Here is a 119554-nt window from a genome sequence, read left to right on the forward strand (position 1 = left end):
ACTGTCTTCTGCGCTGGCAGGACTGTGGCCTCAGCTTGGTCACTGCTGAATATCAGGGGTATACAAAGTGTGCTTCACCTCTGTCTGCCTACAGTCACCCTGGAGCATCCCAAAGGATCTTCTCCTTGGCATGAGGCTCTGGGGCTCCTTTTCCCCCCAGAAAGCCAGGCAACTGACCAAGAGATCTTGCTTCTTTGTCTTTCCCCAGCCCTGTGTAGCTCTTCAAAAATCATTTTTTGCCATATTTGTGCATAGAGCAGGCCTGAGAGAGCTGCAGGATCATAAACAACTTGTTTCCTCTGCTCAGATTTCCAAACACTTTGGCTTTTCAGCCACTTCAGTGAAGAACATCTCAACTCCCCTCTTCCATTTATAGCCACAATGAAAAGATTTTAGTTCCTTTGCCCACCTTCTCATCTCTAAAGCTTTCAGAGAGCAGGGACCACCTTGGGGAACCAGCTGCCAGTATCACGCTTCCAGCCCCCATAGGAGTGAGATGGGGAAAGCAGCGACCACCTCGCACCTCTTCTCCTGCACACACACTGTGACTTTTAATGAAAAATATCAGCATTTTCAAGATTACCCAACATGCTTGCAGGGAAAGCTGTTGAGACACCTCTCCCAAAGTGTGAGCCTTGTGTCATTTGCTGCACTTGGGCAGCACCACGTACACTGTGGTTATGACTCAAAAGAGCGAGCATAGCAGCTAAGGAAAGTCCTTTCAAAAGGCTCCAGATTCGCCTCCATGGAGAGGGCACGTTCAGAGTTCACCAAGCCTGAATTTGATGTTAGCTGCCTGATGTCATCACAATTGCAGCTCACTTCCTTAAAATGCTGCAAGCCAGAACAGAGCTGGTATTCACAGAGGCCGTGCAAATTGTGACCTTGGTGCTCCGGCTCTGGCTTGAGCCATGCTCAGGTGCACCCTTCCCCAACAAAGTATCTCTCCTGGGAAAGGTAAAGAGCCTTTTACTTGATAACTGAACAGAAGGGGAAAACATAGCAGGCCAATTTTCACGTATTTTCAATTTTCAAGTATTTCAGCTGTGGTGCTTGATACCATTGGACCAACCTGCTGCTGAGAACCACCACATTTATCCTCAGTAGAGATTTTCACAAGGCTTTTCTATGACACATGACAACATCAGGCCTGGGGAAGGGAAAACTAATGGATGTGAGCTGGGTAGTGCTGTCTGATGGTCAACAGTGAGGGAGTCCCTTCTGGGATCATTTTCTTCAGTCCTCTCAGTGCTTACCCCAATGATTTCATTATCTAACCCATGCCATTGCACATGGTTAGCCACCAACACACACCTAACAGAGTCTAGGAATGGAAAGCAGCTGCCAAAATGTTACTTTGGGGATTGTCGGCACTACCCAATTAGCACCAACATGAGGGGATGCCTTGCCCAGAAAGAGGGATGATGGCCAACACTCACAGTTCAAGGAGTGAATATGTGCAGGAGGTTCAGCCCTGCTGACTGCTCTTTGCTGCAGCCCACTGGCTTCCCACGCATGTTTTGGAGCCAGCAGATGTGGCACCTTATAACCCCAGGGATCTCTGGGAATAAATTTCCTCCACTTTCTCCTGAGATCTGAACTCCAGATGACAGCAATAGAGGCAAGAAGCAGCTTTGAGCTGCCTCATTGTCATAGATGCAAATTCCAACTTCATCAAATCCACCCTGCCAACCTTTCTTAACCAAAAAAAAGAGTTGATTTTTTGTGAAATTATCAGCCATTTACAATTTCAAGATGATTTTTAAAATCTTATCAATTTTCTGCATTGGTTTTGATTTTAGAAGTCCATGCATTTAAAATAACGAGCACTTTTCATAGCATTTAAAGATTTGTCTTACAAGAAGGAGCAAAGGGTTATTGTTTTTTATATTTGAAATCAGAAAAGACCACTTGATGCCTGCTCAGAAATTGGTAATTTCTTAGAAATAACTACAAATCCAATTGAAATGGAAAACTGCTACAAATTAATTTTTTAGAATAGGTAAAAGCACTTTATTTCAGCTAGAGAAAAACTTGAGTAAACCCCTCAGCTGAGTTTGGCAAGTGAGTTTGAACCAGTATGGCAGTAACGCAGCTCCATGGGCTGGACACAGCATGCAAAGATTACATCATCAGATTTCATGTTGTGATCACTCAGAATAGGCAATACCACTTGGAGAACCAAAAAAAGAGACAAAAACAGTCAATGCAAAGAGAATTGCTTAAAGCTAAGTCCTTTGTAGACCCTGTGCCATCATTCCTTCTTGCCTTACGAGTCTTGTTATGAAAGTCATCTCAAATTAATTCTTTGTATATTGCAGTACCTTCCTTCCTTCCTTCCTTCCTTCCCTGAGAGAAGGATCTTTGCCCTGTTTGGTCCTGTAACACTGAATCACATGCCCGATTAGGTCACCAGAAAGCTCTTTGCTGGGATGCCATGTTCCTGGCTCCAGGAGCAGAGTTCCACGTGACTTTAACCTTATTCCACTCAGCAGGCAATGAGATCATCCTTCTGGTGGCCCAGGAATTGTTGCAAGTCCTCTCAGGCTGCAGTGATTCACGGGGAGGCTGCTGGAGGTGGCTTTGGTGGAGCATGGCACCCGTGACTCACCGCAGTGCTGGATAAACACCAGCACAGGCAGAGCACCAGCTGCAGCAGGGCTGGTCCCCAACAGCAGTTGCAGAGTCCTTCATCCCTCCGCCCTGCTCCAGCTCCAGAGGGTGCAACTCCTTTGGTTGCCATAGCATGGGACTCTGCAATAACATCAATAAAGGAGAATGACCTGAGATGAGGCCACCTGTTTTATAGTCACCTTGAGGCACTGCAGCAAATGTGTTGTGCTCAACTGAGAGATGTTTCACTTCCATAGCACAAGGGACAGGAGTGATCAGGGAGCAGCACAGCTCAGGCCTGCTCAAAAAAAAAAAAAAGTGAAGAGACTGGGGGGGGAAAAGGAAAAGAAAAGGAAAGAAGAGTCCTCTCTTCTTAAATGCACCCTTAAAATAGAGAAAATTGTCAATGGTCAAAAAATGGTGAATTGAGAAGCAAGTGGCATAGCTACCAGATGATCTGTAGGATAGTTCAAGGTTTCTCATCAGCTGTAGTGGAAGGAGGGAAGGAAACCCAGGAGAAGAGGGGACAGAGTCAGAGCTCCCCTTTTAAAGGATGTCAGTTAATGAGTCATTAGATGTTATCACTGTCTTCTTAATTATGGAATGCTCAACACAGTCCCAAGGGGAAGGGTGAGAGGTTTACTGAAAAATACATATTCCTCACTTAGGGACAGAAGGATCAGACCAAAGAGCTGCAGGCCAGCTGCAGAAGACAACAGAGGGGAAAGTCAGAGGGTTTATCAGCATCCACATTGCCCCATCAGGGAGAAAGGAACAGCAAGTACAACAGGTCTGGCCAAAGACAGCCCTGGTGATTTCCAGAAGCGTGAGGAATCTAATTGGCAGATAGTGGATGCCTTAAATAACCTTTTAAACACAACTATCACATATTTCTGAAACAAGTCCCTTTTGTTAGACATGTTTTTAATGTAACAGGGACTGAACTTGGGTTACCTAGAGTGGTTTTGGGAAACCACTGCAGGAAACACAGATCCAACCTCCTAGAGCTTCCACTTAATTTTGCTGTCAAACTTTGCTGAACAGGTTTCTAAATTCCTCCTGTGGGTCTCCCCGAGGCCAGCAGGCAGGCAGCACACTGCCAGCCAGAGCCGCTATCCCATGGCAGCCTCTGACAGCATGGAGCTCAGGGAGGAGCAACCTGAGGCCAAGAGCCAGTGCCTTTGAGCAGCAACAATGCCCCCAATTCCAAAAGCCACCACAGCCTGCTGGGAACAAGGTTCCCCCATCCCAGCTTGGCAGCAGGAGCACATTGGGACTCCATCTCCCAAGTGTTTCCACACCCTGCACTGTCTGTGGAACATGGGCTGGCCCCAGGGCTGCTGTGGACCCTCAGTGGGGGAAATCACAACTCCTTTCCTGCAAAGGCTTAATCAAGCAGAAATGTGATAATAAGAGCTCGCCAGTTTGGCACAAAACATTGTAACAGATCCAGTTACCAGCAATTAGACACTCCACCCCGATTAATTTGTGCAAGAAATTCTATGACAGTTTTAAACAGAGAGCGTGATTATATGTTCAAACTATTTACCAAAGGTTGGGGTGATTTCTCTGTCATTTAAAATGTTGTATATTAAGCCTGGACATTTTATTCAGAGATATTTGCTGTACTTTAAATGAGACTTATTCAGAGAAGTACTTTCATTAAACAAGAGTTTAAATTCGATCATACAATGGACCTCTGTGATTAGTCATGGACCCCACTGCCAATTCATGCTAAATTTTCAAGCTACACATTCTTGCAAATCTGTGCTTTATGGCCTTTTTTAATATTTAGTATGGTTGCTTCTACAATTACAAAATATCTCCTGCTGTATTTCCATATGCCCTTCTCCCATGGCTTGCTTATGCCACATTTCACATTATTTCAGATACAGCCTTTGTGCAGGGCTGGGGACACAACCTCTATGATCTCACAGACACAGGGCTGTGCTGTGTGACCTTGCTCCTCTGCTTGTTGCACAGATGAGAAACAGACCAAGATTTCGGGGATATTCCTCACAATTGTTCAAAGAGCTTTCTTTACTAACACCGCACCCACAGCCGCTGTGCCATATCTTCAGTTGGCAGTTAATCTGTAAATTGTCTTGCAGGGTCTGATTTGGTGGTTGTATTGTTTAGTAGATCCAAGTAGTCAGTGAAAATTGGCTACATTCCTAGTGCAAGGTACACACAGAGCAGGGGTTAAGATTTGGCTTGTGCAATTCATATTCTCTGTACTGCCATCTCCTTTGCTGCCTTACTCAATATGACATTCTTCAGAGCATGAATTCTGATATGGGACTGGAGTATGAACCAGTCTCATATTTTGCAGAGGCCACTAAAATCACCATCAGGAGCTGCTAGATGATCCAGCCCATGGTCCATCCAGTTGAGTTTCGGGTCTGGCAACAGATTGCATCAAATCCCTCATGGTAACTCAGAGGCAGTACTTTGCAGCAATGAAAAAATATTTCCTAGATTTCTAGGCTTCCTGGTTAGCTGCTGTTTTGCACACTCCGTAAGAGTATTTGTGCTACTTGGGATGACCACAGCAACTCTACTGTAAGTGTGAGGGTGCTGGTTTCATTCATAAAGCTGCGCTGTAAGAAAGAACAAGCATCAGAAGTACCGTGTTTGTCAGGAGACTTGCTGCTTAACAGTGTACGCATAAAGAGGCATCCCATCCTGCAGGACACAAGTTAGTCATTGGGAACACTTTAACTTACTATTCTATTTGGTCCTTAATTCCTTTAAGAAGAGGGTAAGCAAACCTATGCTAGGAAAGGTTGAGCTGTTGAGCTCACGAGGGTTGTTCCTCAGTTTCCCACAGATAGATTTTGGCACTGCACATCTGTCCACATTCGTTTGTGCTCAGGTTAACAGTGCTGGACTAATCCTCAGCCTGGCTAGTGATCATCTCTCACCACTCCTCTTTCTTCATCCAAACCACAAGTGCCCACTCTTCCCACAAGCCTTTGCAGTTTTCAGCGTCCCTTTTTTACCTCTGGTGTCCCTTAAGCCACAAACTTCTTTGTTTCTTGCATTCAGTTGGCTGCCTGCTGCTTGTGAATTTTGTCTCACATTTCTTGCCAAGATCCTGTCTTTACTTGCTTTACTGACTTCACATCACCATCAGCCACCTCAGACAGGCTAGCATTAAAAATTGCAATATATTCCCAGCTTTCAAGCCACAGCCTAGAGAAGACCAGCATTTTCCTTAGAGTTTTCCCATCTTCAGAATCATTCAGTAGTGAAATCATACTCCTCCCTCTTATAACTACTTTGTGCTAAGAACAACACCCTATGGCCCTCAGCAAAGCGACTTATGTGTGAAGTTAGCTCTTCTTGGAGCAGGACCTGGGCTGAGTGACCTCTACAGACGCCTTCTCAGCTCAATTATTCAATTGCTTAGGCTATAACCTCCTGGGAGGAAAGACTGTCTTAAACAGGATTCTGTTCTTTTTGGAAAGAACACACGTGAGCACCAAGTACTCGCAGCAATAAGGAGTGCTTATGGTATGAATATACTATTGTGTTCCAAGTGCTCTCCCTTTCACATAGTGATTAGTTACTTTCAGCAGAAGGAAAATTGAGCATATGTTCTTCAAGAGCTATCTTTGGGCTTTCATGTGCTTCTATTGTCCTTACCCTATCAGAGAAATTCAAAATATCCTGGAGCCTTAGTCCATACCATGAAAAGCTACCTGCAAATTTAAGAAACAGTAATACAATTATTTTGCTCTGATGCACAGGGAAGCAGCACCAAACTGACAGCACAAAAGTATTTGCTTTTGGTACCAAAACTATGGGTGGGGTTAGAAATCACTTCACCAAATGGCTTTTGAAGCTGTCGTCGACAGTCTTTCATTAGGGCTTTTTAGACACCGCAAAGCTAAATTAGTCACACCTTTATTTGAACAGGCTTTCCTCACCCACCTCTGCAAAATCACCCCATGTGCTCAGATTCTCAGCTCCCTCATAAGCTGCTAGGCCTAGGGGGTGAGCGACATTCCCACAGAAAAGACGCAAAGATGCATTTCTCAGTAACAGCCTCCCCCAGCGACTCCCTTGCAGTAACAAGGCAAAGCTGCAAAATACAGACATGCAAGCCTTAAAAGCCTGAGTTCGTTTGGTTCCTCTATTCCTACACCTAACTGGAAGCTGGCAGCAAAAAGTCTCAGTTTGCAGATTTTGCAGACAGACGTTTGGGAAGGACTCACATTGGCAGAAAGAAGAAAGCAATGGAGCAAAACAGCCACTGGAATCAAGAAACAGACAGAAAGCAGGATGAAGCAAATTGAAGAGTACAGAAAGCCTGCCACGTGAAAATAAGATTAAGAGAGAGATGAATTATTAATGGATGATGGACAATTTTAGAGGAAAATGGAAGATTATATAGAGGAAACAGGAGTGGGAGGAAGCAGTCACGGGATGTATAGGGGCAAATACAGCTGTAAAAGGGTGGGGAAAAATCAAAACCACATTTACACCCATTTTTCTTCCTAACAGCAGGGATTAAAGATTTGCATAGGGAATACATCTGAATCAGTTTAAAATGCTGCGTGAGAAACACCAGAAACTAAAACATGAAGTTAACAACGTGTCCTATTTTCAGCCCCAGAACTCAAGCGAATCCAGCATTTCTCAGGCAATTGCTTTCTGCAGTGATTCAGTGGGATCAGGCACAGGGGAGTTCTGGTTTCTCCTGGAGACTGTGGTTTAAACCTAGAGTTGCCAGAAACAGCAGACAGAAAGGGACCTTTACGGGTTTTGAACTCTTGTCTCCACTTGTGCCCATTTGTTGTTGTCACTTTCTTCCTTATGCGCTTCTCCCTACGAAGCACACCAGTTACTGGGCTTCAGTAATTCCTAGCATCAACTGAGCACATATCCACCTTACATATATATTTAGTTCCTTCCCACAACTTGTGTTAACCCACCTGAAAGATGGAAAATCGGACTCTTTTGAGGAAACTATCGAAAATGCACATAGAGGGTCAATTAATGTTTCCCCAAACCTACAGAAAAGGACCACGAGGAGCAAGCACCAGGGAAGTGAAGGTCATAGTAACTTTGTATCCCTCAGCCCTGCTTTACTGCTCTCTCTTTGAAGGTCACCTTTTTACTTCTAATGACAAAAAAATGGATGAATAAAGGGAAATAAAATGAACTGCAAACAATTATTTATAAGTGGAATTAAATATTTTCTAGCCAGCTCCTCTTGGGTGCCCAAATGAACACTGTCTGGGTTCAGTTGCTAGGATTTGTTTGCAGAGAGGAGGAAACAATCACTGGGATGTACTCTAGAGCTAAAAAGAGCTCTTGCTTTTATGCTTATTTTGCTGCTGGATCACTGCAGCCACTGAAAGTATCTGCTGGCCCAGTGCACGGAGAGTTATCTGAAGCTAACTGCTCTATGAGTCAAAGTCCTATTGTTTAAAAAAGACAGAAACCAAAGTAGGTAGAGTTTATATCTTTGCTCCACTTGACCCACGAGGAAGCATCAAAGTTTCTTGTTTTTTTTCCCCTCCTCTTCCCAACAAGTAAGGATAGAACAGGACAAACAAGGAGCTACTGTTCAGGCCTGATCAAAAGCAGAAGAGGCACATCTCTGTTCAAAGGGAGTCTGTCTGCTTCAGATGGTGTGAACGGTCTCAGAAACTCATGTAACTCTCTCCCCTCCATGCACACAAGGCCACCCTTGCTGAGCCTTTGCTCAGCCATTGCCAACCTCACCCTAAACACCACCACTACAACCTGCTCATATTTCATTGTGCTTCAATGCTGAAAGTTAGGACATCAGCAGCTACAGATGGAAAAGTTTTGTTTTCTTTTTTTTTAAATCAGAGCAAGCTGCCTATCCTGCAACCTCAGCCTTCAGGCTGAAAAGACATGGAAACCAATTATATGGCAAGGAACAACCACTGGCTTGAAACAATTTTCTCTGAGTGGAAGTATTTAATGCTGGTGGTGCCAATCACACACCTTGCAGCAAGTACCTCCACGTGTCCTTCGCCTCAGTGCCACTTTCTTTTAGTCTTGCACAGGTAAGTGCAAGTTAGTCAGCTGCCAGTTTTAACAGCATACGAGATTTCCAGAATGCATCTTTCAACCAGGAGAACACGACAGAGCTTTTAACATCAGCTTACAAGTAATAAAAAAGTAACGTATTTTTGGCTATTTAGATAGTGACGTGGCTAAAACAAACTCCCTTGTTTCCAGCAGCTGTTAACAATACCTGTAGGGAGCTGTTCCCAAGGCAGTTATCTCTGGCACTGGCAGCAGGAGGATGTAAACAGCATGTATCAAGTTAATGGAAAACACTGTGCAGCCAAATCTGAAAGGAGCAGTGTTCAGCTGGGCCTCTCTCACAGGGATTGCGCTCTCCCACGCAGCAGCAGACAAGCCTTGCCAGGGATGGGCAGCCGGGGCTCTGGGCAGTGCTGGCAGAGCAGCACAGATGAGCCGGAGGCAGCAAGCCCAGGAGGATGTGCAGTGCCAGCCCTGGGCTGGGGGCTCGGGGTCAGCGCCCAGGGAACACCTCCAGCATGGAGCTGGCTCAGGAGGGGTTAGGCAGGAGCCAGCGGGTGGCTGTCTGCATCCGTCCACACAGACGGACCCTAAGATTAGAGATTCTGACAGGTTATTTTGAATGACATAGTCCAGGCTTGTACACTGTGGGAGGTGTGATGGGAACTCTGTATGTCTTTCTTGATAATTTAATGAGCTGTTGTAATGAGGGATCCACTGAGCCCCTCATTTGTATGCAGTTCCCACATGAGATGTGAATATTAAATTCCTCCAAGTATGAATCAGCACCTCTTACTCCCACAGCTCTATCTATCAATCTTCACCAGCTCCACAGCTCCAGATTCCCCTCACGGTTGGTCCCCTGGGGTCCCCCATTTCACTGCCACCTCAGCAGTGACCAGAGGAGATTGATGCATCCTGGTCACAGTCAGAAGCGTCAGCCACTCAGTAGAACAAAGCAGGAGACAAGGACTCGGGATCCTTTCTTGAAAGCCAACTGCAACCAGGTGAGTGCCATGCCCTGCTAGCCTTCGGGAAAATTGTATGACATGGGAAATTTAACCTACAGGGCATCGCTGTCTCTGACACCTGGTAGTTTAAATAATGAATTGGTAATTATAAACCCTTTTGACATAAAAATGGAGTTTAAAAAACCAAACTTTTGAGACACACCTTTTGATGGTGAAGGGCTTTCCCACATAGATTCCACCAGCAGCTGTCACTCAGCAGTGGCAGACAGCAGGTGCTTGCCACTCCAAACAGGGAGAGACACTCACCAAACTAGAAAAGTCAGGGGCTAAACAAGTTTGCAAAAAGCAGCAATTCCAGTCCAGAAATCATTTCCATAGCAGAGGAGGAAGTGTTCCCTGAGGACAAGGAGGCTGGCTGGATTTTGCTTTTTTCCTGCTGAATAGATGTTCTTTTTTATGCAATAAAGAAGGAAAAAAAATGGGAGAATGGGACAAAACTGAAAAATTCACAATTGCAGTGCAAAAGTCACCACCTGCCCCTGCAAAACACGCTGTTCTGTATTTCCACAGTCCTGGGAGTTGTAGATCAGAATTTCTCAATAAAATGTGCTAAGCTCAAAGGCATGAAGATAGCGACAGATCCAGACTTGCCAGTGCCATGAACATTTGTCTTGGCCACAACATACAGTGTGTACACAGAGTGCTGCATCTACCATCTAATGCCTTCCATTTATACCCAATCCAGTGCAGAAAGTCCCAACCTTGAAATGTTCAGAAACTGAAGTTCAACATCACGTCTCAATGCAAGAATAAACCCAGTATTTCAAACACCATGATTTCTGCTGCGGAGTCCTTCCCACAGTCACCCACCCAGGCTCAGTTGCTTGAGATCTCCAGGACCAAAGCCAAGAGTGCAGCAGGAAGGAGAAAGTACAAACCTCACACCCAGTAAATGGGAACTTTATTAAACTACCAAGTTACTCCGAAATGTATAAATGTTCCATTAAATACAGTCAGTTTTCTTTTACATGGATTTATAGAAATTTATTTACATGTTCCAAACACATTTAAATTATTTTTCAAGCTTGCTACCAATAAAATTCGTTGGTTTCTTAAAAAAAAAACAGGAAAAAAGTCAATCATCTGCTCTTGCAGATGCGCATACATCCACACAGATACAAATAAGAAGGGAGATGCTTTTGTATCTAACCCACAATGGATGCAGTATCCAAAAAGCTTATCCAGAAAGCAAAGTATTTTCCCTTGCATAAAAGCGGGCTCTATAAATTCTCCCTGTGGGACAGACTCAAACAAGAGGCCCTGTGCAATACTTCATGGTGTTTGGGTACAATGTCTGCATCAAGATTGGCTGGTATGTGTGAGGAGCTAAAGGCCCCTTGCCAGATTGAAACCTCAAAGTTAGCTGTCCCTGATACCAGCCTGTGAGAAGCATGTGAGCTCATTCTCACTGAATTACTCTCTCCCAGCATGGAGGGATGCAGACAAACAGAGAGCAGACAAACAGATCTAGCACTAGTATGTCACTGTCACTTGTCCAAGGAGATTTCCCTTTTGGTTTTTATTTTACTCTTAAATGAGGTTTCATTCATAAGTGAATAAAAGGCAATTCTTTAAATAAAATGCTTAGGAGAACAGCACTTTCCCCACCTAAATACATTTCTTTTGGGAAGATGCACAACATGCTGAATGAATTTTCTCTCATTCTCTTTACCTTAATCTGACAGAAGTTAAAATTTGTATCTGTGGGAAAAAAGGGGGTGTTTTTACTTTGCAAAAAGCTTATCAAATGCTAGTTGAATTCCTTTAGAGTCTTTAAACATTAAAAACCACATCTGAAGCAAACAAAGAACTCTACAAAAACATTGTCATGTGTAAGCTCTGTGTTTCATGCTAAATATTCTTGTTGACAAGGAGGAGGAGTGGAGGAGGAGGAGAAGGAGGCAGGGAAACTAATGGCTCAATCAGAGCCATTGCAACATTCAAGTAGTTTGGTAGTATACAAACCAGTGGAAACATGGAATGGTAAGAAAGTGCTCGGCACTACACTGCAGCCTTCAAGAGCTGAACTGCAAACATCCTGATACGTATCATAAATATATGGCACTTCTGTATGACCAAAAGCTGGCAAGTTTGCTTGTGATCAAGACAAGTCAGGAGTAGTTGTCATGCCAATGGTCCTTCCAACAGGCACAGCCTCCAGCTGTGCTATCCAATGCAGCACCAGCCATATCCACTTGTGCATGCAAGACAATGCTGCCACATTCTTGGAGAACGAGCCTCCTGCCCAGCAGAAAGCCTTCCTCAGACACACATACACATTCATAAAACATGCTATAAATTCTTCAGGGAGGTTAAAGACAGCCACAAACAGCAAACGTCTTGTTTTACAATTTTTTGGTCAGCAGTTCCCAGTCTGTCCAATTGCCAGCAATGGACTTTGCAACAGGCAAGAAGAGCTCCCTAATCCAAAGAATTGAAAACAATGGAAAGCACAATCACCTAAGTTCATTTCAGTACTGTTCCACGGGACTCATTTTGACATCAAATAAGAAACCAACAAGCACAAAGGCTTGAGTCCTAGGAAGAATCTTATGTACACAAAAAAACTGGCCTTAATCCACGTTTTCTGTCACAAAGTGTTTCATCTCGTAGTTAAAACTTCTTAAAACTTTTTGGCGTTTAGTAACATTTTTTTATCACAAATGCAAAGATTTGCTGTTCTGTTCCCATTCCATCACAGTAGCTTTAAATACATTCAAATTCTTAAAAAAAGGATTTAGACCAGAATACAGCTACTTGCCCTTTTCCAACAGTGTGCCATACTTCAATAAGCACATGATGCCATGTATTGGCAAGGTTACTGTTTTAAGGAATTTCACTACACAGATATCCAGTGCTTGGACAAGTGTTCACATTCCAAGGTTAAAAAAACCCCTCTCCCTTATTTCAACAATGGCTTCAGTATTTTACCAATTGTGGTTCGGTTTGCATCCTTCAGTTTAAGAGATGCCTTTTCCACTGTTCCCTGTTCCTTTGGTGCAGGCTCTGCTTTCGTGCTGACAGCTTCTCCCTGCAGGATGCTTCTCCCAACCACTCTGGCACTACTTGCTCTCTTTAAGGTACTCACGCTGTTCTCCTTTGGATTTGGATCATCAGAGGTCGCTGCTGGCTTCACTTTAGGCAACCTCTGGGACACAGACCTTGTGATGGGTGGAGGTCTGGATGAGCTGGATAGATCCACTTTTGCACGCTTTGAAGAAGAGGCCACTGTATTCCTCGCAAAGTTTGGGACAGCAGGTGGTGCTTTAGGAATACTGACTGTGGCAACCTTGGTTTCATCTGCAGGGGTCTGGGGTTTTACAGTGGAGCGACACATCTTTGTTTCATCTGTCTTTGATTTGACATTACTCCTAATGGGTTTAGAGCTTGGCTTCTTGAGAGCGACTCTGTCCCTCTCAAAATGAGCACTGCTTGAGGTGACAGTGCCCCTTCGTAACTTTGGCTCTTCTACTGACATGCTGTGCCTGTAGGGACTCCTTGGCAGCGTGTCTGTTGTGCCTCGGACAGAGCTGCGATGCGACGGCCGACTTTCCACCGTGCTGCTCTCACGAAGGGCTGGCTTGGCTTCCGGCTTTTTCACGGTGCTGGGTGCCCTGTTTGACCGAGAAATAGGCACCACTTTCCTCATACTTTCGTTCTCAGAGGCATTCAATGTTCTGACAGGTCTGGAAGGAGCCGTGTGGCTAGGGCGAGTGCCACTGGATTTTGCGGAACTTGGAGATCGATCTTTTAGAGAGTTTGTCTTTGGTCCTACTAGATCTTTATTTTTTATGGGTTTTTCTTTAGGAAGGGTGTGCTTATTATCGGCATCATCCTTATCATTGGGAGAAGTGTGAAGAGATAAGTCCTTCTCAGAGGAGGAATTCAGGTTTGAGAAGAAAGATCTAGCCTTGTGTTGAGCTTCACTGCCGGAAGAGCATGCTTTGCCAGCCTCACTTCCTATTCCGTTGCCTACTGATTTAAAATCATTTCCCTCTTCAGAGTCCAATGTCAAAGAACAATCAGTGGTGGTATCTGACATGTAGCACACTAGCCCATCTTCCCTACTTCCTGAAACACTTGTATCCATAGACATAGGGCTGCTGCTGCTGGGCTCTAAAGCTTCATTCTTGCAACCCACCACCTTGGTTTGATGGTCGTGGGCCTCTCTGGAACTTCTGCAAGCTGGAGGCAGCTCATCATCGGCAGTGCTCAGGGAATGAAAACTTAGATCATCTAGAGTCTCCAGGTCTGTCCCACCAGCATCTTCTAAATATATTAAAGGTGCATCTTCTGCAGGCTTTGCTCCTTGGATATCAAACTTACGTAACCCTTTAACAAGTTCGCGCTCCTCAATTGCAAGGGCCAGAGCATTTATATCTGTGGACTCCTCGCAGGACACGTTGGAAGTGTGCAAGTTGTAGTCGGTGTTCCTCTGTGAGTAATGGGCACCAGGACCGGCTGAGCCGCTGAGGCGACTGGGCTGAGCTGGAGGCACCTCCACGGGGCCACCACTTTTCACTTCCATTTCAGACTGCTGCTGCAAGTGCAAGGTATTTAAGTTGAGATCTCTTGTTTCTTTGGATTCCGTCCAGGCTACACTTGGTCTTGCTTGTCGGGTGTTTGCACGGGGAAGACTGTTAAACTTGTTTGGATCCTCATCTTTTGAGATTCCCAGGAAACTCTGCAACTCCCTGTCCGCAGTAACCCCCAAAGAAAGTCGAGAGCGTCTGGAATTTGTGTTTCTGTACAAAGGGCTTTGAGGCCTCTGCTGCAAGAAGGGAAGAAATTCTCCAAGTCCGTTTTTAGCCAACATCTCTACATCATTTTCACTGCTGCTCCGCCCAAAGCTCCCAAGCTCTCCAGCTGCCCAGGATCGACGCTTCTCCTCCAGCTCCTTTCGCCTCTGCAGACTATGAAGTTCCTGGATCTCTCGTTCCCTGTTCTCCTGAAGGAGGAAAATAACAAATACATGTCTCAGAGGACAGTGTCCTATGCGTAACAACAAGCCACACTCCTTTCTCCCTTTATTTCTTCCCATCAAAATTAGCTCTTATTGCTGTCACCCTCTCCCAGCCTCCAATACATACACATACATGGAATCACCGTGGCAGCCACAGCCTGCAACCATTAACCCTACGGAGAGCAGCTCCCTGCGTAACTAATGGCATGACACATCCATCCAGTCAACATATTCAAAAAAAGTGCACCAGACCTTGCAAAGACCAACAAATTGACCCATCAAACCCAAGCAGATGTCACATCTTAGAACCACAGAACATGCTGAGTTGGAAGGGACCCACAGGGATCACTGAATTCAACCCCTGAGCCTGCACAGAACCATCCCCAAGAGTCACACCATGTGCCTGACAGCACTGTCCAAATGATTCTTGAGCTCTGTCAGGCTTGGTGCCTCTTCCCTTGGGAGCCTGTTCCAGTGCCCAAGAGTTCCAGATGTAAGATGGAGAGCATCAAGTCCTCACTAAGTTTAATGGTGGCAGTCTTATCAGGTGACTAAAACATCACACTCATATTTTAAGACAAACTTGTCTGACCAGTACAAAGCCAATGTGCTTTTTCCTACCTACCTTACTACAAGTGCAATTGCTCCTCAGCAAGTCCAATTTCTATACAGTGATACCTTCCTCTAACATTACAGACTGAAAACCTTGCAAAAAGGCATTGCTTAATTGCACATGAAAGCAAATACAAAAGTTAACACAATGCCTCACAACACTTAGACATCAACTGACACCACTCAAGCACCATCAATCAATGTCTTACTCCAATTTTGGATCTCATAATCACTGTTGGTTTCAAAAACTGGCAACTGTAGTACTGAGATTGCCCAGGGTAGGATGGAGATTTTGGCAGCTAAGCTGAGGGATTTTTGTTCAGGAAGCCATAGAAGAGGTAGTTCAAATTTGAAAGACAACACAGTAAACACCTTTTTACTAAAATAATTAGCAGTGATTTACTGTGAATATCAGCATTTTAGCTGTTACCTCTAGGCTTCAGATTTAATCTAATTACACCTTTGGTTGAACTTTCTGGGTTCCTTTCTGAAACGAAGAACTTGGCTTGCTGCAGCCAGTACAGCTGTAGCAAAAGAAGGAAGAGGCTAGTCTTAACTGAGGATTTCAAAAATGACATTATTTTCCGGCATGTTGCTAAATCTGGTATAATCAATGACACACTGTTTAAAAAAAAACACCTTTATTTGTCTAAAGCTCTGTGTAGTTTAATCTTCCTGTTGTTGTGACAACAGAAGAGCTGCACCACTAGAAAAAGTCACCTGAAAGCTTTCAGTAAACAAAAGCCTAATGCTTTGTGATTAATGGATTAATCTACACCTCTTAAAGCAGATTTGAGACTACACTGGGCTCTGAAAGACAGGACGCATTAGGGACCTAAGATACCTGAACATCTAAGAAAGGAAAAAGAAAAAACGTGCATTTCAGTAAATGTTTGGCAGGAAGCTTTCTTTCAAAGGTATGGAATTACAGAATGAATTCTTGCCAAATGCTAAAGCTGAACTTTAAATATACCATTGTGAAGAGAAATGGTTAAAAATACTTGCAGATATTAATACCATATTCCACATTAGAAAAAGAGGATTTAAACCTCACCCAGAACGTGTTTTAGGAGATTTTACTCATATGAAAAATCTATTTCAAGCATATAGTTAGACATGTCAAAAAACTGCAAAAAATGTTTAAGTATTTGAAATATGTGTAACATGGCCATTGTGGTACACGCCATCTTCTTCGACTGTTGGATGTGCTGTCTACACATCACATTCTTTTGTCAGAACTGCCATTTTTATTCTAAATTGTTCTGCTAATTTTGTAGTAACAACAGTCAATCCACAGTTAGCAAGCAAATCTTCTCAAAATTTGCAAGCAAGAGTCCAATTTGTCATTTTTTAGACATTTGTCATTCTTTTTAGCTGCTAACTACAGAGGACCCCAAAAGTCATAGCTATCCAACAACCACTTGTAATATGTGACTATGAATGAAATCCTCAATCCCCAATATATGAACATATATGAATGAAGTCACCTCTTGCTAAACAGCTGACTGCAACAGCTATCACCACTTGATTCTATACATTTGAGCAATCTTCACCCTCATGTAACCATGTGATGTCTTGGGTGGTAAATGTTAGGTAAACTAATGGTACAACAGGCACATTAGCTGAACATCCCGTCAGCTCACTCCAAATTGAGACTGTTCTTTCTGAATGAAAGCTTTTATCCAAAGAGCTGACAAGTGCAGATTGCAAAAGGGCACTGATCCAACTAATTAATGCTCTTTATAAAGACCTAAGAAATAACTGTAACAACAGACAGACTTTGCTGAACCAAAACTGTAACCAACTCCAATAGTGTTCCTCCATCTTAGCACATTTCCTGAATTATACAGGACAAATTCAGGGTAATTGGTGAATGAATGTTCACACTGGGGATAAGGTATCTTGCTGCCATAGGTCTGTTTCACTTCTTAAGTTCTCACCCACAAAAATCCTTTGAAAGGACAAAGTAGAATACACAGCCCTTACTTTACTTGCTAAAGTGCCTCTAGCCATGTAAAGGAGGGCAGTGGAGAGCCCAAGCTAGTGCGGATTCAGGCGGGTACATCCAAGGAATGGCGTGCCACTCCTCAAGGCCTTTCCAACGATCCAACAGTACCAGGCCAAAACCTGAACAGCAAGCCATAGTCAGGAAGTCTGTGCAATCTGTCTCACAGCTCAGCTTAGCAGTCACCAGCCTGCTCACCGGAAGAAAAGGGAGGTGCCCACTTGCCAATGAACAATTGGCCTGCGGGCCAATGAACAACCCTGATGTATCATCCCACCTGAAACAGAAGATGCAGAGCAGCAGGGCTGCTCACAGTGGCCATTTCCCACCTGGCTTCTGGCAAGGAATGCTTACAGGAGCACAGTTTTCTGCAGCCATTTGAGCAAACAGATCAAATACTACAAGGTACAAAATGCTCCTTCCCTTAAGTAGAAAAACCGACTTAATTCACGTGAGCCAATATCCACTTCAAAAGTGTGAGAACCTCTTTAAGTGCTCTTACCTTAACAGCCGTGTTGAATCTTATGCAGAAGTCCCTAAATATCTGGAAACATTCATCCAACTTCATAGTTTCTTTATCTTCACAGAAAAAGTCAATGAGAGCATTTCCCTCCTTTTGCAATTCTCGTTTCTGGTGTTCAAGCTCCTTTAGATGCCTTACAGCAAACTATAGCAAAAACCATACACACATGAACCAGACAGAAATTCAAGTCACAGTAGGTCATGTATATATTAGGAACTTAAGAAATTCATGTTCTAACCTATAAGTTCTTACAGAGCCCAGGAAATTAACATTTTGAAGGAGAACTCATACTAACAAAAGGAAACATACCATTTTAGCAAACTGAGTAAAGGAGGTCAGGAAAAATGGGTCAATCAAAATGTACATTCTAGCAACTAGGATGGAAACCAGGAAAAAGCTCAAAAAGCCCTTGAACAACCTTACAGCTTTAATTTTTAGATGAGTAAAATCAAAGACCACTAGAACACTGACAGACCTCTTGGGAGCTCCTTAAAAGCTCCTCATTCCTTGTTTTCCCATTTCCCCTTCAACCTTCAACAAGCATAAAGGATTAATTCCTTCTCCCCACTTTTCCAAAAGCACACGTGAACTGAGTCAAGGATATACATCACAAAATCAAATCCTTCCAAAGGTGACCCTAGACCACAATAAAAAACATTTTCATGCTTGAAAGATAAGGAACCACTGAATATAAATACATTGTAAGACATCCAGAAAATATTCCCATAAAGCAGCACTTTGAATCATAAGTGTAGAGCAATACAGACAGGATGGGAGTAGTTTAGAGGAAAAAAGATTCAGGAGGAAGAGGATAAGGCTGTGATTAAACGTTGAGCAGCAGAACTGCTTAAAACACTTTGATCAGGCGCCCTGTCTCCTCTATTTGCATCACCAGCTATCCACTTCTATTCTTGCACAATCCCACATCTGACACCACCTGTAGCTCAAAGTAACCTGAGAAGAAAAGTTTATTTTTCAGACAAATCTCTAACTTGTAGTCACCTAAATATTTTTCATAATGTAGCATTGGGGTGGTAAAATGTAGCATTGGGCTGGTAAAATGCAGCTGGAGGCACTGGTGACCACCTAATCCAAACTTGCTTTCAGGAATTACATGGAAATTATACCATTAGGATAGGAACAAATATGAGTTGCTAGTCCTAAGAAAAAAAAAGAAACAGAAGGGAAAAAAAAGCCCACAATAAAACCTGGACTGAAGATAAACTGGACAACTGATAAAAGCATACATCAAAATAGTTCCTCCCACATATTTCAGGAATTTATTCACAAGGGTGAAATAATCAAAGCTGACTTTAAAATCAGCTTGGTTATCACCTCTAATTTAGAAACAAAATCCGGAAGTGTTTATGTAAGGTATGCATTTGTAAAATTATTTTTTTCCCAACATTTCTTTTGGAATGTGGCCTAAACAAGGTTGTAGAGTTACATAAAACCACCTACTAAATTTTTAAAAATCCCAAACATGTTAAAACATAACATTAAAGAGTCTGGGTGCAACGGATAAAAGCCAACAATTCAGAGTGAATGAGGACAGGCATTTCTATCTTAACCTGCCCCTTTCTTCATCAGCTTTTCATCTCCTGAAAAACTACAGGGACTATTAACTACATTTGCAAGTTGAAGATCAGGGCAGGTTAAGTTCCAGATCAACACCTGCCTTCTTACTTTTAATAATTACTTGTAGTGTGAAACAGAAAAAAAATAATTTAATTGAAGTATGTGTTTCTCGAGGTATCATCACATACTCAGAAAATACCAAGAACTCTGCTTCCAGTGTAAGTGCTATATACATCCAGGCGTGTAAAGTCACTGCACTACTTAATAAAATTTAAAAAAAAAGTGAACCCACACAGATAAAATGGTATGGCTCTGAATAAAAGACTGTGTTAGGGGTAAATTAGTAGAGGAAAGAGTCCCTTAACCTTCCACCTTCTAACAATCACTCACCCAGCAATCAAGATTCATATGCACAGCACACCCTCAGCTAAAACTGACTTGCTCCAGAATAACATAACACGCAGACATTATATTTTGGGCAGCTGCAAAGTACAAAACCAGAGACCACTCCAAATTGTCTTATATTTTAACTACTGATCTTCATCAGCAACTTCGCACGCACTAAACATGCTTGCCTAACAAGCCTTGGGCAATGTACACTCAACTCCCTCCCTGTAAAAACACAGCCCTTCCAACACTCTTACTTGACAAACAGCATGAGGCTGGAACACCTTTGTACCACTGACAGGCTAGGCGTATTGAAACAGTGCTTCTGTTTATTAACAGGTCTGCACAAATGACAGACGTTCAGCTGAGGAATGCTGCTGCATTCAGGCGACAGCAACACATTAACACAGATATGCTACAAACCTGGAGAAAGTTTTCCATCTGGTGAAAGAGTTTTGGGTCTCGTCGGATGCTGTCTTTAACAGATCTTGTCTTGACAGACAGCGAGTGGAGCTCTGCTTCTACACTATCAATGGATAACCTAAAAATAGCACATATGGAGAATCTTTATCAAAGGGGAAGGAGTGGCCCACGGATTAGCCACAACATGCTGCAAAAGTGGATGCTTTACATGAGGTGCAAACAGCCTATCAAACAAGACCTGCCTGTTCAGGATATCTTTCCAGAGTAGACACTGAAAATTAGAAGAGAGATAAGCACATTTCTTCTTATTTGCAACCTGAAAAGATTCCCATGGGGTGTGGTTTCATGATTAACTCCAGTCAGTCCTACCCACCTAACCTTAGAAAGGTTAATGCTGCCCTGCCTCTGTGCAGGTGTTCCTCTTCTCTCCTGGTGCCTTAGAACTCATTTTTGAGATGGCCAGCCATCACATCTGTGAACTGAAAATTAACCTAGGAAAAGGAAAAAGCCAATTTGTTCCAGATGGATCCTTTGCTTGGTCCAACTGACTACAAGACTGAGTGCAGGAGCTACCAAAAAAGGGGGCCACAAGAGACCATCATCCAGGACTACCAATTTTGGCAGTAGCATCTGGCATCATGAAATTGCATGTTTCACTCTTCTAAGCAGTTACAGCAATGCAACACACACAGTCTCAACCACGCAGTTGCAATATTTCATCCTTCTAAATACCAGCAGTGAAGCTGCTGCTGTGAAAAGGAACTCAGAAACTGAAGATCACAGGAAAGACCTCTGATCTGGTGTAAACTAAGTGTTCTCCTGGGAGACCCACATTCCATACAACAGGAGTTCCCATCTAAATGTCCCAGTCACTTTGAGGGTAAGTGCTTCTAAACCTATGGCATTTCCTTCACAGGAGGACTAAGCTTTGCCTAGGAATTGAAGCACTACAGTTTGCCAAGTGATAAGAACTAACAACTGTACATATGCTCCTCCTAAGGTTGTTCCACCAGCAGCATGGCTTGCAAACGCTAAAGCTGAACAACTTGTGGCAGCCTGATTGAAATGCACATGGCAGCAGGTGGTGACACATGCATAAGTTTGTCAGTACACACACAAATGAAGATAATGTGTGCTGGTTTTTCTCTGCATACTTCATCTGCACGGTTTAGTTCTCTATTTTGGGAAACACGGTGGTTTTGCAGCTTAGAAAAACAGTAGAAAATACAAGCTATATTTTTCTGCCTGTGAAGGAGGAAGAGGATGGCCTACAAGTAAAGAAGGCAAGACAAAAAATAAAGAACATAATGGTAGTTGTTTTAACATGCTCTAATTGGGTGGATTTATGTGCAACATGTACATGACAGTTCTCTCTAAAGCCCTTCCTCATGCCCACTGGTGAGGTACATATTTAATTTTGTTTCATTTTCACGTACAGAGAGCGCTCCCTGAACAGACTTCAGCATTGAGTTACAACAGATTTTCAGCATTAACAAATGTGATCAAAGAACAAAGTGGTTAGAAAATAAATATCACCAAATTTGGGATTCTGCCTGTTCCTCTCCTGTTTGCCAGGGGGCTTGGATGCTGAGGAAAACTACATTCCCCAGCAGGCCACATGGCAAACTGCCAAAAAGGTGTGTGGGTTGGATGGCAGAGAGCCACACAGGTGGTCCCTCAAAAATTTTCTGATTAACTCCATGGCCACTCCTTTCCTCAGAAGATTTCAAACTTCTGCAGACATTACTTAACCCTTCATCAGATCTAAGAAACTGGATCCATTTTGCAGCTGGGAAAATAATGTAAATAGATTGCCCTAAGCTCAAGAGTAAGGAAGTAGCAAAACTGGGAACAGAACTTCAGTTCTGCTTGCTTCCACGTTTCAGATTTAGATCACACTGTCTCAACAAAAGTACGTGCAGTTATTGAGATACGAATCAGGTTCAGTTTAAAATTATGACGCTTAAGACTTGAAGCTGAAAAAATACAGAGCCACAAAACCTTCAGATTTTCCACCCAAGACAGCAAATGAAACCTCAAGAAGCATCTAAGCAAAGCCAGGGCCAGTACCTGGTACCAGATTTGTAAAAGTACTGTAGCCTGCTCAGATACTAATGAAAATTGGTTTAAGGAAAAACAGTAACATTCTTTTAGTTCAATCCCTTAAGAGTAATGAACAGGCACATGTATTTGACAGAAATAGAATTACTAAAAACCTATGGAGATCATGTAATAAAAAAACCTCATACCTGAAGGCACATTGCAGGCATACTTCTGCTAGTAAATGGAAATGAGGACCTCAAAGCTACAGTAAATATTTGTAAAGATCTGTTTTTGTGCCAAGATTTTCCTGACTAAGCCTCATTGCTTCACAAATGAGAAAATTCCAATTCCAGTCTAACCATAAGTTTTCAATTTTCTTTTAACTCACCTGGCGGCATCATGAACACTCCTAATTTTTTCTGAAAAGTTGAGAAGAGCAGCATCTTTCTTTTGGGCTTCCTGAAACAAACAGAACAAAACCAAAACACACACAATCCATCAACATTCCACCACCATGCCAAAATCCCTAAGTCTGGCAGTTCTAAAGCTTCTGGAAGGGTACTTAAAGGTTTCTCTCCTGCACTGTTTTTCTTCCCATTCAATCCTAACACAACTGAATGGAGGACACCCCTTAAAGAAAGGCAAGGATCAGAACTGGAGATAAACAACAGCTTCCATTTTGCAGTGTAAAATAATAGCTGCTTCTGCCAGTGAACACAAGCCAGGTGTATTAATAAGGAATGTCAGGGAAAGAACAATTTACCGATGCCATTGTTTGAGCAGCTACAATGCTTCCCACACAAACATCAGTTTACACCCTATTGTTTGCTGGCTGGAAATCTGTTAAGCTAGTTTGTACAGATAACCAAAGTCATATAGATGCATTTAAATTCTCTGCCTTCTAAAATCAAAAGGTTTGAAAGGAAGGAAAAATAGCTTGAAAATGTCTGCAACAGCTTTAAAAAACACACATCAGTCATCAAGGGAGGAAAAAAAGCTATCAAGAAGGCTGTTCAAAAGATTAAATGGGAAGATTGAGAGAATTTTTATCAAAATAAACCACTTCCATAGTGTAAGAATTTGGGACAACAGGAGAAAATCAATGATGAGGAAGTTTGATGAAGGAATTTTTCTACATGATATAAAAACTTAAGCTTTCCATGGGGTTCTGGATAAGATGACCAGGGAGAGGTAATTTTTGATGAATTTTGCGGCAGGAGAAGAAAGGCGAAGATTAGATTAAAGCTGTGAGAAAGTTGGTTTTTTTTGGAGGCACATGGCCCCTTTTATGGTCTATCAATGAATGGACCTATATTTGTAGAAGTTGCTTATATCAGCAAAATAGATTTTCTATACCAGAGCAACAAAATGCAGCAGACTCATCCCAGGTTTGTTTGCTTTTGTGTCCGCCAGCTTGAGCAGTGACGACAGTTTAAATCCAACAGCATTGCCAGCATAACCTCCCTAAAAAGAAACAATTTGCAAAAGAGCAAATGAGAAGCTGAGGCATGACATCAGAGCACTGCAAAACTAACAAGGAAGTACGGTACATCAGCCATCTCCCTTTGGGATGTCACTTACCGCATTCATAATATTCCCAGCCTGAAGGACCAAGTGCAATATGGAATGCAGTTCCTCACAAGTCATTAACTCTGTAAGGAACAAGAAAACTGCTGTCTAACAATTGTTTGTTTAGAAATATAGTCAGTTACCAAGCTCCTCTTCATCTGGAGCTTTTTTTTTTCTTTAAATTTGACGAGAAACTACAATAAACTGAAGAGGTCATGGGAAAGATAATGGTACTATATAATTGCAATTCACAAGCACAACTGACAAACCTCAAGTGTATGTTCAGACTTTAACTTAGCAAGTGTGGTATTTCCAAGGCAACCTCCAGCAGCTAAGGAAACATTTGGGGCCTAATCCTGCAGTGTGCTAAGTGTCTCATGCAAGTGGTTAAGTATCCTCACCACCTACTAATTATTCCAGTGTGAGGTAAGTGTTCTGCACCCTGCAGGATCCATTTGCCATCTGCCAGGATTGGGCTTTTGAACAATTACTCTTTTTTTAGGAGACTTGGCCATAAGGCCTGAAAAGATAAGAGGCAATGTTTAAATTTTCCTTGCTTATCCCACTCCCACTATGAATCATCATTTTATTTCTGTACGATCACCAACTCAGAGCAACATTTATTTTACTTGTCATATCAAAGATGATTTAGCACAAAGTTATATTCAGTGTGACAAAGAGTCAAATGGAATAAAATGGCATTTTGAAGTTTTTCCATCACACAAGCCTTGTTTGCACATATGTTCATTTCTTTGCAAAATGCACAGTAGTGTTCTATCTCAATTCATACATATTTTCACTCAGCCACATAAGAACAAAAGAAAAACTTATGTGCAAAAATAATATATGTGCACCAGAGGGATTGCCTTAGAAATAAGATGTGGAAATTCAAAACTGCAGAGTTAATAAATGTGGCACAGCAAACCAAGTGACTCCAAATTTGCAAGTACCCATACGGCAAGAAAATCACCATGAATTAATGTGAGGTACTATAAGTAACACTAATGAACAAAATAAAAGGTGGAATCCTTTTGATTGCAGTGTAAATACTTCAAAACACTATTTTTCTTCCAACTCCACATTCTATAATTTACCCTGCATTCGGCTCCTCAACACAATACAGTAATCAATCATTTTGGAAGCCCATAGCCCTTGTACATTCGTATTTCAATACTGGCAGCCTGAAAACATAGAAATAATTAAATAATGTTTGATCTAACATGCTATAGGTGAGGAAGCAAGTAGGAAGAAAAAGGGGCAAATAAATAAGAGAATAGCAAATTTCACAAGGCCAAGAGAAGAAGACTAAACTAAAGAAGACTAAAGACTTCACACAGTAAGAGCCTGCTCTGCGTCACTGTGACATACACTCATCTGCAGGCTAGATGAGGATCCACCAGGCTGTTTAGACCATCCTAACCCTTAGTGATTATCAGCATTAGAACTGAAGTAGATATTCTCTCAGTTTAATTACAGGAAAAAACCTAGGAGACAGCAACAGAAAAGGAGACATAATTCCTAAACAACTTCAGGCTATCAACAAACCCTGAAGTGAAAAGACCAAATGACGAACAGCACATGACAAAGTGGACTGAACACAGGGAAGGCCCAGTCAGTCATTTGCATGGCTGGCCTGATGCAGGAGTTGGAGACCAAAGTGTCTCCTCTCTGGAGGGAATTAATTCACAGGTTTTTTTACATATGTCTTGGGTGAAGGACATGAAGGACATTAAGGCGTGGCTGCTTTTATACATAAAATATTCCCTCACATACGGCTGTTGCTCAAAACACAAAGAACAATTATTTGAAAGAGATCCTAATAGAAGGCTAAACTCAGACCTAATTCTAAGGTACTGCACACTTTCCTGAGTCAAGGACAAGTTCAATCCTCACTGGTGGGAAAAGGCTTTTTTTCCTTTTGCTTTCACTTGAAAGGACTGTTCTAATCACCAGCGCTCCTAGTTGAATATTTTACTTACTGCATCTTTTTATACCACTAGAAGCAGTCTAAGCAGTGATCTAGTAGCCTGTCAAAAATTTCCAACATGAAATAGGAATTTCATAATGAGGAACAGGACCAAGAGGCACTCGAGATACTGTAAAGCATTAGTGTTTAACTGAAACCAGGAAGTCAACTATTTTCCTGCAGAGTAGAAGACAATACATTACCTTACAAATAAGCAGCTGCAGCAGTTCAAAACTTGTGAAATGTAAAGAACTAAACAGGTATGTAGAGAAACAGAAAAGAAAAAGAGAAAGCAAAGGAATAGCAACAGTATTTTCTACAATAAACATTTTAACCTATCAATACTGCCACCTCAAAAGGAAATGGCCTAGAGAAATTTAGAAAATACAGTCATTTTTTTCTATGGATCTCTGAAAGAAGGAGCAGAAAGGTATAACAACCACATTCCATCAGAGGGAGAGCAGTGCAGGAATGAGCAAACTGTACTCAAAAGCTGACATCCTAATTTAGTCATGGACACCTCTGCTTCTGTCAGTTTAGAATACATTACTTAGAGGCTTTGAACATGAATTTTATGCTAGTGTATCCAAAGTCTGCAGATTTTTGATTTTGGAAGCAAAGATCCACCAGGCACACCCTGATGGCATTTGTCAGCGGGGAGTTAGCTTCCTTTTAATAGCTAAGGTACCTGAAATTCAAGCTCTGGTCTTCGTAATGCAGACTAATTAACATGCTAACAAAAACAAGAGTATTAGGCATGTCCCAACATATTTAATTACCTTTTGTTGCCCGTCTTATAATTTTCATGTCATCCTGTAGAGAAGCACAGGAGGGTGAGAACTCCCTCTCCAACACCATGGCTTCAATCCTAAGAGCATAGCTGGAGTACACAAACAGGTTTAGAACTGACAGCCAAAAAAGAATACTTATTATAAACAGAACAAACCAACTATCTCCTTACTTTGGCACCTGGATTAGTAAATACATGAAGAAATCAGCTTGAGACAGTTTTGATACATCTCCATCAAAGGCTTTTAATTTCTTTACCTAGAAAAGAGAAAAAAAAACCAAAAAAAACACTAGCAAAGAATTTTATCAAAGATCAAGATCAACTTGACTTTGGAAGGCAACACCTTGAAAAGCAGTAAATTTAAATGAAGGCATTGGAAAGTCCACCCAGTGACTGAATGGCTTCACTGTCCCAAGATACTGTAATTTGCACACACCCCAACCACAAAAAATAATTTTAAAAAGAATGTCACTCTTCTCCAAAAAAACTAGCTACACTGAAATTCAGCAGCAGAAACCATGATGCCACCATTCTGATTGGTGATTCTTACTTCTGACCAATGATTGTTTTTATCACTATGTTTAGGATACTGACGATGATCTGAAAAATGACCCTCAACTCTTCAACAACTGTGAGGTACACTTGGGCATAGTTTCTGTGTCCAAAATATCCAGCATAGGGACTGCCTAGATCTTGTTGACACAACACAACTAAACTTTAGTTATGGGTTTTTTTCAAGATGCTTGAACCATTTACCCTAAAATGCTCCTAAAGGGTAAACTTCATGATCTTGAGTTTATACCTTTTTCACCCATATGAAATATTTTAAAGATAGATGCAATCATGCATTTTAAGTAATTTGTTGTCAGTACTCTCAGAACTCTGAGGACACCATTTACATGCAAAGGAAATACCACTGCATTAATTTTTTCGATCTTCCTTCCCAGCTCCACCAAAATCCATATATTTGCATGATCTGGAAGCCACTGATCCACCCACATACTTACTATTTGTTTATATAGAAGAACTGAAAAATACATGCACATATGTTTAAGCGTAACTGGAATTTCTTCCACATCTTCCAACACAACAACTGAGTCCAAAAGCAGAGCTCACTCTCAGTTACCCTATTTCTTCCTTCAACCAACAAGTTCACACCCAGCAGCAGTTGCATGTTTCCACTGATTTATACACTAGCTCATCATCCTTTGTGTGACATCACACTTCAAGCCCATTCACAACCACATTTACACAGATGGTCTTCAGTTTTAGAAAGCTTATTAAGCTATTGGACAGAGGCCACTGCACCAGGGCATCAATAGTTACCTCACTGCCATGATTTAGCAAGATACCCACAGGGTTTTTTTAAAGAATCAGCCTACAAATTAATCACTTCAGTTATTTTTCTGCTTTGACAGTAAAAAAGCAACTGACCTGTAGCAATAGACAAGTAATATGCTATGCCAAATCAGGATTCTTTTAACAGCTTTTTTTCTGCTTTATTCCCATTTTTTTTCCACACCATAAAATATAGAAATGTTGAGAACACATTAAGAAAGAGAAAAACAAGCTAAACACAGAATGGAAAAGAATTACTTTTTGAATTAAAAAATGCATCAACAAATGAACAGGAAAAAAACCTAGCAAAAAATTACGATCAAGAAAGAGACCTCTAATCAGAGAGCAATTTTTACTCAGGCTATCTAGCTTCATTTCCTAACACTGCCATCACACCCCCCTCCCATTTAACTCAAGACACTCAGACAAAAGCTCCTTCTAAAGATAAACAGCATATCCATTTTTTTTAGGCCTGAGAAAACTCCTAATTTACTGAGTAATTCAAGAAGTCTGCCAACAGAAAAACAGGAAAGACCAGACTTAACATTCCTGATAATTCTAAGGTGTTAAATGAGCAAGAAACAAACCCAAAATAAACACTTTTTCTACACCATTAAGTGGGGAGTGAGAGACAGTATACTATCTCAGTCTTTTAAGGTGTTCTTTAACCTGGCTTCCCAAAAATAGTGGTCTGCAAGCTAAAAAGCAAAAGCCAGCAAATTCTCCAACCTCATTTTAGTATCTTGCAAATATCAGAGTTTGACTGAAAAGGACACAGGCATTCAGATAGGGGAGAGAGGGAGGAAAGAAAGAAAAGCAGCCCACCAATAAAACCCACGCCACCTCACCAAAATCAGATCATATAAGCCAGAGGTTAATTATAGGAAGATGCAATTTGAAGACGTAAATGCACAAAAAGTGAACAACCAGATCCTGAGACACAGAAATATTAACTTATTAATGCTACTACATGTATTATATTTAAATATACTTTCAACAGTAAGTAGCAATCAATATTTTCCATGTGGAATTTCAGTTTCACATGCACTGGGTGAAATCCTCCTTATATCCCACTAGGAAAAATGCCTGGAGTCATACAAGTGAGTACTAAATCCCAGAATTAATTCAGAGGAGCAACATTCCTAAACAGACACAACAGAAGACATTGACAACGCTGCCTTCTGATAGGTAGGATGGGGTATGAGTATCACTATGCAAAAGGCTTTTGGCAATAGTCAACCCAGAAGAAAGTCTGTGTAATCAGACTTGAAACAAAGATGTGCCCACCACCTGATTCCACTTTTCCCAGCCTACCCCCACCTTAACCCCACCTGATTCCACTTTTCCCAGCCTACCCCCACCTTAACCCCCACTGTCTTCTCCTTAGATATCCCAAACTACCTTTGTAAGAAGCATCAAGGTAGCTCATCCCCAAGAAGCCCAAAACCCAAGGATGGTGGAGAACAGTGACCCATTCCACAAACACGCAAAACAGGAAAATGACAGAGTTGTAAAGTCCTTTTCACCTGGAATTCAGCAAACACAGCCTGCTTCCCCATACATGTCTTAAGCTTTTCACACAGAAAACTAAATCGTCTGTTACCTTGGCCTTAGAACAGTAAATAGTTTGGGAAATAACTAAGGTAAAGACAGGACAGCAATTATTCTGTGCTCCCCTTTTTTGTTAAAAAATTCATAATTTAAAAATAATTCTCAGCATGAAGGAAAAAAAAGATGTTACTTGACTTTATCAACGCTACCAATAAACTAAAAAAACAACTTCTGAACCCCAAAGTTAAAAAATTACTGGAACATATTTTGGATGCCTGTCATTAACCATTCCAAGCAAGACTATTCAAAATCCCATGGGACTGCCTCTACTTTCTGCTGCCATGTTGTCCAAGTATTCTGGAAGAAAACTGACATTCTCTGATGGCTCCCAGAAATGGGGGTGAAATTCAAATACCAATTGCATCCAGGAGCTGCAAAGAAACCATGGGGATTGACAACAATGTTCACTATTAATCATGTTAACAGATACAGTAGATAGTAGAACACAAGAGAGCTGAAAATGTGGCTTATTATAAAATCATAATGAATAACCCTACCAGTTCTAGCCTTGACTCCTCTCTTGAAGCACAAAACTTTTCCACAAGAGTAGGCAGCCACATACCAAGATATGGCAATGTAATGTGTATATTCAAGAGAGCTTAATTACATTGTGTGCTCAGTTCTATATTACTCAAATTGGGTGCCGAGCAACTAATTTAATTTTTCATTACATTTGTATATGGAATATGCATTTGCACTGTCCATGCATGCCCATGCACACTAAATCTGATTTCAGATACACAAGGTTCTCACATATGTAATTTGCTTAATTTTAAGAACAGTTATGAAACATAGAAAGCATCATCTTTGATTTGACTAGTGAACAATTGCAGTAGAGATGCCCATTGCAAGTATGCCATTATACCTGGCAGACATGCAAGCTACTGTATTCAAGTTCTTAGTAATTTTTAAGCTACCAGTAGCACGTCTAGTGGGATTTTATTTCATGGCATAAAACAGGTACCTTGCTGGATCTTGTAGCTATGCAGGATCTTTGAAAAAGAGGAACAAACATTTTCTCTGTGGGTTTGGTTTTTCTACTATTATTATTATTTAATATCTCCATACAACTGCAAATATTCAAGACACTAACAAAAATGAGAGTTAAAAAATGCCAATGCCCCAAAAAGCATCACAGTGGAATCCAACTCCAACTACAAGGGCATGTGGGAAAGCAGCAAATGTATGAGGCAGTGAGGCAGGATGGGACACAAGCCAGGGCAGTAGCAAACCACTATCAGCAAAGGATAAAAAGAAAGGGAGAAAAACTTGCAGGTAATCATAAAAGGGTAAAAAAGGAAAAGGAGATGAAAGCTCTGAAGGATGGTCAGCCCTATAAAGCACTGGCTGAGGAAAGGAGGGGGCATTTAACTAGAGACATGGTTTGAAAAGGGTAGAGCTGACAGAAACAGTTCCAATAAAGCAGGTGACAGACGAGTTTGAAATCAGAGTACAAGAGCAAAGGACAGGCTTGAGACATTATAAAGGAAGTTAAGACATTGTGTTGATAACCTGGGCGTGCATGTGTGTGGGTGAGCTGATCACCAGTATGATATGCTCTCTTCTGTATGTATTTAAAGTACAAATTCTGGCTATTCTAGCTCGTTAAACACTGGACTCTCTCAACTTTTACCAGTCTGGGCCTGTTGAAGAGTGCAATAATATGCACATAAAAGCAGCTAAAAGCTTCTTCTCTGCTCTCATCAGGATGCCAGTAAATAAAAGCTGTCAGGCATTTCAACAGGGTATCACTCAGAAACAAGTCAGTATCTTTTCAGAAGTGATACAGCAGAGAAGACCACTGCTTCAGTCAAGGTTCCCTGAAAAAAAAACAAACTGAAAAAAGGGATGAAGCAGAGCAGATTCCAAATAGGTGTTTCTTTCTCCTTACAAAACTGCTAAGCACAGTATAGTACAAAGAGCAGGACTTCTAAGAAGGCTTAAACAAAATCAGTGATCTTATCCTACTTGTTGATGTGTTGAGAATTTTTATAAATCTGCTTGGCCTTTTTTCTGACCACTCTATAGTGGCCAGGCCACACATCCACAGATAGTCCTGAGCAAAATGTTGAGCGGAGCCTTGCAGCAAGCTCCATCATGGCCAGTTTCAAGTATTTGTCAAGTTTTTCAAATTAAGCATTTGAAAATACCCAAACATTTTAAGTTGTAGGAAAGACTTCACAGGAGTGCCAGTATTTCAATAATAGTCTTATTCAGTTTGAGAAACAACATTCAGTAAGGTGTTTGCCATTTACATGCAAAACTCTCCACAGCTTTGATAGCTGTTGGGATTTTTCATAGAAAACTGCTAGAAAATTAGTAGTAATGACACTTATTTCTGCATGCAAGTAGAGTTGCCACATTACAATACGGCAAATAGAATAATTTTAAATACAACAGAGGTTAAATGTATTTGTTAGCCTAAGTTCCTAGCCTCCATTGTCAAAAAGCTGGATTACCATCAAGTGCCTGAGATACTATGAACTGAAATGATCTAAAATATGTCACAAATGTCAAACAAGCACATTCAGGTAATGTGACTGGATATCACAATACTTCTAGAGAAGATACAATTGGAGTACAAAGCTGGTGCTTATTCACACCAGGTAAACGGTAAACTTAAGCTTTTTAGTAAAAAAGAAGAAACAAAATAGACCAGAGTTGCCTTTTCTACAGCTATGACCAGGAATGGCACTCCTCTCCCTCCTTTCACTTCTACATACTAAGGATTTATGGTAAAATAAAAAAGAAAAAACAGAAGACAGTTACTTTCACAGTTAGAGAAGGCACTTGGCCCGCATTCCAACTTGCAAGCAACCTGTGCATACAGGCAAATGTGTCTGTAAACACCTGAGCTGCTGCAAAGAGCATACAAAGAGGAACTGCAGAAGCCCACCCATGGTTACACCAAGACAGTCTGCCCTGCTAACTGAATAGCTACTAACCTGAGTGCTTAAGTCTTTGCTCAGAGTAATTCTTAACTCTTACAACAACAAAGCAGGTCTTTAGGAGAACAGGAAGTATTGAAAGGGCAATCCCAGGGAATCCTTGCTGAGGATGGGTGCAACATTGTGCAAGGACAGGCCAATGTGATGACAGCTTGCCAAAGTTATCTCATGTGATATGACAAAAAGAAATTAGGGAGCATTAAACAGAAGAGGGAACAGCAGAGTAACACCACTTCACCTGGTATTTCTAATGGTTCTGGATTATTTGCATATGGGGCTGTAAGTTTCTGATGCCTTTCCCTCAGCAAATGGTGAGTCACTATTCTAGGAGACAGGTATTCAGACTAGCAGGCAGACAATAAACTAAGAACAAGTAAGGCAACATAGGAGGAGAACAATGAACATACATTTAGGGTGAAAATGGTGAAAAAGAAAAAAAAAAGCTCTGAGGCTTCTAAAAAGAATGAAGTTTTTAACTGCCTACGCTAAAATTTTAGGAGCCGCTGTAGTAAATGAGTTACTGGACCCACTTATTCTTTGACCCTACCAAGCATGATGACATGAAGGCATGGAAACATTTTTCCATACCAGCAGAAGCATCAGTTCCTTACATTCAGGATTTTCTCCCTGTCTTGCCACCATCACCCAGCTCTCAAGGGGAAAAATCCAAAAATGTTAAACAATTACGAGAAGAATAACGAAGAGAAAAGAAGTATTTCCTTTTTCTGATGCATGCAATTAATTCAATACAGACTAACACCTGCACAGTGGAAAGTAGCCTCTCTCCAGCCTTCCCTTGGGAACAGCAACAAATCTCATGTCTCAGAACTCCTGAGAATCATGTCTGATTTCCCTCATTTTCTAATTCTCATCTGCATCACAGAATATCTTCTATTAATTTCTCAAGTGACTCTTTAAAAGCACTTCTTAAGTTCTCTGGCCCTATTATCTTGATGGGCAGGCCTGTTGCCAAATCTGTCATCAAATAAATAAACACACTTTTTCACTCCTAGCACTACCTGTTGGATAGCTAATGCACCTAGCTGAGCATTGCAGACAAAATTGATAAAATTCAACAGCTTACACTGCAACTGTAGCTCAATGACAACACATAGTTATATCACATAGACTACACTATGACACTTGTCATAAAATAACAAACAAGACCTAAGCCAGAAAGAGTAAAAGAATAAAAAGTACTTTTCTTTCTGTCTAATTTTCTGACTATACACAGAGTTAACTAGAAGTCACTCTCTTTCTAGTTACTACTCCACTGTTCTCCTCTGTCTGACTTTCAGAGGAAGGAGATAAATTCTGTTTATATAATGGAACACGTACTAAAATGCAAACAGAGAGGGAAGACGGAATGGTTTTCAGGTCCCAGGACTACTGTCACCTATTTTTTTTATGAATTACTTTTCAACTTGTTGGCATCCCCCAACTCTAAGAGATATATTAATCAAGTATACTAATGTAACACAATTTTTACAAGATTCACTGCAAAGGCAGCCCAATTTAGGGTCATAAATTTGACAGCAAAAGACTGTAACATGTTCTACTGATGACTGGATCCAAGATTTGCAGCTGCACAGAGGAAACAAAGTGCTTTGACAGTATGACCTTGAAGTGGTAAAGTATGTGAGTTGAGGTTGATCTGTATGTGGACCTTAACTTAACAATTTCCCAAGTTTTAGACACTCACTTTGATGTGAAGCACTCAAGCAATTCTAATGCTAATTTTGTCAGGTTTGCGGTTTACATTTCTCTCACGTACATACAAATGGGTCAGTGCCAATAGTGAGCAGGCAAGGAACTCTACATCATTAAGCAGGGCTCCCAGGTCAGTTGATGAAGCTTCACATCTCTAATCATGTGAACAGACTTGAAGTTTGGGACTAGGAGGTGGGAAAGCCGCACTTGGATGTTGGTCACATGGTGATCACAGGAACATTGAAAAGGTATTGCTGGTAATTCTCTGCCTTCTAACAAGTCTCCTTTGAGCACTAAGCCACGTTAACAAATTCCATGGGTGCTGCACATTGGAGCTTCCTTTCTGCCCTATTGAAACCAGGCCCAGGAACAGACCCAGACAAACCAAGCAGGCAGTGAACCAGAAGGCAAAACGGCAGTAGCACAGGGCTACCAATATTCAACTCAGAGGCACAGCAATGGGAAAGCATGAGGCAGCTGCCAAAGAAGTGAAATTTGCTTGCTTAGAATATACTTTGATTCTGAATTTTCTCACCTCCTAGAGCAATTATCTGCACAAAGGAAGGTTCCAGACTGTTTACGGGACAAAAGGGATATCATAAAAACAAAAGAGGTCTTATCAACTCCTTAAAAGCAGGAGAAATTACTTGATGTGAAAGGAATGACTACACTGTGACCTCAATACCACAAGTCAAATGAAAATTTGCACTCAGTGGTTCCCTGTTCCCTGGCCTTAGGAAGGCACTGAGATTCCTCTTTTACAGAGCTTCATGTTGGAATCCCAGTCAGCAGAACTCTACAAAAAGTAAGTTCCACATAAAACCATTATTTACCTCCTCAGCTTCCGGTAATAATTTAAGAAATTCATGGAGCAGTTCAGAACCATAGGGCTGACTTCTTCCATGATAAATATCTTCAATGATGGATTCGGCAGACCTTGAAAAAACAATTGAGCACACATATTTCTAAGACTTGCAGGGTGAACAATTACACAGAAAAAACCATGCTTGGGCTACTCAACAGTTATAAAGAGGTTGTATCAGTGGATACAGCAGCGTCCACAGCAGCACTGCTCTGACACCGCTTCCAGTGATGCCTTTATTGAAGGGCACCGTTATCAGTGAATACAGACAGCAATGAAACAGCTTGCTCTTGAAAAAGTTGCTCACATTGCCCCTTCCTAATTGTTTGTAAATAGAGGAAGCCAGTGAAAGGCAGCTCACAGGCAGTGTTACATGAGGTAAAAGGGCTTCCCTTAACTATACCTGAAAACTCATTTCAACTGGTTAACATCAGCAAACTCTAAATGTTTATTGCTAGGCCATAAGCGCACTCAAAACTGAGCAGATTAGAAAACAAACTATGTCAAATTACTTTTAAGAAAGTAATAAAACTCCATAAAACTGCAAACTCCACAAGGAATAGAGCACAATGTATATATATATTTTATGAGAACTACAAAGAATTCTTACTTTTTGAATTGTTTGAGAAATATCCCAATGTTCATACTTCGTTTTGCATCCAAAATGGAAACCTGAGAGAGAAAGCAAGAGAGATTAATCTAACAACACCTAAGAAAGCAGCATACAATGCAGATATCACTTCTTAAATTGCTACAGATAACTGTTTGCACCAAATCCCAGGCCAAATAAATATACAGACTTCTTATCAACAAAGCTCATATACTACAGAACTAGGGAAATATATAGCACACTCACATCACCTTCCTCCAAGTGAAGCAAAATTTCCATAGCAACATATAATGAAGGAAGGAATCAGTATTTCTATTTCATTATAAAATAAAAACAAAATAAAAACATTCTTCTTGCTTATTTCATAACCCTGCATCTGCAAAATGTTACTTAACAGGTAATACACTGTATTGCATTTGAAGGCCCCAAGGTTAGTGAACACCACACTTCAAAACCCATGTAAATTCAGAGGTTTTGTGACAACTGTGAGGATGTGATTTCTAAGCAGAGGTCAGGCGCATCACTGTTTTAATTCATGCCAACTAACAGCCACACTGATTCAGAGGAAGATAAGTAGGTTGATCTTGAATCAAATCCTGAAACACATAAGCTGAAATCTGTTTGCTTACCTAGAAGCAAACAGAAATCCATAATAAAAATAACAGTCTCTCCTAGCTTTGTATTTCAAAGTTGGTTTGCTGTATCATCTTACATGTACAATTCTGAAAACTAAGCAGAGGGGGAAAGAAAAAAAACAGTCCACAATATTTTGCCCGAATTTTGAAAAAAATTTTAAAATCAAAGTGCCTCTTTTATACTACTTTTTCTTCCTGTAATAGCATACAAGTTAAAACCTGAGAGGTTTGCCCTGTGTTAGCAAATTGTGTCCTTAAGGTTAAAATTTCACCACAGCTATTTTGGTGATAACAGCTACAGAAGTCATGAGATTTACAAGGACAAGAGAATTGTTTCACCTTAACAGTTCCACCTGACTGCTACAATAAAAGAGCTCAATACACATAGATGTTCAAGAATACTGTTGGACTCGCATGCTGTTTGTAGTTTTGACAACTGGAAAGGCGTTTTGACCTTTGTGACAGTGCTCAGATTAGAAGCAGATATATAAATGCAACATTGGCATTATCACGAAATTGAATTAGCCTGCAGTCAGCTGGTGACAGTGAAAATATAGGGATGATTAATGGGCTATCCTCAACATACACCCAGGAGACAGCCTCTTCGTCTGCTGGAAATAGTGAGTCATATTGAAAATTTTTCTGAAATTCTGGAATTTCCTCTCTTCTGAAAACAGTGAAGACTAGAAAACACAGGAAATATCAGCATATTAGTCTTAATTAGATGATTGGTAGCCCAAAGCCCTTCAGTTTTAGCATATGCAGAGATAAGGGGACAGACTGTGGTTTATTCTCCTGTTATCTTAAGAGTTGAGAGGCCCCCAACAGATCATTAAGGAAAAGCCCCTTAACGCAGGACAGGTTCACCTATCTCTCCCCCTGCAGTATCTAATCTTTTTCAAATGTTTTACTGCAAGGACCTCTCACTGACCTCTCTAACTGTAGCTCCAGTCTCCAGTTGCTCCAGTCACCCCTAATTCTCAAATTTCTCTGTACTAGTTTAAGCCTATAAGCTTTACCATCATTTGGCTTTTGGTTTGTTTGGGTTTTTAAGGCATATTCAGAGTTAATCTTGTGTACATTTTTTAAATCACAGTCGGTAACTGTTACAAGGAGACTGATCATCAGCTGAGTAAACCTTTGTTTTCCAAGGCACAACTCAGATTTACAGTACAACTTCAAACAAATGACATATTTATTGTTTTTTTAATATCTTCCCTTGAAGAAAAACAACAAATGGGAACATATACAGCCACATTTGTCTTATCAGCACAACAAAATAATGTCACAGCTGCTCATAAGTACCAGGATTTTACATACACTTCTTGCTCTGTATATGACTGTATCCTGTTTTTCCTCTGATTTCTTGATTAACCACAGAATCAGAACAAGTCTCACTTTTTGGTCACTCTTTTCTTGGTGTCTGTTCAAGCTTATCAAAAGTGTTTGAAACTGCTGTCATTACATAATTACCTTCAAGGAATTTCCAGATGGGAGCACAAGGAGGAGAAAAGAGGAACCTGGCAGATACTCCATAAATACAAGTTCCTACTCCTTGCACACTAATACACTACCTCCCATCTCACATTCAGCTGCATATTAGATTTATAACCTCAGCCTGAACATCTGTTCACAGTGTCTGCTCTTCTCCACCGAGATTTCATTTGATTTTGCTCATGCAGAGCACTCTCTGCTTTTGCTTTTCACCCTTTGAACATTACCACATCTTTTTCTAAATTCTGCTCAGTCTGCTCCTGTCTTCTGTTCACACACACTGTCAACACTGCTGCCAGCACAGCACGTTTCAGGTCTCTGTTTGCCACCCAAAGAGGTTTTGAAGTGCTGTCCACCAGTAATACCCCTGGACATCCGTAACTCAAAAGTTACACTGGACTGTAACTGAGAATAGGGAACCTATTCCTAGTCCCACTGGGATTCTCTGTAGCAAAAAAAAAAATCCCTCTCATATGGTTTCTTATGATTTACTTTAGATTAAATCAGGAGAGTTTTCTCAATTCTCATCCTTTACTCTCTGAAACTGGAAATACTACGAATCTCTCAGATACTTTCCACCATCTCTACACCTGCACTTTTCAAGCCCATGCAAAACATCACAGGTCACACATACTTGCAACCTCTGCTTTATAAACAGTGCAATCTCTACACCAAGGACAGCAATTAATTCATGAATCCACTTTCCATCACCAGAGTATTCAACCCAGCATATTTCCAAAATCTGCAGCAGGCACAGATCACACAGTAACAGGCCTCAGTTTGACAGATGTTAATCCACCACAGAAATATTCTGTTTTCAAGGTACTATGTGAAGGGGAAAATTAACCTGAGTACCACGGTGAAGTTGTGTTGATGGTAAGATGATATCTACTCCTGACCCCCAACACAAATTTGCAATCAATACAAAAGATTCAGAGAAGTGTTCTGGGAGACACAAAAAGACCCACATCAAAACTGACTTTGTAGTGACTGGAGGAGCAATTGCAACAGGAGCTTCTTGCCATGAAATCATCAATGAGGAAGAGAAACACAACAAAGCAGATTTATAACAGATTAGTAAAACAAAACATTGTAGGTTTTCTTTGCCTAAGAACAATGGGGTTTCACATGGTGGGATACAGTTTATAAATTATAGAAGCACAGAACAAGCCTGGTGGCTCAGGCTTGGTGCTGAAGGTTAGGAAGGATACAAATAACTTCCTGTTCCAACTTCCATTTCACATTACAACACACTAACCATCACTCCATGCCTGGAGTCACGGTGCAGCAGAGCTAACCTAGCAGCTTACTAAAGGGCTGTCCCCACACCGTGTCATCCTCCCATGTCATGTTCCTAGCATGCTCTTTCCCTTAGGCAAGTACTGGTACTCATCTCATCTGGTTCTTGCTGTTAGTTCTTCCCTGGATTAACAGGTTGATTCAGCTCTCAAGGAGGTGGAATGAGCGTCAGAGCCAGCACGGGATAAACAGAGAGGGTACGTCTAGGAGAGGGGGCAAGAGACATCCTGTTCACTCCTTCCACCTTCCTTCTCTCTCCTCCTCTCACTGCCCCCTTGCACAGGTTTTGGAATTCACTGCATCCTTCTGCAAAGTCATCAAAACTCACTAGAAGAGCAGAAACTATTCCAGTAGGAAACAAATTAAGAACCGCACAGCACTCTGCTGAGCCGCTTCCTTCAAGATGTTTACAGAGGGTGCAATATGTGTACTACATTATCCAGATTCTGTCAGGTGGGGTGAGGTGAGACAGGAGCAGAGGCACAGTTTAAAGGAGAAAGCAAGACCAGTTCCTTTGGCTGACAAGAAGGTGTTCTGACCACTCCACTGCCAGACTAACTATAGCCTGGGTGAGTGCCTGCTGTGCCACACTGGGACACCCCTGAAGGATGGGGAAAGTAAATTGGCATGTAAACTTAACCTTGCACCCCCTATTTTTCAGAGCCTCAAATTACATGGAACCATAGGGCAAATGAAGCCTTTAGTCAAGGAAACATGTTAATTAATCTCCTAAGGGGTTGGTGAGGGATTGTTTACAAAAAGGAAAGCATTTGCTGTAGGAGTTTGACTAAAGCCTCAAAAGGGACTTCTGTTATAATGATGATGTTACATCTAAACATATAAATCACTGTCAAATGAGGAATTAAAAGGACACGCAGTGTTGTAAGCTCCTACATGTAGAACTTTTACCAAAACTACTCATGATTTCATAATCAACAGTGATCTCTGACAAAGGTATGAAACCCCAAATCTCCTCCACAATCTCGGGGCAGTGGCCTCAACTCTGGCTGAAGAGTAACTCTCCACCACTTCCACCAAAGCTACACCATTGCACCAAGAGGGACCCCATAGGGACAGTAGGGCACTCTCTGGCCATGCACTTCTGTACAGCACTTCAGACACATGCTGCTTTTTTCAGGTTTGGATCTAAGTAAAAGTTGAGTTTATGCACTTGAAGTTGTCTTGAAAATTCATTGCCTATATACTATGCCAACTAAGCTAATTCCACTATGTAAACTTCAAAGAACGTTTTTCATTGCTAGACCATAAAGCACTGTCTAAAATCAGCTCTGTTTTACACAGAAGGAACAGAGCCACTGAAACACAAAATGTTTTGCCCACCTGCCCCTGGCTGGCCACCAACACGGCCACACACAGAACTGGAACTCCCTCAGCCCCACACTAACACGCTCTCCACAAGGTCACACTGACTCTGCACCCCCAGCTCCTGTCAGCCTCCGTAGGTTCAACCAGAGTGAGCTAAGGATAACCACCCCACATTGAAACAATGGATGGCAGCCAGCAGAGTCACAAACAAGGCCTCTGCTCCCACCTCCAGCCCCTTGCTGAACCATGCCTACAGCAGAGTGAAGCACGTGAGCTGTCGCGCATCTGTGCTTCCGCACTTCCAATAACACACGGCTCCTCAGGATTATCTCCTTCCCTCCTTGCTAAGCAGATAGGACTGCAAAGTCCATTAACACATAAGAAATTGCTCACCACTGACACACTGCTGCAGCATGCTTGACAAAGCTTAGCGAGTGAGCGGGACATTTTGTCACTTAAGTGGCATCACTCGGAAGCAAGTCCTGTTGCCTCACCACCTGCCACGTGCAAAGTCACCATGAACCAGGGAGCACAGGCAGCAAGCAGTGCAAATGCACTGAACTACCATATCGGCTCCAGACAGATGCACAAAACCCACAGCTTTCAGCAAGGCAGGGTTTTGTTTCCAAGGCATTGTATCCTGGAGAATCCCTGGTTTTGCAGGCCTCTGATTTTAATCTCTAGCACTGTATGAGTTCTGGAGCACACTGGGATTTTCTCTGACCTAGCTGTTGCACACTATGGGCCACATTCAGTTTCCAAAACTTACTGTAATATTTACTAGAACTAGATTTTTATTACACAGCAGTCCTGAAAGGGGGAGCTTCTGAGGAAATGCAGGAGGCCAGAGCTCTGCACACCTGTACTCTGCACAGGAAGTCCACTCACTGTACTCCTGATTCAAAGATGAACATAGCCTGAAAACAGCGCAGAGGTTAATGACTACCTCTGATGATGGCCCCAATTACTACTTCCCAATGTCAGGGCTTTGGAGCCTACAATACACATGTCTTTTTAAACCTTGAATTTCAATATGTACAACATGCATGCTATCAGTGCATTGGTTTCTCATCTTGTCGCTTCTGATCTTATTTTGACATCTCCTGAATCCTGCAAGATATCAGCAACTTCATGTCCTTATTTTCTCACTAAAAATTGATGTGTTGTTACATCTCTTAACCCCATGCCCTCTGTATTTTGTTTACAAGCTAACACGTATGTAGACACACACTAGTGATTAAATCTGCATTTCAGCCCTCCAATTACTTCAGAGAAAGATCACTTGAGACAATTCAATTCAGGCTTCACAAAGAGGCTGTCTATAAATGAGGATTTAAGAACTAGAGAAGCTACTTATCAGTTCCCTGGAGAGCGTCTGAACCTGAGAGCACTCGGTACAAAACACTCCTCACCACCAGAACAGAAATCAGTGGCAATCTTGGGACCTTCTTGGAAGGTTATCTTCACATCCAGAAAAAACAGGGAAGGTGAAGTAAAGTTTTTCTTAGCAGGAAAGTCATGTTTATGAAAGTGGAAACTTTAAAATTATCAAATAACAAATACTCTTAATCACTATATTATGTTCTATATCCTTGCTGCCCTACTGTCACTTCCCTTCTTGATAGGGACTCTAGGATACTGTGGGCATGTACAGCATTAACCCCTGCAAACAGGACTCTCTTCTCTCCTGCCTGGTACATGTTTGCATGTACAACATCTTGTTTGCATCACACACATAGAGGAAGAGTTGAAGAGACAATACAATTGTGTTCCACACTGGAAACTCATGGGCTATCTAACATGAGTAAATCCAGATGCTTTCAGCTCCCTCCACTTATTCATATTTATTTTAACAGGTGATCAAATCACAGCACTTAGCAAGTTAAAATAATAAAACACAGTTAGCTCTTTGAAAAACAAATATGTGCCACTAAGAACAAAGAGTTTGTGTTTCCCATCATTCCCCTCTCCTTTGAATCAAGACAAATTTGCCGTAAGGATGAAACATGACAGAGAAAGAGAAAAAGGCGAGGCAGAATTCACATCAACTCCTACAGCATTATGTAAAAAAAGAGGTTTTTACTTTAATTCTTACCTCCTCTTTAGTCTCTTTAAATGAAGACTTTAAAGATCGGTTTCGGGAGTCCTGAGGTTTGGCTTCTTCCTGCTGCCCAAAAAGTTCCTCAATTGTCTTCGTATCAATTTGATACTGTGGTCTTGCAGCAATTGTCCAGATATTGTTTTTACCACGGACTTGTTCTTCGGGGATAGTTTTCCAGAAAAAGCTCCGCATTCGTTTTTTTTTGCCGTGGCTGTCGTGGCCATTTACCAGCTGAGGAGGCAGAGGTATGTTGGGGCCAGGCAGTGGAGGAGGGGGTGGTGGTGGGGGCGGCATTCCCGGGGGGAGCGGAGGGGCTGGGGGAGCCCCTGTGAGGGGACATGGCGCAGGGGGCGGTGATGCTGCAGGCTGAGAAAGGTGAGGCTCTGTCGTCGTATCCTCGCTCATTAATCCCGTTGCAACTGGAATAGCCCCATTCTCCTTATCATTGACCAAGGAGAGACAATTCATAACATGCATTTTACAGCCTCCCCAAAGGGGAGAGTGTTACTTCCTTGGATGGGTTTGAAACATTGAACAGTCAGCGCGGCAGCCGCTGGGATCAAACCCTATCTGCCAGCAGTGGCAGCACGAGAGGGGACTGTACCATCTCCACAACCTGTGACAAAGGACAACAGGGACACTCAGATCACAGACATCGGACATCGTCCCTCGCACTGAAAAGACACCAGAACTAAGGTACAACAACTATTAAGTTTTCAATCCAGAAGGGAAATTCAGTGAATCGAAAGTCTTTCACAGGGAAATTGTTTAACATTTATCCACACCACTCAACGTTACAAACAGCTTCAGGAGCTTAGATTTCAAGAACATATACAAAAACAAGAATACCTCTAAATCACCCAAAATAGATATCAAAACTACCTATTAATCTCCATTCAGTGCAATTTTGTAAGAGAATATATTTATCTCAAATTATTAAAACAAATATTATTCCACTGCTAATTTCAGATATGCTTTTAAAGCTGACTGCACACAGTACTAACTATCATACCGGATTAACTGCACCAAACAGACCCTTTTTGAATCCTCTAAACTCATGGTTCAAATCCAAACTGCGTTATAATAGCTAAAAATTTGCTGATGTCTAGCCTAGTGCACTACTTCTTTTGCCTTTGTATTATCTCACACAATTGTCAATAAGGGCAAAAAGAGTGTGCAGTCCCTAAAGTCTCTGCGTTCACTGAGCATGAACTTCAAAATATTACTGGTCTGGCTGCACTATCTCCCAAAATACACTCAGAAAAATGACCACAGTTTGATTAAGCTATCCTTCAAAATTTACTTCAGCACCTAGGTTCACAGTGCCAGCTCAACAACAGAGAGAGAGAAAAGACAGTGAAGCTGGCAGGAACAGGACCCTACACATCTTAAGCACTGCACATATGCAAAGCTTTAAATACTTTGAGAAGTTTTTATCTCTAAATTATTTCATAAAACAACAGGAATCACAATGGGTTTTAGCACTTTTCTTATACTGTCACCTTCTAAATAAACATGCTGTTATTAGCAGCAAACCTTCAGGTAAGAGCATGACTTCCACAAACCCCACACTTTTGATAAGCCAAATCTATTGAAACAGATTTAATTCATAAGTCTCAGAGAAAACAAATTAAAGTGTTTCAAATACATACCAATGAGGAATCTCATGATTTAATGGAAATTTGGAAGCTATCTCAAAAAAAAAAAGATTTGGGAATTTATAAGAAAAAATTTTAAAAATTCAAAGATGCCACACAATACAAACTTAGATAGGAGACAGCCCCTGAGCAAAACTCCATCTCAGGAAAATGCAACATAAAAAGCTCAAGTCATGCACTAGAACAAGAACAACATCAAATCAGAAATTTGGCACTGACTTAGTGGTATGCCTCCTCAGCAGGTTTCACATGGGGCTTATAGCAACCCAGATCAATTTGACATTGTATAAGAGTGATGAAAAAAGGTCACTATTTTTGCCAGAGATCCATCACTAGACTGTACACGAACAAACAGATCCAAGTCACAGAAACAAGCCTTAGGGCAAATTCGCTCTTTGTCTGCAAGGACTCAGCCACTCACAGCTTCACTGAAATCAATGGAAAACAACACAAAATCATCCACTGTACCTTTTCTTCTCAAAACCTTGCTCAGATAGCAATGAACTCCCCTCTCCTGCTTCAGATTTTCTAATCTCACACCTTATGTTATCCGGGTGTTTACAGGAATAGAGAACATACATAAAAACCTGTATGAGACTTAAATCACTGGCATGATGGAAAATATTTTAATGGCATGGTAAAAAGGAGAGAAGCTACAAAGAAAGTGGATCAGGATAGAGTGTTTCAAATTTAAGTCAGCATTAATACCCAGCTGCTATTACAGGGCTCTGTATGTTCACGCCTCTCCTCCCAAATTCATGATCATAGAAGCAGAGAGGCATAAAAAAGCAGGTGCAAGGTGGTGGAAAGAGATTAACCACTCAAAGCAATTAAGTATTGCATTAATTTAAAGAAATACTCAACTAGGAAAAACACTTTTCCTCCCTACTACTTATTTAAAAATGAAAAATGTATTAGCTAGTTTTTCCACCATCACAAAGCAGTATTCAACATTATTATTTTCTAACTTGGGTTCCCACACATTCACAAAAAATAAAAAGAAAAAAAAAAGAGACACAGACAGACTGACCGACCATACCCCAGGCAACATTCAAGAACCTAATTTTGAGACTTTCAATAAATCCATATGCTTTTGGAAAAACAGGATCAAATCCTAATGGAACAGAGTTGTAGGAGATGAATCATCAGAGTCCCAGCACTAACACACAGGAGAGGAAAAGGACTGATCTCAGACCTGAGCACTTCTGAGCTAGACAAAGGACACTCCTAGTGAAAGGAGTGGAGAAGGCACGGGGAAGAAAACATCCCAACCTAGATGTAAAGATAGATAGAACAGGAAAAACTGTTTTCAATCCAATGAGCCCTGTGTTGCTTTAGATGAGGTAACAGCCAGAACCAGGAAAGGGGAGGAATCAGCATTTGGAAGGAAGGCACGAAAGGAAAGGCACAGCATAAAGGCTGGCATTCAGCTTTGTTTTCTGACAGGTAAGCAAGATCCAGGCGACAGAGGTCACCTGCTTGTAAGAGGATGGCGGTCTCGAGTTACCAAGTACCAGGAGACTGGTCAAAATTCCCTTCTCATGCTGCCTCTCTGGAGGAGCGGCTCAGAGCTGTTCCCAGCGGAGGCTCCCACCACTACCGTGGGTGGGAGAGGAGAGAAGCTGGCAGCCAGGACAGGTTCTGGGCTGCTCGCTGCTATCAGCAGGTGCCTCTGAGCAGGAAGTACAGCAAGAGGAGGTGGGGAACAACGCAGCCGTTCCAACTGCGAACTACAGATTACCAAGAGACGCTGGGACTGGGATGCATAATAGAAGCCAAGCAAAATGTTAACTCCTAAGGAGCCTCTCTACACTTTTTAAAGGATTAAAGGGGAAAAAAAAAAATGGACCAAAGAACAAACGTTTAAGATGTTGCAATTATACCTCATTGTTGCGTGTTTGTTATCCAAAACAGCCGGAGAAGCACCAAAGCTCTAAAGTAACATCTTTACTTCACGTTTTAATTGTGTCCATATTTGGCATAAAATAAATATTTTATTTCTTTGTCTCATTCATTGTTTTAGCCAAGCTAATCTAAGTTGGAAATGTAATTTAATATTAGAGGGTGGGGACAACTTTCTCCCCAGGTAAGAGAAACACTCTAAAGTAATTTGTTTCTTGCAAAAAAGGCAGTTGCCACTGAGACGGACACAGATTGTGTTTGCATACACAAATTAACAGGTGAAGTGCACGACGCACTGAAGGGCATTTCATAATTCATACTGAAAGACATGACTCCCTTTAACTCACACCTCATGCTCTCCCCTGCCCACGTTTCTGTATCAGGCACCCGCCAAGTTCTCATGAGAATAACGCCGAGCCCAACCACAGCATTTGGGTGCCTGTGTCTCAACAACAACCCTACAAAGAGGCAAAGGGATCAACTAGTCGCTGACTGCAGACAGAGAGGCTGCAAACGCCGATAACCAGCCCCGGATCCTGCCAAAACCTGCGGGTTACAAAGAACAGGCAGCTCACGCTACCCAGCGACTTGGCACTTCCCCGCTGAACGCATCCCACAAAAGCCCTGCAGGGCACCGCGTCCCTGCCGCGGGGGCAGCGCCCGGGCCAGGCAGTGACCTGGCGGGCTCTGGCCGGGGGCTCCATCCGGCTATTTTCCGTTCGGGTTCCCAGGTGCGGCTCTGGCCCCGCCGCAGGGAAAGGGCTCCCTCGGGAGCAGCCCTCAGCCCCACCACCGTATTCTCCGCCCGGAGCAGGTGCCTGGCTCAGGTGCCCCGTGGGGGCCCTGCAGCCGGGACCACCCGAGACCCTTACTCCGTAATTCCCTTCCATCAACACGGCAGGCCACGGGGCACCGCGGAGGGCGCTGGTGGCTCGGCTGCACCCGGGGTAACACCGCGCCCGCTGCCCTCCGGCTCCCGCCGGACCCCGGCGCCCCGAGACGCGCCCGGCCCGGCGGGAGCGGCCCGCCCCCGCTGCCCCCCGCAGGACGTGGCGGGGCCGCCGCCCGCCCCGCCGGAGAAAGCCGGGGAGCCCGGGACAGCGCCCGCCCCGCCGTGCGAGCGGAGCGGAGCGGCGGCAGCGGCTCCCCGGCCGTGGCAGGGGCCGGGCGGGCCCGGGGTCCCGCGACGGGGGGAGCCCGTCTCCCCGGGAGCGCCCACTCCTCCTACGCCTCGGGAAGGCGGCGAAGGACCCACGCAGGCGGGCGGCGACCCCCCTGCACCGCCCGGCCGCGCCCTCGGCAGTTCGGAGCCGCCGCCCGGCCCGGGGGTCCCCGCGCCCCCCGCTCACCTCGGCGCCCGCGGGAGCACGCGGCGCAGCCCGCTCCGGGGCCGCCGCCGCCGCTTCCTCCCATCGCGCCCGGCCCGGCCGCGCCGCCGGAGCGCGGGGCGGGGCAGCGCAGGCGCGGCCGGGCGGGGCCGCTGCAGGTGACCGCGGCCGCCCCGGGAGCGGCCCGGGAGCGGGGCAGTGGGGCTCGATCCCCCGTGCCCGGCCCGTGCCGCCGAAAAGCCCGAGCCGGAGGAGAGCGAGCCGCGACTCAGCGCCGGAGCCGCCGCCGCGGCGAACGGAGATGCGCAGTGGCGCCTCCGGGGGCACTGGGTCTGAGCCAGCTCCGGCCGAGCTGATCCATCCATCCACCCATCCATCACTGCCCGCACCCTGTCACCGCACTCACAGCAACTATTTCTATAGAAACAGGACAGCGGTGCTACCGGCGGCGCGCCCGGCTGGAAGCACCGGGCTCCTTTCCACGAATGAAGCCTTTCGCCCTCTGCCCACGCTCCCGAGCAAGCGCATCCCTCGGTCCACCCGCATCCCTCACCCGGGCGCTCCCCGCCGGCTCAGCCCCGCAAGCTCGGGGGAAGCAGGCGAGACGGGCCCCTTGTGACTCCAAAGCGGACGGTGTGAGAGAAGTGCAGACGAATTTAAGATGTGATCACAGCCCTGGGTTACAGCGCTCCAGGCAGCAGCGCATGTGAGTTGTGGATACCCCAAAGCCAATGTACCATCCACTGATAAGACAGCAAACAAATAGCTCTAAAAAAATTAATCAAGATATATTAAAATATTTTATTAAGAAAATGTTTTATCAAGAAATTGAATCCTGTTTCTAAAATAAAACCATTTTCCCAGGAAGAGTAAAGGTGAAGAACCTCACTCAAGTCAATGAATAGCTAGCCCACACACCCCAACCTTACTTTTTGCAGAAGGCAAATTCCAAAGGCAGAAACAGAAAGTCTTCCTTTCCTGCAAAAGGAGGGAGGGACAAAGAAGAAACATCTCTTCCAGTCTCACTTAAGAAGCCACCAGAGCTTCTGAGCTGAGAAGATAAGGAGAGAGAAAATAACACCTTGGCACAAAACCAGGGATAGGAAGGCAGGGGCAGGAGGACAAAATCATGTCTTACCTCAGTGTGTAGCGCCTCACCTGTGCTATTTACTCTGCTCAGCTGTTGGAAAGCAGGAACCAGAGGGAGAGTGGGAGGTCTGTGGCCTCCTCTGGCCCCAGGCCTGGAGCCCAGACCCATGGTCACTGAAGTTACACCATTCCTGCTCACAGTTCCGCAGCCAGACATCTGACCTACTGGTCTGGCAAAACAGCCTGCTTGAGTCACCTCAATTAAAAAAAGTAATATTGGAACAAAAGGAAAATTTAAGGAATATAATGCCAGAACCCAGTCATTTAAGCTGAAAATTCACTGAGTGAATAGAGTTCAACTGCAGTAAAAGGCAATTCCCATCACAGCACACATCCCTGCTTGGCAGGGTTAGCAGCAGCTGGAGAGGACACGCTCAGCTTTGAGCCAGCGTGGACATTCCTCGAGAGTGTCAGGTCAGCCCTGAGGTCATCGGCAAGGAAGCGCTTTGCTGCTTGGACTGTAACTGCTTGTGCTGGAGCCAAAGGGACTTGTTTTCATTGCTGCCAGTCATGAGCACAAATGTTCGCTCAAAAAGACGGAAAGAGCAAGCCAAACAAGAGACTTGCATAATGGCATTGTATTGAAAAAGTCAGAACCCAAACAGAGCAGCAGAGGACCTAGGAGCCAGTCCGGATGTGAAGTTAAACTCTTCACTTTTCCTCACCCTGTGGGTTTGTTCTCCCAAACTTTTCCAAAACATGTTAGCAAACTAATTTTAAGCTTTTAGCCGATTTTTTCACCTAAACCTGTAACATTCAACTGGCAAATATTTTGCCCACATGGCTAAAATGAATCTGAGTTATAAACAACTGAAAACAGGTCTTTACAGTAGGAAGTATTAGGCAACTTTAATAATAGGTAGATCAAGCAGCCCCACCTATAATAAACAACAAATGTACCTCCCTAGAACAGATAGCATTTATATGAGTTGGTATAGTACAAAACTAAATCATACTGTTCATTTTTTAAGATTTCTAGTTAATGAAATGCTCAAGACAGTTTTCAGGATGACTTTAAGGCTTTTTTTTTTTCTTATAAGAAGTAAAAAGCCACCTTGTCTTTTGTAAACTCTGCTATTCTTCAGAGCACAGAGCTTCCAATTCTTTAGGCGCAACACAAATCTAATGACTGAACAGATCTAATGGAAATAAAGCAAGTTATACCACATGAAAAAGGTGGTGTATCTTCATTAATCTTCATTACAACCCCTCAATTCTACAGGGTTTGGACAAAGGGAGGAAAAAAGTTAATTGTGACACTCCTGTCACATTAAAACCAAGTTATATTTGGGTTCAAAATTAAGCACTCTATTAGTTAAGCTCTCAAAACAAAACCCCACAATTAATTACAGCCATCACATAAAATTAGCATGATGCATATGCATATGTAAGAAAAGCAAATCAAACCTGAACAGGCAACACCAGTTTTTAGCACTATTTAGCTCTTAAGTGCTTGAATTTACAGCCCTTAGTATTCTTTAAAAGGCATCAAGATGTACAATTGTTTAATTAGCACAGTAAGACAAACTATTTTTTAAGTACTCGGAACACACTGCTGATAGCTGAACTGCTCCTGACTGAACCAATGGATTTATGCTGCCATAAACAGCAAGAACAGGGAAAACCTGAACTAAAAAGTCGTTTCAGATTTATTCTGTTCTGTATCTGATCTCTGCACTTAATTAAGAAATGTTATCACACAACCTGTGGGACCCATCTCAGTCCTACCAACCCATGTTACACAGGAACTCTGCAAAGATTCTCCTGGTCTCTCTTTCTGCTCCTCCTGGAATATCAAATGCTCCCTTTCTTCCAGTAGCTATTCTCCTGAAAACAGATTCTCGTCAGGAGATGAGACTGAGTGTATTTGCTCAGAAAACAAAGTTCTCTTCACCTACAGCCATTATAAAAACTTGAATGCTCACTTTATGCTGGGAACCAGTACTTTACAGAAATACACCACCAAGCGCAGACAGCACAGAATTGTTGCTGCTCCTGCTCCTTTCTTACACTTTTTCTTTTTTTAGAAAGGCAGCTGAAGTGTAAAAGGCAGTGCTTCTGTGCCAGCGCTCTCAGCCACAGGAAACAAAGGATTTGCAAACCAGAGACTGAGCTTTTCTGTCCAAGGCCACTGCACTGCAAGGTTCATACTCTGCTGCTCTGTGCCTCTGAGCAGGGACCCTGATGAAAACAGCAACACTTTCCTTTTCCACTGCTTCTCCATCAGTTTATGTCCTTCTTCTCCAAGGCAAGCACAAGCCATCCTACCTGCTACTCCTACACTACAGGATAAGCTGCTTCTTTCACTCACTTCAAACTATTGCCACAATGACAAAAACATGTGAACACTCCCCATCTTCCTGGCCTTTTGGTTTCCACACAAGACTTGTAGAAATGACGAGGAAGGATGTTGGTCAAAACAGGTGTAGAGAGGTGAACAAGAGCATTGTCACAGACACAGAACTGTTTTCTATGTATCCCTAGCTTTAACAACAAAGCAACTAGAAATAACATAAAGATGTCAAAAAGTGACTAACAAGGCCAAATAGTAAGAAGTGAGAGAAATATAAACCAAGCAGCAGTGAATTCCTCTGTCTAATAAAGATCTTCCAGTAATGAAAAATACACCTTTCCATTTGACACTGAGCGAGTAGTTTGGTAATTTTAGGGTGGGAGTTACCACAAAATATGATAAGATTCGTGACTAATATAAAAACTTTTGTGACTAGTACAACCCTTACACCAAGCATGCAACACAGAAAAGGTAACCAGACTAAAAAAGACCCCAAACCTAAAGATAATTGTAGATGAGGAATTCTAAATAATTACAATACTTTACACTTCTAACACCACAACAAGGAACAAGAGCAGATAAGCAAAACATAAAAAGCAAATATGCTCCCCATTCAGCTCAAAACAGATTTAAAGTGAACATTTAGCTTTCCTTTTACATTACTTTGATCATTTTTGAAAGGACAGACAGACTAGAGATAAGGTTTCTGGGAAAACCAGTTGACTGAAGATTGAAAAAAGGCTGTTATTTTAATGATGTTGGTGTGTTACTATACTCTGCTTGTGTAGATCTCTTTCCAAATAAAAATACAAATACATTTTGTAACTAGAAAGGTTCTTTGTAAGGGGCTTGTCAATGCATGAAGTAGGCCAAAGAGCATTTTTAGAGAAAAAAAAGCTGTAGAATTCAGATGAACAAAACAACAGCAGCAACGAGTTTCAAACAAGCCAGGAGTATGGATAACTTATAGTATGATCACTGAAAGTCAAAACAGCTCCCCAAGTCTCTGGTACAGCAGCTGGAACAGCATATCTGAAAATGTTAGTTTCTTTGAGTTCTTCTATGAAACCTCACACAACACTGTAAGCAATAATGTAACAATTTGTTAACAGATGAAATCTTTCACAGACAAGTCTCTACTAGGTGGGTCTGGCCTCCTCTACAAACAACAAAAACACCCCATCCTGACAACTGTTCACTTAGATACAGGTCACATTACAACCTCAAGATATTTATAATGCTTTTTTGCAAGAATCAGAATGCCTGACAACCATAATTACTTCCCATTGGAAATGCTGAAGTGTCTTTTCTATTACAATCTCTTGATACAAGTTTCTAAATTTGGTTAGATCTAAAAAGCTAATTTTAAATATAAGTAAGAGCTTGAATTATTTCATAAGCACATGTATTTGAGCAGTGACAAAGAAAGTTACAGTACTACAGCAGGCTACTATCAGTTTAATAACCTACTGATCACCTGAATAGAGAACCCTCCTCACTGAGGTTACCCATTAGAACAATTGCTTTGCTGAGCAAAATGACAGTAATTTTTCCTTCCCCCTGGTATTAAACAATACATAGACAGGTTTTAGCAAGTAATCTCTTTGGTCCCACCTTTTCTTCCAGCAATTTTAAGCCATTGCAAAAGTTTGAGGGTTACACAATGCCACATCGGTCAGTCTTTCTTAAGGCAACTGCAGATTCAAGTTCACTCGTTAGAAGTTCACTCGTCATTTCTGACTGTTGAGTTCCTTCTGAGCAGCAGCGATCCTAGGCAGGAGACACGTGAATCTGAGGGAGAAACCAAGAGCACATGTTCCTCATGCACCCTTTTCCTAGTGTTCTGAAAGCTGATACTTCAGTTGTGGTCGGTGGGTTTGCATTCTTCACCCCTGCAATAATGCATTTCCCAGCTCAACTTTCCCTGCACTGTCATACCACACGTGTGCCAGGATTCAGTGGAAGCCAATGGCTTCATAAGAATTGTAAATGAAATTTTATTTCCTTTAGAAGTTCAAGTTGAAACTCACATTTATTGAAAGATTTGCTTCACTATGGATTTACTTTCCAGTTGAACTTGCCCACTGTTAAAACAGCATCACTACTAGCACTGCTTTATGAGATATTCTTGGGCAGGGGTGACAACTCACAAAACCAGGACTAAGCTTTCTCTGCAGAAACTCCCTTCTACTTTTAACCATTACAAGTCAAGAAAGTTTGACTGCAAACACGTTTAATATGAATACAAAATTCACATAGGATATACATTCTAGGGAACGTAACTGAGCTATTACAAGAGATTCTGACAGAACAAAAACATAAAGAAGGCTCTGTCAGGCCAAGAATTTAATGAGGAATGATTAAAAAGTTTGATTTACTGTTACATTACAGTTGTGTTAAGTACTGAAAACTTCAAGAATGTCAGCTGAGAAGTGTTTGAACGTACAGTACATAAATCATACAATCCATACCATTGTAAATAACATATTTGAAGTATTTCATTTTACTTAATATAACATAAAGCAACATAACATGTGCAAATGAGGACTCCAATATATTGCATTTAAAATGTCTGTGATAAAATGGACATATAATTTTACATTTAAGGACTACAGAAATGATGAAGAAATTAAAAATGTGCCCTCCATTTTACTCCCATTACTGAAGTATGCTTTTCAATTAAACAGAAAAAACATACTGGCTTAATTTTCTCTCACCTGTCCATGAAATTTAACTAAAGTTTTAATTTGCTCTAAGTGTACAATGACACAGCATTTACACAGTCGTCTTCCCCTTGTTGGGAACTGACAAACTATTACATGAAAGGGTTCTTAGATTATGTACACTGGTGGAAAATACTATCTTATAAAAAGGCACATACCTGTGATTTAAGGCTAGTACGGCATTTGTTTCATAGAGAAAGAAACGTTTTAAATGAAATCAGTACATTTAATGGTTGGCCTTACTCAGCAAACCACTTGGTGCAAAGCAAAAATGTGTGCTCAGAAGCCTCAGATTGACAGTGATTCTTGCTTTAGTGTTTTTGTTTGGTTTTTTAACCCTTTGATGGAAAGGTACATTTTAGAAAAAGGCATTTGCTGCAATTCCACTTGTCAATGAGCCATCTGCTACTGCTGACTTAAATGTGGGTATCACATATAGGCCTTATATTATTCATCTGCAAAATATTATTTTAACTTTCTCCTTTTTAAAAGTCATATGAAAATTATTAAAGATGTTTTCTATATTCATCTATAAAATACCAGATGTTGGTACAAATCATGTAAACCTCCATTTGGAAATATTTTGACTAGCCACCAAAATACCAGAAATCACAAGCATCATTTGTCAGTGCAAATCTATAATAGTTTTGTTTCCCCTCCCTCCTTCCCTCCCCTATCCCAGTTACAGAAATAACCGCCAACCTTTACATACAAAAGGAGTGCTCCATATTTGAAATTACAGAAATTATGTTTGGTTACCTTAAAGTCGCCCACTTTCCTATCAAATTCAGTTTTACAGTATTATAAAAGGGGAAAAAAATTAAAGCTGTCCATTCAAGAATCACTACAACAGTCCTTCAACCCCAACCCTTAATTATTCTTAGATTTAAAGAATTTTAGGTTAACATTGGGTCCTCTTCTATGATCTGATTACTGTTCTTCAAGCCAGGACGGGGCATCTGCTCCAGGAGTTTTCAATTTGATGTGGAACTGTTTAAGTGTCTGTTCAAGCTGCTTTTGATTGCCAGCAAAGTACGCCGCAATGGCATTGTGGAACAGAACAAGCTGATTGTGCAATACCTTCACCTGCAGGCAAGGAGAGAGACATAGATGAGGAGGCTGATGTTAACATCATCATAGGTCAGTTATAACAAAATAGATGTATTTGAAATTCTCAGACTTCCTATAGATTTATTTGACAAAAGCTTAAAAATACAGATATGAAATGCAAATATGAATTTCTTTAACATTAAAGTGATTCAGAGTTTTCATAAAGTGTGTTTAACAGTCAATACCAACTCAGCATGCACAAAGCAAACATAATTCAGTAAACAGCATAATGTTATCAAATATCAAACACTTGATTACAAGTACTTGATGCCTTGAAATTAGATGCCAAACCTCTAAGATACGTGCCTGCAGGCCACATGGACCTCCCTGAAACAGTACATGGCAAGGGCATTATCTGAGCGTGCAGTTCATGCGTTTGCCCCCCTTTCCAGCTCACGGACGCCTAAATCAAATTAAACTGATGTCCTCCTCCCAACAATATTTCTTGCCCATCTCCTGTAACACAAGCTTATTTACAGCACTTTGTCAATATCTCAACTCTAACATTTGTGCAAAGTCAAAGTAGTCATGAAATACACCTGTCACAGCAGCAACCAAAACCCGGGGAGAAGAGCACAAAGGCAGCTGGAGGGCACCACCGTTTTTCTCTTCCAGCCTTGTCTATGATAACGAGCTACAGCCTCACTGATGAAGCCAAGTTAAACAAATGTTACATTTCCATCCTAGCACACCAGAAGACCTGAAGTTGTGAATGGACAGCAGTGTCGCTGTAGGACGTGCAATGACTCACACAGACACGGCTCCCGTATGACAGGGAAAAAACTGGTTTTATTCTTACAGCTTCAGTATTTATAGATTCTCGGCAATGACCAGGGATTGGATAGTTAGGTTACCACCTTTCCAATCACACTGGTCGTGAGAGACGTCCATCAAAAGACGTGTATCAGAAAGAATGTATACATATCTATGTTTACAGTCACTGTCCTGGGAAAGTTCTTAGAAATTATGTAAACAAGATCGAAAGTCTGAGTTTTCAGGGCGACACAGCAGTATGCTGAAAGGCATCTGTCCAGTTTCTCCTGCAGCCAAACCCTGTTCTTTTCATTCCTGAGCGTATTCTCAGCCCAGCACCACCTTACTCTTGTGTCAGACCCCAAATCCCCACAGTAGTGGTGGCCCTGTACCTGTTTCCAGCCTACAAGGTTGAGCCCAGCAGCAGCAGCCAACATAGACGGGAACAGAGGAATAAGGTGACTGAGTGACCCCAAGGGAAGGTGAGGGAGGTAAAAGATTAAGCTTTCTCTACTCAAATTTTAGATCACTGTCCCATCTCTCAGCACAATCCACAAGGGACAGTCTACTTCTGTCATGCTGGGAATCAAAACTGTCTTTGGGCCAGGTTTGGCCTATCCCCATCAATGGGCCATGCCTGTTTTAACAGGTTATTTGTTATTGCCTACTGTGCTTCTCTGACATGCATGCAACTCAATACAGAAATTCTTGTCATCTTCATTAAAGAAAGATCTCTAATTTACCCTCCACCATTATATTTGACACGCTATGACACCCGAAGAGTGCAACATTTATTCAGAAATGTAATAAATATATTTTTAAAATTCCTTGAGAAAAAAGAACTGAGCATTGTGTGTATGTGTATCCCTGCAGGAATATATAAAAATATATATAAAAATTATTTATTTATTATTTTTTAAACTGAATAGCAGGTTCAATTCAAAAATTAACAGATAATCTGTCCTTTGCTGGCCCAAAAGTTCATCTAAATTACTCTGACAATCTGAAAACAGGAATTCCTATGTTTTCTCCCTATGTTTCCCCTAATAATTCAGGTTAATTTATGCAAATACATGCCAAAGAACAGCCTTTTTGTCTCATTAACAGTGTAAAATGATATTTTATTCCACCAAAACGTTCTTCAAGAAAATATATGAGAGGTGTGAAAGGAATTTCCATTATACCTTGAGATGAAATTTTTTTTCACTCACAAAAGAATTTACAGAATTTATCACATACAGACATTTTAACATCTAGGAGATACAGGATTTAGCTAACTACACTTGTTCAAACAGAGTTCAAATGAGTCATAAAAGATGGCCTCTTCTTCAGTTTATGTGGGCAGACAGGTATATAACATATAAAAATATTAATTACCAAAATATTACACTTTACAAGTGGAAAATGTCACAAAAACATTAAGGGTTTGCTTTTAAAAGTTTAGATAGAAAGAATGGTGCTTTTCTTGAGCAGATTCTTTCATCACTGACATGCAAGACTTCATGCAATCCAAGCCAGGAATTCTACAGAGAAGTACACTCACTGTTACAGCATATTATTAAAATGCTACAAGAGTTTTAGGAACTCAAATAAAACAGGGGTAATGAACCTCCTATCCCAGCCCAAGTTCATCATTCTGAGACTATATTTGGAACTTTGTTAGGGTAGCTTTGAACAGAAACCTTCTGTGAACTGCCCCAAAATCTTCTGATAATTTTAAAAATTCAGTCAGGCTTAGGCTCAAGGATGTGCATGCACACACACACACAGAGGCAGGAACTGACAGTGTAGAGGCAGATAATTTGGACTGAAAAAATACATTTTGTTTTGGAGGGTTTTTTTGAACTACTAAAGCTACCTCATTGTATGAGGTTCTATCCCCTGGATCATTGTGGTATAAATTTTGTGATTGTTATCAAACTGGTTGCAGAGGTTCAAACTGTTACAGCTTCTACTCTCCTCCTTCAGAAGCTAATTGCTAAATGAATCCCAAAAGTGATGGTGGGATCTTCTTTTCCACAGCTTCATTCAAGAAACTTAAAATAAAGTTTTTCTAGAAAAACACCACTTAAACTGACACTGTACAAACAAGTTCTAGTATGCAGCAGCAGCCAGCAAAGCAAAAAGCTGTAACACCTCAAAACACCCAATGTCCACAGGAAAGCCACCTGCAACCACTGCTAAAGACTGGACACCAACTATTCATTTGAAACCAAGTTCAAATTTACCCACTTTTCCCATGAAAGAATCTCACTCCAGCTTGGGGAATGGGAAAGTACCTTGCCCATTCCCATATCCAGTCACTGACTCCAACTTCCACACTGTATTTCACCTTAGCCCTCTGTTGGCAAAACATTCATGCAGATACGTAGTCAGTTGGATCAGAGAACAATCTAGATAAAAATTAAGCAGACAGCAACATATCTACTTTAACCTGGATCAGTTCCCCAATCTGATTCTCTACACAGCTGCAAAAACACTTTCAAACACTAGAGAGAAGGCAATAGGGTGGAAAGGGGAGGATGAAGGGATCACATTTTTTTGGCAGCAAAGCCTTGAAACAATTGTCAGATTACAGCAGTAAAGGCCAACTCTTGGTCACCAAGCTGTAGCACCAATTCCAGAAAAGGAGTGTTTGAAGATTTGCCTCAATCTAAGAATACTAATGGTATGCTGCTAAAATACAGGTTCCAATGTATGACTAACACAGCTGTCAAAAAGACATTGTGCTTTAGAGTTGAACAACAGTTAAAATCTTTGTTCCTGTTTAATTAACTACATATTACATAACTATCTATTTGTTCCTAATTATAAGCAGAGTGAGCACTCTAATATAATTGGCAAACATATCTCAAAACAAAACTGAACTTTGTGGATGAAAACATAAGGATGAAAACCAGACACAACCTACACAGGAGACTTAAGTATCATAAAGGGAAGATAATATAGGTTGGATTTGACTTTCCATATGGATGCTCTTAGCATTTCAGTTCTTTCTAAATAATGTCTTCTTTCTCCACCTCCCTCTGAACACTGCATTTTCTGTGGCACAATATGTGTGTATTTCTTTACACCCTCCTCATTCAACCTGTTTCAGCCATCTCAATGACCAAAAATACAGCATTTCTTCCAGTCTTTCTATGAGTTTGTACCTCCTCACACCCATCACAATCCTTTCTCCCAGCTATCTTACTTTGAAGATACTTAGTCTAAACAGTTTTATCATCTGGGTCTCCACTGCATTGCAGACTGCTTTCTTTTGTAGATGTAAGCATTTAAGAATCAAACTCCTGAAGTACAACTCAAAGAAGTGCAGTCAATTTCCTTCTCTACATAGAATGGTATTTGACATTTCTCAAGTGCATCCAAGAGTAACAGGGCTTTTTCCTCAAAAGGACAAAACCTTCTAAAACTATTTTCAGAAATGACAGAAATATTTGAGTTAAGAATGGGCCACCATCTTTATTTGAAAAAAATTTAACTATTTGTAAGATGCAGATTTTGAATGCAATTATTCTTATAGTCATTAGCAAATGCTACCAACTTCAACAGAACTCTGCCAGCTGGGGATAGCAACGATAAAACTTTCTATCAGCATTAAGAAAAATGAGTTCTAACCTCAAGATCAAATGTTGTAATAAAAGTAAATAGAAATCTTGTGTATCTTGGTTTTACAGACAGAAAGTTGCAATTCCAGCTTTACTGTAAATGCAGCTCTCTGAGCCTTTGAAGACTTTTAATTGAAATATTAACATATGAACTGAGTAGAACAGGCACAAAGAGACTGCAATCATGTGATGCCTTTTCCCAATATAGGGAAAACCTAGATAGGGCCATCTAGATTATGGGTTCTTTGGTGACATTTGCAGCAACACAGACCAACTGGAGCCCACCAGCCAGTTAAACTGGCTTCAGAGGTTCTTTGCACCACCATTTACTAGGAACACACTGCTGATAGCTGAACTGCTCCTGACTGAACCAATGGATTTATGCTGCCATAAACAGCAAGAACAGGGAAAACCTGAACTAAAAAGTCGTTTCAGATTTATTCTGTTCTGTATCTGATCTCTGCACTTAATTAAGAAATGTTATCACACAACCTGTGGGACCCATCTCAGTCCTACCAACCCATGTTACACAGGAACTCTGCAAAGATTCTCCTGGTCTCTCTTTCTGCTCCTCCTGGAATATCAAATGCTCCCTTTCTTCCAGTAGCTATTCTCCTGAAAACAGATTCTCGTCAGGAGATGAGACTGAGTGTATTTGCTCAGAAAACAAAGTTCTCTTCACCTACAGCCATTATAAAAACTTGAATGCTCACTTTATGCTGGGAACCAGTACTTTACAGAAATACACCACCAAGCGCAGACAGCACAGAATTGTTGCTGCTCCTGCTCCTTTCTTACACTTTTTCTTTTTTTAGAAAGGCAGCTGAAGTGTAAAAGGCAGTGCTTCTGTGCCAGCGCTCTCAGCCACAGGAAACAAAGGATTTGCAAACCAGAGACTGAGCTTTTCTGTCCAAGGCCACTGCACTGCAAGGTTCATACTCTGCTGCTCTGTGCCTCTGAGCAGGGACCCTGATGAAAACAGCAACACTTTCCTTTTCCACTGCTTCTCCATCAGTTTATGTCCTTCTTCTCCAAGGCAAGCACAAGCCATCCTACCTGCTACTCCTACACTACAGGATAAGCTGCTTCTTTCACTCACTTCAAACTATTGCCACAATGACAAAATGTCATCTTACACAATAAACAGAAAAAAATAAAGTAAAGCTTACCTCAGAAAAGCTCTCAGCAGATAATTATATTTAAGCCTGTATTTAAGTGTAAAGGAAGTCCTTTCTATAGCTCATTTGGGGACAAAATTACACACACCCTTTAGTAAATATTTTTACATCTCTAGTGTCAAAACTGAGAAATGTCAACCACTGATAAAAAGGCTTAAGCATGTAGATTCCCTACTGTATTAATCTAAAAGGCAGGAAGGAAAAAACAATGTCTTTCAGAAACAATTTGTAGGCTGTGACTGCTAACAGGATGCCTGGTCTAATTCAAGACTGTCACTAGGAAGACAACTTCTTCAGTGTTCCCTAAACTATCTAATTTAGTTTGAAAAAAATTACAGAGACATGTTTTGCATAAGATGGAAATAAAATGCTTTTGCTCTGAAGCTTACCCATACATATAAACACAAATTGATAAGTGTGTTATATAGATAATGGAAACCATGAGGAAGCAGGGTAAGTCCTATTTTAAACTAATTTGAGTTTAAGCACCAGAATTCTTGTACAGATATGAGCTGGAAGGATTAAACCATTTTAAGAGAGGTACTTTGTAGTGGTAGTACAAAGAGAAGAAAACAAAGGTGGGGAGAGTAGGAAGATACCTTCAGCATACCTGTTTTCAACCTAGCATAGTTTTTAAAACCCAGTTCTCAGCAGCATTTTCTAATTTGAGAATCAGTATCAACATTTAGATTAAATGTCAGCTTCTTCAAGAAAATTAACTTCAATATGAATTTTTTCTATCCTTCTATCGTCCAATTTTTCCAGCAAGAACCAGAAATAAAGTCAGGCCAATGCCAGTTTTTTAGTCACCTGACGTTCTGGTCCATCATAAAGCCAACTTTTGATGGCTGTGTGATTCCAGACCAGGAAGTCCTAATGCAGATGTGCATACAAAGGAACAGTGCTCAGGAGCCGTTTTAAGCATATATTGTTTTGGAAACCAAAAAGTTTGTTTATTTTCTTGGTCTTTTTCTTATCACCTGTTGATGGCTCACGTTTCTTCCGTGATCCCCATCTTTATTCTAAGAAGCCGATGCAACTGAATATGTGACAATGTATTCAAGAATACAAAATAATAATCCATTTTAATTGGTTTAGCTTGTTCCCATGATTTTTCCATTAAAGTTTCCTCCTTCCCTGCAAGAAGTATGGTTTACTATTGTCATGTGGGGCCAGTCATGTATTCTTTGACAGGCTGCTGTTACCCATGTTTAAATTTTTAAAATACATTAATCAACCCATACTGAAAATGTTAATCCACTGATAATGTTAATCCTGGATAAACTGACAACTATCACCTATGTAAGTTTTAATCACGTTTTCTTTCCTCTGAAAACATGGGAAATACAGCCACACATGACTATAACCAACTCATTTGCCATGAGTATGAACAAAAATCAGACCTTGAATGACCATAATTTTCACATCTAATAGAGACAATTTGAACAGACTTATTTATTAAAGAAACGACAGTTTAAAAGTTTTGTATGGCAGTTTTATTTTTGCCCGGTAGAATAAGAAGGGTAAGAATCCCATCATTAAGAGGTTATAGATGAAATGGTAGGGTTGAAATAAACACATAAAAAAAACCCCACCCTTCAAACCAACAGTTCAAGAGTCCTGTTTTAAATTAAGAAACTATAAGGGCATTAATTACAGAAAGTAGTACTTCTCATTTCAAATTCTTAAAGAAGGCTTAATTTTGAAGAAACCTCTTCATAGTTCTGTCACTTTGTGTATAACCTCTGCGACAATGTTGCCAAATGTATGTATTACTCTGAATATTAAATCAGTAACTATGTGACTCATTTAACCATTAAATGTGGTAAACTGGAAAAGTAGTACTTTTGCAAACTTGAAACCTCCTGTAACAACAAGAAATACTTGCTGCCACAGTATTTGTCATTTGTAGCTGGAGCAGTTTGATTAGGGACTTCTAAAGCTGCGTGTTCTAAAAGCGCGTCCTCCAGTGATACAGAATGAACTCAGAAAATTCAGCTTATTTTCCTCACTCGTTCTACTTTTAGATGAATACATATTTCAAGATGTAACAACTTAAAATATGTCTAGAAAGCAGTAGCTTCTAGAACAAATCTCCTAAACATAACATGAGTTGTAGCTTACCTTATTTTCTTCCAAAAATTTCAATTTGATAGACACGTCATTACGCATTTTGTCGTATTTCTCTTTATGCACTTGAAACAGTTGCTGTGATTGTTCAATCTTTGGCAGAGTGTTTGCATCACGAGGGCCAAGATTCAGCTCTTCCAGGTCTGTTCGATAAGCATCGTATTCAATCCTGATAAGAAAGAGGAGAATGGAAAAAAGAGCCATCTAAGGGCAGTGCCTCAAAATTGACTTCACATATACAACAGAAGATGAACAAAACAGTTAAGTACAGAAAAAAACCTGGGCAAGTTTTTTTCTCCTTCTATTTATCAAGCAAACCCACACTGAAGCACATTGTATAAAACTGCCTCAACAAGCACCCTCCCTTTTCTGCTCCTGTCGGCCAACATGCTCTCAGCCTTGTTTTGTACAGGCTTCAGTAGTCAGAGCTTTTCCTGGGACATCTCAACCTACTAACCCAGAAAAAGTATCAAATATTTTTCAGGTCATTCTTCTGTTGTTGAATCAATTCACTGGAGAGTTTATGTTGAGAGTAAGAGGCACACCACAAGTACGACACCCCCTTTAATCTGGTGTTTCGAGCAACAGGTCACTTACACCAAACTCTGGCCTAAAGCATTTTCCGCATGCTCCAGGCCTCTCCATATGTGTTAGCTGGACAGTTTCATAGCCCTTCCACAAATACTTTTCTGAGAACTTGTCTGTCCTATGGAAAAACAGACTGCAAAAAGATGGTGCAGCCTTGCCCAAAGCATCACTCCTCCTTCCCTACTTTTTTGTAGCTCTCAAATAATGGAACCTAGCATATCCAATTTCAATGGGAAAAGCCACACTATTTCTGGCCTTTTAAATATGCTTTTTTACAGACATTTCTTAAACTGGAAACAATCAGGATAAAAAACTGGTAATAAAACACAATTTTCAGTTGATGTAACTGCTTAAATGAAAGATACAGCTTTTTCAGAGGTAAAAGGAATAATATTCACAGGGCTCTTCCTGATTTTCATTGCTGCTATGATTGATGATTTATATGTAATTTATGGCTTAATTCCAAAAAGGAAACTGTTAAACTAATAGAGAGCTGATAGAAGAGTTGAACAGATGAATGTTAAAGTGCAACTGGGGACAGAAAAGGAGAGGCATAGAAATAAATGCAGCCTACTTTCACAGTGCAAAATGATGAACTGCCACGTCAGTGAAGGAACTTTATATAATTTATTTGACTTATTAAAATGGCAAAATATTTGATTTCTTTAGTGAACAGAAAGGGAAAGCAATGAAGGTGTTTCAGGAGGGAAGAACCATATATTGAAGATGACTGACAAGAACAATTGTAGCAGATATATTTTGCATAAATTTTCAAGCCGATACCTGTAAAATGTATGAACCAATTATTTTTTTAAAAAAAACACGTGTCAAAAATAAGCAATACCTTATCTACACATTAATTCTGCCTTCCATGCCTTAAAAAGTTTACCTAAATATCAAAAGAATGACTTACTATTTTGTTTAAAAATAACCATTAGAACACAACAATTAAAGAGGAGGGGGAAAGAAATTCAAAACTGAAGCAGTTTGCAATTTCTGACCTAAAAAATCCCAAATATCACAAAAAATTTTATGCATAAACTACATCCTTTGTCAAATTAAAAGTAATGCACTTAATTCTGGTAAGTGAATGCAAGTCAGAATGTAGCAACTCATCAGAAAGAGCTGCAAGTCCCTGGCAGGAAAAGAGAACCCAGCTTTAGACTACTCCACACCTAAAAGTAACCTTCTCCAGGGCAGGAAAGCCATTATTCACTCACTAAGAAATTTCTGTTTTATCTTCCCCTTTTTGACCAAGCCTCCAACTTCTGCATAAAAGCTGAAGTGTGAGTTGCGGGCATTGCTCATCAACAGAGGCACAAGACTAAATGTCTTTCAGTCAAAGAGATTATTTTACCTATTGCAATGCAGCTGGATAAAAGTGTTAATCTTCCACTGTCACGCTACTTAGAAAGCCACCTTAATCTAGCACGTGGGAAAAACCAGCTATAATTACTCCTACAGCTAACAAGTAAAATTCAGTCTACAAGGGAACATGTACAAAACATTTGAAGATCTGTGCAATCACTTACAGTTAAACAGAAACCCTCATTAGATGAGAGCTGTGTTACAAGGTTTTTATCTGTTAGTCACTCAAATACAAGGCCTAAGCTGATACAGAGTCTGCTTCCTGAGGATTAATTCACAAGGAAAAGAACTAGACACAGGATAGCTACCTGGCACTTTCGTACTGTTTCACAGTCAGCAACGTATCCTCAATTGTTTTATTCACCAATGTATTCACACTGGCAATAAAAAAATTAATAGCCCCGAGAAGTGTTTCTCCATTTTTAGCTAGAAGTTTCTGTGTATCTGCATTGTAGCCAAACTCCTCCTATAAACAAAGAACAGAGAAAACAAAGCTGTAGATCAATTAAAATCATAGCATTCATCAACAACTATATAAAAATATGCAAACACAGATGTGGCAGATCTTTCACTTCTGTTTGGGTATGATTATGATTAAATCAATATGATTTCAATACAATAATTAGTTCACAGTTCTTACAAAATCTCTCCAATATCAGTAAAACATAGTTTACAATTTTGTTACCACACATGATGTAAAACCCTATTTTATAATGTGATTTTTCTGCACTCTGATATCTTGAATGATAATTAAAAGTAAATGGTACTGCAATTTTCACATTGTCATTCAGCAGGGTTTTAATCCAGCATCTCTCATGGTTGTCTAGGTAATGCTTTAATATGAACAGAGACACGGCTACATTAAATACAGTAATGTAACTAAATTCACAGGGGCACACAGCATTAATTAGCTGTTAAGTTTTATTCTTACATTCTGGAAAGAAGCACTGCAAAAAACTCCAACATCTATCACAGTTTAATAGGCTGTAAATAATTGAAGAGCAGAGCATGATAATGAACAGCAAATAAAATTTTTCATGCAGCTCATCCATAAATTTCAAAGGGACAAGGGCAAAATTATTTCCAAGGCATTCTAGTCACATTTAGATATATGTTTGTCCATGTCTCTCTGTTAACAGCAGTGTAAGCTGACCAAGATTGCAAAGATTTTCCTAATGCATGGATGCCAAATGAATCCAATTATTATATCTATGTCATCCATATGGCATCTCTGTATTCTACAGATGGGAGTTCTCACAAAAAAGTACAATCCCTAGTTGTAATGACTGTAAAACACTCTAGGTTCATATTTGGAACTTTGGTCTTTTTAGGCTTGCACGCTGCCAACAACTGACTCAGAAGTGCTGTATTCTCCCAGTTTCCTTTCATGTGCCCAGAAAATGAACACCAGAGCCAAATGATATTTCATGTTAACAAGTTCATGACAGTAAGGGTAATGGGCAATGGTAAGAGAAGAATCCTCTAGAAAAGAAGGTGCAGTGGAAGTGAGCAATTGAAGGAGAAGGAAAAAGAAAAAGAACTTAGGGCAAGTTGTCATGAGCTAAGCCCTGTAAACACTGCTAAAGATCTGTCATCTTTGCTTTGTACAGCTGCTTGGGCAGCAAAAGCAGTTGGCTAAATTGCTACAGATTTTGCTGGGAAAAAAAATCCCAACAACAAATCAAGTATTTTTCAGCTGGCTTTGCACTAACATTGCCAACTACACAGCTAACACAAGTGCTAGCACAGAGAAGAAATAGCAGCATGCTGGCAGAGACAACAGCAGTAGGACTGCCCCTTGCAGCAGCTTAGTCCCATCTATTTTTCCTCCTGCATGTGCAAGACTGCAATTAGCTTTCCAGCTGGTCCTCTCACTCAGATCATCCCAGACCCAAATGAGCAACACTACTAGTTCAAAGGGGGAGTAAGAAGGAAGGGACTGCAGTGGCCTGCAGTACTAAGGAATATGCTAACCAACAATCGTTTCCTTCCAATTGCTCATAGTTTCATACAAATGTTTCAGTTTTGTCCATGACCTCTGCAGATACCTCTTAAGAAACACACAGGAAATCCTTTCTTCAGCAGGAGTTTACACTCAGTTCATACTCTGTGCTCAGGTCAATTAAAATTTGGATTCATCTGCCTATATAATGAGAGGCACATGAGCCTGGAACCAGCAGTTATCTTTGTATCCAAAAGAGAAACAGCAACCCGTTCACATGAAGTAACACCTCACCAGATACTACATTAAAATTTTGTTATCATGTATAAAAGAAGAAGTATTACCTTGAGACTTGGGGGGCTTTTAAATTTTATTTAAGCTTATACACTGTTATCTTATTAAACATTAAAGACTAACTGTTCAAAAATTTTATTTTTAGTCCTGCACAAATTTTAGAGTAAAAAATCTAAAAATCCAAAAGTAGGCTAAGCTACAGATTACACAGAGGGAAAACACAAAGAGGAAAGAGACAAACACCAGGCAAGCCTCCAAGAAGCAAAGGTTAGATAACTTTTATTACAGCAGCAGAAACTTTTATTTGATTTTCATCAACAACCCCATTCAAGAATCTACACAAGAGATGAATGACGGAAACAAATTCCAAGACCAATAGAAGACGCTGAAAGAACCTGGAAGATCAGTATTCCCATTAGAAGTTATAAGCTAATAATGGGAAAAACCCCAAGATTCATTAAATGAGCATGATGCCAGATTCCATCCAAGTTTTGGAAGAAACATCCACCTTCAGCACATACTTCATAACAATTACTAAGTTGTGCCACAAACCACATGCCTGTATTTGTGTCAAGAATAAACTGATTATTAAAAGCTTCTTTTAGCAGATCATTTAATTTCATAGCTGCTAGAAGTGCTCTACGTTCACAGACTTTCATCTGTCAGACTAATATTAAAAATTCCTCCACATTAGTGTAGGAGTTTCACATTTTTTCAGCTAGCTATCATTTAAGGTTCATCTGTGCAAGCATGAACTCCACCTACTCCCTTAAAACTCAATGGGAAAAGACAATTATGAAAAGACAGATGTTTTTAAAATCACAAAGATAATTTGAGCTGTTTCAGCAGCTATGTTTTAGGACATTATTAAACCATTTAATATTGGTTTTCCGAAGGATCCAATTTTATAACTTTGCAAATGCAGAACAAACAATGTAGAAGCAAGCCCGCTACTATACTCTGTAAGAAACATCCACCTTGTCTCTCTTTACAGCAAACAGCTTTACTACTGGCAACAGAAAGTGCCAGTGTTACATAAACTTCTAAACCATTGAATCATAACAACCCAGATATCTCAAGATTGCCTCTCTTGCTCAGCAACTCCAGACAACGTAAGAATACAGATTAGTCTTATTAGTAGGAAAATTCTGATTAAAAAAGGACTTTGAGATCAAATCTCAATGCTTAAATATGCTACAGAAAAATAATTTACTCACATTCAATGCGCACAAATGAAGTAATGTACCCTAATCTACTTATTCCCAGGCACATTCCCCAAAGACATCTTGTAATTGAAGTGACGTAACACTCTGGAACACTTTGACGACATTTCATTAGGTGTAAAATTAATATTAAAATGCCTCTTCTCTACAAAGCAAAATTGTCAGTTCTTCATCAACTAGAGACTAACATTTAAGAAACAATAAAGACTACAGTAATTTCAATAATTTCCCATAGTTTTAAATTCATCACATAAGGTGTCAACACAAAGAGCATGTAATGTATTGTTAACTACAATGTTTATAAAGGTGGCTGCTAACTATACCCTGCACAAGTCAGTTAGGCTTATCTTCATCTCTGCCAGAGTATTTTTTTAACATTATAAAAGTCTTACATGAAGTTCCAATGATTTCAAACTCAGGTCAGCAAATGCATCTCCAAGTTGCCTTTGGGTATGTACCATCTGGAAGAGCTGCGTGGACAGTGTCTGTGCCAATCTCAAGATATTTTCATATTTTTTTTTGTTATCTCTCAATATATCTATCTGAGCTTCTAGTTCCAGGTCTACTGTTCTTGAGCCACGACCCAGTTTTTCAGAGATGATCTGACGTGTACACTGCAGAAAAAAAATTAAATTATAAAGATTCAAGTATATTCAAGACAACACAGCATACACCCATTTTCAGCTTCAAGGGACATATAATTACATACAATTCTTTCACAACCACCCCTCCCAATATAAGTTTGCACAACAAACTGAAAAAACAACACAGTCTTCAGAAGTTTATCAGGACTCAGCAAGAACAGCTGGACAAGTCTCAACTCCTACTAAGATGAATATTCAAGTTAGCAAATCAAGAGCATAACTAATTGTTTCTCAAGTAAAAGAACACTTATCTCTTTATAGGTTTGGTGAATCTCATTAAGTTTAAAGAAGCATTTTAGCACACTGCATTTAAGTCAGTTAATAGGAGCATTACTATTCTGCATAAAAATGTCTAGTTAGTAATCTTTTGGGGTTCGTCTACCAATCATCCAATTCCAGAACATACATGTTACATTTTTCAGAAATGTTCTTTTTTAGGTTTTTTTAGGGGGGAAGTAAGAAGGTGATGGTTTTCAGCAAGATTTTTAAAGCTGACTAGGAAACTGGGAACTCCTACTGAGAAATATGCAAAAGAATTATAATGCATTTATTATTTACACAATCTTTAAAATGGAGATGATTGACTCAGAAAGACTATTTCTTTCCTGTCATAAGTCAAATTCTTAGTAGGTTTGCAGTTCATTAACACACTGAGCAGGCAATGTGCTCTTACGTGGCTGTAGACACTCTCACCCAGCCTATGGCTGTGACAGAGCAGGCTGCTACCACATTCCACTGATCTGTGACACCTTCTCTGCCAGAGATTCGAGCCCAGCTTGGCAGTGAGCCTCACAAAATGCACAGTGGGGATTCCCTTGACTGAGACATAGGAGAAGCCATTTGCCAAGCAGATGTGCAGCAAAGCTATAGAGTTTCTCTATGGAGAGCAGTATTATTTACTGCTGTAGTAAGTTACTTGAAGTTAATCTGTGGTCCCAAAGCGTGAGCAGATAACCAACTTAGACATATGAAAAATTACTGCTAGAAACAAAAGTTATAAGGAAATTAAGTTAGTAGCCAAGGCCATAACTATTCTGAAAGGACTTAACTTAAGCACAAAGCTGCCATTTTAATTTTTTTTTTGTGAAACAATGCCCAAGCTTTTTTCTTTTTCTTTTTTTCGTGAAACAATGCCCAAGCTTACCTTATAACATACACTACAGCACTGTATTTCCCAGGGTTCCCAATTCAAGGACTTTAGTTTAATACCATCTTTGCTTGTGTCCAAAGCACATTCAACGAGCTAGAACTTCCATGTCCTTTATTAATGTAATAGATGAACACAGGAGAGACTCAAGAATGATCAAGGAGATCAAGTTGGTCATGACCCATTAGGTTTATAGAAGATACAGACTATTTGGGCTACTTTGTTAGATTCAAGTAATTCACAAGAAAAAGCACAGCTAATCTAGGTGACATTTGTCTGTCAAGCATCAGAAACTCGGGAGAGCATAACAAATCATAACACAGAATACAACTTTACTACCAAAGACTCCAAGAGAAATTCAAAAATGCAGCTTAGCTCTGAGTGTGCTCAGAGCATAAATAAGCCTTTCATTAGGAAGTATGGACTTGATGGTAAAATTTTGGCTATTTTCCAAAAGAGCTGATGCACACACACAAAAACCCCCATGGAAATCCAAGAGAAAAATCTGAATCATGGAAAACAAATTTTTTGAAAGCAAGGATAAATTACAAATGAAGGAATTATTTTCAGTCAAGGGGTATTTGCTTCATAAGTCACAGGAAAACACCTAAAAAACCCCAGCAGTGACAAGTGAGGAAAAACCAATAATTGGTTACACAGCATACTTTGTTCACTCATATGTAGCAAAAGATAAAGAAAATGGCCAAATCTATTTTGATTTTCTCCAGTTCTAAGTGGACTAGTACAAGCACACAAGTTGCTCTATATTCTCACTAGCAAAGAAAATTCCACACATTAATTCCATTGTGCTTCGTTCTAAGAGAATCTATAAAGGAAACTATCTAAAGAAAGCTATGAAAAAGACCATGCAACTCAAAAAGAAATCATACAACGCAAAACTTAAGAAAAACAACTCAGAGAAAAAAAAAAGGTTACCTTACATTGCATATGCCAAAGATGAACAGAGGCATTGCTGGACATGTCTCAGAAATAAATATTCTACTAGTAGCCTAGTGTTAGAGAGGTTTGTAAAACAAGTTTGTCTTTTTTGTTCCCCTCAAAGTTTAAGAAGTTGTATGAAAAACAAAAATATAAGCTTGTTAGAATTGCTGAAAGTCAAGAAGAGTCTTGACTTTCTTGAGCCTAAATGCTTTTCCTAGACTGAAAATCTCTTTCTCATCCAAAGGGGAAGGCATAGACAGAAGAAAGAACAGAAAAAGATCTTGTCACTAGACTATGGAAAGAAGGGCTATTTCTCTTCACACTAACTCATGTTTACTAGGGAGCATGCAACTGGAAAATGTCAAGGGCAACGGTAGTTGCAAAGGCATTTACAGATGGGAATAACTTCTGAACATACCCAAAAATTTAGATTTCTCAACCCTGATACAGACACCATGGTATAGGAACTATTCATGTCAGAATCCTAGAGAACTTCCTAACAGCAAAATTCACCACTATCTCCCCTTGTATATTAATGTCTGGTACATTGATACCAGAAATTTGAAATTCAGAGGGATTCAAGTGCTGACATTTACTCCTGCCCTTTATTTCTGCATCTTCAAATTAGCTACTATGAGATAAGGAGGACACTTCTTCCCATGATCTTCCTGGTAGGAATCAAAGCAAACCAATAGCTCCACAAATTTAAATACTGTCTTTAACCATGTTAAATATACTTTTTATACGAAGCCTACAACACAAATGTATGGCATCTCCAAGTACAGAGCCACAACACTCCATCAACTCAAAATGAACTTGTAATTTCTCTGAATGATCTTATACCTTAAAAAAAGAGTGTACATCCAGTCAATATGGAACTCTAGAAAGATCAAAACTGACACATCTCCTTAGGCATGTTTTCTGAAAATGTTAGTCTTTCTTTGCTGTGTCATTACTGGTATAATTCTGGATTTCAGAAAGGGGGAGGCTTAAGTCATAAAAAAATCTAAAAATCTGGACTTTGCAGACAGTACAGTCAAAGAAATAATGTTCTAAACAAAGATTCAAGACCCCTTTTTCCAACATATTTCACTAGTCCTCTGGCTGTTGGTTCTTGTCAGTGAGTTTGAGACATTTTGAGTTTTTGTGGGTTTGTTTTCTAAATCAAGGTACCAAAAATACAGAATAAAGTCAAGTCCTGTCCTATTTAGTTGTGGTATATTTGATCCCAAGAATCAATGTTTTAAAGAGACAAGAGAATTTTAAAGAACAGCTTCAGATGAATAGCATGTATTCTGACTGGACCACAGCATACTCCAAAGTAGCTGACAGACAGAATCACAGAATGGGTCAGGCTGGAAAAGACCACAGTGGGTCTTCTGGTTCAACATCTCTGCTTAAGTCCATCCTAGAGCACATGGCACAGGATTGTGTCCAGAGGGCTCTTGAGTTACCTCCAGTGACAGAGACTCCACAAGCTCTCTGGGCACCCTGTTACAGTGCACGGTCACCTGCACAGTAAAGAAGTTCTTCCTCTTGTTCAGGTAGAACTTCCTGTGCATCAGGTTCTGCCCACTGCATCTTGTCCTGTTGCTTGGCACCACTGGGAAGAACCTGGATCCATCCTCTTGGCACCCTCCCCTCAGATACTTTATAGGCATTCATGAGGTATCCTCTCAGTCCTCCCTTCTCAATGCTGAACAGGCCCAGCTCCCTCAACCCTTCCTCACACAAAAGCTGCTCCAGTCCCTTCACCATCTTTGCTGCCCTCCACTGGACCTGCTCCAGGAGCTTTTTGTCTCTCATATCCTGAGGAGCCCAGGACTGAACACAGCACTCCATATGTGCCTCACCAAGGCTGAGTAGAGGGGCAGGATCATCTCCTTCAATCTGCTGGCAATGCTCTTCTAAGCCACCCCAGCATACCACTGGACTGCAACTTCTGCAGTTGCTACAATATTTAGATGACAAGAAAAGCAGCAAATCTAAAAGCTATTTAATTAGACATAAAAAATAAAAAAGAAACTTCTGATTCTAATAGAAAGAGAGCATAAGCATCTACTAGGTGTAGAATGTCATCATCCCTGCTTCTCATCCTCACTGAGGAGGATGTTCTTATCTGAACTTAAAGAACACAGGAGGGATTCGGACTTTCCACAGATTGTTAATTTCTTCATGGTTTGATGCAGACCTCACTGATGCACCTGTCCACAACTCTGTCATTTAAGCTGTAGACATAACAAGAAGCTATTTTTCAAAACTGGTCTTTGTTTAAAATTTTTGACAGGAATGCATTCCCTGACAATTGTTCCTTACCTTACAGCTTTTTATTGATAATAAACACTTCTAGCAAACTGGTGTGCTTTAAACACCTTTCCATTATTCTTATGTTATTCTTTTAATTTCATCAAATCTCAACTGATCAGGAAGCAGAAGCATATAAAATACACACAAATTGAAGTAACTATTGCAACACTAAGAAAAAAACAATCAGCCAAGAGAAAACAAAGCCATCAGAATAGCAATTCACTAGTTTTGAACTTACAGATGTCCCTAATTTGTTCACAGAAACTGAAATCTTATTGTATCAGCAGTCAACTCAAAAAGAGCAAAAAGATTTAATTCCAAGCTTTAGTGTTGAAATCTCTACATTCGGAATGACGAAGGAAACATTAGAAATGGAACATTCTTTACCTTGCTAAATCAGTAATACCTATTAAAGATTTCCCACATTATACCAGGGATTTAACAAGGAATGCTTGGAAGAAAACTAAGCCTTTCTTATACATTTTTGCTTGTGCTCACTGCAACAACAGCTTACTTTCATACAGCTCTATTCCTGTCTAGTAGCAAACTCACTTATAGAATATGTACATGCACACACACATATATGCCTGCATACCTTGTAAGTGTTTAGGCTCCACTTCCTCACCAATTCCAGTTTCTCCATTGCTGGATTCTTTACTTCATCTGCTAACACAACAGGTCCACTCTTCTGCTGAGCTCTGCCCCCTGTGTCAGACACAAAGCAAATCTTCAAGGCCTTGGGTCTGGGCTTTTTGTTTGTTAGCTTGTTTTAAGGGATTAGTAGCAGGTATGGAAGATTTGTGCAATTGCACATCCAAAAGCAGAGCAAGGTGATAGTAAGAACTTAAGAGGAATAAGTAGATTTTTCAAAATCAGTTCCAAAAAGAAAGACTTACTTTAAAATTACTACTGATACAAAATGTATATATGTCTCACTATTTAATGAAGTAATAGTCTGAATTAAGCATACTGAAAGCTTAAAACAGCTTTTGAGACATGTTTATTACTTAATCTATGTTTAAAAACTCCAACAGTTGAACACACTTCTGCATTTAGTCAATCTAAAAGTCTGTTTACAACCTGAAGACCACTGAACAACCATTACTGGCATACTGTTGTCATGAAGTACAGAGTTTTTTAATCTTTTCCTATGAAAATCATTCTTTCCAGAAGATGTGTTCAGCCAATATTTAATTAATTTATTTCAGTTTTATTAGCTCATTGTATTAGGAACAATTAATTCTACAGACCATGAGTATAAAACCAGCAAAGAAGAGATTTAAAGCAACAAATTAAAATACCTAGGGCAATACACCACACACAAACTGTCATTACTCAGCATTTTCAAGCTAGTATGGATATCATGTGGATTCCATGTTTCAATTTTGCAAAATTCCTAGTGTCCTCCTAAATATTAAAAACTGCTATGCATCATCACTTTTTAAGCAACATTTTACTTATTCATGTCCATATTAATTTTAACTACTCCTGACTTTGATCCCTACTGCTACTTACGGCCACCTTAGTCTTTCCAAGTTATTTATGCATGCAAGAGTTTGGAAAAAAGTCTATACAGATACCTCAAAGATACTCCTTTAGCATCAAGTTCTACTGTGCTCTTTACATCTTCAATATGCTATGCAAACATTAAGTGATTAACCCTCTCAACACCCTTATGAGGTAACTGAGTAAAGTTTTCTCCTTTTATGCAGGAGGAAGCAGACTAAGATGTTAAGTAATTTGCCCACAGGCACAAAATGAGTCAAGTGGCAAAGCTGAGTTCAGGTGTTGTGTATTCCTAATGGCTGCCCCCATAGTCTATTGGAATATGTGATCATTTGGGGGAGAAATTCAGTTTTAACCTAAATAAAAGATTTTGGTCAGTCCTATTTAACCTACTGTTTGTTATTATTAATATTAGCTATAATTTTCATTTTATGGAGTGAAAGCAGCTTAGAGAGGAAAGCAGAGGTTAATTTGTAAACTATTGAAGTCAGAAGTGAGAGCCACCAAAATCCCCCAGAAATTTTATTTCCAACTAATAGTACATCAAATAATTAGAAACATGGAAGGGTTAGTACGGTGTCAGCAGAGACAAGGGAGTTATCCAGTCAGTGCTTTGATACCTGTGGGAATAATTAAATCACAACCTTGTCCAGCCAGTCTGCTAGCTGCTGCACTGCTAGGAGATATAACAGATGATTTGGGTGATGCTGAGGAACCTGAAAAAGGGACATTTAACCATGAAAATCCATCATCTTCCCTTAGAAGTGAATGTGCACTCTTACAGAGAAATGTTTTCAAAACAAAGAAACATTTGCTTCAGCAACTACAGAAGTGTTCACAGAAAAGTTGTTGGAATTTCTGATGGAAATGCTTTTCAAGAGGTGCATCTCTCCATGTGAACTACTCCAAATTTCCTTGATTTAATCTTTTTCTCTAGGTCACGATGACAATTTTTTTTCCTGTAAGAACAATCAAAATGCAACTGAAAGGTGAAGTACAGACCATAAACAGAAAATTCCATGGAAGATTATTATATAACAATCCACAGCTGAAACACTCTTTTTCAGGTCTAGGTAGAACTCACTCCACACTCTCACTGAATGGTACTTAAAGCACTAAGGGGTGAAGTAAGCCCTGAAATCTCTGCCAATTTCAGATACACTTTATTGACATCAACTCTTAAGTCTGTGTAAACATGCAGCAATAAGTTACCCTGAAGATCGTACAAGTCATTAGCTGTGAAAGGGTGTAAACTCATTCCCAAAAGAAAGATTTTACAGCACTCACTTTTTCTCTTAAAAAAAAAAACAGAAAGACAAAACCAAAACAAAAAACTCCAAACCAAAACAAAAGCAACCAACTTTAAACGACCCGCACTGTGTGTGTTCTCTGAGCTGTTTTAGGATTATGCTCATTATGCTTTTCAGAGCTTTGCCTTTGCTTTATATCTTTCATAAGAGATAAATCTGAAGTGGCTTCCTTATGGAATTTTCAGGATTTAAAAAACAGTTAAGTTAGCTTTTCCTCTGTAATGATGAACGACCACCGTACTGGGGGGGGGGAACTTTAACTGCTTTTGCTGAGAAATTCCAATATACCTCAGGGCTAACAGTGTGCTAAGGGGAAAGAAACTCAAACCTGAACTTTGCAGTTTCAACAAAATTTAGTTATCAGTAACACCAAAAACATCACTCAAAGTAATTGGATCAACAATCAGCTTTAAAACATTCCACAGTGCTCTGTGGATTTATGAGATAAATAAATCCAATGTTTTGGATCCAACTGCACAGAAAAGATGAGACAAAGACAGCTCACTTGCTGTGTCTTTCTGTAGATATACATTGCATAAGAGCTGCAACCGAATTCATCCAGGCATAAAAGTTTGACTGCAAGATCCTGCCTGAATCATTTCAGCAAGCGAGCCAAGACAAGCAGTTAAAAAAATCCTTATCATTTGACAGAGTATTAACACAGCCTTATGCATGTTTCATCATTCAACATCCCCCAAATCCTAAAAGCCCTTCCCCTCCAATACTGTCTACTTTGCATTCAAAAACGAAGCCCTTATAAGGCCACTCAAACAGAAGACAGAATTTTTAGAAATAGGGCAATCACTCAACTTTTGTCCATGGTTTCATAGGAAGCTCTAGCTTTTACCACTTCTCTCTCCCTGATTTTGTCAGAACATCAGGAAAAATCCAAAGAAAATATCCCTGGAGAAAATCTTTGATACTCAAAGTGTTCAAAGCTCATAATTTGTGTACAGAAATTTCCACAGAACATTTGCATTTCAAACACATTAGTGCAGCTTGAAACATCTTCAGACACTTTTCCTTACAGGCTAATACACTTAACAGTTTCAACTGTTATCCTGGTAATAGAATACAAAAAGGCAGGAATGGTGAGCAGTTTGCCATCTGCTCCAGCTTTTAGCTAGATATTTTGCTATTTTCAAAGGCATAAAGAAACACAGCATTCACTTTGTAATATATGTAAAGTACAACATGTAAATCAACTGTTTTCATAAACAAAGAATTTTACCAAACAGGAAATTAAGCAACATGTAAATTAAATTTATGACTACAAAGAGACTTATTTTCACAGCAGCACATCTGAGATAATTTAAAATCTTTCAAATTCAGAAATTGTCAAAGGTACGTAATTAATTAAATACCATTTGCCCATACAATATCATGGTATTCTATTGCTTTTAGATAGGAAATAGTGACATTATTGGCTTGTCTATCACTTTGCATTTCTCACTCTTTAATACCACTTAGATTCTCTAAGGCATACATTAATACCACAAGAAGAACCCCACTTTTTTATCTACTCTCAATAAGTGAAGTGTGTATAACAAATAAATAATTCTCCAGTTACATTTCAAATCGGAACAATAACTTGCAAAATCTGAAGAAAACTTCAAAACAATGTAATAGGAAAATTCTTCAGCCTGACACCAGTTCAAGGTGCTCAAGGCCTTCCATTCCTGTAAGTGCAGACCAACTTAACACTAAGTAGTTTCCTCCATTCCCTTGATAGATATTACAAGTGTAGCATATATTCTCTATTTTAACAACCGAGCTACAAGTGAAGATAAACTGGTTGTCACTAATGCAAATCTCAAATGTGTACGTTTATCCAAACTGCTCAAAGCAACTACAGAACGTTGTACTTCTGACCATGTAAGAATATGGCTAAAGATTTTAAATTGAGAAATACAAAAAAAACCCACTTACCTTTACTTGGAAACTGTCCTGCCTCAACAACTCCCTCTTTGGCACCATCAAAGCCATGAGATGTTATTTTGGTTTCAGAAAGTCCAAGTCCAACTGGTAATGAACATTTCAAGTCCTGGAAAATATATGAATAAAAATGGAAAGTTAAAGCAAAAAAAGCAATTTAAGTGACTCTAAAGTATTATAATGCAGTTTCAGTAGCTCTCAGACAAGCAATTTTGCCTTTAGTCTGGAGAGTCCTTGCTGGTGTCACAGCTTTCTACTGGTATGCACAAATAAAACATAAATGAATGAGAAACACTGTAAGTATAGCCTGAGTATTTATTCTAGATTTTTCTGTTATATTGATGACCAAGTAGAATGCCATGTCTTAGAGAAGCAGTTAATAAAAATGTGGCCAGAAGTATCATGTTATGTGGTCTGAAGCTGGTCCAAGCAACCATGTCAGTTTAATAAGGTTTGCAGTTAAAAACTGGATATAAGATTATCAAGCAGAAAACACCTTACAAACCAAAAAACTGTCATAATGTTGAAGATTACAAAAAAAAACACTAAGCAAGGAATAGCCTTATAATTGATAGCATCCTTATTTCTTACAAATAGCACATGAAATCTTTTTTAATATTTGACATGGAAGGGACATCCAGAAAGACATCACTTAAACAGCTTCCTTCCGAGCACCTATTCTGCATCATAAGTGCTTGGACCACAAAGCCGCCACATACTTTTGTTTGCTTTTGAAACTCCTTCATTTAAAATTGTCTGAGATCACCTTGTTTAACTTTTGAGGGCTAGATGAACTATTTAAATCAGCTCTCAAGTAACCAAAGTCTTGACTGAAACCCAGCACAGGCCTAAGAAAGACTCCACACACCACAGCTCACATACTATCCTACTGCCCATTTTTGCTGTCTTACCTACCTTTACAAAAAGCTCCCCACAGGTTTCCTGGACTATACTGTCAGTGATCTAATTGAAGTTTAAGCCTCTGGTGTTATGGAAGTAGACACACTACTTTTAAAAAGTTGGGGTTTTAAAGCAATTTAAAACCATTAATTCATAGAAGTGAAAAAATACTATGAAAGCAAGTAAAATGCAGTTGCAAAAAATAAAAGCATCACAAAATCAAAGAACTGTCAGTGTTTGGAGTCAGGTACTATTTTGCATCCCCGCTCTGCTTCCATACAGAAGTAGAAAAGTGGAAGAGCTACAGAAGATCACTAGAGAAAAGCTACACATAGCTTTAAGATGCCAGTGTCTAGACACATTTAGTAACTGTTTATGATCCATGCAATGCTTCTAATTACAAAGAAAACACAACCTTTAAAATCTAATCCATGTTTGACCTATACGTGTAGTCACTCAATCCACAAACCAGAAGCAAGGCAGCGCATAAGAACGATACTAACACTGCCTAGAGGCTCAGATTGTCAGGAAGTAGTTTTGGATCCCACCCCCCCAAATTTATTTAGATGTCTTCACTTTAGGACAAACCCCTGGGAAGAAGAAAAAAGTAAGAACTACAAACATATGAATTCCAGCAAATTAATTTTTCCATGTGAATTCCAAAAATCTCACTGACATAAAAAACCCAGCATGTTACTGCAAAGAGTAACCATTTCCTACAGCCAAACTTTCACTTATGTGAACAGGTTATTTGATAACAGATCATGCCATATTTGTGTACCCGAAGCATTATGCAAAAAATATATATATATAAAAGAAATATTAAAAAAAAATAATAATAAACAGCATGGAAAAGCACATGTAGTAGTCACATGCAGAACCTGATCTCCCAAATCAAGCATATCATAACTTTGGATACATACTGTTTTCAGTCTTCACAACTGATTTAACATTGGTGCTTCCATTTAAGTACTTGCAGTTGGTGGCATGCTGGAAAGCCTTTGCTTCAACTTAGTTTAGCTAATAGACTAGTTTAACTCAAAATGTAGCAAGTCACTAGTTGCTGAAAAAGCAGAGAGACTTGAAAAAGGATAACCAGATTGCAGAGAGGATGCACTAATTTCACAAAAAGGACATGGCATGGATTATTTTTTTCCTGAAGGCACCCTGGCATGTTGTGTAGTTTTCAGAAATATCTAAGCCTGTAGCCAAACAAATGCAGTCACTAACCTGCTTAAGCACGTTCACAATAGGAATCTAAGCAACGATTTGTATTTTAAGGTTAAAATGCAGAACATCTGCTTTGCTAAGTCAGAAGTTAAACACAAGCTGAACAAACTATAGAATTAAATAAACCAAAACACTATGATTCATCCATCTCTTAAACAAAAACTTGGTATTTAGAATATGAAAATTTTAAAGATCTACAATTGTGCATATATACATATGTATATATATATATTTTTATATATATATATATCTCAGAGTTTTTTACATAAACATATATACATATGTATATGTATACAAACACATATTTGTTCAAAGACATCTACTTTTTTCCCCACTGTCAAAAAGGCAAAGTTCAATTTAAAGAAAGGCAAAGTTCAATTCAAAACCCTTTTTAAACCCTAGTTCAAATACATCTTTATGAAGAATGATATTCTTGCATATGAATTTAAAAGAAAACTTTACCATTTGTTGATTCCAGAATTGACAAAAAGTCAGCGATTATCAAAACAATACCTTTTCATTGTTTACAAACATGCAAGTTACTGTGCAGAGGAGACACACTGCTAAAAGTTTTAATGTCATTCTTGCAACTAATTGTGCTTGCTTTTTTTTTTACTTTACACTAGAGTAGATAAACAAAAAAGTTAGCAAAAGATCTGTAATCATACTGACAAAACAGTTTATCCCTTCAATAACTTACAAAGAGGGATAATTTAGAAACACTGCACAAAATGTCACACTTAAGGGAAGGTATGAGTATACTTAATGTTTGAGTGGTAAGAAAGCAATATAAATAGTTTTTGTTTTTGTTCCCACTAAATGTAAGTTTGGCTCTTACAACATAGGAAGTGAGGACAGATTCCCCTACTACAATATGATTATTATATTTTGATAATGTATTGCTCTTCTAGCTAAATTTAAGATTCCCCCCCCGCCTTCTTTGTAAAAACTAAATTCAAGTCTTTAGAACTGATCAAAATTTATTGATACATGGCAAGCCCACAAATCTGCTAAGGGGTCACCATCACCAAAAAAAAACAGAAAAATGCTTCATTAATAATTTTCATTTGTATGAGGCTGAAACCATATTTATACAATTACTACCTAGCAGAAGTATTTTAACTTTGTAAGTTCATTGAAACCCAGAGCTAGAGGTATAAAAACCCACAACTCAGAAGATTCCCAAGTTAAAAGGCTGCATTACCTACCTCATTCTCAAACAATTAGCAAGAAGCAAAAGCATGAAATACAGTTAAACAGAATAAGTGCACCAGCTTAATTAGGTGTAGTCAAGACAGTTCATATTTATATGTCATAGAACATTTAAGCCACTTTAACCATTTGTTAAAATCCCACTTTAATGACTTCAAATGACTATGCTAAACTAAACATATTTTAGTCAGGATAGCCTTATTTACACAACTCTGTTATACAGATCATCTGATGAACCAGTATGAATTTTTGACATAGCAATCCTGTTGAGACAGTAGACACAGCAAGGAAGTCGTTCAGAATGCACATCCATGAAGGAATGTTGGCTGAATTACAAGACTATTTCCAAAATGGTACTTCCCAATCATGCTTTCCATAATAATCTAAAATGAACAGGGAAAAGACCAGAACTGTACTGTTTCTCCAACAGCACAAACCAACCCAGCCAAAACTTAATTTGTAGAAACTTCCTTAACTAAGGAGCAACTAAAGAAACAACATTGTATTAATTTCTTAGTTATACTACTGCATTAGTAATGCATCACTAAGCATAAAGTTCTGTTTAGTACCAAAAGGAGGTTTGACAGGTACAGTTTTACTTGCCTTTAATACCTTGAATTAAGGTATTCTTAAAACCTCACACCAATGGCCAGTTCAACAGTGGAGCAACTAATATCAGGTATCATATGCTTGTTTTTAATGGTGGATGACATTTTAAATAAAACTACTCAAGTTGACTTCAGAAAAAAATTTACAACATATCTGGTTGTAAAGTTCACAGCTTACAGTGTGATTACAAGTCCTATGGAACAAAAGGTTATGTAGATAGACATAACATCTATCCAGTAAGATACATGGGCTCTGAACTTTAACTTCTTATCAAAATCATGTGCAAGTAGAGCTCCTTGAACATATTCAGCATTTTCTTCTTCTCTTTGCCCCATTACATCACTCAGTTCCTATTCTCCATGAATTAAGCCAATAGATCCTCACATCAGTGTAAATTCAACATAAATAAATGGGAGAAGACCTGAAGGCTTTAATATTTGATGAAGTGGCAAATAACAGACTAACACATTTCTTCTATTCTCCAATACACTGCTCTTCAATCAGAAGACCCCTTGTACTATATCTCTTTTGATTTACCTGAAGACATACTACAATCTGGTTTTAGTTTCCTTCCCACTCTCATCATTAACACACAGATTTTTGGTTTTTCAGACTTTATGAAGAACATTTGACTTTTTTATCTCCTCAAACCAGTTTTTTAGAACTGACACAGTTCTCAAGATATATTTTAAATCAGTTCTTCATTAATTAAACTATAATTACCCAAAGTAAAAATCTAACTATGTCAGTCAACATAGCAAAACCTAAGAGATGAACACAGACATTTCAAGCAGAATGTGAGTGACAAGGCTGACTTCTTTTTTTCAGAAGGCAAGAAATAAAAGAGAATTGACCTTATCTATTTGTCAGTCTGGCAATAAAATTACAGAACAAGACAGTGAACACATGCACTCAGATTCATCAGGTCCCAGACCTTATTTCATAATTCAAGTAAGACAAATTGAAGACTCACAAGAAAGTTCATTATCTTTTTGCATCCTAAAGTTTATTACTGGTTTTATATGCACGCTTAACTATGGTTTTGTGCCCAGAAAAGTACAGTAAGAACCATGAGAAGAGGCAGTATCAAAAATGAAATGGAACAAATTCAGGCTCAAACTGCTAAGAATATCATAAAGATTTTGTGCAATACTTTATGCATGACAAATTGCTTACAGCTAGTTGAATTTACAGGCAGATCAAACTTCTTTCTGAAAAATTTGGTTTATTCCTATGCAGCTCTCACACTATCTGGCATGTTCTTGCATATAGGAATAATAGCAATAATATACTTCCCTCACTCCTTCCTATTGTCCTCAGCTCCCAATCCCCCCAGTCACATTAAAAAAACACTATGCTAATCACATCATTACAATGGCATGGGAGGAAAACTGGGCTCTGGAAGTCAGGGATAGGTGAAGTAAAACAAGTGAATAATATAAACCAGCCAGACTTTTTTGTAGGTTGGGCTTTCTTATACAAAGTAGTAAGTAAAACTTTTGATTAGGAAATGCTGAAGTCTTCTGTCACAAATACCCAAACATTAGAGAACAGTTCCATACATCAACTCCTTAAAGCTCAAGTGAGATCCAACAGAGCCTGGGGAATTAAAACACACTATGTTAAACTTTTTTATACTGAAAGAACGTTAGATATTTGATGCAATGATGACTGAAGCTACAGCTTTTTTTCAGTAAAAGAGTTTCCATCCATTATATGGGCAGGACAAAACTTGTTTGAATTCCATGGGCATGTCTTATTAGAGAATCAGAAGGTAGCAGCATATTTCTATTTGAGATTTTACAGTTAGGAAAACACTTAAGTTACCTTTTAAATATGCATTATACCAATCAGATATATCAATTAGTGCTATGTCACATTCCCACAAAAATGGAACTAACATGCCTCCTTCTGAAATTACATTATGACAATCTTTTCTATCTGATGTTCTGTAAAACTAATGGCATCTTTCTTTAAAGAAGGAGCAACCCTACTTGTCACTTCCAGGTAAATACGTTTGCTCTGCACTGCCTCGCAAAATGAAATACTTCTCATGCTTGAATGCATACTAACACTGCGTTTGGTGAAACATAAATGTGCATTTTCATGCCTGAGCACCTTATGGATAAGGTCTGATGGAAGTGCTAAACAGAACACAACTATAGAGGAAAGTGCAGTTTTGTAATTAAGGAATTCTGAAGAAAAGGTTGTACAAATACCTCTTTACTCAAAAACATAGAATCAAAGCTGCTGATGTCTTGGTGGCAAAGTACTTACAGAAGCCCAAAAAATACAGAACAAGTAGTATTTTATTCTTTACATCTGAATTGTATTTCAGCTAGATGAATATTTCCCTGATCATAAAAAATAAGGAAGCAGGAAATTAAAATAACCCTGTTCCCCTGCTTCCCAAGAAGGTGCAATCAAAATCAGCATATTGGAGTGTTTTAAACTTTGCTGTGGTCACATACTCTTACTGAGCACTGTGGTAACAATACAAATTACAGTGGCCATAGTTTCTTGCCCCATTCTTAAGTGACCTCATAAAAAACAGTACTTGGCTTGTCATTTCCATAAGTTGTATGAAAAAAGACCCCAGAAATTTTGTGGTGCAATGCATATTGCTTTAGGTTAAAGCAAAAAATTACCTGGCAAGGAAAAAAAGAGAAAGCATGGCATTAAGCATTAGAAATAACAAACATGAAGCAAGATGAACAGAAGCTAAATATTAGAATTTGAGACTAACAGATTAGTAAACAGACCTAGATGTTAATTCCAAGAAGTTTATTTTCTTTGTTTTGTTTATAAGAAGCCTTGATTATCACATATTCTGACTTCAGGTCACATATGCAGGCGTGAACTTGTACAAGACAGTTCAAATAAATAACTGAAGTGCACTTCTTCATTGATCTCAGAATAAGCACTGCGAAAATAATTACAGCAAGTTCAAATATGCTTGCAGAGTACAGGTTTTTCTGCAATTTGACCAAAGATTTAACCCATTTTTGTTGAAGTAGGTTTAAAATATAGTTGACTCCAAGCCAGCAAAACGATTAGCATGCAGGAAAAAATCTACACCAACTTCCATACATGGCCACAGACAAAAACCACCTTAGAATTCCAGCTTTACATTTTGCCTGAGCAAGGGCCCTAATGCAGTCACCAAGAGTGCAAGTTCCATTTGCTGTACCTAAGTGTTGCATGCACTGCACTGCAGAAGCAATCACTATGTAAGGAAAAGGTAACTTAGACAGCAGTGAAGTCACAGCAGCAGCAAGGTCATCAAGCTTCAAATTACTAAGTCTGTTTCCCTACTTTGAGGTGAACCCAAATTCCTTATCACTTCAAGATGCATTTCCCAAGCTTGTCTCCCCACACATACATCTGTTTAGAAATGTAGCTTTAACTTTACTTCATTAAACATTCTATTAATTTTAATATTATGCCACTGGTAGATCTTAGTTGACCAACAAATCTTACAAAGGTTCCCCCCTCTAATCAGCATTTTAGTAAAACAGAATAAAATGTTTAAGTTCTGCTGAGTATTTCTTTTAAGAATAATTCTGCACTACAAGTCAGTATGAAACTGGTAAAACTTAAGAGCTTTCCTTCAAATCTAACGCTCAGCAGATATCAAATAAACGTGGACAATTAACTATTTCCAAACGAAAATCCAAATAAAAGCAGCCCGACCCCAAACTGCAGCCGCTGTGCCCCAGCGCCCTCTGCTGGACACCCGGGCACCAGCAGAACTGACGGCTCCGCTGCACCGAGCGGTGGGGGAAGAACTCGGCTTCTGCCACTCCGAAAAAGCGAAAATAAATACGAAATTTTTTTTTTTTTTTTTACAAAAACAGATCATTGCAGTATGCAACCACACTGTGTTATGTCAACTCTGACAATAATCTATGAGCTTCAAAGCAGTTTTTTCAGTAAGCCTCCAGAAAATTATGTCAAGTGAGGTCTGCTATGCATCAAATTCTAACTTCAGCATTTCTGATAATGGTACCATGGCAGAAAGAAATTTCTGACCCTGTTATAGCTGTGTTCATGAGAATCTTCCAGCTGTCCATTGCTAGTCACAGGAATTTCTGCCGCTGAATTTTTGGGAGATTCTTGAGCCATTGCACTTTCCTGTAAAAAGAAACAGGTTAGTGTTTGTCTTACATTTCCAATAAGTAATCCATATGAAAATATTTGATGTATGAGTTTCATAACAGTTTATTTTATTTCAAACTCCAACTGGAAATATTCTGATATACTCAGTCTTTATATGTTTATTTAATCACATAATTGAATGACAGTAATATTCTAGCACAGCTCAGTCAGAAGTAATTTAAAGTTTCCAGATCTAAGAGAAAAAGAACACTAAAATTTAACCCATTGGCATTGGGGGAGTAAGACACAAATGAGACATGGGCTTAGACAAATGTTTTACATGCACACTTGAGCCTCAGAGAAGTTTCTGTATCTCAAATTATAATGAGCTTGGCTAAAAAAATTGTATTATCTATTCATAAACAACAAATACTAGAGAAGAGCAGTATGTTTAATCATGTGTTACAAGAAAAGCAATGATTCCAAACTTTAATAGCTCAGCCTCCTATTTTACCATAATATAGTGCCACCTTCTGACTAAACTGTTGGTATGCAACTCTCATGAATACAACAGCAGCAAACCTGAAGTGAAATGCAGAAGTGCCCAAAGAACTCAAAAGTACCAAGAGAATTCAGGATTCAAAGTTAGTTTCAAATGCAGCTGCATCATGAACAGTAGCAGCAGCTGTGAAACCAAGGCTTTCAAGTATGGCCTAAGGTATAGCCTAAAAGAAGAGACATTCCCAGAAGAACTGTACATCATTTACAAGCACCTGAAGAGAGAATAGTAGCTTAATACCCCAAAATTAAGAGGAAGTGAAAATTTCATCCCTTTCAAAAAGCTATTCCTAACTCTGCAAGGCAGCTTCATCAGTCATCTAAAGTGTAAACAGTAGAAAAATCAACACACAACCAAGGCAGTGTTTGTTCACTTACATAAAAGTTGTCTGAAGTCCTCAAACCAGCCCGTGTACTTGTACTAGACTGGCAAGACAAGGTGTACCATCAACAGGTACTTGAGAATAGGTACCCTTCTTCCCTTAGAGCTCTCAAATCATCAAACTGAACCAGCTCTTTTCACTACAAGGGTCAGGAAGAGCCCCAGCTGAGATCATCAGAAGCTGAAGTACCATCAGCTCCTCCAACCACACCTGAAACTTTACAGAGTATCAATATAACACAAAGATTTTATTGATACTTACTGGGCATCACTTGCATCACTCTTAACTGGAATATCTTCTTTCATACCCCATTGCTAATATTTCTTCCACATTCACATGTCACCACTTCATTTACACTTGTGAGCCTGATTTCCTTTATTAGTTTTGAGGCCTCTGAAGACTTTTTCAAACTAGTCACTGTCTGTGTGCTCCAATGATTGTGCTTCTACTTAAGCACACCAAAAGGTCTCTGCTTATTTTATGAGTACTTTTAAAATGGTGATTTGTTTCATTTCATAGAATATAGAATACCTCAGGTTGTAAGGGATCATCAAATCCAACTCCCTGCTCCTCACAGAGAGTTGCTACACAACATCCATAGATTAAATGTCCTAGTTACCTGCTACATTACATTTTGATTTGGGAAATCTGTCCAACAGCTCAAGTTTCTTATGCTTGCTCTGAATCTCACATGTGCTTAAGCTCTAAGACTGTTAGGAACTACACTTCTACTTGATATGGTCACGTGAAGTATTTTTCAAAATGCTTGGCCTGTCACAGCTACTTGCACAATACAGAAGCATTAGCACAGGTCCTGTTCTGTTCACAGCTGTTTTTGTTCTTCTTTCTGCAAATTATCAGAGAACACAGTGCAAAGGGAAAGTCCTCTACTGTCAAGGGGCACTTTGCTAGTGATCACAAACTAAACTGCATCTCTAATTAAAGGAAAAACAAATACTTGACTTAGGTGCTTTTCAACAAGAATCTCAAATAATTTTGCAAATATTGACATTGATATACTTTAATGCTTTTATTCAGAGATATACATACTCAATGCATATGCACACATCTCTAATAATTATAGAATTTATATATATACTTTTAATATACTAGAAAACAAAAATTCATCAGCTTCTCTGGACAACTAGAAGCAATTCACCTATTTTTTTGGCATTCCTACTTGAATGAGACCTATGTATCTAGTTCAGAGAAAGCAAAAAATTACTTGCTAATGTCAGTTCCATGCTATGTTTGAACTACAACAATTTCCCATTGCTGAAAAGGGGACATTTCACCACTCCACTTTTTCAGTCTCTATTGTGAACCACACAGTAGCCCACCTCCGCAACACTCACCTGACTACAGTCACCACACACAACTCACTAGCCTGGCAATAGACCTTTTCACAAGGTAAACTTTCCAGCTTCAGTGAGCTGAATCAGTTTGCAATGAGATCAGACGAGCATAAAAGCCATGAAATGAGCAGCTGAAAAGGGGAAGTGGGAAAAACTGCTAATTTAACTCAGACATAACAAGAAACAACCATCTCCATTTTAGTCAACAGTTTAAGCTTGCACTCCTGTCAAGAACCAGTCCTTGCCCTTTTCTCCTAAGTCTTCCACCCAGCAGCTTTCACCATCTCTCCACCTCCTTCCTGAGCCAGAACAATGTATTTGTACAGCAAACACAATTCTGGAAACGCTGCAGATCAAAAGAAAGTGACCTGTGCTCAAAAAGAGGATGGGTAATTTTTCCACTCCCATCAATTCTCCAAAGCAGGCACACCTCCAACACTTGCACCTATGAAACAGAGCAGGTAGCAATGCAGCAAAGAAACAACTGAGAATGAAGGGCTGCCCACAGCATCAGCTTACTTCAGCAGTGCACTATCTCAAAATACTTACTCTGACTGTAGGCTACTGCCAAATCCAGCACCCATTTTTCTTTACCTCTGGATGTGTGCTCCTGTCACTTCACACAATCATGGGATTATTGTAGTTATTGATCTAAGAGAAAACTAAAGCACCAAACCACAGCGGCATTTCTGTTGAAACGGAGTATGACTGCTGCATCAAGTGTCTCTTTGGCAAGTATAGCCTACAGCTGACTTAAACTAAGTATACAAAAAAACTGATTCCTCAGAAGAAAATTTATCATATGTATAAACAACCTAATGTAATTCTAAATAAGTTCCTAAAATTGTATTGATGTATTAGGCATGAAAGACATAAGCACTACAGAAAACATTGCATTTCAGATGCACATTTTATTTTGTAAAAACAGACTCATCCTTCAGTAACAATCAGTATTTTCTTTGCACATCTGTGTTTACAAATATCAGATTTAGAAATATGCTAAATAGAATCATTGTTCTGTTTTTACTGAAAGTTTAAAAACAATTCACTGTCAATGAGAGTCCAACAGTGATCAAGTCAGCATTACCTTTTTCATTTTTACTCTACAAGAGTCAGGAAAACAATGACTCTATCTTTCCGAAAGAGCATCCCAAACACACCTGATTAGTAATATTTGGAACCTTAGGAATTTGTTCATAATTCAGATATGTCATAGAGAAGGTGCAAGCTTTATCTGCTCTCAGGGAAAAAAAAGATTCACTCCTTCAGGAGTATATAGAATACCTTGTTATAGTGAGGTTACACGAAGATTGATGCCTTTTAGATACCAACGCTTTCTTCCTGCAATACTCACACATTTCAGATTCTACCATGACTATATCTATTCAACTCACAAAACAAATACTGCAGCACAGCAACAAGCTACTGGCTGAAGTAATCCTTTGCTATGAATTAACTGGACTGTTCTTAATGGTGTCTCAAAACCAACCCCACCCATTCAAGATGCTGTGCATGAACTTGTACCCCCACATTAACACCACTGTGCTATGCATAGCAGAATTTTTGGGAATCTGAAACTTCTTAGGATTGGTTGATTTTACACTAAACTATCACCCAATCACCTCAGAGACAGACTGGACCTCTTCTGCAGACGGATGAGACTCATCAAGTGTTGTGGATTCACTGCTGTGCTCTGACATACCTGAAAACCAAATAGGTTTGGCATGCATTAATTGAAGTGAAAGGGGCTGGATGTTGCACCTCACAGAAACCAAAGCAGGCTTACAGAAAACATTTCTTTTATAAGTTCTGCTAAATCAAAGCAAAACCTCCTTCTTTTGATGGTGACCAGGTCTTTAGCTCTCCAAAAATCTAAGAGATTAGGAATACAGTCTAGTGTAAACTTCCACTGCCAAAGCAACCTTTCCCCACAGACAACTAAGCTTGCAACATAAAACCCTGGAAGTCAAACAAGGTTCTTCAGCTGATATATGCACTGCCACCTGCAACAATACACTGACTGTATCCTACCATTGCAAAGATCACCATTTTGTTAAGACATAAGATTTATCCAAACATTGCATGATTATATTGATGCTAAGCCACTGAAACTTTTTAAGCTGTTAAGCCTGTTGTGTTTACTAGAAACAGAATCCCCCTCATTTTAGCCTCCAAAAGATCTTGGCTACAGAGGCAAAGAAAGTTAACGCTGAGCACATGCACAAGAAATCAGCTATGTGAATACAGCCATCATGAAAGATGAAAGAGATACACAATTTTAGCTTAAGTAAGGAAAAGTATCTAAATTTGATTCCAGGTAGCTGGTAACTACAGGTGACACCACAATTCACTCAGCTGTTTGAAAGGAGGAGACAACCAATCATTAAAAATTAATCAATCTGCCAGTATTGTATATAATCACACATGACTTCAGTTCATTAAATCTTGCACCATTTCATACATGTTCAGACATACACCAGATTAGGAAAAATTATCAAGATATTATTATTATTTGTGTTTATATTGTATTTCAAATTCCTGAGCTATAAAACATTCTAATTAAAGCAAATAATTAATAAGGTAAGCAGCTCACATAGCAAGGGAAATAAAATAAGGGCACAAAGGCTGAGAAACTGACTCACCTAGATCACCTATATCATATTACACGGGATAACCTATTACTTTATTTTGGAAAACTAAATACGTAAAGTAAGAGATTTTCTCCAGAAAAACAGTTCATTCAGGGCTATCACTGAATGAAGGTGGATTTTTCCAGGATTGATATAAAATTCCTTTTGAAGTAATTAAGAAATAAGTTTAAAATCCTAATGCAGCTTTCTTAATTTTTCATATTTCTTTGGGACATGTAAGTCTGTACAGCAGAGATGCTATCTGCCCACATGGTCCTGTCCAAACTCTACTTGTGGCTGAAAACAACCTCTGTGCTTAACAGCTTATTTCTGACTAGCTAAAACAATTACATTATAGAGGAGGAGAATAAGTGTGATTTCCTTGCTCGAAAAGGAAACAAAAAGCTTGTTTTTGTTCATCTTGTAGTAGAGCCTTCACTAAGACAATCTGTTCTTCAGTTCTACCACACCAGAGCTTCCAGACTTATATTTGTACATCACATACAAGCCTATGTACCGTGGTAACACTGTTCTAAACTATTAAATGCTACAGGCAAAAACATTTTTGACAGATTTAAGAACTCAGGGGCAAGAACCATCTCACAAATCCATGTAGAAAACACTACATAAAGGCAAATAATTTTTTAAAAGCCAAATGAATTCACCATTTGTGTTACAACACCCCTCCATGATCAATTTTTTGTAGTGTTCTTTTCCTACAAGCAGTGCTAAAAGTTTCAACACAGCTCTACAGGATCACAATGATCAACTTTAAAACATGACAAGGAGGAAAAAATGTAGATTAAAGGCGGCTTTCATAGAAAGTTCAACTGCTCATTCAAATTTAACTACAGAATTTCCTGATTACTGCTTCTACAGAAAAGAAAAGGAATGTAAACATCAAATACTGGATGCAAGGATGAAAACTTTCTACACCTCCACCAAGATTCAGAAATGAAGACACTCATGTGAAATTGTGGTAATCAAGACATTTACATACACATATCATTTAAGGTTCCACTACAGAAATGCATACAGACTTTTGCATCTCTGTAGTTCCTGCAGATGCCAGACAAAGGGCTGTTCTTTATAAGAGGTCGCTAATCCCCAGTACAGGATGGATTGTGCTATCCAGGGCTTGGTTTGTCTCTTCACTAAAGCAGCCACAACTTCAGAACACATCAGGTGACTGGTGTCCCAGGACATTTGCTACCACCTGCTGCAAGAGAACAACTCAAAAACATGCTTGATCCATATTCTGACAAGAACTGAAACCCTGTCCATATCACTCCTGTCCTTCTGGGTTCTCTTCTACCCCACTATACAAGTTCTGCAAATCCACACAAATACTGCATCACAGTAGGACAGAAGGCACAGACTAGACTAAGAATCATTCCCACCATGGTGAAGCTACCTTAAATGCATATTGAATTACAGCCTCAGTAATTTTAAGCTTTGCTCACCATAAATAAAACCATATGATTTTTGAGTCCTGAGGATTTATATATCACTTCCTTCAACTGGAAAAGTAAAAAGCAAATCAGCTTATGAACAACATAGTAAGCTTCCTCTAGAATGGAGACATATAAAGATATTTAACCATTTATAATTAATGGTTTTAAGAGCATACTTATGTACTTTTCATAAAAAAGGCAAATTCATATTTGCTTATTCATGAAATTATGAAGTAAATGTCATCAACAATAAATTAACTTATACTAAGAAGTGTATTCCTCACATATTTACATCACATAAGTAAATGATTTATGGTCTCAGAAAGAAGAACCATGGGATTCTCAACAATCAGATCTGCTTTCCTAAGCAAGATGCACTGGTTCCTTCAATTACTTTTCTCCTAAATTAATTGCCAATAAGGCAACAGCAAGATATCTTCTGTCTAAAATGAAGTTTATTACACACTTTTATTGCTGTCTTACTGTATAAAGAATGAAAATTTTTGTAATATTGCACAAAATCCAAGTGCTGGTGGAAAAATGATCATTTTATGGATGTCTTCTTAATTTCAATTTATAACTAAGAACACTTTCACTAATTCTTGTCAACATAGAGATCAACCACTTTTTAAAAAAGATTGTAAAAATCTGTATTAAACACTTCCTGCTGCAATCACACCATAGCTTCCTCTTAATGCTCTTGAATTCCCTGGCTGCTCCACTTGCAAGATCTAATTATGCTTGGGAGTTAGAAAACATGATAGAGACAAAGACTGGAGAACAGGGCTGCTGCTGACTTTCACACTCCCCATGCTACATCAACCCGGCCCTGAACACTTTAATGCTCTGCTCATCTCCAGATTAACTAAACCATGGGCTCCCATTATGGTTTCAACTTCTACCAAATAAGAAAAAAACAGCTGATCAAGCTACTGCCTCAGCTTCCAATTTTTGCAATCTAACACTCCTCTGTGTTTCTTATTCCTGACATTTTAACTATGTGTGTACATACATACATACATACACACATATGTAAACATACACACGATTCCGAAAGTTTTGGAGTTGCACTGATCAAATAACATCCTTCTCCAGCCCTGCAAAAAGAACCCTTCTGTTATCTTCTCTAGAGAATCAACTCTTAGGTAACAGAGCCACCGACTGCAAAGTGATAACTCCTTGCTACCTTTTCCACCAAGCATAAAAAGCACACGTGACAAACTGAAACTAAATCCTGGGATGGATGTTCAGAATGATCCCCTCCAAAGGCATTCATGCAAGATGAAAGGCTATTAGGGGGGTTCGATTAAAAATAACCTATTAAAGAGGTACATAAGAAATACTGGAAGATCTGTCTAGTTCGGAGACAGTACCACATGCAACACCTGCCTGTCACACAACACCAAAGCGTTTCCACGCTTTAAGAACACTAAGCAAAACATAAATTGGCACGCTTAAAACAGTAATTGCCAGGGTGTGGAATAACTCCCAGGGGCACAAAATTTACAAAGCATCTACAGTTCTCCTCCTCCACCAACACACCGCTTCCCTTTCTCTCTCCTGGAACCCGCCTGCCCTCGAGCTCGGGCGATGCCCACCCTGTCCAGCCGCCCAGCACCCCCGGAGCGGGGCGTACAAGCCGGGCCGACCCCGACCCGCTGGGCACCGCCGGTGCCGCGGCGGAGCCCGGGGAAGGGCGGCCGCTCCCGCGGGGTGACACGTCGGACGGGACGGAGCGGGAGGCGCGGCCCGGCCCTCCCCGAACCCGGGCCCAGCGGCTGCCCCGGCCCGGCCCGGCAAGTCCCTCACCTGCCGGCGGCGCCGCTGCGGCCCCGGGGGCGTCGTGCTGCGGGGGACGGGAGGGCAGGACGGAGGGTGGGAAGGGGGTACGGAGGAGGCCGGGCAGGGCAGCGCGGCGGCCCCTCTCAAGCTTTATTTTCTTCCTTCTCCGGCGGCGGCAGGAGCCGGAAGCGCAGGGCCGGAAAGGGGATGACGGCGGCGGCCTCTCTAGGCCGTCATGTCTATGGTAGCAGCCATGGCAACCACCGCGGCACCGCCCGGGAGGCTGCTCCGGCCCCGAGTGCCGTGCCTTGAGATCGGGCCGCCGGCTGGGAGAGCAGCCGGAGCGGCAGAGACGGAGCCTGGCCGGCTGTGGGCGCGGATGAGCGCGCCTGGGAGACGCTGCTCGGTGCCATGGCAGAGGCTCTGCCCGAGCCCACAGTGAGGAGGAAAAAAAGCATATCCATCGAGGAGAAAATCGACATCATAAGCGCTGTGGAAAGCGGCAAGAAGAAGGCGGACGTTGCAGCCCAGTACGGCATCAAGAGGAACTCCCTGTCTTCGATTATGAAGAATAAGGAAAAAGTTTTGGAAGCCTTTGAAACTTTACGGTTTGATCCTAAAAGGAAAAGACTGAGGACTGCTTTTTATGCCGACCTGGAGGAGGCATTGATGAAGTGGTACAGAATTGCACAGTGCTTGAATATGCCGGTCAATGGCCCTATGTTGCGCCTCAAGGCGAATGATTTTGCCCAGAAGCTTGGACACAGTGATTTTAAATGCAGCAATGGTTGGCTCGATCGTTTCAAGTCGAGGTATGGTTTAGTTTTCAGAGCTCAGCCTGTAGAAGCAGCTGCTACTCCTACAGTGGGTGCTCCAACTCCTTGGTGCCAGAATGTGCTTCCTTATTATTTAAATGATTATCGGCCAAAAAATGTGTTTTACATGCAGGAGACTGTGTTGTTGTATCAGATGTTACCACATAGCACGTTTGCATTTAAAGGGAAAACTTGTTCTGTGGGTAAACAAAGCAAAGAGAGCATCACTGTAGCGGTGGGTACAAATATGGATGGTTCTGAGAAACTCCCACTCCTCATTGTAGGAAAAAGTCCATGCTCTTTCAAAGATGTGAAATTGCTGCCAGTGGATTATGAAGCAAATGACAGGGCTTGCATGACTTCAGGAATCTTTGAACAGTGGATGCATAAACTTGATAACAGATTTCAAGCACAGCAGCGCCGTGTGGTTATTCTTGTTGATTCTCTCCCAGCTCACATAGAAGTAAAGAACCTGAAGTCTGTCAAATTAGCGTTCTTTCCTCCAGACTCCTCTTCATATATAGCTGTGAAAGAAAGGATTATCAGAAGTCTGAAGGTTAAATACAGGCACTGTCTTATCAAGAGATTTGTTGACTGTGTGGAAAGTAATAAAGAGTTTATGCTGACCCTTCTTGATGCAATTGAGATGCTGTACCTGTGCTGGAGGGAAGTAACACCAGAGACTATTGTAAAAAGTTACAATGGAGCAACTTTCAAATTAGAAACTGAGACAAATGATAACAACAATGAGGTTGAAAGTGATTTTGATTTGATTGCACGTGCAAGGGCAGCTGGAGTAGAGTTTCCAGAAGGTTTGTCTTTGGATGAATATGCAGCTCTAGATAGTGGTTCGGAAACTTATGAAGTACCCACAAATAATGAAAGGATGTGTGCCAAAGAAAGTGCATCAGATAAAGCTGAGACATTTGTTGGTGATGAAGTTAAGGATGAAGGCAGTCGACTTCAGGGAGCTGAACAGCTTTTACCGTCCAAAAATGAGGCTTTGAGTGCTTTAGATACCCTTCGAAAGTTTCTCGGAAGTCAAGAGACAGATGATTCTCTCTATGATTCCTTAGCTGACTTGGAGAATTTTATTCAACATGTAGTATGTGAATAAATATTTTAGCAAAGTGGGAAAGCATGTAATTGGAAAAAAAAGAAATATTATCAAAGACAGGCAGTTTAATAACAAGCATTGCTTAAATGTTCTCTGGTGTGTTTTGCTCAGGTGCCTAGATGAACATAACAAAACTGAAAAAGGGCTATGAACTGAAATTTTCCACAAAATCAGGAGCAAATAACACATATTTGAGGTAGAGGGAGTAAGCTGAACCTTTAAGATGCTAACTGTAGTAAGTACAGTGAAGGCAAAAGAAATTCTTTGAGCAGTTTGGTGCGCTCAGGATAAACTGTTGACCACCTGGAATTCTTTCTTCAAGAAGAGACTAGCACTTTCATGCATCAATAATTTCACTGTCATTTTGGGGGTTTTCACAGTGGAGTAGTAAATATTTATGACCTTGGTGCTTTTGATACATAAACACAAAATTGAATAACACAGAAAATACTTGCTTAAATTCTGAGAAGTAAGGCATTTTAAAAAGAAATATTTTTCTTCCTTCATCAAGAATTCTGGCTATCATTTACTCTTGCAGTGGGTGATGAACAGCAGAAAGTTACCACAGCTTTGAATGTGTTTTTTTGTTTTCTTAAAATCTCTCATATGTGGATACACTTGAATGGCATAATAATTTATCCAAGAGTCAAAAGACAAACAAACCTTTACTTGGTCTTTGAAGAGGTAAAAAAAGGAAAGTCATTCTCTCCTTTTCAGCCTTTTTGGTGCATAGTTTGATGTAGGTCTTACTGTGCACCTCCATGTATTTCTACAGTAAATTCAGAAAAAAACCCCAACAGTATCTGCAGTAAAAACCTCACTGAGCTCTTGTTTAATTTTCAATACTTGGAGGCTTTGCTGTAGGATTCAATGCACTAATGTGGTTTGTCACTACAAGCCCTATTAACAAGGGTGCTGTTTGCATGATTTCAGTGTGAAGTTCTGTAAGTCGTGGTACATTTGCATGTCTTTGAGTATGCATTTCAAACAATGTAATCATATCAGAGCCAAAACCCTTAATGTATATGACCTTCTGGCTTTTTTCAGAACCTGTTTTAAATCTATTCCATATCTATTAATTAATTTTTTTTTCAGAAGTTGGAGATACTTATTTTTCTAATTTAGATGAAGAAGCCAATGGACGCCCTTTCAGAAGCCTGTAATAAAAAATCTATTATGCTGCCTGTAATGAAACCATGAGAAAAAAATTTCATGCATTTGTGAATCTTCAGTTTTAAATAAATAGTTTGGCTACATCTTTGTTCACTTTTTTTCTGGTATAGGACAGTTTATCCATTTATGAAATAATTTAAGAAAATGTATCAGATTGTTGAAAGACAGTGAAAATATTAGAGTTGGTGAGAAAAATCTTTTGGCTGTATGAACATTTTACTAGAACCCCTTCCAAAAAAAACCCCACAAATGTCTGGTTTCTTGTTATGAGATATATTATGTGAATTCTATCCAAAGGATATTCTGATTAAATAAGAAATTTCTATTGAAATCCCAATAAATAAAGATCTACATGGAGATTTATGGATTCCGTGAAAAAGTACTCCTCTGAATTATCTCTTCAAGGTATTTATTATTTTAAAATACAGATGCAAAATCTTTTAAATTATCAATCTGTGTCACATTCTGCTTGCTTAAATACTTTAGAACAAGCTTATGAAAAATACTTTCTATTCTGACCAAGTTTATTTGAAGTTCATCTAAATCCCACAGACATCTGTAGATAATTTTCTTATAGTAATCTTTTGATTTCAAATATATTTCTTTGCAACAACTTCTCCTGCTAAAGGCAAGTTTAAGGAAAATTTTCTCTTATCCATATAGTAAATGTGTAATTTGTTATGATTTGACTCCATGTGGCCCGCACTGGCCTGGTTTCCAGATAAAGAAACTCTGTTTCCTCCTGAGAGAATTCAGAGTGTGAAAGTGTTGGATCTGAATTAGAAAGACTCACATGTGTAAGCAGCAAATCGTGGTTTAACAAGGGTTCACTATGCAAGAAGCGTAGCTTTTGCAAGAAGAGGCTTAGAAAATCAGGAGATGGGAAATAACATCGTTAGCTGGAAAGGAAGGAAATTAATTGCTGAGTGTTGTCATACTCCCTCATGAAAACAACAGGAAGGATTTACTGATTTGGACTAGACTTTGAAGGTGAGTTGTGGAACTTGCTTTGAAAAACATACAGCCCGTCAAAATCCTGTATCTTTAGAGAATATAGGACTTTTTCCTAGTGTCCTAGCTCATTCTGAGAAACCAAGCTAAAATGCACACACTGAAACTGGTTCTGAAAGTCAGACACTAAATTCTAACACTATAGCTTTCAAAATTATTTAGGAGCCCCGATATTTCTCCTCTCTTGGATTTTGGTCACATTTATGGTGAGTGAAAATTAAATCCGTTCTGAAGTTGTTGCTGTTTCAGGTGTTTGTCACAGGCAGATGCAGACTCCCAGATCTGAAAAGCTAACAGTGGAAAAGGAAGCAGTGTGCTGTGTAAATGTTTGTCAGTTTAGCCTGTGCACACAGTTTGAGCTGGAGATTTCTTTACACTGTCTGGGTAAACCACCAGGACAATGGCTTTTTACATCTTGGTGTGGTATCTTTTGGAGGCAGAGGAAGAATATAGATTGCATCATATTTAAAATGAACCTTTTCTACAAAAGGCAGGTAACTAAGGCTGTTGTTTGCTTTAATACTTTAATATTAGTATGGACAACAATGTGCTTTTTCTCTGTAGCTTTTCTACTTCATGCTATGGTTAGATAGTGATTATGTTCTTCAGCATCAAGTCAGTGAGGTTGCTTTCAGTAACCCAAAAGTGACTTCTAGAAGTGGGAACTGAAAATATGAAGTTTTAAAAACATAACTGATGTCTAGACAAGGCCAAAATAGACAAAAATATTTTGAAAGTGTGTTTGCTATAATAAAAAACATCCTCAGATTAATTCTTGAGATAAGTAATAAGTAAAATAAGTATGCTCTTCAAAAATACATAGGTTTTTGAAAACTGTAAGACGTATTACACTGTGATTTTTTGTGTGTGTGTGTTACTGTCTGTGCAGTTCTGGGTACCTTTCAGGTCTATAAAACAACGTCTTCTTTTAAAACTGTTACTGAAAGTAAGATTGCTCACCCCTAATGGTAAAAGGAAATAACAATTTTTTGCGCCCTTAGGCAAAAATGGAAGAGAGGAGGCAGTCAGAGATTTATAGGAGGGCTTGTATATCCAAGATTTGTGACGTTTTGATGGCTAAGCAATCAAGGGAGCAAATGGGTTGATGGTTTCACATTATTATACAAATCTTGAAAATAATACCCTCAAACACACAGAGTCTTTAGTGATTTTAAATTTTATGTGTGGTATTTTTGTAAACTTAAATTATAACATTAGAATATTAATAAAATACCTTCAAGGTTTTTTTGGTGGCTGTGTTTATTGAAATGGTAGAGTAATATTTGCCTACTCAAGACTTAACTGAAATGTATGGTGACTGGGCAACCGTAGAATATAATGACAGTGTTTCATCTTATTATATTCCTTTAATATCAATAAAAGCTGGTGCTTCCTATTTTTGAGAGGCATTTGTTAAATGAAGGGTTTGCAAAGTTCTCATTGGGAACTGCTGTGGCCAGAGTTTTCATATTTATGCAAGGAAGTTGGTATTTGTATCTAGATGTTTTAATATGTCTGTTTTGGGGGACCCCTCCTTGAAAATCAGAACCAAGCCTAGTCAATTAACAAGCAAACAAACCTAACTGAAATTTTTGGAGTGGGATGAGTGACAGTGTGCTTCTGTCAATGCATTCATTAACAACAGAAAAAAAAATATTTTCAGCAGATGAAAATATAACAACTTGATGTCTGACAGCCTGATTTTACATGCAACCTTTATGTTAAAGCTGTGTGGTATAGACATGTGATTCCTTTTTCCTGATACAACTGCACTGTGGTATAACCACATCATTGGTTTATAGAAACAGGAATTCAGGTGTAGCTCATTTCCCTTCTTGGTAGCACAGTTACTCTGAGCTGAATTTTCTTCTTTCAAATGTAGCTGTTTAACTGCATGGGTCTAGCTAAAACCATACTACACCTGGGTTAAAACAGAGTGGGGAAGCCAGTAGTGTCTTGCCAACTTATTCATAGCTGTGTCGTCTCTGTTCTTCAAGCAGAATTGAAAAGTGCAAACTGCAAATTAGTGTGATCAGTAAAGTGAATAAATAGCACACTGAATTACCAAATCTGTTGAGTGAGAAAGTGCCATATTTGTGACAGTTTTTAAAATGGCTTTCTGTCTTTTACAATATTCCAGCTGAAAGTCACATTCTTCCTAAGGTTTCATGTCATGCTACCTCTGCCACAACATTCCAGCCTTGTGCATGAATAGCACCAAGGGGAGCAGGTCACTCCCATCAGCAGATAGCTGCAATCCTTGTGAGTTGTCAGCCTGCCCACAAGTAGTGGCTGAGTCACGGGGGAGGTGAGTTCCAGGGCTGGATTGCATCCTCCCCTTCCACACTTGCGTTGCTCTGCATGCTGTGCCAGTGCTTGGCTGTAATCACCAAGGTAGTGACTCATCTGTCTGAGAAAGTTGTGGTCCGATGGGATGGTGCAACCTCACCCCAAATGCCAAAAGATGGTTTATTGTTTGAAGACTGATGCACCCAGGATTGTTGAGGACGGCATTAAGATGTCTCAGCTCTCCTGGTCCCTGCTCAGTAGCAAAGCTGAAAGAGAAGATCTTGCTCTGGAGAAGTTCTTACAAAACACTCACTATTCAAGAATTACTTAGACATGTGGTAACTAGTTGGATTTCTCATCTGAAGGCTCCCACGTCTCTTGAGAGATGTGCTGTGGGGCTGCCTCTGTATCATGCATACAAGGAAACAACCTAATGAAAGTGCTGCTTTTCTTCTAGCAGCATTGGTGCCTCCTATTTCTGACCTGTGTAAATGATGCAATATGATACTTTGCTATTCAAAATTCCACCTGCATTTTCATCCATTGCCCTTATCATTTTATATTCATTGATATCCTGACAATTCTCATGTTCATATTAAGATTGTTGGCCCAACCTTCTGGCAAGCTGCTTTCCTCCTTACTCTCCCTATTTCTAATATTATCTTTTGCAGGTCATATTTTTGAATTGTCTCATGTATCAGCCACTATCACCCTCTTGGTACACATCCTCGTGATCATAGGCCCTAATTTCTCCATTGCTGTATTTAGTGGCTTTCCCAAATCCTTGCTTCATTTAGCTGAAAACACTTAGTATGCCATTATTTCTTTTTGTTTTTTGCTTTTGTAGAGGAGGGTGAGCAGTGCTTTTTCCAGCAGTCCCCCTGGATGTCCAAGAGAACCTGTAACGAAACACATAATCTGTCTCTCTTTCCAGGTGTCTCCCCTTTCTGTCAGTGGTCCCTTCTGACCTGTTCTTTTGAAATTCTCAATCTGACATTTAGTATCTTTGTTTAAATTTGCTCCTATTACTCTTTCAGCTCTTAACCCCTACCTGCCTGTATAGAATCCTTGTCGCATTTCACTTTTACATTTCCATTTCTAAATATCATATCCTTACCCTTAGCTCTGTGGCTCTTTCTTCCCTCCTCTTTTACTGGTCTCATCTAAGATTTAAACTTAATTTCAAACTCCCTTGTCCTCCTTTCTATGATTTCATGACCAGTACTCTCCTCCAAAAACAAATACTTAACTTTTTCTGGGGACAGCCAGCTTTTTTACTTTCTCTCTTACTTGGCATGTCTCCATGATATTCTTCCATCAAAGATTATATAATGATTAAAAGTATATTATCTTCCCTAATTTTACCTCTTTGCATTTTATTTTTTCCTATCCTTTATTCTTAGTCATTTTAAGTCTTGCCTTTTTTTGAACTTTTGTTTTGCACACTTGATCACCAGCATGAATTTTCTTCTCTTTTTTTTTTTAACCTTGTTAAAAATAAACCCACAAACAAAACCTGCACACAGAAGGAGTTTGGAACTGTTTGTTGACATAGTGTTACAATATTGCATTAAAAAGTCCGATTAAAAATGCCAGCTCAAACATTAGCTAATATCTATCAAAGTTTTTATTTGAACCTACATCTTTTGTTGTTTATTTTTGCTCTTTGCTATTTCAATAGCTGTTTGTGAGACTTCAGATATTTGTGCCGTGTTCTGCTTTGTAGCAAGCCCATATGGCCTGAGATCATAGAGAAAGGCAGGTAGAGCATAAAAAAGGAGGAGTTAAAAGGCAGGGTCCTGGTCTGTTGAGATTCCCCTGCAGGAACTGAAGGAGAATTTGTAAGTGAGGTTAAGCAGAACTTTTTATTAAAAACCAACATTGAGAGTCCTCTGTAAGTCCATTTCCATACATAATTTAGCTCACAGAAGTTATTATGAGAGGTAACACCACAAGTTCTCTGAATTCTGGATAGCAAGAAATGGCCACCCACAATTCACCTCCACCTCAAAACTGACACAAGTTTGGGTTTGAATTTTCTTCCCCAGAGCTAAGGATGCACGATCTGTGTAAACTGTCTGTCACTGCCCAGCCCAGGGCTCATCAATGTTCAGTAAGCAAATAGACATTTGTCTAGAGACAAGGCAAGGCTGAAACAGCATTTCTGTGTAAGAAGAGTTTCTGCAGAGTCTAGACGTTTCAGTAAGTCAGATGAGCTTGAAAATTGACATGGATTTTGTTAACCAAGAGACACTTGGTAATATGAACTTGGGATCTGAATTAGAGATTCTTATTTTGTGCTCTTACCAACAACTGCTAAACTATTTTTGAAAAGCTGGCACAGTGGATATCAGTTTTACAGCTCTGAGAAAAAGTGGCTCTGACTGTTACATGTATGCTCAACACATAGCAAAGGCAAACAATTCAATTTTTAATTACAATTCAAATTCTAATAGAGACAAACCCTTAATTCCCTGTGAGAGCTGAGGGTGACCAGATTTGGTGCATTAAACAGTGAGAATCTGCAGAGAAGCATGAGCAGATGTGGCAAATGCTATAGACATGCAGCAGCAGGACAGAAATACAAGTACAGACAAACAGAGCTACAGGCTCTTGGCTCTGCTTGTTGAGTGAATACAAACAGCCTTCCAATGCCCCATCAGGAGGCTTCCCCTAAATGTCCTGTTACCAACCCAATCCTTTCAAAAAGCAACAGAAATTCTCTTAGGAACAAAGAAATTTAGAGTTTCATAATTTCTTGCCAAGTTGGCAATGTTGTTCTTCATACCCTTTTATCATGTAGAAGTTGGCAACAGAAATCCAAACTAATGTGTAATAAAACTTGTAGTTTTTTGTGTCCCATTCTCACCTGGCCCTCACTCATCTCATGTAGACTTAGGTGCCCTAAAATATACAACACCTTCAGAGCTTTGTCAAAGTCTAATCTGGTGCCAACAACTTGCCTGCCAGAGCTAACAGAAGAGCATTTGGCAAACAATGCTTGAGTAGATAGAAGTCATCTTGCAATTTCATCTTAAGTATTCATGGTTAAATATCTTTAGTAAAATTACTTGCTCATTCCCTAGCAATATCTACACCATTATTTATACCCAGCCATAATGCACATGTGCAACTCCAAACCTGCATTCCTTGTGAAATGTCTGCATCTGCAGTGATCATCTGTTGAGGACTAACACTGGGATGGCAGACAGTATCCTGGACAATGAGATTATATGAAACTTACACTAATGTAAGCTTCCTAAGGAATTCTTTGGAATGGGGATTAGGTAGTTTTATGAATTTAAAACTTCCTTCAGATTTCTTTATCCTCTCACCTCATCTCAAAAGGGGAGAGCCCAGTAGCTTGCACTGGTGCAGCCTCACAAAGGGGATCATTTTGAACAGTGTTCTTTGGGGGGAGCTCTGCAAGTGTTCAGAAGGATATTGACCTGCAAGGATTCGGAAGAAATTTTGCAATGTGTGGAAAACAGCCCACAGAATCCAGCCAGAGGGAAGCTTAACTGCTGCTCTGCCTCCCAAGTGGGCTGAGCCAGCCTCTTATTAGGATGCTGACTAATCAGGCAAGGCACATATTTGTGAGATTACATCCTCCAAAAGCAGTAATGCAGGTACTGGTTTGCTTTTAATTATTCATCCTTCTCTGTTCTTCTTGTCTGCCGTTCCAGCTCCTCAGAGATTAAAAATTCCCTGTCAGCTGCCTGCCTGACCCGATCTATCCCCCAGTTTGGAAACCTGGGATGGTTCTGTGCAATCCACCCTCCTGATTTACAGGCTTTAAATACAGCACCTATATTTGGCAGGCTTTTTTTTTGTTTTGTTTTTGTTTGTTTTGCTGAGTATCGGATACTTGGATTCTCTAAAAGCATTTCTAGCTCTAATGGGAAAAGAATGAGTTGTGAACCTCAAATGAACTCCACGTCTCTTTCTGTGTGGAGATAAAATTATAAGAATTTGAACCGTGCTGCAATCTGCCCTTATTTACATTCAAGAAGGGTGTAGACTCAGATTAGGTGTGGATTGACCTTTGCAGACATGGTAGAAGACATAAAACTTCACAATTAAGTGCTCAGAACCAAAATGGATTAAGAGAGGAATTATATGTTCACTTTTAGGAAGCTTCTATTTCTTATAGGATCATATCTACAATTCTTTCCATCGGGGGTTTCATTAGCAGCCATTAGTTAGGACTGACCTTTTTCATTCTTGCTGCATCTGCCTGTGACTGAATGCCAGTTCTCACAGAATTTTACTATTGCTTGCCTCATACTTAGGATACACCAAAGTATAAAACCTGTACTTCTGACAGAAGATCAGGCCTCAGGATGTAGGCAAGGTAGCAGCCTGTCAGAACCATGATCTTCTCACTTCAGACCACACTTGGTGCACGTACATTTTGGCACATGGTCATATGCATAAAAAGGGAGACACAGGAGTTAAGGGGTATCAGTCTGTGTACTGCTATTAGGATGTGTAATTGGGCTGCTAGTATATATACTGAAGTGTATTTCACTGTCACAGCACTCTACAGCGACCAAAAAAATATTTAATGAAGGTGTGCCATCCTGTACTGCCATCACAGATACTGGTCAAAACACGTATCCACCTGAAAATGTTCTGCAGTACATCCAACCCAGCACTTAGAAAAGGATTTCTCCCTATTCCAGACTCAATTAGAAGGCAAAATTTATGATACATATTTTTTCAGGTAGTCTTGCAGCACTGCAGTCAGCTATACTGAACTGAAAGTTAGATTTAAACACAGGGTGTTGAGAAGCAATGCTTTCTGCCACAAATGCCCTCAGCATATCCTGGGTTGTGACTGATGGCATTTTGGATGCATATCACCAAAAAATACTACCACCTGTATGAAGACCTGGTGAATGATTAAATACACCCTGTGTCGAGACTGGGTTTTCAGAGAAATAAGAATTCATTAAATAAGGCAAGACACTACTCACATTTCCATCTGAAAATGAGGGTGAAGATACATAGTTTTCCAGGTTGCAGCATGGTTTCTGATATTAGATTCTAGACAAAAAAGTAAAATTTCTGAAACAGGTTCCTTGGCACTGCAAAGGCTGTTGAAAACTTTTGAGTCAGCAATATGTGTGTTTAGTACAATCACCCTGAAAAAGGCATGTATCACATATTAGCATCTGTGATGGTCAAACCAGTATTAACAATGCAGTACCATACAGAAAGTGCTTTAACTGAATATTTTTTTAAAAAATAAGTGTTCCAATAATTTGTTTTCTAATAATCAGCTATGTTTCACTGCTTCAGTCCTAGTTTCCACTTGCACAGAGGAGCAGGCAGAATGCCTTCAGGTCCACTAAAACATTTTGACTCAGGGGCCTGAAGTTAAAAAAGCCCAGGCTCAAAACAGATGCTGAGATGCTTCCAAACAGCCTTAATGTAGCCTCTCGCTTGCATACACATTATAAATACAGTCTCTCTGCAGACTATCGCACTTTTTTTTCTTTAATACCTGTCTGGTTTAAAGCTGGATGCTGTTTCTTTAATTCTACAAGGACTATTTTTAAGCTTAAATATGTCCTCAAATTCTGCAGAGCTGGACTATAACAGGACTGGAGGCTGCTTCCATAATTTTAAATGTTGGTTCATAGCTCTACACTAGAACTGAATACTTGGGTTAGGTCCTTTAAAGGTATTTAAATGACAAACCATGGAAAATAAATTTTTCAAATCACCTAGGAACAAAATTTGCCCCAGATCAGATATCCATATTCTTAAATGTAGTTAATGGTTATTTGCATTTTTTGGTATCTGAGAAGCTTTAAAAAAGCTTTTCTTTAATGCTTCTTTAGAGTCTGGACTCTATATAAACTATTTGTGAAGTAAAGTTCAGTAATTACAGTGAAAATATGCAAAGGAAAATGTTGAGAACATTTAATTCAAGAATAGAAAAAGGGACCTAGGTGGGAGGATCAAATGAGAGCTGCCACAGCCTAAAAAAGTATCAAGCAACATTTAAGCAGCATTATTTTAGGACATCAAAGATTATCTTCAGATGCTTTAGGTGTGGCTGGAAAAATCTAAGTACTCACATTACAGTTTGGATGTGCTGGTGTGTTTTTTTATGGTCTAGTATTCCTGAAGGAATGTGCTTTTGAGATTTTATTCTCTTCTTATGAATTGTTTACAGCTGAGAAAATAACTTTGGACATCCAACTGAAGCACCCTAGAAATGACAGTTAGGAGGATTTTAAAAAAATCTAGTTTACTTTCCCTCAAGTACCTTGTCTCTCTATTTTTCATTTAACTAAATTCTGCAGTGATTGCACCCGAGACAGACTTCTGTTTGGTTTTCGGTCCTTTACTTCATCAATCTCACTTCTTGTTACCCCTTTAAGAGAAACATTTCAATTTCTACAGAGCACTATGGGTTTTTTCAAGCCAGACCTTAAGCTAGCATTGACTTGTGACAACCAAGGAGTGGGCACCTCCATGTAAGACACGCAGCACTGACGTTTCACGTAAAGATAATTCACCTGCTGATGGCTTTTGTCCCCATTTAAGTTGCTGACTATGCACCTATCAAGTGAGCTGGCACATGAGAGCCTGTGACCAGACAAGGCTCTGATCGTTGCTTGGGACATCCAGGATATGTTTCTTTTCTCACTCCCAGGAGTAGCCACCTAGCCAGTAGATTTCCATTCTCCAAAGTTTTTTTCTAAATTGCACAGATGCTCCTTTTAGCATTACAGTTGTACTGTCTGCCATGTGTCTGTCTGTGCTGGGAGGTCTGCTGCTCTCCTGTGCCTGCACAGCCATTTCTGTACAAAACAGCTTTATTCCCAATACCAGAGACTCAGGAGTCAGCTCCTGCTCTGAACAGGCTTTTGAACATGTTTGTATCCCTCTGCAAGACATCTCAAGCAAATTAATTCTTCCTAGCTTATTACGTGGCTCATCTTTTGGGGTCCACTTCTGGTCAGATATGTTCCTCACTCTCCTGACTCAGAGTGGAAGGGGACCCTCTCCTGATAACAGAGTTGCCATGCCCAATGACCCAATTGTTCCTTTAACTAGAAAACATCAACATCTTTACATCAACTGTGTACTTAATACAAGTTTGAGATACTGCAACCGCACAGAAAATTTATATTTCCATTTATATAATTTCAGTTTCTAATTCCAGTTTAAACCCTACTACAACATGTGCATAATTATCTTCAAAGAATGAGACAAACTTTTAAAACCTTTAACTTTAATAAATCCCTGTGCTGTTCCACAAAAAAGTGAAGCCCTGATTTACTCATAAATAAAAGGTCAGGAAGGTGACCCAAGCCTTTTTATAAACTGATGGTTTTTATTTCAGTTTTATTCCAGCACTGGCCTCGGAAGGACAAAATATAAAAGATTAATAAATCGTAGATTTCTCTCACAGTAGACCTAGTTACAATGAATAAAAGTGCCTGAAAATTTGATTCTCAGAATTGCATTGCTCAGGCCTTGGCTGCTGCTGTGAGATGCTGGTGGCTTCATCTCTCATGAGGGTGCTCCGCACTGTTTTGAAAATAAGAGGGGCACAGCATCCTGGCCCAAACTCCTGGATTTTCCATGTTAAAACAGGCAGTTTTGGGGGCAGAAAAGGGTATAACCACTGTTGGAGCCCAGGAGCACTCTGAAGTTGCAAAGTTAGGATGAAGCACTAATTTAGTTACCAAAAGGAATGTGCAGCTGATAGCATTAAGGTAAAGTGCAGGCTTTAAAAAAAACAAAACAAAACCCTAAAGTTATACTTTGGGGTGTTCATCCCCCCTTTATCCAGCCTACATTGAGACAAACATTGGGACCTTATGGAGTCCCACCTATATTCCAAGGATAGGAGTCTAGGAAGGTTGTTGTGTGAAGGATTTTATGGGTGAATCCCCACTAGGCTGGAGGAAAGCTCTGCTGCGGACTAAATACATAAGCTAGTAATTGTGTCTCTCTTGAGGTCAAATAACAAGATGACTTTGCTGACCAGACATTGTCCTTTTGGAAGTGCAGTTTCAGCTGTGGATTTTGCCTGAGGGAAAGCTGAGCTTCCAGGAGGACACATCTTTCAAAACACAGTCAGTACTACAATGGAATGGAGGCATCATCTATTGTAGGAATTGACACAAGTCACAAATAACTTAGGAATCTTTTGGCATGTGCAAAATGTATAATCCATGTACTGCTTCCCCACAAATGAGTAGAAATGAAATGTCCAGCTAGACTTCAATCTAAATCTGCCAGTGCTCTTGGTGCACCCTGAGGCCTCTTCCGTTTCAGAGATTTTTTTATCTTAGAAATCTCTATTTGGACACATTTTTCATTTTGTTAAAGGAAACTTAGATGCAAACATATGAATATTTTCAAGTTTAGTTTGGTATTTTATTTCTGGTCCTATTGAAGTATATATAATATTGTCAGCATGAAACAGCTTGTGTTATGCATGTGGAAGGAAAAAAAAAGGAAAAGACAAGAAAAGACAATTACAAGTCCAGTTAAGCAAAGAGATTCTTAAAACTGACAGATACTTGTTTTTATGCTTTTATTGTCATTCTCATTTTAGCTATTTTACATTGTCCCACTTAGGGATAATATCTCATTGTTCTAATTTTTGTTCTAATTTATACAGGTGGCATTGGTTTCAGAAAGATCTAAAACTTTTCCTGAAGCACCTTTCTGGCTGAAATAAAATGTAGCTTGTTTTTTCATATAATCTAGATTTGAATTTGTTGGAAAGAGAGCTTTGTCATCTGCAGCTCAGTCAGGCATTGCTGTGAAACCGTGGATGAGGTTCCAGATCCCCATGAGATTTCTGCACAAGGATGGATTTTAGCCTTGATTCTGCAAATCTTACTTAGCTCAGCAGCCCGCAGAAGTGCCATTGCTGCTGACACTCTGGCTGACTCAAGAAGATCCCTGTGGGCTTTACGCAAACTCTTTTGCTTTGATGTTTTTGGCTTTTTTGAAATGCTGCAGTGAATTGCAGTACACTGCTATTGTCTGTTCTTTCACAGCAACTTGTGGGAAAAATTTATCCGTCCTTTCTCAACATATGTCAGAGACAGAAACAAGTCATTAAGGGACAGGCAGAACCTGGCTGGCTCTAGCCCCTGCCTCCACTTCAGAGCAGGTGGATTAGCTGCTGAAGACTGCAGCAGACAAGCTGCACTGGCAGGTTTGTAATAAAAGCCCTGTAACTAACCATCAGCTTGCCACATCACTTGAAAAAGTTTAGCTGTTGTTGTTCTCACAGGAAAAAGAAACAAGAAGAGCATCAGCCAAATGGCTGCAGCATTGCAATACATTTCTGTTTTTCTAAAAATGTCACTCTGATGACATCCTGTAATCTCTGTGATGCAAATCCTTCTCTATTAGGGAACTACATTAGCAAACAGCCTAGCTTTGTGGTCAGAAATGCCCTTTATACTCTAAAAAACAATGAAATAGTAACATTGATCATGCACAAATGTTTCCAGATGGGTAACATACATGGTAAGCACCCCAAAAATGTAGTGGTTTTACCTGTAAAAAGACACTTATTTTTGCTAAGGTGCATTGTGGATCCTAGTAAACACACTAGGGCCTATGAAATTATCAGATACCCTCTACCACTCTTATGAAATCATTCGTGACAGAAACCACATGGGTTTCCAAATGCACAAGTTTGTTTTGCAGTGAAGTTGTCACTACAGCTTTTGGTTTCTGTATTTCAGCTATGAAGAGAGACATATGAGGCAGAAGACAGCAACCAACAAAGGTACCAACCTTGCTTCCCCAGCAGGCTAGAGGAAGCCTGCTGGGAGTACTTCAGGGAAGCACGATCCCAGTGCTGCTTGGGATGGACTGAGATAACTGCCCTTGCTTGAAAGTTGGATTTGTCAGCATCCAAAAATACCTCATTCCTCCTTCTCTACAATTTTAAAAAAAAATTAGAATAGTCAAATGCATGCCAAACTGCCATCATATTCCACTGAAATCTTAATTAAAAGGTACTGTGGCCAAAAGTCACATTTCCTGTACTTTTATTTGCCTTAGAAATCATACTTGTGTACACAGCAGTAGATGGCTATCTTGCTTCCAAGGGGCAGTGATGAGTTGTCAGCCAAACATTTGTCAATAATAGTTGATGGGAACTTGAGGGAAATGCTACAACCTATGTAGAAACACTGAAAGGGAAAAGAAAATGTATATAGTTCTTTACATTCAAAATATGGTGTAAAAATGCAGCGAAGATACAAAACACACATGAATTCTTTCCTGTTTTCCCTTCCAGTTTCTCTGTCTAGGTTTATGTTTTTGTAATGGATGAGTGAGCTGGGCTGGGTCTCCAGAATGGGACAAGACTGCAAATATGCAGGGCAGGATAAATCAGAAGAACCTGTTTGCAGCCCATGTGTTAAATAGTAAGACTTTGCCTACTGTTGACTAAAGTTCAAGGAAAGCTGAGGATGGACAATAGTGACAGCCTTGAGATCTGAGACTCTGCTCCTGAAAACACAGACAGGCTTTGCCTGTGCTGGCCACCAGCCCATTATTAGTTTTCCTATTGCCAGACTAGAGAAAATCACCTTTGAGCACAGATGGATAGCCTCAGTTTCTGGACTTCCATCATTCAAACAGTCTGTGTCAATTAGACACTATTACTAATCCTTGGAGTTTCTGTCATTTTTTAATGGAAAAATCTTAAAAGTATTGGCAAATCTCACCTCTGACATTTCTGTCTGATAAGTGTTATTGTGTATAACTATGACATCATATTAAAGAATATCTCCTAGAAATATTTGATTAGTTGGTCAGCGTACTGCTTCCAAAACTCAGAGCTCCTCTTTAGCTACTTGTAGGTGCAACTGTTGCAAGTTTGCTTTTTCTCCCCACTATTTTATGAAGTTCATAAACATACATTGCCAATACTAAGAAACCAGTTCAGATTTTTAGTTAATTATATCATTCAAGTGGCTTAAATCTATCAACAAGCTGGTCTTTAATGAGTCACTGACCTATTTCTCAGCTACTCAAGCTAAATAACCTATAACTGATGACCTATAAAAGCAACAGTGTGTTAACAAAAATTATTAGCTGGAGAGGCAATGGATTACTTCCCACCAATCTGAACAGAAAGATTCACAAGCTTTGACAAATTCCAGAACTCAACACATTCTGAGTAGAAATCAGATTTTGACAGACTGATGTCTAGGGGAAGTATATAAAGCTCCTACACGGTCGCCATTCAACCCTCCTTCCTTAGATTACTACCGGAAAATTCTATACAAGTATTATAATGGCTCTAAGCTGGGATGCTCCAGAGTAAACTCTGGAGTGCAGATTCTCCTCAACTCAGAGAGATTAATTTTAGACCTAGCGCTTATTTCTACAGTAGAACAACCCAAATATATGGTCCAACCACTCTCCCTGCTTGGGTACATATATGGTTTAGATCCAGATCCAAATCCCAGGCCCTGGATAGGTCCATCCTATACAGCAAGAAAATTGAAAATGTTTGGTTTAATTTTTAAGTTCTCCATTGCTTTTACCCAAAAGGAAATCTGTGGAAGCCCCTGGCCAGCTCTTATATGTTTCTGAGTGAAACAGTGATGGGGTGGTGGGAACAGAGGACAGGGCAGCATTTGAGGCGGGGAGCAAGAGCCAAGATCTGTATACCCAGACAAAGGCTGCCAAGGGGGAGCAAAAATAAAAAAGAGTCAGGAAGGGAGATAGGATTATTTTCCCCTTGCCACCTCAATCAGCTGTGGCACTGTGGGCCCCCATGCCAGGCCCTGCATCTTGGTGGGGATTGAAACCTTCTGTCCCCTGTCATCTGCAGCCATCATCAAACTGGTGTCACAGCACTTTCTTGCTAAGCCACCTGCTCAAAACTAAAAAGGATGTGTTTTTCTGCCTTTTCCTCTTCCTCTGCATGAATCAGCCCAGAGTACTCAGTTATAGGCTCCTAAGAGAGCCAGCCATTCAACCCATTTGCAGAAGACAGCCCACTTGGGGGTTGCCTTTTGGAACTGTAAGTGCATGCACTCTCCCACCCTGTTTACAGCTTTTTTTCACACCCCAATTACAGTTTTAAAACCAAGGCAGGAGGGGAGGCACTATTGAAATTTTCTTGCTTAACCACCCTGAAAAGTGGCATAAAACCTTCCTGCTAACATACATATATGACGTTTCGTGGCTGAATTGTGTTTGTGTGATGTGCGATTTGTGTGATTTGTGTGTGGATGAAGATAGAAGGTAGTAAAGTCAGGATCGAAAGGAGAGGAAGAGAGCGGGAGCTCTCTCACCTACAGCATAAAGGTGCTTCAGCCAAGTGTGTGCCTGAAGAGCAACTTCTGCTTTTTTATTTTTTTTTTCCTTCTTCTTTCTTTTGCAATCATTGCTCGCTTGACAGGCCCAGACGGAATTACATCACTTCCTAAAACCCATCAAAGAGAGTCCATCTCCTGAAGAAATGCAGCTCAGATGCTCGCCGGCAGGAAGCAGGAAATGTAGATGTTGGGGTGCAGCGGGGAGGCTGCAGGAGCGCCCCTCGGCTGGCAGCGCAGCCCGGGCAGCATGCGGAGCGCCGGGCTCACGGCGCTGCTCTCCGCCCTGGCGCTGGCCGCAGCATCTGCCGGCAGTGGTGAGTAAGGGAGCGCCTTTCGCTGCCCAGGTGGGAACGCGTGTCTCGCCTGCAGCAATGGGACCGAGTTGGAGGGCAACACCCTCCAAGCTGAGCGCTGGGAGGAGATCTGTGGGGACTTGCTCTCTGCTGCTTTTTGCTGTGTTTACCCTCTCTGTTTTCAGCTGACTTTCTTTTTCAAAGCTTTGACTTTTTTTCCCTTGGACCTATCCCCGAACGGCAGCAAACAAATCCTACAACTCCTACATTTCCTAAATTGCAGGTGTGTAGGGAACCGGAGCTTCCACGTTGACCCATCAGGCATTTTGCTTCTAATTTTAGTTGCTTTCTGAACCTTTTTAAACCCCACACCACAAAGTTATTTGACTTTGTTTAATAACAAAGTTAAAGGCAAAGCACTGCTTCCATTCAAAAGGTGACTGCCGATTTCCGCAGTCCCGGTGCACTGAAACTGGTTTAACAAAGGAACAGCCAGTTCCGGAGACAAAATGTTTTGAACTCTCAGCTGCAGAACAAAGTGGCTGGCACCATGGACTAAGGTTCTGACCCTTGGAAGAGAAGAACCATGAGCGGAAAAGCAGCTTGTGGCAAAATGCTGGGGCGGTGGGGTGTCATTGCAGAGACTCGCCTGTTTGCAGGGGTCATTGGTTCCACTGGCATTTTGGCAGCCAGAGATTGAGCATGACAGGCAGCTCTCGTAGTGAGCTGCATTTCTTCAGGAATGCACCTACCACCTGCCGAGGCAGTGCTTGTGAGCCTTTCGGCGTCAAACAAGTCCCTGCCGAGGTGCCCTGGTAAGGATTAGAAGTGTTTGCTGCCTCTGTGCTGCTGCAGCGAGCGGGAGCTCTACAGAAGGCAGGAAGAGAGGATGGTCAGTCTCAGACATCACTGGACTTCTCTTCATGTCCTAAAATGCACTGCTGGAATCGGTGCTTTGCTGTGAGTGCTTTTCCCCTGAAGAACAGTACTATAAGCAGGGTGTAGAGCTGGGCTGCAGGCTCCTGACGTGCTGCTGAGCTGCTTGCACTTAACTTGCTTAACTGTACAAGCGAGCTAAGTGAGGTATAAAATGTTTTGGGTTTGGCTGTGTTACTACAGCCCTGCTGCATTGCAGCCACATTAGGAAAATATGCTGCGAGCATTGAGTGTAGCTCAGAATCAAAGTGGTCAGCGAAACAAAAGTCCTGCCATGGGCAGAGCAAAACAGATCCCAGGGAAATGGAAGAGTACAATGAAGGCAATGAGGGCAATGCAGAGTGATCAGGCTCCTGCTTCTCTAGCTCTTGTGCAGGGTACTGAGAACTATTATTTCATCACCACGTCACCATGGGGAGGGGATGCCATAGCCCGGGGCTCCTCAGCTCATGACTGGGTGCCCCCCTTCCCTTCTCTGCAATGGGCACTGGGGGCTGCAGGAAGCTCCTGGCACATGTCACACACCAGGTGTGCCGCACTCCCCACACTCCCCACTTCCTACCACTAGGTCCACCTTTAAATTCTGGTTTGGAATGATTCCTCTTTGAGAGTGAGTCAGTCCTGCCAGAGCCCTCCCCAAGCCCTGTGAGCTCTGACTATGGAGCCAATCCACAGTCGTAGGGGAAGGGAAGGAGAGCACCCACCTTTGCTCCCCACACAAAGACAGTTTTTGCCTATGCAACCAGCCCCAAAATGTAGCTGGGGACTAACTCTGACTGCAAGGGTTGGATGGGGAAGTTGTGAACTTGAGCCTTGGGGGGGAAATTAAACTGGTGGGGGGAAGTTTATGTAGGGCTTATGTTCCCCACAGGCACTGGTGGGTCAGGAACCCCTCCACTGAGAGCAGCCTCCCAGGGAGACTCTTTGCTCTCACCCTTCCTTGCTCACAGATCAACAGGGCAGGAACTTTAAGGGAGCTTTTTTACCTTTTGCCAGACAGAGTCTTCACCTTTTAAGTTGTCTGCTGTCGAGAGACCATTTACAAAATAGGCAAACAGAGTATGATTAAATCTTACAGCACAGACAGATTGAAGTCTTTATAAGTCCTGTTCCCATACTATGCCAGAATCTCGTAAAAGCCTAGCCTTGCCATTTGGATTATGATTTATGGATGTTTTTCTCCCTGTGATGCTACAATCACTCTAATCCAGTAGCTCTGAGAGCATTCCTGAGGTCTCAGCTCTGAGTGCTGGCCTTCTCCCAGCTCCACACTGAGGGGCTGTTGGGATTTGCAGCAGTTCCCTTCCACTTTAATGCAGTCAGGAAGCCCTACAGGTAATAGTGTAGGGCATCATCTCTGCTGCAGGGGATGGTACTCACTGCTCAGCCTTGCAGCAGCCCTGGAGACCTACCTAGGTGTTTGTGCTGACCCTAGTAACAAGCATTAAGACCCTTACTACTCTGACCCTTGAGTCATTTCCCAGGCTAGGCCATCTCCCACTGCATTTGGTGAAACATGTTGGAAATTGCAGCATAAATGGTCTGACATGGGGAGCAAGAAAACATATGAGGGAGAGGAACAGTAAAACATGTAAGATGACCAAGTGGAAGAGCTGGAGTGGTTGCAGGTAGTGCTTTATTTTGTCTGTGTCTTTGTGCTATTGTTTTGAATTGTCATTCAAAGAAGCACTGTTATCAAGGATCCAGATGTTCAGCAGCTTGTACCACGAGCACAAGTAGTGACTCTCTCCTTGGCAGACAAGTGTCTTTTAGGTTGTCTTCCCTGCAAAGCCGAGGTCTCTAAGAGAGCAATAGTTTTGACCTGTTCCTCCCCACAGCAATGAACTGAGAATGGGTTTGAACCTATTACAATCACCTGTTAAAATCTCCTAGCAAAGCAGCAGTGTAAGAAATGAGGATTTGCTACATTTTCCCTTTCCAAAGTGCAGCACCCTAACACATAGATCCTTTCTACTGAACATGTCAACTTCTCCTGCGTATTTACTACCATTCCTCCATTTTAGCCACACACACAAACATTCACTGTTTTATTCAGTTGCTTCAGGGACACTTCAGAAAAACTCTTGTTTACATCAGCAAGACTGTATACTAATTTTCAGTCACTGACACCAGTCTCTTTTCCCTCCAGAGATTTTATGATAGCTGGGAAGCCTCCAGAGCTTTTGAATCTTTAATTTCAGGGTCCTCCTGAGGGCAAGGAGCAGAGATTTGCATCACAGGGAGGTCGCATGGGTATCACAGATGCAGAGCTAGAAGGCCATCCGATTAAGTAGAAGCAACTAAATCCATAAATTGGTCTGGAAAGCCTTTAGTACTGGGGGTGAGCAATGAGACTACAGGTTTATTCTACAGTTTCATTCTAAGATGTGTGACTGAATTTGCAACACCACCTGTTAATGCAGTACTTCAGCTGGATAGAAATACAGTGAGGAAAAGCAGTTTCCATCTTGTATAAATGAGCTTAAACAGTTGTTTCCTCTTTCAGGTTATACCTAGATAACGCTTTCTAAGCACCTCCTTTTAATAGGATCTTGTCTACAGATTAGCCATCCTGAAATGCTTGTGCTCCCTCATCAGAAGAGTATATGCTCCCAACAGCTAGCCCGCAGGCTTTTAAGGATTCTTCTTCCAGCCAGACTGACAGGCGAGGCCTGCCACAACAGGCAGCCGGGCAAGCCCTGGCCGCGGCAAGGAGCAGCCCTTCTTACAGCAGCCTGAAATGTGGAGAGAGGAGCAGTGCAGGGATGAGCCAAGCAATACAAGAGAGGATCATACAGACCCTGTGGAGTGGTATGACTACACCATGTGTGTATTGATTCCAGCTTTATAGCCTTTTCTTGTTCTGTCACCTTCTCGTAAGCCATCCTTTCACTGCATCTTTATAGCTTATGAGAAAGTTTGGAGAAATAGAAATTTTCTTTTCAAACTAGCAAGCCTGGCTATCCCACTGACATAGCTCTTGCTTTTTCTCTATCTCATTGCTTTTTCTTCTGTCAGTAGACACTATAGTGTTGTTGGATTTTTGTTTATTAATAATGGGACGGGGATGTAGGTAGGTACTTTTGGAGCTTTTTATTCACTATTAGCTTTATTGGTATAAGATGAGACATGAAAGATGTTGAAAGCTTTTCTTATTACAACAATAGTTAAATTGAATTAGAACTTCCTGACTTCCAGCTCCAGCTTCTTAGCTTCCAGTTCCAGCTGTGCCCACCTTCCCATCAGGGTGGGATGCAGCTGCATGTCAGCCCCTCTCCCTTCTTCTCTTGAAAGCGTGGAAAGTGGCAATACAGGCTGGGCTGGAGCTGTGGTGTGGTGTGTTCCCATCCACTTCCCTCAACACAGGAGGAAGTCACCAGCATTCATGCTCCAGGTGGTCCAGGCAAAGGTGAAGCCCATGTGGTGTTTGAATGAGCATTTGCTCCTTGGACAAGAGGTGCAGAGGGATGAGTATGGATGTTGGAATGTAGCCAACAGCATGAGGCTGAGCTCAACAAGAGAAAGGTTTGCAAAGTCAAGGAGATAGCTATATGGTCACATGTGACTTGCTCTTTGTTATACTCCACTGACCTTGCTTTTCCATCCTGAATGTCACGCTGCATGGCTGTATGATTCCCATTTGCAGGGAGCTAGTAGATGTCTGCAAGATGAAACCCCAGCACAGTGACAAGACAGTTCATGGTACGAATATCATCACTGCATATCTGACTTAGAGAAAATATTTGACCAGTATTTCACAAAATCTCCAACTTTCAGATGTTATTCTGCCCTTCTCCAAACCTTGTAAAGCCCAGCTTTCATTCACCCCACCAAACAGCCACCAGGGCCAGCTGCAACACAGCCCACTTCCTATTTTGAGGACTTTAATTGAAACACTATGAAAAATAGCATCTTGAGGTCAGTCATGTGTGTCTCATGTGGTCTGGGTGGGCGGCTGTGGCAGGCGCTGCAGCTGCACCTGGAGGCCTGAGTCCAACTCTCCCTGCCGGACTGGAGGCACAAATCCTTCCCTGATGTGAGCCACTGGGCCAGCCCAGGTGCAGGTTGTGCTTTCCTACTGTGTAAGAAGGGGGATGTGTGGGTGGCCTGAGAATGAGAGCATCTGCTGGGTGACATGTGAGGCATCCCTTGAGGCTGAGCTCTGTTCCTCGGAGGTGACGGGGGAGAGGGATGTGTAGAGGCAGCAAGTAAAATGCAGGAAATAAGAGCAATATCCTTGCAAGAACATTGTGCAATTGGCTGCCCTTCTGCTGAAAGATGTATTTAATTCACTCAGAGAAAAGATCTCTGTAAGAGGAAATGGTGTTCCCAGAGAGATGCTGTTTTGTCCCTGGAATTATGCAAAGTAAAAAAAATATGTGGCAGCAAGGTCACTCCGTGTGATTTGCCATTTTCTTTGCCTAGAGACTAGAAAAGGTAATTCTATTTCACAGAGACAAATGGTTTGAAGTCTGCTTCATTGTTCAAAACCAGGCAAAGTGGCGGAGATACTGGAAAAATCTCTCTCGGAAATCAAGCACAGCGTACTCTGCAGCTGAAAGTTTATCACTGCAGTTAATGAGGTGTGACTGTTTGCTTTGCTTTAAAGCCACACCATGCCTTAGACATTTGAAAAATCTATTTTAGCTCTATGAATAAATGAAAAGTAAGGTATTTTCTCCACACCCTTTTCCTATTTTAAGCAACAGGCTTGTCCCTCTCAATATATCAAATGTGGCAGGCAATGGGTTTCAAGGGCAATGGCTAGAGGAGGAATATGAAGCAAGGTCACCAAAGAGGTTCAGGGAGGCTGCAGTGGGCCATCAGCTCTGCCTGTGGCACAGTCCATCATGCCACAGTCTGCAGCACAGACATCTCTCGTGCTGCCTCGCCGCTCTGCACAACAGCAATTGAAATGGAGTGGCTGCAGGCACTGGGAGCTAAAAACTACCTTGGAAAAGAAAAGTCAAATGGCCAAACTAATAAGGGAGAGGAGCTCTCCCTCCTGTCCTCTGCAGTAAGAGTAAGGACAGCCAGCAGATCAAGGGAAGGGGTGGAGCAGCACACACCTAAGGGGGTCGTTGCCTGCGAGGGAGGCAGAGATTGTGTTTTGCTTTTGACTGAAATACTAAATACAGAAGAGACAGACTGTTGATACAAAGTGATTTGCCACAGAAGAGGTATCATCTTCATTGCCCTGTTGTGGTGCAGGAGTCTGGTGACCTTCACAGTATTACATTAAGTATTCAAATTCTTTCCTAGCTTTTAGGAAAGGATGAAACAATCAGATGCCTGTGTGATATATGCAGCATAAAAATCTAGATAAAACACTGCTGTCACACTCAAATAATTTTATTCATCTGAAATTTGGTTTCCTTGAACACAGTCTCATGAAATACTCATCTCCTCTTTGAGACAAATCTGATGGGAGAGGAGATGCTGCAGAGTGGATTAAGCATGAGATAGCGCTCTAATCTCAGTTTTTCTCTCTCACTTGGCATCCCTGGGAAGGACAGCATCCCTGTCCTTCTGATTTTGCATTTATAAAATGGAGATGATAACTGCTCATCTCTCAGGGCCATTATGAAGATTTATGTGTTTACAAAAGCATTTAAAATGCTAAGTACTTTTGGTTCCAGTCCTGTGAGATTGGAAATGCCAGAACTAAGGTGCTGAAAATCTTAAGCTCTTGCTAACTCTAGTGGAAACTCTGGCTGCCCAGCACTTTACAAGAACAAGGAGAAACATGTAATTGCAAAAGTCAAGAAATCCCATCCTGCTTTATTGCATAAAATGAGATGTGCACCATTCCAGCATTGTATCTGAAAGGGCAGATAACACAGAAAAAGCCCATCATTTAATTTCATGC

General features: G+C 40.3%; 4 protein-coding genes across 13 annotated transcripts in view; 2 read left to right on the forward strand and 2 right to left on the reverse strand.

The window, feature by feature from the left end:
* Positions 1-10601: 10601 nt before the first annotated feature.
* Positions 10602-47461, reverse strand: FHDC1 (FH2 domain containing 1). The gene is made up of 12 exons (XM_005517562.3): positions 47377-47461; positions 42462-43083; positions 35613-35674; positions 34974-35076; positions 26705-26790; positions 26523-26623; positions 23790-23860; positions 23565-23672; positions 22597-22667; positions 20166-20283; positions 17757-17921; positions 10602-14622 (listed from the first exon to the last, which is right to left on the reverse strand). Exons 2-12 carry the CDS (start codon positions 42942-42944, stop codon positions 12577-12579), a joined length of 3414 nt encoding a protein of 1137 aa, XP_005517619.2. The 5' UTR covers positions 42945-43083; positions 47377-47461; the 3' UTR covers positions 10602-12576.
* A 4831-nt stretch (positions 47462-52292) lies between these two features.
* On the reverse strand, positions 52293-93899 carry ARFIP1 (ARF interacting protein 1). Of its 8 annotated transcripts, none has more exons than XM_014263251.2 (10): positions 93744-93899; positions 89473-89552; positions 85489-85590; positions 77500-77614; positions 74905-74976; positions 73350-73459; positions 68107-68328; positions 64564-64721; positions 62294-62468; positions 52293-54606 (listed from the first exon to the last, which is right to left on the reverse strand). In XM_014263251.2, exons 2-10 carry the CDS (start codon positions 89548-89550, stop codon positions 54451-54453), a joined length of 1188 nt encoding a protein of 395 aa, XP_014118726.2. In that variant the 5' UTR covers positions 89551-89552; positions 93744-93899; the 3' UTR covers positions 52293-54450. The 8 variants fall into 8 exon arrangements, with proteins under 8 accessions (XP_014118726.2, XP_087912945.1, XP_005517615.3 ...); XM_014263249.2 differs by having other exon boundaries at positions 52294-54606; positions 74881-74976; XM_088056819.1 differs by lacking the exon at positions 74905-74976.
* A 125-nt stretch (positions 93900-94024) lies between these two features.
* TIGD4 (tigger transposable element derived 4) lies at positions 94025-96782 on the forward strand. Its single transcript, XM_005517992.2, has one exon. It carries the CDS (start codon positions 94128-94130, stop codon positions 95646-95648), a length of 1521 nt encoding a protein of 506 aa, XP_005518049.1. The 5' UTR covers positions 94025-94127; the 3' UTR covers positions 95649-96782.
* Positions 96783-112602: 15820 nt separating this feature from the next.
* TMEM154 (transmembrane protein 154) overlaps positions 112603-119554 on the forward strand; it is an 18306-nt gene continuing 11354 nt past the window's right edge. The window contains exon 1 of one of the 3 annotated variants that reach the window (XM_014258528.2): positions 112603-112770. In XM_014258528.2, the coding sequence (XP_014114003.2) occupies positions 112641-112770 (130 nt within the window). In that variant the 5' untranslated portion in view covers positions 112603-112640. Of the gene's footprint in view, positions 112771-116257; positions 116512-119554 lie in introns of those variants that run through there. The other 2 variants (XM_088057046.1, XM_088057045.1) reach the window with 2 other exon arrangements.

Source organism: Pseudopodoces humilis, chromosome 6, assembly GCF_049639895.1.
Source record: "Pseudopodoces humilis isolate 2021_Gansu_Grassland_sample_001 chromosome 6, ASM4963989v1, whole genome shotgun sequence".
NCBI classification, from domain to species: Eukaryota; Metazoa; Chordata; class Aves; order Passeriformes; family Paridae; genus Pseudopodoces; species Pseudopodoces humilis.

Excerpts from the sequence above, each read along its gene's own strand:
- ARFIP1 (XM_005517558.3), bottom strand. The coding sequence starts at position 89,580 with ATGCATGCCAAACCTATTTGGTTTTCAGGTATGTCAGAGCACAGCAGT. Across the intron at positions 73,460-74,880 it reads TGATTTAATTATTCCCACAG|GGGGCAGAGCTCAGCAGAAG; the intron begins GTATCAAAGCAC and ends TGTCTGACACAG. Across the intron at positions 54,607-62,293 it reads AATTTTTGGAAGAAAATAAG|GTGAAGGTATTGCACAATCA; the intron begins GTAAGCTACAAC and ends CCTTGCCTGCAG.
- FHDC1 (XM_005517562.3), bottom strand. The coding sequence starts at position 42,944 with ATGCATGTTATGAATTGTCTCTCCTTGGTCAATGATAAGGAGAATGGG. Across the intron at positions 23,673-23,789 it reads CTGGGAATATTATGAATGCG|GGAGGTTATGCTGGCAATGC; the intron begins GTAAGTGACATC and ends GTTTCTTTTTAG. Across the intron at positions 22,668-23,564 it reads TGCTGCATTTTGTTGCTCTG|GAAGCCCAAAAGAAAGATGC; the intron begins GTATAGAAAATC and ends TGTTTGTTTCAG.
- TIGD4 (XM_005517992.2), top strand. The coding sequence starts at position 94,128 with ATGGCAGAGGCTCTGCCCGAGCCCACAGTGAGGAGGAAAAAAAGCATA.